This window comes from Talpa europaea (genome assembly GCF_964194135.1).
Source record: "Talpa europaea genome assembly, chromosome: 9".
Classification (NCBI taxonomy): Eukaryota; Metazoa; Chordata; class Mammalia; order Eulipotyphla; family Talpidae; genus Talpa; species Talpa europaea.
In genome coordinates, this window is record NC_140076.1 from 17,819,553 (window position 1) to 17,963,731 (window position 144,179).

General features: G+C 39.5%; 1 protein-coding gene across 8 annotated transcripts; it reads right to left on the bottom strand.

Annotated features, from left to right (window-relative positions):
• Positions 1-2,113: 2,113 nt before the first annotated feature.
• On the bottom strand, positions 2,114-111,570 carry PUM1 (pumilio RNA binding family member 1; the record flags this gene model as incomplete). 8 transcript variants are annotated; one of them, XM_084241871.1, is made up of 21 exons in its annotated part: positions 2,114-2,245; positions 4,714-4,906; positions 6,857-6,978; positions 8,085-8,210; positions 11,507-11,644; positions 14,789-14,917; positions 17,087-17,216; positions 18,526-18,793; positions 27,717-27,953; positions 29,027-29,323; positions 30,131-30,274; positions 31,953-32,091; positions 38,036-38,187; positions 41,818-41,919; positions 42,951-43,044; positions 53,871-54,141; positions 56,130-56,296; positions 65,233-65,411; positions 66,379-66,487; positions 84,596-84,664; positions 111,208-111,570. In XM_084241871.1, the coding sequence occupies 21 exons, from the start codon at positions 111,568-111,570 to the stop codon at positions 2,114-2,116; spliced, it is 3,561 nt and encodes a 1,186-aa protein (XP_084097997.1). The 8 variants fall into 8 exon arrangements, with proteins under 8 accessions (XP_084097997.1, XP_084097996.1, XP_084097995.1 ...); XM_084241870.1 differs by having other exon boundaries at positions 14,783-14,917; XM_084241869.1 differs by having other exon boundaries at positions 14,783-14,917; positions 41,818-41,922.
• Positions 111,571-144,179: the final 32,609 nt, after the last annotated feature.

Sequence of the window (144,179 nt, forward strand, 5' to 3'; positions counted from 1 at the left end):
AAGCTATTGCCAGCCACTGCAGCATGAGCTTGATGCCCGGTTGGCCAGGGAGCTGACCCACATGGCACAGCAGACCTCTCCCGTCTCGCCCGCTGCTCCCGTCAGCGGTGTATTTCAGTCAGTCTGCCTGTTCTGTTCCCCACTCTGTCTCTGGTGAATCCTCTCACCCCCTGCACTTTCGGCCTGTACCCCAGCTCTTGTATGCATAAATAAATCAATCTTTTAAAAAAAGGAAAAAAAGAGTCATCAGTCTAACACACTGGTCCTATTCCAATTCCTTCCTGCTCACACTGCTCCAAAATCAGGCAGAGAGGAAACGGCACAAATCAGGAAAAGGGCTGTCCTGGGACACTGAGGGGCAGGGTGGAGGACACACTGGGAGGCGTTAAAGCACAAATTCAGATTCCAAAGTTCTGTATTTTTCAAAATAAAGATCACACATTGTTTAGAGACAATCTACACAAGAGTTACAAAAAATAGTTGCCCAGGCATAAGCATACACAGGTTTGTTAATTATACACATATGGTTACAAGTGTGCTTGCAAAAAAGTTCATTGGAAATATACACAAGGCTCTGGAAATGTACACGTGTAGTGTTACAATTCTATATTCAAACGAGGAAAATTGACAGTATGTTACATTCACTTACAAGTAGACAAAATGCAAAATACAGTTCATCTTCTGTACAAAAAGGAAGGGCAATTCACACTTTACAAGGTGAGAGGGGCTCTGATTGTAAGGAAAGCTAGGGCAGGGCTGAACTTTGCACGTCCTTTTGACTGTCACAAAATAAGCAAAACATTACTTGTTTAGGATAAAAAAACACTAGTGTGAACTGAATCATCTTGAATAACATTTAGAAAGGATCTCGCTACTGTTTGACTAGGTGACAAATAAAAACAAGCTATTTTTTTCTTTTTAAATTTTAACTAGGCTGTATAAAGAACATTTATTCCTTCAAAAGAAAAAAATTTACTTCTGGTTGAAATTACAATTTACAATATACAACACTATATGCTACGACCATAAAAGGTGTGAATATACACTGAATGCACAGGGCTGGCTAATTCTCTTTTCTTACCAAAAAACGTGTTTATGTTGATTCAAACTTCTCCACATTTACATTACAGGTATACAAATGTACAATTGTACAATCAAAAGTATGTCCGACTACTAGGGTACATTATAGATACAGATTAGACATCAAAACAAGAAAATACTACAAATTTGTATATATGCAAAGTCTACACCAAGTATACACTATATATTTATAGAAGCAAGACCAAAAGCAGAGTTGGATTTTTTTTCTCATGCTAAATAATCAGATTTTACCTTTCAATATCAACAGAAAAAAATCCAGTAGGCAGTAAACAATTACACCCGCCTGGCCTTGAAAGACATTCTGGGCGCTCACATCTCCTCACAAAACAAACTCACGACCTTCCCCAGCATAATAGTCTCCAAAAAAGGCAATTTTGAGAAGTTTCATAAACTTAGTGATATAAACTGAAGCTTTAGCAACTCTGAAACAATTTTTATTTTATATATGTGTGTGTGCATGTGTGTGTGTGTATATATATATATACTTTTTATAAACAGTGTTAAATGCCAGTTTGGAGTCATTTAACTAAAATTCAAACTTTCCTCAGGTTTTTTTGTTTGTTTTTGTTTTTTACTAAAATGAGGAGGTGGGGAAGAGCTATTTGCAAAAGTTGCCATTAAGGCAAATGAGTTAAAAACTTTTTTTAAACTTTTTGTTGAACCAACCACCCTGAAAGTTTCCGCACGTGGAATATAGATACAACATTGAACAAAATATGTGGCCTCCCATGTACACTGGTTACCTATGTACAAGTATCCTATACACCAGTAAAACAACAGGGCAATTAGTCAATTAAAAAAAATAATTAGTACATGTTATGCGTAATAAAATTAAACAAATTTACAAAGGCTTTTCCACTTGTGGATTTGATTCCTTTTTTTGGAGGTGAGGGTATCCTGGAGCAACCATTTACCCATTTCAGATTCTATACTAGAATATTTCTGGTTGCTGGCTGGATTCACCAATGGGCCAGTGAGGTCAGTGGGCATGAGGGGACGGGGTGACACTGCCTCAGATAATACCATTAGGGGGGCCACAGATGGGCCCTAAGTCAACGCCATTCTTCATGTAGTATTTCTCCAGCTTGGCCAGAATGTGCTTGCCGTAGGTGTACTTGCGAAGAGTCGCGATGTGGGGCCGGATCTGGAGAGGAAGCACAGTCTGCGTTACAATGACCTGGATATACACTTGGGCAAGCTCCAGGTACCCTGCCAGACAACTGCATATCCCACAGAGATGCCTGAAACAGATCAGCCAAGGTGCCCAAATTCTAGAACTCTATGAGCCATCAGAGGAGAGCAGCTCCTATCCTGAATGCTGACATTGGATGAGAGGGTTGTGAAGGCTGGACAACCACAAGCCAATGTGAGGACAGCAAGCGGACAGAGCGTGGAGAAAGTACATCCTCACGGACCATCACAGCACCTGCCCAGAGCTCACTGTCATTCCCTGGCACTGCACACGGCACCTCTGCGCTCCTGATCAGTGGGAGGTTTCTTTCTGGCCCTGTCTTCCACTTCACAGAGCTCACGCGAGGCCAGTGGCGACAATAAAAATGACTGACACAAGCAGGCCAATGTTCCTACAAGGTTCATAAAGCATCTCCCAAATGAAGAAAGGACAGTTAAGTAACTCATCCAAAGTCAAATAACTAACAAGGGAGAGCCAGGGTTTGGAGACCAACTATCTGGCTCCTGCCCAAGTTATCTACTTGTACTCTCACAGCACCCACTGTACTCTCACAGCACCTCTTCCTGCCCCAGACCCATCCTGCACCCTTTTCAACCCAAGTTTAGGTCAGCTCTCTGAGCATTCTCTTCTGTTCTCTCCTTCACTTAGAGGTGGCCCGTGTACCCCAACAGTGAGCGGTGCTTCCTCTCTGGAACCAGCTCTCCTCTCCTGTGAGTTCAGAGCTCTCTGGCCAGTGAGAGTATGCAGCACACATGTGTTTAACCCACATTCATTCCACACGGACACCAAAGGACAACGGCTGCACACTCACACACACTGGACACATCCCTCCAGAGGGGCCACTCTCTAGAGAGCGCCACATGAACAACACTTGCCTGTGTCCTCAAAGCAATGAAGCATCAACTACCTCTAGAAACCACTTCTGCATCTCAAAAAGAAAGGACAAAGACCAATGTTGCCCCCTACAGCCTTACCCAAGAGACAACTATTGGCAGTCCTCGGCTGCAGCTGAGCCCTGTGACGCAGCCATGTTGCCTGGCCTCCCTAAACCCATCCACAAAAAGGGATGCAACAGGGCTCCATCAGCTAGGCTGTGGCGAAAACTGTGTAACACTCGTGGCTAACATTTTCTGGTGGGAAAGCTGAACAATTTTTAGTGTTCTATATTCTTGGGAAGATTTTTCCTCTCTCAGTTCCCTCAACCAACTGTGAAAACCTAGTCTGTCCATTTTTCTTCAATCCCAAAGCCACCACCATCTCTTAGCTGAACTATTTTAACAGTCCCCATCAGATCGCCTCTTCATTAGCCAGGAAATGATTAGAAATGCAAATGGGATTTTGACATCAAAGTTCTGCCTTACTAATTTGCTTTACTTCTTCAAACACCCGCTCTTATCTCCTCTCCCCTCTGCCTTCACCTGGATCTCCACAATTTCAAGAACTCTGGATTCCCCCAGCCTTCAACTCCATTGCCAACACCCACACAGCGTTCTTTCCAAGTAGTCTTCTTTTGCAGTGGAGGTGGTAGCTGCCTCGTCTGGCTCAGAACGTAACAAAGACTCTCATTACCGAACTTTGTTCTCAGTGAGGGCAAGTAGTTCATCATCGCCAGACAGTGGCCATGCCTTCCACTGAGAAGGGGTGAGCGAGCCCAGAGCCCAAAGGCTGAGGTTCAGGAGCAGAAGGACCCGAGGCTCGCAGCACTGTGCCCAGTACAAACACAGCTGCAGCACACCTGCCCATAGGCTGGCTTTGCTTCCTGGGCCTGTAGCCTGTGTAGGCCTGGGTGGACCTGCTCCGCAACTGCTCCTGAAGCCATGGACTTCTTCAGATGAGCTCAGCGTCCACTCCTACTCACAGCACTACCAGCTCAGACTTCTGTCCCTTCCTCCCAACTCTTTAGCCTGAACTCCTACTCCTGCAAAGCCTCCCCTCACAGACTTGGGCACATGCTCACCACTGCTATCTACCCCCTTCCTCACCCTGTGCTGTGGACAGGGCTCAGTCTTTTCATTTCTGTGCTGCTGTCTGACACAGAGAGGACATAATAAGGTCAGTGTGCCAGGCTAGGCACTGCATTGTGGGGTAGCCCTTTGGTGAATGGTGGTGGAATGAATATGAGGTGGTGGGAGAAAAAGAAGACAAGTAGGTTGGTTTGCTGGATTGATAAGCTGGTCTCTAGAGCAGAGGGCAGGAAGTACAGCCTGAAGATCACTGGTGAGTTACTACAGAAGAGTGGAGGGAAACATGGGGATGTGTCCACTCCAGCAAAAGGAAAAGGGTCTACATCATGAGACACAGTCCAGTCAATGACAAACTCCTCAAAAAGACAGATATCCATTCTCTTCTGCCTTTCAGAAGTATGAAGAACCAAGGCCTACACACCTTCTCTGATCAAGCGCCTGCCCAACCTGGCTTACCTTATGCATGACGATCTTCCGCTGGGCAGGCTCTGCCACATCGATCATCTTCTGGACTACGTAGTTGGCATACTGGTCCTTCATCATGGTGTATAAGGCACTGTGGGGACCGTCATTCATGGTACACACCTCATCAATAAGCACAGCACGCTCCGTACGGGAGGCATGCGTGACACATTTTTCCACGACGTTGCTATAAATGAAACAAATCCAAGGACAACCCTTAAGCTGAGTTTGTCTGGTCTCTACCCTGACCTCAGGGATAGCAGCAAGAGAGCTAACGTTTTTTGGAAGATGAAACCATCAACTGTGTGCCTCTATGAGATGCTCCAACCTCACTATCTGGGGCTTCTAATGTGAACCACGGCTGAGACCAGGTCCTGCAGGACACCAGACCCAGTCGTCTAACTGGGAAGGGCAAGAAGCTCAGGCAGGTGAAGGGCTTAAACAAGAGTCACATGACTGCAGAGGGGCCAAAGTGGTTAAGAAGCATTTCAACATGTATCAAAACCTAGGAGTTCTTTCTTCACCTCTGTGGGCTTACCTACGCCCCAAACAAGCTTACATCCCAAACACAGAGCCCTGCCCACTTACCAAGTGAAGGATACACAAGTAGGAACTAAGTATTTGGTTAACTACTTTATGCTGCTTCTGAAGAGCCTAAGATCAGAAAGGGTCTCACAGGTCTGTCCACATGTCTAAATACTTCACGATTGTATCACGTTGGGAAAGTGGTTCCATTAAATCAGTTTTTTTTTTTTTACAATCCTGAGGTACTGTGGGGTTGGTTAAATCACACTCACAGGTGTTTTACCATCCAGGATGATTGATTACACGTTAATGTTTGGTTTTACAAGTCAACACTACCTTCTATCTGTGGTTCGGTGTGAATGAGTAAGTTACATGACACACATTGTTTTATCTGTATTACCGGAGTCAAATACTGGCTGAGACCATTTGGTGGGCGAGCAACTGAAGGCTTTGTAAAGAGAATTGCTGTGGATCAAAGAACACTCAAGTAGAAAAGGAACTAGCTAATGGAAAAAATTCTTTTCCAACAATCCAGTAAGATGGCCATTTTGCCTTTGTGTGGGAATTTCCAACGATTTAAAAGTAATTACTTTCTAGGGCAACCTACCATGCTGGTGAATAGCTCTGTTAACTTCCAAAATTGTTAAGCTCTCTTGCCGACCTATCTTCCAAAGGCCAGAATTATTTAACAATCATCTCTAATAGCCGTATCCAGAATCATTCCCTATTTCAGAGGTTTTTTTTTAATTTTAAAAATTTTTTAATAATTTTTTTTTATTTTTTACATCATTGTTCGTTTCCCCTGTGCTCCTCCCTCCCTCCGTCTGATCCCTCTACTTCAGAGGTTTTTAACCGTAAGAGGATGTTGGTTCCTGGGGCTTGGAAGGGTCACCTGGTTTTGTATATTGGGCTCATACATATGCTTGAATATAGAAAACAAAATTCTCAAGCTAACATGTTCAAGAACTTCCACCCTACCAGACATTTCTTTAATCTTTCTTCCTAAAATGTACAGAATACATTCAATCACGTGAGCAAGTCCATCAAGTCTCCTCTATAGAGCAACCATTCCTCTGACATCATCATAGGGGAGAGCTACCTTCCTTCTCTACTACTCTGCAATTTTAGCATAGGCTGAAGTCTCACAGGCGTGGGACTTGGAAGTGATTTCTGATTAGCCACTTGGAGAAAGGGAAAGGTAAGATATGACTGATCTGGTTCAGAGAGCATGAAGCCAGTCATGATATCCACATGTTGGCAAAGAACCCATTACTCTTCACACTGCTTGGCTGGGTTGTAACACTAACCTGCTATCAATTTCACCTCCCAACTCTGCTGCTTGTAAGTTAGCTAAAACACCCTTTCACCACCTGAAAAAAACTGTTGCATTTTGCTCTTAAACTGGCATAATAGGAAGAATGGAAAAGAAATTCTAAGAATAGTAAGTCCTAAACATATATATGGTAAACTACCTCTTAATTCAGGTGCCAAAGAGGAAAATGAATTTCATAATTTCAAACAAATAAGTTAATGAAATGTACATTTTACCAAAGTACAAAGTAGAAACACAGTCCCCAGATTTCAAAGTGTCTGTACAATTCAAAGCACTTACCTTGCAAATTTGTGCTGACTTAATACAAGTACATTGCCTCGGATTTCTGCTACAATTTTACTTTTATCCTCTGGACGACCATGCTCCAATACATGTTGGATCACATAATTTCCATATTGATCCTGTTTGAGAAGCAACAGAAATAAAATTGATGTAACAATGAGTTCTGCGGGTTACCTAAATCCTTACATCTGATCAATACCCATCCTCCTGTAGCACCACGATTGCTTACTGGAATATTAATGAACACATAAGAATTTGAAAAAAGGGATAGGAGTGATAACTTTTCTCTTATCGTTACAAAACAAGATTATCACCAGACAATGGAATATTTCTCTATTAATGTCTGAACCACATACATAACCCCAGACTTCCTATTTAAAAAACAAAACAAAGATGGGAAAGTAGTGGAATAGGTGGGAAAAAGCTATTTTTCTCTCCAAGAGAAATGTACAAATGGTTCATTATACTTATCTGTAGCAAAACTTTAAACAATGTTTACATCTGACAATAGTGACAACATCTAGTTAAACATGAATACAAACATAACTCATTCATGTAAATTGAAAATATTTTGAGAGAATGTGTATAAATGAGAGGCACAAATATTTAAACAAATAAAAATTAACAGCCTACAAAAATAATACTTTAAGAAAAAAAAAGTGCCAATGTCCTATGTGTTTGCTTCTAGAAATAGGATTATGGATGATTTGTTCTGTTGCTACTTTCTAAACTTTCCATTTTTTCTATAATCTCACACCTCCTGACAAATCAAACAACAAACACTAGCACAAAAATTGCTTCAGTCCAACATGCTACAGTAGAAGGTATTCAAATAGTTAGTCTGACATGGGGGACATTTTTAGTGGTGGAAGACAAAATATCAAAGCTCTGGAAATCAACAAATTCACAACTAGCCCAATTGACATGATAAAATTCAGCCGCAGTGAGATGCCTAGGATGACAAAGGTAGCAGCTAGTCCACAACAGAGGTGTGGGAGGTAGATCTCCCGACTCTAGGCCCAGGGTTCTACTCATTATGGAAAATCATAAAACACAAACCAGGTTGGTGGAAACAAAAACTTCTCAAAAATATTCTAGGAGCTTAATAAACACATTCACACATTAACCTCTTCTGGAATGAATACCTGTGCTGAGAAAACACACAAGCTCAGGGCCTGAAAGGGCCCACAGGTGTCTGCAGTTACTCTACTGGCAACTCCACTACCTGTACAAGTTGCTCTGTGTGCTGGTGAAGCTCCTCTAAAATAGGGAGTGTCTGGTCAGGGAGACAGTGCTCAAGGATCCTCTGAATCACTCGGCAGCCATAAGGATGCGTGGACAAAGCAAATACCTAGGGCAGACAAATAAGAAAGCCAAAAATGACAGTTGCCACTTTCAATACTAGAGTATTATTTTGTGTACATTATTCAATTAATATTCACAGTGACCCTGAAAGACAGTCATAGTTATTTTCAGCATACATATGAAAAAACTGAACTTCCTGGAAGTTTACATAATGTACCTATAGTCAAACAGATAGTAAATGACAGAGCCAGGCTTTAAACATCTAGTCTGACTCAAAGTTCAAATTATAAATATGGCATTTCAGTTCTACAGATAATAAGGTGTATATGTATATAAACTCATTTTTTACTATTCTAGGAATTCACAGATATGCATAAATTCAGAGTTGAAAAGGACATTTCCAAGATGCCTAAACAGAAACAGAATTAGTCGTGGCCATGAAAAACAAACTCAGGTAAAAGCCAGTGTCAATCAACAGTTCCTCTGAGAAAGAAAGGTCTGGGATCAAATCCTGAATGCTTTCACATAACCACACTGCAATATTCTAAATTTACTTGGGGGTTTTCGAGCAATAAGAAAAATTTCGTCCTTGCTGGTCTGGAACAATGGATGAGCACAAGGCCTTTAGAATCAGACCACCCAGGGTGCCTCCCCAGTAGGTAGCCAAGGGGTTAAGTCTCAGCACTCCCACCACAACACCTAACTTTAATCCCGCTGCCAGGGAGGTGACCCACATGGTACAGCACACCTCTCCTGTCTCTCCTGCTGCTTCCCTCAGCAGTGTACCTCAGTACATCACCTGTTCTACTCCCAAGTCTATCTCTGGTGAATCCTCTCACACACACCCCCACCTCTGGCCTATACCCCAGTTCTTCTACACAAAAGTAAAGAATCAGACCACCCTATCACAATTTTGCTCTTCCCATCTGAGTGACATGGGATGGCTTGTACCTCAGGTCTATTATGGATAATAGTGACAATATAAGAACAATTAACAATAACTCTTACTGAATGTTTACCACCAAGTGTGAGCAACTACACCAAGTGCTTTAGATATAATTTTAAATATATTATGTAGCTTTATGTGTGAAAATGTAAAACAACATACTTCATGGTTATGTTCAATTTTACATTTATGAAATATGCTTAAAAAGCCCACGGTCTGGGGCCTCCCCGGTGGCGCAGCGGTTGAGCGCTGGGTTGCGAAGCTGCCCGCGGCCTCTGCAGCGCCGGTTCGATCCCCGGCTGCTCCCCGGCCACCGGAGGAGGGTCCCACATGGCACGCAGACCTCTCCTGCTGCCCGCTGCTCCCCTCAGCAGTGTACTTCGGTCCTTCTGCCTGCCTGCTCTGCTCCCCGCTCTGGCTCTGGTGAATTCTCTCACCCTCCCGTGCTTCTGACTGTACCCAGTGCATGTATAAACAAAACAAACAAACAAACCAGCAAACAAATAAATAAAGCATGCCTCTATATTTAAAAAAAAAAAAAAAAAAAAGCCCACGGTCTGAAAGAACTTGATTTATTTCACTCAACAATACGATTCAAATATTTACTTTCTTTCTTTTTTTTTTTTAAATAGAGGCATGTTTTTATCTATTTATTTATTTGTTTGTTTTGTTTACACATGCACTGGGTACAGTCAGAAGCGCGGGAGGGTGAGAGAATTCACCAGAGCCAGAGCGGGGAGCAGAGCAGGCAGAAGGACCGAAGTACACTGCTGAGGGAAGCAGCGGGCGGCAGGAGAGGTCTGCACACCATGTGGGACCCTCCTCCGGTGGCCGGGGAGCAGCCGGGGATCGAACTGGCGCCGCAGAGGCCGCGGGCAGCCTCGCAACCCAGCGCTCAACCGCTGCGCCACCAGGGAGGCCCTCAAATATTTACTTTCAATACCATGTTTCTGTAGCTTATTCGGTGTGGCTATATACTGTTATGTAGGTCTATGAGGATTGTTTTGTCCAAACCTCTACTGATGAACATTTGGAATATTTAGTCTTTTCCCACTAGAAGAAAAATGCTGCTTTAATATGTCTTGTGGTGTATATGGGCGAATGTCTTCCCAGGCATACACCTCGCCCAGGAGGGCTAGATAACAGGAAATGTAAATGCTGAGCTTTGAAAGATGATACTAAATAACTTTCCAAAATGGCTGTGCCAACATCTAGTCCTGCCAGGGTTTAGCAGATCCCACAACCCTGCCAGCACACAGCAACTGGTGGACAGAAAATGCCCTACCATTTATGGACTTATTTTACATTTCCCTGATTACTAACAAATTGTTTTTCTTATGTCCACTGGCAATTTTTATTTGTTTCTGTGAAATAACTCATGTTTTGGGCCCATTTTTACATTGTATTTTTTCTCTTTTATTACAAAGATTCTTTATCTTTCTGATTATTAATTCTTTGGCAGTTTCACCTTGAAAATACCCCCTCCCATTTGGTGGCCTAATCCTTTTACTTACCATATTGAATAAAATGATAAACATAAAATCTTCAACAGATCTACCTTTTTGTCATTAGTTCAGAAAATCTCAGTAATCATTACCAATAACCTACTTAACCACTGCCATAAGTGAGAACACCCCCAACTTAAAAAACAACTCTAAAATCCCACTTTGATTTAGGCTTAACAGTACATATTAAGAGTACCTAGACTTTATTTCTGTTCCTTTCTCAGTAAACTTGTTCTTTCTAAAAAAAAAAAAAAAAGTACACCTAAAAATCATCGTGGAAGTTCCCATTCTCTTTTCCATTTCCTTAAAAACAAGAAAGCAACTTCATACACCCAAGAGGATGTGTGCTAGTTTTCTCCCACCCAGGTCCAGAACATGAGAGAACCTTAGTTGCTAGGAAAAAAAATGACAGCCAATGAAAGGGCAACTCTGGAAAAACCACACTATCAACTCTGCTTAGACCATACAGGTTCTTATGACCTACAGGTGCATAGGTGAAATTAGAAGTGGTCATGTGGCCACTTAAGATTCAAACCATACTGACAATGAAGCACTTTATTACTTAAAAGATACACTCACACATCACCTACAAGATTAGTTCTATAAATGATATTTTAAATTTTTTTAAAATGCTCTGTATGAGATTTAACCTTAACAACTCTCATTTGATCTGAATCCAACATGAGGAGACATGGATAGTTAAGGGGAGAGACCTGGGGACACAGACAGAGCTAGGAACCTGATACCACTGAAACAGCTTTGCCAACTGATGCGATCTAAAACACACCAACCAAGTACTTAAGAACACTGCACTTACCCTACCTGGTTCTTTGCTCACGTGAAGTGGAAACACCAATCAAGTACTTTCCTTTTATTTGCAAAGTCACTTACCTGTCCCTTAAACGCATCGATGATAAACTGCAAAGACTGGGGCTGCACACATTCAATGCATTTCTGAACCACATGGTTGCCGTTCTGGTCTTTTACACACTTCAGGACGTGGCCATCCAGTTCCCGAACCATCTCATTCTATTGGAGACAGGGAAAGAAAGTACCACCAGAATCACAGCAAGCAAACACCTGGATAATCAATGTTCTCCTTACCAAACACAAAAGCACGGAGCAGAGAATCTAGGGTAATGAAAGAGTGACAACTCAGCTATAGCACTATGACAACCTGGTGACAAGTGGGGGATCCTCACACAAGTTAGTAAACTTCTGGTAACATAACCAGTCTCAAAAGGTTCTCTAACTTGCAAAAGGCCTCTGAAACATTTAAAAATGCAGACATCTTCAAATAGAAAGGCGCCTAGATTAAGTACACTGTTATTAGAGAATTTCACGCATAATTCCTCATGCCTTTATAATGACAACCCTGTAAGGCTCCAATTATTAATCATGATAGTAGTGTACAGTTTACTCTAAGCTAGGAATGCCTCTAAATGTTTAACACGGTTTGACTCTTGTAACAATTCTATGCACTTAACACTATTATATATGAGGGAACCAAGACACAAACAAATTAAATGACTTAATAAAATCAGACCTAAACTGCCATGATTCAAACCCAAGCAATCTGTGTCCTACTTTTGGGAAAAGTATTTGTCAATAAACAACCTGTCAATTACACACTGTCCTGCACCACTGGCCCCCCAGCCATATATATGAATAGAGTCTAAGAAGGTTTAGTAACATATATAAGACTTTAGATAAAAAGAAAGAATCAGAATTCTTGCCCAGGTCTAGGACTCCAACATGATCTTTAGACCAGGCCACAGTGAGTGTGGTCCTCAATGAATGAGCGAGCAGTCCAAAGGGGCTGAAGGAGAAGGACAGACACTATGGCATATGCAGGGTAACGGTGGAGGGACAAAGGCACGGAAAGACTGAACCACATTCCCCAAGACTATCTCAGGTCTTTGGTACTTGAGAGTCAAGTACCTACACCATGACCAGGCCCTGTTTCCTGCTGGTCAATTTCCTTAAAGCGTCAATTCTCTGTGAAGTAGTTCCCCTGTGTTGGTGCTATTTATGGTAAAAGACAAGCCAGTTTCTGGATCCATTACCTTAATGCAAAGCCCAGAGATGTCAACTACGTCAAAGCAACCAAGAGACTTAAGATTACAATGCTAGGGACAAGCAAAAGGGAAAAGGAAGTAGACTCAAGAAGGTTTCTTAAAGCAATGAATCAGTGTCAGTAAAGAATAACTTGCTCTGGAAGTATAAATACAAGAATAAGTTGAGAATGAGGCCTATATGAAAATAAAGGAAGGGAACACTTATAATGAAATTGAAGGGGTAGTGGCTTTCCTGAATCTTTTCCTGAGACCAAAGAGGTAAAAATGCTATCATGGGCAATTTCATCTAAAATAATAAACTTGCATTTAAAGGACTCAATTATTCATAGCAGAAAGAGCAGGTCAGTCCCATAAAAGATATCAGAGAAACCAGATCAGAAAATACACAGAAAAATAGGGTAGAAAGAACAACAGTTTGGGGGAAAGGAGATGAAAAAGTAGTGCAACATAGTCATCCAATTTAAAAAAAAAAAAAAACACAATCTGAAAACAGGAGACAAAATCAACAATCGCAATCTTGGGAGAGGGCAAAGATGGGAAAAGCAGCTGGGAAATTGTAATATACCTGCTATTTTTCAACAAGTGGATACGATGGTCAAAAGGGAGGAAGAAACTTCCACATTCAAAAAAAACAGGAATACTGGAAATTTTTATCCAGGGAAATTGAAAAGTAATGATGATATATACATTAGAAGAAAACTATGAGTAGTAGCTTCACCCCTACTTACAATTCTTTTTTTTTAAATAATAAATTTTATTTTTATATTCCCCTACTTACAATTCTTTATACAGAACACTCCTTTATCACCACTCCATCTTCACTACTGAGCAGTACTAAGTGAATGAACTCCAAACCTACTGTGTCTCCAACATCCCCTCTGCCTTCACCTGGATCTCCACAACTTCAAGAACTCTGGATTCCCCCAGCCTTCAACTCCATTGCCAACACCCACACAGCGTTCTTTCCAAGTAGTCTTCTTTTGCAGTGGAGGTGGTAGCTGCCTTGTCTGGCTCAGAACGTAACAAAGACTCTCATTACCGAACTTTGTTCTCAGTGAGGGCAAGTAGTTCATCATCGCCAGACAGTGGCCATGCCTTCCACTGAGAAGGGGTGAGCGAGCCCAGAGCCCAAAGGCTGAGGTTCAGGAGCAGAAGGACCCGAGGCTCGCAGCACTGTGCCCAGTACAAACACAGCTGCAGCACACCTGCCCATAGGCTGGCTTTGCTTCCTGGGCCTGTAGCCTGTGTAGGCCTGGGTGGACCTGCTCCGCAACTGCTCCTGAAGCCGTGGACTTCTTCAGGTGAGCTCAGTGTCCACTCCCACTCGCAGCACTACCAGCTCAGACTTCTGTCCCTTCCTCCCAACTCTTTAGCCTGAACTCCTACTCCTGCAAAGCCTCCCCTCACAGACTTGGGCACATGCTCACCACTGCTATCCACCCCCTTCCTCACCCTGTGCTGTGGACAGGGCTCAGTCTTCTCATTTCTGTGTTGCTGTCTGGCACAGAGTGGACATAATAAGGTCAGTGTGCCAGGCTAGGCACTGCATTGTGGGGTAGGCCTTCGGTGAACGGTGGTGGAATGAACGAACTGAAGAGAGGAAGTGAAGGAAACCAGAAGATAGGTTGGATAAAACGTTGGTTTGTTAGCATGGTCAGTTCAGGTTAAAGAAATGACAATTTATTAGTATTTCACTTGCTTCAATTCTTGATATCCCATTGTTTTTATGCTATGTAAGTTTGGGGAGTGGAACTTCAGATCTTACTATGTGGATATGCCTCACTGCACCTACCACCAACCTGCTCCAATTCTTGCCAAACAAAAACCACCTATAGAATTGCACCTACTAAAAAAAACTAAATTCTGTCAAACAGAAGTATTTGAAAGTACTGGTTTAACGAAAGGCATCCAATCCACTATGTATTTACAAAACTAACCACACATTTCATGCTTGCCATGCACAGAAAAGCAGCCAACAAGCACCAAAGAAAAACTGTAAAAGAAAACCAGACTGACAAATTCACAGGGCTCACTACACATACCATGGAGAGACATCAAACACCAAGAGAAAAGTTAAAGGGAAACTTACAATTACCTGCTGGTCTGAGGGGATAAATTCAAGAGCTTTCTGGATAACACGACAGCCATACATCTGCAGTGCCAATGATAGGACATGGCCCCGAATCCGTTCTGCCAAAGCCAGCTTCTGTTCAAGGCTGCCAAACTAGACATAATATATGGGTGAACGCCATTAGGTAGAAAGAAACCAAAGAATGCACACATTCATTATTCTTTATCAATCACTGGTATAGTCTCCTTTAGCCCTTGTCACCTGTGATTTAACTAAATTTCTTGAGTAAAAAGCCTGTTTTTTTTCTTCAAGCCAATATTCTCCGCCTTGAAATCCAACATCGGTAGTAAATATTTGTTCAATAAACATGAAGTATCACAAAGCTGCCATCAAGTCATTAATAATAGTAAATGAATTTATTCTCCGTTAATTACAAGAACATTTATATTTATTCTTTTTTTTTTAAACTTTTTTTTTTTATAGAGGCATGCTTTATTTATTTATTTGTTTGTTTGTTTGTTTGTTTGTTTTGTTTATACATGCACTGGGTACAGTCAGAAGCACGGGAGGGTGAGAGAATTCACCAGAGCCAGAGCAGGGAGCAGAGCAGGCAGAAGGACCGAAGGACACTGCTGAGGGGAGCAGCGGGCGGCAGGAGAGGTCTGCGCGCCATGTGGGACCCTCCTCCCGTGGCCGGGGAGCAGCCGGGGATCGAACCGGCGCCGCAGAGGCCGCGGGCAGCTTCGCAACCCAGCGCTCAACCGCTGCGCCAACCGGGGAGGCCCACAAGAACATTTATATTTATTCTAAAATTAGTAATACATGCGGGAGACATTATGAAGGTTTTGGAAAATGTTTAGCGGTTTCAGGAACTTGTTGCAGCAAATCTATAGCACTTCAGGTATCTGAGGCCATGGGTTAAAAAGTTCTTATATCTATATGAAGTTTAAGCTGAAGCACATAAATTAGTGTCCTACATCATTCCAACAATGTGATATTGTCTCTTCATATCAGACAACAGAACCAGGGGGGAAAGTTAGCAGAATGAAAATCAGGAGATAATCTTAACTATGATAATGTTAAAAACCTCCATAGACCAGTTTTCTATGCCTGGCTTTTATATTTTCATTTGAATAGCTTAATCCTGGACTGGAGAAGACTTTATGAATAATCAGCTTTCCCAACCTATTCATTTCTGACCTAAGGGATTAAGGTCCAGGGACGTTCCCTAGCTTGTCTCCATTCACATGGCTGTAATTTACTCTTCATTCTGCCACCCTAGCTCTGTTAACCCCTGCAGCTGGGCATTTCTGTATTTTTACATCTCCAACAAAATCACAGTGAAAAAGACATTGTAAGATCAACAATACAAGAATCATATTTAGGTTAGTTTCTTAATCTGTAGATGGAGAATTCAAATGATTCAAGTCTTCATGCAAAAAATTGAGAAGAGGAAGGTTACTAGTGAGCCATTTTTATTTTTATATTGTATTATAGTAAACCATATTATACTATATTACACTACACTATACCATACTCTATATTCACACAAATATCTTTTGTTTGGTAGCAGGTAATGTACAGAGTTACAGCATTTCCTCCTTTTTCAGATTCTTCCTCTCAATGCTTCATTCCTTTCTGGACTTATAATTTGGGGTGGTTGACACCAGTACATAGGGTCAACAATGGTAAACAAAACAAAACAAAAAAAATCTTATCTTTCTGACATTTACTTTAATAGGGCAAAAGACATTAATAGAACAATTTCATTAATCCGTTCCAAAGACAAGGACCGGACAGCTATTCAAATTAACAGAGGTAAAATAAGGAACCAAGTATAAAGGATCACCCAAGAAGTATTTAGCAATGCTCATCACTACAGTTTATGATGAAAACTACTTGAGTTGGTGTTTAAGATAATTTTCTAGGAACCCTCCCCCGCCCCAAAACCCTCCCCCACCCTGTCTCAAAATAATTCATTTTCAAAACATTTTATTGTGATCCTTCCTACTAAAATTACCTTATAAGAATTATTTCCTCCAAAATTGACATATTAGTGAAACTATTGTTAACAATCAGAAATAATGTGCTAGATCCTAAGTAGTTCTCCAAACACATTTCCAAAATGATGGACTTATCTACTTGGGTATTTAAATGATATACTGCTGCTAATGAATTAGGGAAACATCAAAAACTTATTTAAAAACACCACACACACTTCATTCTAGGACTGGAAAGGCACCAAAATTCTAAAAAGTCAACAAAAATTAAAATGCTCTGGAGATTCTCTATAGTGAAAGGATAGAAAGTATAAAGTCTTACTTCAAAGAATTTCTGAATGACATAATTTCCAAATACATCCACCATTAGCTGGTAAGCCGCCTGGAGGATCTCATTGAAAACAAGCTGGCGCTCAGCTGGTGTGGCACGCTCGAGTTTCAGCTGAATGAATCTGAAGTACAAATCAATCATAGCATTTTAGGAAAACGGGAATAAAGGTTAGTTAGCTCTATTTATATAATGTATCAGTTTTGAAACTCAGTCTCTCTGTGTATATGTTGTTTAAATGAATCACTGGCTCACTTAATTGAAGAATTTCTAAAAAGGAAAAAACTTCCATAGTGTGAAGTATCCCTTAACCTAACTGAGCTTTTAAACATAAATTTAAACATAAATTTAAAGTTTAGGCTTTTTCATTACATAGGATACATGTACACAAATGCATTACATGAGGCATAAAAAGGGAAAAGGAAAAGGGTCAGGAAAAGAGGAGGGAATGAAGGTAAACATGACACAGGGAAAACCTGACTTCTGTTTTTAAGAAACTAAGTACCACATCTATAAACTCCAAGTTCATGGCCCTTACTATAATTTTGAACTCATTTTCTTATGAAGCACTCCTCATTAATGATGTGAAACAAAACTCCATGTTATAAATGTTTGTATCATCTTTTGAGGCAGCAGCTACTCAATCTGCCTCTTTTCAGTGCAGATGAATATACTGAAAAAACTGTTATTTCTGAATCTGGTCTGTAGGATGCAAGTGTAAGAAATCCTTGCCCAATTAGCAAGTGGGCAGAACATAAAGAGGAACATAAAGGAGCTGTTTGTGGAGAGAGAGAGAGAGAGAGAGAGAGAGAGAGAGAGAGAGAGAGAGAGAGAGAGAAGTAGAGACAAATAGGAAAGAATGAATGATTCAACCACAATTGTGCCTTTTCCCCAGGACCAGGATTCCTTTTTGTGAAGCCCACTGGGGCACTATAACAGGGAAGGTTCAATTCTGTCTCTTGTAGTAGCCACTTCTCTCACCTCTATTCAGACTCTCCCTTCTACAGAACAGAATAAGAAAAGCTGTGGAGTTTTCTTACTCCTGAGCACCAGAAATCCAAACACTTATTTGCTCAGTGTCTCTGAGAGCAAGATTCTCAATAATGATTAAAGTGGCAAAAATTTATGTCTCTTTGTGTTTCTGTTTCTTAATTTGTGGGCATCCTGAGAAATTCTCATGAATCAGGAGCACCAGACTTCAGTAAGGTAAAAGCTTTGTTTTAACCATGTGATCCAGACTATTAGATAGCTTGTTTCAATTACTTATATATCTGGTAGCCCTCATATCTACAGCCCTCTGTCGGCATCATATTAAAAGACAAGCTGTGCTTCAGTTATCACATGGCAATTCACTTAGTGTTTACCTTATCTGAGGTACGGAATGTAAAGCATTAAATTTTCAGTTACCTTAAATGCCAAAGCTAAGTCCTCACCTGGACCCATGCTGGTCTTGGGAAAATTCCATTATATGCCCGGCAATCTCCCGCAGTTGTAAATTGGGGTACCGATTATTTCGAAAATCTTCCAAAAGCCTGCTTCTGCCAGAGGGCATAACATCAGACATTCCGTATCGCAAGCGAGAGGAAGAAAAGAGGGTGCTGCTGGGGCTGAAGAGGCTGGAGGCACTGCTCGCGCTGCGGTACTTGGCTTCAGCACCTGGGGCAGCAGAGATGTATCTTCCACTGCCATTTGTGAGTCCTCCTGTTGATTACACAACAGCAGTGTCTTAACAGAGGCAATAGCATCCCCCACACATGAAAGCTGGCATCACCTCTGATTTCTTTTCAATTCTGTTGCTTTGTGTTAAGTCAATTCTATTTGTGTCACAATCTTCACAAGGCCAACTCACCAAACTTAAAGGAAACTTTTGCACAAAAATTGAGAGGGAAATGCTTTTAACCACTAGTAGGAGACAGCTAATAACAGTGGAGTAACAGTGTAGCCTTCAGTAAATAAAATGATGAGGAAAATGTCTGGCATGTGAACCAGCACTTAAGCACCCAGGTATCAGAAAACATGAAATGCACAGAGATTTCAATGGTTTTCCATTCCGAGCTCTGTGAATATTTTCGCCACTCGAAAATAATCCCCATTTCCATTAAAACTCTAAAAAAAAAATTCAGGTGCCCAAATTAGTCTAGATTTATACAGTGAACTCCTCTCCCCTCCAAAACACTATCTTTGAAGGAATGGCTTGTTTACTAATTTAGAATGGAGGCATCCCAGGTGGAAGATTAGACATTAAGAGGTAGGAAAAAAAGAAGATAAGCTTTAAAATGGAACATTTCAAGTACTTCATCAGGGCAGTGTCTAAAATGACTGCAAACAACTTTCATGCCACTGGATATTGCTGTTTTAACTGATAATAAGGAAATATGAATTGTGAAGTTTAATTATAGACATAAAACCAAAAGGCTTATCTAAATATAAAACAGTAATAAATTATGAGTATATATTTTCAATATTCTTATTTTTTACCAAACTTTTTTTAAAAAATTAAATTATACTATAAAAAGAATAGAAAGCCTTTATTGTGTGGGTTTTATTCCCCCAACAAGGAGGTAAGAAGCACCCCATAAACCACAGCACAGATGAATAACAACAACTCAGAATCCATAAGGAAACTCATGAGTCTGAATGAATGTCTGGGTTGCAGCTTAATGGTACTACAAAAAGATACCTAGTTTGAATTTCTCCACAGAATTCTAGGGCCCAGCTTCAGTTGTCTAAGTCTCAATGAGAGAGACAGAACCAGAAGGAAATGACTCATTGTTAAAATTTGGAAAACATTTACTAAGCACTTGGCCTATATCAAAGCTATATGTATTTCACATACACTTCCTACTGAATTCTCACTGGCATTTTTTAAAAATGAAAATTTATTTATGTAAAAGGAAATTAAGGTCCAAAAAGATGACATTCTTGTCCAGAGATATGAAATCCAAAATTATCATGACCAATATTTGTCACAAGATTCTTGACACAAGAATCAGTGCCTTCATACTACAGAAGATTCATCTTCATACCCAGTTAAATCAATATTTCTGATTCTAAAGGTTATTGCTGTTCTTGTAAAATTACAACATATTTCTTAATCCAAATGGAAAATATTTCTTTAAGGAAAGAGATCAGGTTTAAACCACTACTTACAGTAGAATTTTGCTTAAAATATAATTTTCTTAAATTATATTTTAAGCAAACCACTCAAACCACCCTGTCCCATGGAAAGAGAAACACTTGTGAAATTGAAAGTCCAGAAGAATAAGCTCTAAGACTGAAACCTAATCATAGGACCAGAGAATGTTTCTCACCCCCTCCCCCGCTCTCACCAACTTACTATAAAAGTCTATTTACAGCCATTTCTTTAACCTGATACATCAAATCTAACCATTAAAAAGTAATTACAAGGTACATCCAAAAGAGCAAATACTACACCTTTGAAGAGCAAGCATCAGAAATATACACGCCAGGGATGCTTAACTATCAGATCAAAAGTTTAAACCAACTATGATTAATATGCTAAGTAAACAGCACACAATAGAGATTGTAAGTGGAGAGAGATGGAAATCCTGAGAACCAACTAGAAATACTACAGAGAAAAAAACCTTCAAGGGAGAATGCCTGTGATGTGCTTATTAGCAGACTGCACATGGCTGAGTGAAGAATCTCTGAGACAGAGGATACACTGATGGAATGCACAAACACCAAAACGGAAAAAGAACAATAACTCAGAAAAATCAGAACAGATTATCCAAGGACTGCAAGCAAGTATAAAAGGTATAAAATACACACAATGGGAGTACCCAAAAAAAGCGTGAAACAATGACCAAAAAAATTTCCCCAAATTAATGCCAGACACCAAACCATGGATCCAGGAAGCTCAGAGGACATCAAGAAGGATAAATGCCCATAAACCTACACCTCCACATGTCATTTTCAAATATAGAATACCAAGGAAAGAACAGAGAAAGAACAGAAGAACAAGACAAGAATTGCATCCAAACTCTCAAAAAATATGCAAGCAAGACGAGAGAGCAGTAAGAGAGTTAAGTGTGTTATATTTGAAAGTGGATAGCCTACGTAAGCCACAAGTGAGGATTACGGATCTAGTTGTTAATAATAATCACATGATTGGGCCTCCCCGGTGGCGCAGAGGTTGAGCGCTGGGTTGCGAAACTGCGCACGGCCTCTGCGGCGCCGGTTCGATCCCCGGCTGCTCCCCGGCCACCGGAGGAGGGTCCCACATGGCGTGCAGACCTCTCCTGCCGCCCGCTGCTCCCCTCGGCAGTGTACTTCGGTCCTTCTGCCTGCTCTGCTCCCCGCTCTGGCTCTGGTGAATTCTCTCACCCTCCCGCGCTTCTGACTGTACCCAGTGCATGTATAAACAAAACAAACAAACCAGCAAACAAATAAATAAAGCATGCCTCTATTAAAAAAAAAAAAATAATAATAATCACATGATTATATTAATACTGCTATATGAAAAATATAACACACTTAAGCCAAACAAAATAAATATTTGTAAAATTTGCCTTGCTTGGCGCCATAAGAAATTTTATTTATATTACTAAACATGCATATGGATGTGTATATATATATTTATGGATGAAATGAGGAGATTTGACAGAGGAAAGAAAGAAGATACCATATTTTGAAGGAAAAAAAAAATACTGTTCTATGCCAACAAGTTTGACAACTTAAGAGGAAATGGACAAATTCCTATAAAGTGACAAAATGATGAGCCTTGATTAAAAAAAAAAGGAGGGGGCCTCCCCAGTGACGCAGCAGTTAAGCCCCACCCGCCAGTGAGGGTCCCACGAGGTGCGCAGACCTCTCCTGCCGTGCCCGCTGCTCCCCTCAGCAGTGTATTTCATGGGTCTGCCTGTTCTGTTCCCTGCTCTGGCTCCAGTGAATTCTCTCGCCCTCTCGCGCTTCTGACTGTACCCAGCGCTTGTGTAAATGAATAAATCGTTAAAAAAAAAAAAAAAGAAAGAAAGAAAGAAAGAAAAAAGAAAAGGAGGATATGGAACTGTAAGACATAAAGAACTTGATGTAAGTAAAAAAAAAAATCTCACATGTAAACAGCTGGATCAGGATGGCTTCTGCTGAATTTTATCATACATTTAAATAAATAATACAACACTCCATAAACTCTTTCAGAAAACAGAGGAGTTGTACATTTTCCAACATGCATTATAAGAGCAATATTTCACCTTGATAATAATTCAAAGACATCACAAGAAAGGAAACTGACTTTGAACAGAGATAAAAAAAATTCCTCAAGAAATGGGGCCTCCCTGGTGGCGCACAGGGTTAAGATGCAGCATTATGAAGCTATCTGCAGTCATTGCAGCACGAGTTTGATCCCCAGGCAGGGAGGTCACCCACATGGTTCAGCAGACCTCTCCTGTCTTGCCACTGCTACCCTCAGCAGTGTATCTCAGTAGATCTGCCTGTTCTGTTTCCCACTCTGTCTCTGGTGAATCCTGTCACCCCCTACACCTCTGGCCTGTACCCCACTTCTTGTATGCATAATAATTTTTTTTAAAAAAGAAATGTATTAGCAAACCAAGCGACTTACCCCTCCAATGTCAGATTGGATTAACATCCCAAAACATATACTGTATGAATATGAAATATAAAAACCCTCTTTATTTACAGATGACATGATCCTATATATACAAAAAATTCTAAGGAATCCACCCAAAACTATTAGAATATGTAAGTACAGTTTACTTGTAGAATGTAAAATCAATATGCAAAAATCAATTATATATCTATAAACAAACAACCCAAAAATAAAATACATTTTTATTCACAGTAACATAGTAAAAGTATGTAGGAACAAATTAAAAGATGTATGAAACTCAGAAAGTTTAGTTTTTGACTGAAAATACCAAAACTTTGCTGGAGCAAAATGAGATGATTCATCACCTCATATAATGTACAAAAATTAACTCAAACTGGATCATAAGCTTAGCTGTAAGATCTAGAACAATAAAAATTTTAAAACATTGAAGAAAAATTAAGATGTGAGTTGGACAAAGAATTTCTATACCAAAAGTGATAAACTGGATCTCACCAAAATGAGTAATTAATGTATTTCAAAAGACATTATTTAAAAAATGCAAAGACGTGAAAGACCAGCAGATATATGCAAAACACATATTTAATTAGCTACTAGTATACAGAATATATAACAAACTCTTACAGCTCTGTAAGACAACAAATATCACAATGGAAATATGAGCAAAAAATGAGTAGCCATCTCACCAAGTTACACAAATGGTTAATAAGCACATGAAAAGATGCCCAACATCACTAGCCACAAGTGGAAATTAAAACCATAATGATGTCGTATTTCAAGTCTACCAAAACAGCTATATTAAATAAGCCATATAAGAACAAATGCTAAGTCAGAGAAAAACAAAATACCATATGACTCACCTACATGTAGAATCATTTAAAAAAAAACACTACCACCCAACCAAGCTTTTAGATTTGGAGAATAGACTCATGGTTTACCTTTTTTTTTTTTTTTGGGGGGGGGGGGGGAGTGAGATTTGCACATGGGTGCACCCTGGGTACAATGAATAAAGAGAATAAAAAGCTACAAATAAAGTGATTCACAAAGTCTAAAGTACAATATGGCAACTACAGATAACTGTAATCCATATTTGAAAGTTGCTAAGAGAAAACTTTAAGAGATCTCATGTCATGCCACACTCAAAAAAATGCTGTACCTCAGAATAAGTTATTAACTGGACTTAACTCTAGTGATCACTTGGCATATATACAAATGTTGGTAATATATACAAATGTTATACACCTGAAAATAATGTCAATTATACCTCAATTTAAAAAACAAAATGGGTAATGGTAGAGAAACCGGAATCCTTACACATTAGTGGTGGGAATATAAAATGAAGCACCAACTTAAACAGGTTTGCAGTTTCTCAAGAAGTTTAACATAAAACTAATGTACAACTCAGCAACTGTATTTCTTAAAGAAATGAAAACATGTAGAAAGACATGCATGCAAATGTTTGTTATTTCTAACAGACAAACACTATCACCAAAAGATGCTCATATCGTGAGTGGTTAGGAAAATGTGGTATATCAATAAAACGGAACACTGTTCAGAAGCAGAAAAGAACAAACCACTGACACACATTACATAATGGATAATTTCAAAACCATGCGTTAAGTACAGAAGCCCAATGAAAAAGGCCACATATTACAAGGTTCCATGACATGAAATGTCCAGAAGAGGCAAATTTAAAACAGAAAATAAACTAGTGGCCAAATGGGGCCATGGGTAGAAATGGAGATTAACTGTAAATAGTCAAGAGATATTTTACCTGATCAGGGGATGTAAAGATTCTACAATTGATTTGATAATTGCACAAATTAGAAAACTAAAAGTCACTGAACTATACACTTAAAATAGGTGAATTTTATGACATATAAGATATAACTCAATAAAATTTTAGGGTTTTGTTTTAAAGGAATTTGGTCTTTAAACAATGGGTAATGAAAAAAGCATTGAAAAATTTTAGGTAGGAACTCAAACATGTAACCGCTGAATTAAAAATGAAGTCACTGATATTTTTTTTCCTCCAGAGTATCCTAACATACATGTGTGACTACTGAAAGAGTGTGTGAAAATGATATGGAGAAAAGATCCACACACAAATAACAGAGATAGAAACTGGAATGTGCGTTCAGGCATTCACTGGCCATGTCATATTATGAAAGTCATTAAACCACACTGAGTGTGTAAAATTATTTGACTATGTAACATAATGAATGCTACTGTTTTATGCTATAAAGATGGCTTTTAGTGACTCAAAAACTGATGGCTGGTATTGGTAGTGAAGCAATGTTAACAGAAGCAGCCGTTATTACGTGGTCTAATAAATATCTGACAAAGAAGTAATAGGTTACTTGCACCAAAATGTCTTTAGGGTCTTTCTATAAACACTATTACAAACCAAGTACCACTTATCTATTTAATCTAAGTTAAGATTAAAGCTTCTCAATTAAAACAAAAGACTAAAACAAGAACCCACCGCTCAAGGAAACAGAGGGAAGTGAGGCAGTGAGGCAAAGCTACTGCTCATAACACAAAATTCCTCCTCTGGATAGTTGTATGGCTTAAGGAGTGCATGCAGTGACAGGAGGCCAATGTAAATACACACATGTAAATTGCTGAAGAAGGTAATTTTTCTTTAAAGGAAAGGTATGTTAGGAATAAAACTAGGCAGACAGCAAGTCATTAAAATAAGTAACTCACATCAATAGTTATTTCCTACTTCATAGTGGAAACATGAATTAAGAAGGAAATATTTCATTGAATGGTTGATATATTGGAAAGAGGAAAGGCACCATGCATGCAAATGTTTCCAGCTCCATTTTCAAACACCAAGAGCCACAGCATTTATTAAAATTGTGAGGTAGACAAGCTACAGCCCACAGGACAAATCTGGCCTGCCACCTATTTTTATATATCAATGTTTCATTGGAAAATAGCTACATTCATTCATTTACATCTTGCCTGTTGCTGTTTGCACTTCAACAGCAGAGTTGAACATTCTCTACAAAGACCATCCTGACTATCAAAGTTAAATATGTACTATCTGACTATTTACAAAAAGAATTTTTGCAGAGCTTATTTGTTTAGTATTCAGTGTAAGATGACACAAATATTTAAACAATTAAAAGGTAAGATTTCTGGATCTGATAATGTACTAGTTTAAGCAATATTCCAGGCATATCATGTGATAGGCTATATGCTGATACCACGTGTTCTAGAGTAAAAGAGGACTGATTATAAATCTGTACAGAAATGAGAAAACCCAGATAAGGTATTTAAGTCAGTTTCCTCACTTTCGCACAATACTTACATCTTCCTGGTGTGTATGTACAGCCCCCAAAACCATTAACAGTAGCAGGTAATAACTACACAACAAATATTAATTCCTCCCATCTATCAATACATACTACATTGAAACTTTTCTCTAATCCCTTCAAGTTTTCCATTAAACCTCAGTGTGTAAAGTCAGGTACTCTGTCACTAGAAAGCACTGCAGTACAAAGTATCCCATTTTCCTTTCCATCATTATGTAGAGTCCCTACAACTTTTCTAAAGCAATGTCCATATGTAAACTGAGACAATGAATTCTACTACTACGTTCTTACCATGTGAAATTTTAGGCTATACACACATAAATGTCTATATACACACACAATGTTTTGCCTTAAAACTCATGTCATTCAAACGCAGACAAAATTCTTAGTTCTAGAATACATTACCTATCCAGCAGCAAGACTTTTAATTTTAAAAATAATTTCCCATTTTTTGTCTTTCTAAATGAAAGCATGGCATTTGTCTTTAAGTAAGTTCTCATTCCTAAAACCATAAATTCATTTTTAATTTTGATTGTTAAGTGACATAAGTCCATGTAAACTACTGACTTCAGCTGATAATCATGTGTCAGTGAAGACTCAGCAACTGTAATGAATGGACCACTCAGGTAAGGAATTCTGGTAACTAGGTAGGCTATGTGTGTATGGGGCAGATGTTAAGAAGAAATCTCTATACCTGCTCCCAAATATTGCTCTGAATCTAAAGCTACTCTAAAATTTGTTTTAATTAGAAATATTTTTAATATGCAGGATTTAAATACCCTGATTATTCTAGATCAAGCAGCCATGCATGATTTTTCCTAGGAAAATCTTGATCTAGGTCTGTGATCACAGCGTTATTATTAATGACTCTACCACTTACTCTTAAAAGTGTCCCAGCTTGCATAAATTTTATATCACTACTTCTTTGCCTCAAATTTTCCCAACTATGAAATAAATCAATATTCAAATCCAAACTCAATAAGCAATTGGGAAAAGGGAGTGTATACCAAGTTTCTGAGATAAGAAAATATCTCCCATATCTTGAAAGACAGGAATTTTGCCACCCAAAGTGCTATTACAAGTTTTTCATTCTCATCTACTGGTTAGGATCTAATAATCTAATCTAGAATCCTCTCTTCCCTCCTCATTTTCAAAGATCTTGATGACAATGTTTAAATATCCTGTATCTTTAACAACCTAAATGTATAAGTGGGAAACACCTGTCTATTCATTAGCAAACTATTGATGTAGTCTAAGAATGTACATACAAACTTTTTTAAAGAAGCTGACAAGATCAGATGCATTATGTGTAAAAGATACTCAACGTATACATGGGGACGAGGAGTCTGAAAAATGAGGCAAAAATATTAATTGTGGTATTTCAGTGATACTATGTTCTTTATCTGTTGGTATCTCGCAGCTTTATTTAAAATGAACCTGTGCTTTGTTTATAATGAAAGACCCTCACAAGTAGCCAAAGAACAAGATGGTCATACTAAATCTGAAGTGGATATACAGGGACTGCACCCAAATTTCAATAAATCCAAAATTTCTTTGCTATCTAAGGTACAACCTAAGTAACATGAATTACTTTTAGGAAGGTACAGGATACTTCTAGGATAAAGGGATTGTCCTTTGCTTATGCAAAGTGCTTCTAATGTCATCAGTGGCAAGAGACTTGAGTTCAAGGTGGTGTTAGAGTAATGGTTCTTACCCAGGTTTAAGCTTGAAGAGGATCCATGTGAAGAGAGGGAAGGAGGTGGTGTCTGTGAATGTCCTGGTCCCTGACTAGGGAGAGGCATGCCCACGGGTCCAGGAGAGGAGGAAAAGCTAAGGCCGTTATAAAAACTGTGTCCAATGGGGGTCAAGCTGCTCGATGTCCTCTTATAAAGGTCACTGCTGCCAGTCAGGGAGTCACGGCGGGAGCCACTGCCAGTGTTGGAGTTTGCAACTAAAATGGAATTAAAACAATGCAGATAAGAACAGGCCTGTTCTTCGAAGAACAAGCCCAGTGACCTGTTCCTAACACTTTGATCCAGACTCCTTACCACCGCAAATTTGTCAGCAGAGACAGCCTAACTGTTCATGTGGCAGTTCTATGGACAGGGAAAGTAATAAAGAGGACATGGCTCAGGTTAACATGAAATTTTAGTTCAAAACATCACTTGCTAAATTTACCTTCCTTTTGTGTCATATATTACAGTGTAGGGGAAGGTTCAAAAGCCGACAGTCACATAAGCTATGGAAAAGGTGAAAGAAAATGGGCTAGAAAGAATGCCTTTCATCAACCCAAAGGTTCCAGTGGAAAATGGAGTAGAGAAAAAAAAAGATTTGTAAATGGGTTAACTGGCCTGCAGACTCCACAAGACTTAAAAATGAAAGCCTCAATGGATTCAATTCAGAAGTATTACTAGTACCCAATTCCAATTTGATACTTTCAAACATGCCCTTCTATTTTGCGATCACATTGTTTTACAAAAAAGCAATTATCCTAATGCTCACCTCACTACTTTCCTGCTCTTTTCCCCCATCGAAACATTAAATATATCTTGTTCCAATATCCTTTCTCCACTTTTCCACCAGATTCACCTTAATTCTTTTCAAAAGACTGGAGAAAACTGATTCTTTAAGGCACCCACTCAACTCAGTCCTGGATGTGGAGTACACTATGCTGTTATCTTTGCTCACTTCCCTCTATTTTTAGCATCCACATTTCTATATTTCCCTCTGTGTTCTTCCCAATGCCTGCAAAAGCCTCCCCAGGTTTTCCATTCCTTCAATCAAACTGACTATGAAAGTGTAAACAAATAGCAACATGAGCATAAACCTGAAATAGGCCCCAACTATGTCACTGATTTCAATAGTCCATCATCTCAAAGATCTGTGGGATGGCTGCATTCCCATGGGGCTCAGTCCAGATCTGTCTGTGGTATCTGTTCAAGGTTCCATGCATTGTCAGTGTTCCATAAAGATTGCAAAAACAATTAAAATTCAGTTTTAAGAGCACATCAGTCTGATTTCTACCTGCTGTTCCAAACCCTCCAAGGGCTGATCCCAGGGTAGCGCCGAGAGAACTGCTACTTCCAAATCCCAAGGATGTGTTGGCAGGCTGGGCAGAGCCCTGGGAGAAGAGGGAGCTGCTCTGCGAATTGCTGCTCAGAGAGTTGTTGCCATAAAAAGAGCTGGATGCCAGGTTGTTATTGGGCTGCTGCTGGGGTTGGGGCTGAGGCTGCTGGGTTCCTAAAGGGCGAAATGGTCCATTTGTTGTTCCAGCAAGACCACCAGCTGCTCCATTTGCTGAAGCTGCGGCCGCTGCAACAGCTATGAAGAAAGCAAACCAATTGGCTATGAAGGGAACTGGCCACATTTACAAGCTATATTGCTATCCTTTTATGAAAATCTTTTAAAGCTGCCATGTTTTTTGAAAGCAGATACAAACCTTGTAAACAGGACAAATCTATCTTTAATTCCTTTATAGAAGCTTCTACGTTCTATTTCTACTTTCAATTTGAAGTCAAAATACCACTGGAGCAAGTTTCTATGTTAGCTGCTTTTAAAGAGTTTACAGTTTAAAACAGCTATAGATATCAAATGCATTCAAGTTTAAATATGACTACTTCTTAAAATCTCAAATTCCTAAGACTGTGCAGTAATGCTGCTCTGTTCTAGATGTTCGCACTATTGTTCCTCATTAAAAATAGACAGAAGTATATAAAGCTTAAAATAAAAACCTATTATCTCCCCAAACAATTTATTACTCTGGTACTTTTCACCACTCCCTCTCACTTCCTCCATGTCTACCTGCCCCTAGCCCCGCCAAAAAAAATAAAAATAAAAGCATACATTATCTGAAAAGAATAGCAGAGATTTCTGGCAAGAGTGCCACTTATGTGAGTAGTCCAACTTCCTATGTTTTCAGTGGAATGGTTCCTTGCTACTAGTCAGCTGATACTTGCAACCAACAGAATTAGAATCCATTGTGGTTGCTCTGGTTCTCTTTGAAGTTATTACAGGGCAGAACTGCTATATTGAGAATTGCCAGGTGAAGTCTATTTCAACCTATTTTAAGAACATCACCTGTTGCTCCTTTTATATCTCTGATGTGAGTCCATTAAGGTGTACACTCACCTGCTTGTGCAGCTGAGGAACTAATGATGACTGGGGCAGGAGCCACAAGTCGAACAGGAGCTCCTAGACCATTTCTTGCTCCTGCATTCACCACAAGTGCACCAGTTTGGTCATAGTAAGCAGCAGGAGCCAGCACCGGATAACCTGGGAATATCAAGCCAACATGTGAGAATATATATATTTGAAACTAACAATGGTCTTCTGGGCACCAGAATATTATAAATAGTCACAAACTCAATTTTGGGGCTAGACAGACCAAGATTTAGATCCTGAATTCACCACTTAGAGAATAGTAATAAGACCCTGAATCTCTAGTTAGCTGTTTCCTCATCTGTAAAATAAGAAAACAAACAAACAAACCAATACCTGCTTACAAAGTTCTGTGAAGATTAAGTTAAAAGATGAATATGAAAGAGCTGGCCTGACATCTGGCACACAGTAAGTGCAAAACAAAAGACAGCGTATCATCCACAGTGTGAGAAAGGAAATTTGGCAAGATTGGGAATACCTATGCTCTTGAAAGTGCTAATCAAGGTTATCACCAGTCATCATACACAGAAATTCTTGTGTTGTTTTCTTGACTACACAAGTAAAAGAGAATACAAATAATTAAAATCACAATCTTCCATGTCACATAACCTAAGCACAAACACCTACAACTTAGCAGGAAAAACGTAGACAGGTTTCAATTAGTAGGATCTTTTAAATATCTTATGAGATGCCATTTCGAGATCCTATTGAATAGTGAGAAATCACAAGCGACTTCCCAGTTAAATGTACATGTTATAACTATCAAAATAAATGATGTTACTCACTGAACTCATAAATGGATCAGTTAATTTGGCTATGCTCCAGTCAGTAAGGATCCATTAACTTATGCTGAGGACCTATTTCAAAGCAAGACTCTCAAACTACATCCAATCCATGCAAAGAACAGGATCAAATGACAGTATGTCAAAATACATATCAATCATATGTAGGTAGCTACAAAGACCCCTTACTACTGGTTCAGGAGAAATCCTAGATATGTAAGGGATGACTATACAAGAATATCAGGAAATTTCTACCTAATATGCTGTTTAAAAAAAATCAGTGTAAGGGCCTCCCTGGTGGCACAAGGGGTTAAGCACCGCACTATGAAGCAATCTGCAGCCTCTGCAGCACGAGTTCTATCCCTGGCCAGCCAGGGAGCAACCCACATGGCAAGGCAGACCTCTCCTGACTTGCCCACTGCTCCCCTCAGCAGTGTATTTCAGTCAGTCTGGCTGTTCTGTTCCCCACTCTGTTTCTGATGAGTCCTCTCACCCCCTGCATCTCTGGCCTGTACTCCAGTTCTTGGATGCATAAATAAATCAATCTTTAAAAAAATCAGTGTAAATGTTGATTCGAGTGGAAGCAGCCGGCGGTTTCCCACCTCTGTGTATGTAGATATATCGACTTTATATTAAAGGAAGATCGTCCGACCCTGGGGGGGGGGGGGATCAGTGTAAAGACTAAAGTCTTTAGAGTGATGCTAGGTACCCTGACTACCCCTTATCTAGAAGGAGATAACAGATGATGTGTCAAAGGGAAACAGCACATTCCGTGTAGAATGTGTGGAGATTCAAATATCTCCAACATAAAAGATTAAGACTGGCTCAGAACAATTAGTGCTCTCATCAGTGAACTATGATCTCAGTGAGGGCAAGTAAATGTCATCCTTGCCAGTCAAGTCATCATAAGCCTAAACAAGCTAAAAGCACTACCCATTTCTCCTTTGAATCCCCCCCAACAAGCAGACATTTTCTTCCTTCAAGTATCAAGAACAACAATGTGGTCTCACCTGGCATGCCTGCAGCCAGTCCTTGTCCAAAAGCAAGGGCAGAATTCACTGCTGCAGCTGCCACAAGTGGATCTGTTTGCTGTCCCTGCTGGTTCTGATTTGGGGTCAAAGGACGCTGGTTGGCTCCTCCGCGAAGAACCTGGGAGACAAAAATATATCAAGTACTTTTCTTCTCATTGGAAATATCTAAGATTGACCACCATGTGCTAAAGTCTAGCAAGCTTTTAAAAATCAAAGGTTAAAAATCATTTTTCCTATTATGGTTTTATGTGACATGGCTGATAGGAGAAAAATTCAATTAACATTTCAAATAGTGAAGTCTACGTCCATACCACCTTGAACATGCCCAATCTGGTCTTAGCAACTAAGCATGGTCAGACCTGGCTAGTATTTGGATGGGAGAACATTTCAAATAGTAAAGTTTCATCCTACCATTCTTAGTTTTAACACATTATCTCTGTAAGCATTCAAAAGAATATAAAAATGATGAGTCACTCATTAAACACTCAATTCTCACTATCTGCCAAGTACTAGAATAAAGCAAGACCAAGACAAAGTCCCTGCCCTCTTGCAGCCTTTTTCCTATGAATAAGACAGATAATAAATGGTACCTCTATAATATCAGCACTCTGTCATAAAGTGGATTAAGAACAATATGATGGAGGGGAGAGGGTACTTAGATAGGACTAATAGGGGTAATTTGGCTGCGTGATTAAGTCAAAACATCTGTGTCACTTAAAAAAAAAGTATACAAAAGAAGCTATATTCTCTTAATGGAATATGAGAACATTCTCTCTACCTATAATACTATTCCCATTCATCAAGGCCCAAATGAGGTCGCCAGATTTTATTTAGGTTGTTTCTGGTAAGCTCGTCTGGGTCTTGATGTTTCTATTTCTCCATTCATAAATTCCATAAATATAAAGCAATCTAAATAGAGATGAGTATTTGTCAAGAACATTGACACTTCAGTGCAGAATACCAGTTCTGCCCCCATGATACATTTATAGAAATTTATTGATTTATTGTTTTATTTATTTAAATAAATAAAAAATACTACTAATAAATTTTATTTACATTTATTAATAAAACAAAGGCATCAAGATGCTGGTAATCGTTCTTATTCCTTAAGCTCTGAAGAATCTATTTCATAAAATCGATATATTCTAGCACGGGAAAATGCAAAATCCATAGCCCAAGGCTAAAATTACCAAAGTTTATAAACAATGCACTTTGCAATTTTTGAAAGGCAAAGTTCTTATCAAATTATCTTCACTAGCACTCTCATTTATGGATGACATGGTCAGAAACCTAGTACATATTATTAGCACTTGGTTAAAAATGTAGAATAAAAACACCACCAACTAACAATCAATTAAATATTTATTAAATGAGCATAAGGTGAACAACACCATATTTGCAAGATAAGATTTGTGAACATTAACTTACCCAAAATCTCTTATTTCCTTATCTGTAAAAGCAGTTACAGAAATAACTGATCTTACAGATTTGTTGGGAGTATCAGAATTAATGCCTCTAATGTGCAATATATGGTACCGAGCAGAAATTAATAACCAACAACTACTACTAATATCAAAATATTAGACAACTTATTTCTAAAGAATCTAAACAAAAGAAAATGAGAAGTACTTCAATCTACTCAGAAGAGTCAAGGGAGCTGCACAGGTGAGTGTCTGTACCAAGACTTAGAAGATGCACAACAATATCCCAGAAGAGCTCTCCAGGAAATGTAAATAGCATGAATAGACATATGGCAAACACCAATTGTTCAAAATTGCTATTTAAGAACTGTGTGAAAGGACAGGAGGCAGGGGAGTGGGCAAGGTGTCTATGTCTAAAGAATGAGGCATCAAGAGAGTTACTGAGTCCCATTTTAATAAATGAGTAAGCAGGATACCTCCATTTTGTCTGTTCTCTAAAAATCTGTGGGGTACACCTTGAGTATAAATCCAAGATCTTAGGTTTAGTCACTAGTATTCACAAATTTTAATTTCGTCAATAGTTGTCAAGTCTGGATTTTATGGAAATAAATATATAAAATCTCCCATGTAACATCTTAAAATCTAGTAAAATCAACAAAAACAGACCAAGCATCTATTTGCAAATCATTAATCCACCTATCTTCACAATGCAGGAACTGTTAAATTCACATTTCTTCTCAAAAGCAGGGGCCTCCCTTCTCAAAATTCAGGGGCCTCCCTGGTGGCACAAGGGGTTGAGACACTACCTATGAGGCTTCCGCAGCCACTGCAGCACGAGTTCAATGCCAGGCCAGGGAGACACCCACATGACGCAGCAGACCTCTCCTGGCTCACCCATTGCTCCCCTAGCAGTGTATTTCGGTCAGTCTGCCTGTTTTTTTTTTTTTTTTTTAAAGAAAAGATTGATTGATTTATACATACATACAAGAACTGGGGTATAGTCCAGATGCGCAGGAGAGTGAGCAGATTCACCAGAGACAGAGAGGGGAACAGAACAGGCAGACTGACGAAATACACTGCTGAGGGGAGTAGAGGGCGCAACAGGAGAGGTCTGCTGTGCCACGTGGGACCCTCGCTGGCTGGCCAGGATAGAACCGGCACTGCAGAGGCTGCGGACAGCTCCAAAGCGTGGTGCTCAACCACCTGCACCACCAGGGGAGGCCCTATACCACAGTTCTTGTATGCATAAATAAATAAATCTTTAAAAAAAAAAAAAAGCACTCATTTAAATGCAGAATTTGAAAGCAACCAATCTTTTAATTGATTATTTTAATTTAATAGTCATTCATTTCTCTATAGTTCATCATGCTCTATAAGTTCTCTACAGTTCACCATCATGTAGAAAGCTCAGGAGCCTTTGTAAACTCTCATCTCTCAAAATGTATTATCCAATACCAAATTATGACAAAGCTTAAACCCAGTACTCAGGACATTTTTTTTTTCTTTCCCTTTTTCCCTAGTCATTTTGAAACAGAAAAGAATGAAATTTTTATCAGATGTTAAAGGGGCCCTGGAGAAGGCTGAAACAGAAATAAGAAGATGAGGTGGTGGGAATGTCAGTGACTCCACTAATTGTTCCAGCAACTAGAATATAGTTAACACAACTAGAACAAACGCTTTGTGATAAAATGACTATGACAAAGGAGTTGATCCAGGAAAAACTATCCATTTTTATAGTAGGGTTTGTAATTGTGATGATGGAATACTCACAAATACAAATGATCATCATACTACCCCTAAGGAATCTGCACTTACAAGATATGCATCATGCCCTAGTAGCAGCCAGTCAGTAATAATATGAAAATCATTTCATGTATTCTACGTATCACAGTAAGATCAGAAAACAGCATAAATTGGGCCTCCCCGGTGGCGCAGCGGTTGAGCACTGGGTTGCAAAGCTGCCCACAGCCTCTGCAGTGCCGGTTCCATTCCCGGCCACCAAGCAAGGGTCCCACATGGAGCGCAGACCTCTCCAGCTGCCTGCTCTCCCCTCAGCAGTGTACTTTGTCAGTCTGCCTGTTCTGTTCCCTGCTCCGGCTCTGGTGAATTCTCTCACCCTCCCATGCTCCTGACTGTACCCAGTGCTTGAATAAATCTTTAGAGAAGAGAAGAGAAGAGAAGAGAAGGGGAAGGGGAAGGGGAAGGGGAAGGGGAAGGGGAAGGGGAAGGGGAAGGGGAGGGGGAGGGGAGGGGAGGGGAGGGGAGGGGAGGGGAGGGGAGGGGAGGGGAGGGGAGGGGAGGGGAGGGGAGGGGAGGGGAGGGGAGGGGAGGGGAGGGGAGGGGAGGGGAGGGGAGGGGAGGGGAGGGGAGGGGAGGGGAGGGGAGGGGAGGGGAGGGGAGAGGAGAGGAGAGGAGAGGAGAGGAGAGGAGAGGAGAGGAGAGGAGAGGAGAGGAGAGGAGAGGAGAGGAGAGGAGAGGAGAGGAGAGGAGAGGAGAGGAGAGGAGAGGAGAGGAGAGGAGAGGAGAGGAGAGGAGAGGAGAGGAGAGGAGAGGAGAGGAGAGGAGAGGAGAGGAGAGGAGAGGAGAGGAGAGGAGAGGAGAGGAGAGGAGAGGAGAGGGAGGAAGGGAGGAAGGGAGGAAGGGAGGAAGGGAGGAAGGGAGGAAGGGAGGAAGGGAGGAAGGGAGGAAGGGAGGAAGGGAGGAAGGGAGGAAGGGAGGAAGGGAGGAAGGAAGGAAGGAAGGAAGGAAGGAAGGAAGGAAGGAAGGAAGGAAGGAAGGCAGGCAGGCAGGCAAGCAGCATAAATTGTGAAATTATATACTTGTGTTCAAATCTTCTAATTTGTGTGAACCTATGCATGATGCATACAACTTTCATTTCATTTCCAAATCTATCAAAATTAGTGTAAGGGAAAAAAATAGGCAAAGCACTTAGATTTAAACAGATTTTGATAGGACATACTTATTACAATTTTCCTTGTTCACTTTATCACAGCTTCTTTCAAAACATGGCAACTACTTTAGTTGCCCAAATCCACAATGAATTGGCAGGCAGCCATTTAAAAATAAAAATCATCACAGAAATAAATACAGACTATCCAGAGTAACTACTAAGAAATTTACTAACAAGAATTATTGATTCTGTCAATAAATTATTTCCTGAATTCTCTTACATACATGGCAATAGAACTCTATCTACTACAAAAATAAAAGTGCGTATTAGCTTCTAAAATAAAATCATACAATAAAAATACTGAACGAGAATAAATTAGTTAGACCTGTGTTTTTCCTATGATTTTGTGGAATCTAAAAAAATTAAACATACATTCTCTTCTTAAGGAGACTGATGAAAAAGCAAAGGATTCCTGCTTGAATCACATCATATGTGCATATATGAGCTTGTCTCAAGAGACAACTTTTATCTGATGATGTATAACAAGTGTAAATGTTCATTTTATTTGCATCTCTAGGAATTTATTCCATGGAAATAATTATGGACTTATGCAAAGGATATTAATTAGTTTTATTTATAGCACCAAAATATTGCTAAGTTAAATGTCAAATAACAACGAACTAGTCAAAGTATGGGATGCTCTTGAATGGAATGAAATATAGCTAGAAAATGTCTTTTAAAAGAACTTTAAATAACATAGGAAAGAGGAAAAAAAGATGCTACACTAAGTGGGCAGAATAATCCCAACAAGAATTAATTAATATGGATAGAATGACAGATTAGAAACATTTTTGTTTTCTCCCGACATGAGGACTTAAAGATGATTTTTTTTTAAGTTTCCAAATTATCACAATTTTAATCAATAAATAGGAATTAATTCTAGTAGGCAGGAAAAAAATGGCTTATTTAAAATAAAACACAACAGAGAAATACTAACAGTCAGACAAAACCAAACCAAAATAACCCCCTGACAGCTAACTGCAAAACGGAGGCAACCAGAAGGAAAGGGCGGTGGGGTGGAAGCAGGACAGGGATGGGCCCTAAGGACCACGATGAAGATTACTGGGGTTATGGTAGTAGGCATGGTGTGAAAACATACATTATAGAGGTTTAAACCTGAAAAATACAATGAAGAAAAAACTTCACCTTAATAAAAATAAAAAATACATACTTAGTTTTGCTCCTTTCCCAACTCAATTAAAAAGCTCTTATTACTCTAAGTTTGTAAAAGGTATAAGATTTCTATCCCACCTATTCAATGTTTTAATAAGCAATCTGAGAACTGCCATGTCTCCTATGGTGGCAAGCTACTTGTAACAGAGTTAGACATGATCTGAGAATGGTGCTTAGCAGTTAACTAGAGCATGGCAGAAAAAAATTTTTCTATCACTTTGAATACTCACTTTGCCACTTGCTAATAGCTACATGCCCTACATAGGACAATTCTCAAAGCAGTTTTTCATATGCAAATTGTTTACTGCATTGCCTTAAGTAGTTACACTGACAAAGGACTTGACACATAAAAGGTATTCAGTAAGCACAGTTTAATAAGTCTAAGCCTGAACTCAGATACAAACATTGGAGAAAGAACTCACCCTTTTTTGCAATGTTTTCTACTAGAAGCAATCATACTTTTAAATTGTATACAACTAAAATTCACACTTAGATGGTGATAAATTCTTTACATTTACCTGCTGTTGCCCTTGCTGAGCCTGTGGGGTGGTCTGCTGATTAGCAGAATTAGTTGCTGCTGCAGCAGCGGCAGCTTGCTGCTGAAAAAGACTGGCAGGGTAGACTCCCCAGGGAGTAACTCCATAATACTGGTGAGGGACCACAGCAGGGCCTAAAAACAGCAAGAGAAGATTAAGAAAAGTTTAAACTAGTAAGAATAATCTTAGGGTTTCCCAAAACTACATCTGACTCAACAGATCTTAATGCAAAACATTAACTTAAGGATATATTGATTCATTTTAGAAAACAGAAGATATAAGATCCCCATACTAAAGTCTTCCAAAGTCATTAACACCAGCGGGAATAGGCAAAGCAGCTAGTGAAAGACCAAACTCACAGATATTCAGATGTAGATTAACAGACAGAAATTGGAAAGGGTGGGTTTAAGAACAGAAGGCAGAACTGGCCTTGGACAGAAAGGAAGATATATTTTTTCCCTGAGAAAGAAAGGACAGATGTAGACAAAGCGTGTTGTTAGAAGGAAATAAATGGAGAGTTTGTGTGCTCTAAGTAATAGAACAGAACAAAAGATTCAGTTGTACCCTGCTTTCAATAGTAAAGATGGCACCTAATGTGATTCACAGGGACAGGGATCCTAGTGATTCTTTAACTCTAGAAAGATGAAAATCAATCAAGTCTTCTGAAAACAAAATCCAGGCACTCCATTGTTCAATTTTCAGGAGGCTTGGTCTTCCTATATCTATTTTTGAGGTTGAAAAAGTCATTCACCAGAACCACATTTGGACACTGACATGAAATTTTAAATTAAAGCCAAAGTTGAAAAGAGAGAAACAAAAAACCTAACACTTTGATTTCCTGAATATCCTAAGAGGGGGTGTTTGCCCTGTGACCTGTGATAGAAAGGCTATTGTGTACAGGGTTGATTCCCACCTTGCAAGAAGGGGTGACCCTGACCTTCAATAAGTGGCTTGGAAAATGAATGAATACAAATTATTGTTAAATACTAAAAATGTTTGGATCCTTACTTAGAAGTCTGATGATGTTTTTGTGACCAAAAACATGCTGTAGGAACCTGACTCTTACATCAATTAGTCTATAGTCAAAATGTGTTTTAGGTCAGTTCCCAAGAACCTAACAATGACAATAAAAACATATTCTATTTTCTGTGCCTGTAGACTTAACGAAGATTAGAAGCTATTTATAAGCGTTCCTGCTATCTGGGTGGGAAATGAAGTGCTGCTTAGAAAAATTGTTAGTTAATATTCTAAAAGACATACCTTCAAAATGAAAATGGGTCCCCAAACTCATCTGACCAATGTTTATAAAGTGGAATGGTCATGAACAGTTAAAGCAAAGAGTGAAAGAGAAAACAACACAATGAAGACTCTGCAAAATGGATGTAACAGCTGTTAAGGGGTTACCATCTACCTTGAAAGGTGGCGTTACAACCTCCAGTGATAGTCCCAAGGCTCCAAAAAGACAATAAAGCAACCTCTACTGGGCAGACTACTCTTACCACCACCATTTATAGTACCCTTTATATTTTCTCAATGGCATTTCCACTACTTTACTCGGTTCACAAGGCCTATGACTGAGTTTAGGAAAATACTCAAAAGATGCATCATTACTTGAACTTGGCTCATCAGGATGTCTACTTCAATTTCTGTGTTACTAACACCCCATAAGAACAGTCTCATAGTTTAGATAGTTAACATTTCCTGTTCTGTTTAAAAGCTCTTAAGTCATTTTCAGTCTGGTTCAGCTAATGATTACAAAACCCAAGATTCTCATCTCCAAACTATGATCTCATTAAGGACAAGTGTGTCATGCCTAAGACTACCTCTTTATTTCAGACATGCGATAAGTTAGCAGAGAAAAGATGATTCAAGGTAAACTATACATTACAGCGTGTGAGGTGCATCTATAGGCTTTGAGTTAGACATGGCTCAAACCCCAATCTGAATTGTGTGACCTCAAACAAGAGAGTTCTCAGATCCCTTTCCCCAATCCCTAATCCTTACTTTCATCACCCAACAATTCACATGGGGGAAAAAACAAAGTCCTCAGCACAATGCCTAGTAAACAGTTAAAAGAGTTTAATAAATTACTAATGGTAGTTAGCAATGTTCATTCTGCTAGAATAGCTATTTCCTGCAAAGGTGAGGAGAGCAAGGAACTATATACTACATATGTTCCCATCACAATACACACCAAAAGGTGAACAAGTCTATGGAAATAGTAAGAAGTTCTATACTGCATCATTTGAGTTCAAAACTGCAAACTGTATGCTATATAATAAGAACTGACTTCTCGCAATATTTAGTGATTATTAACATGACTTAAAAGGATCTTCCCCAAACAATATATGTGTATTTGAAGACATTTAGTTTGTTCTAATGCTGAATTCAACCTACATTTATGACCCCACCATGGTGAAAGCAACTGTGCTACAGCCACACAGAGTCAAATAACAAAGTGCTTATCTTTAAAGTTCAATCTCAAGGGGAAGAAATAAAATATGCATACATCCACAAGCAAATTAACACAAACCAATAAAAATAATAGAGAAAGAGGGTCAGCAAAGAAGGCTTTTTAGAGGTGACTATGCCAGCTAAGGAGATTCCCAGACACAAAACGGAAAGAACTTACTACAGAAGACTAAGCAGATAAAATGCCCAAGGAAAAAGAGGCCTAAGCCAGCATTTAATCTGCAGCAAGCTAAAAAAAATCAGTTTAGTATTGTTAGAATATATGAGAAAAGCCAATAGCAGTCAATCTGGAGGGAAAATGGTGCAAATGTACACTATGTACAAACCATGGAGAGATAAGTGAGTACTAATCCTCACTAATCCTTGGAACATGGCAGGTCCTAAAAAAAACACCAATTTTGAGGAATACATCATACCCACTACCCAAGTAAGCTGTAAGAGTTAACCCATGTCTGATAATAAAGGCAGTATACTATATTTAAATGGGTAAGTCGGACATCAATAAAGGGTTTAAACAGAAGGGTAAGATTTTTGTTTGAAATCATTTTCTTGAACAATTTAAGGGAGCACAGCAGGAGATCGAACCAAGCAAATCAGATATATGTATGGGAGAACAGCTGCAAAATTCTAGATATCGAGTATAAGGATCTAGGCTGTGGTAGATAAAAGGTAGCAGAAAGACGTGAGCAAGGGAAGAAAGGTCCAAAATAAATACAGGAGCAGAGCCTCCCCTGGTGGCGCAGCGGCTGAGCGCTGGGCTGCAAAGGTGCCCGCGGCCTCTGCAGCGCTGGTTCGATCCCCGGCCACCGTCAAGGGTCCCACATGGCACGACAGACCTCTCCTGCCATGCCCGCTGCTCCCCTCAGCAGTGTATTTTTTCGTCAGTCTGCCTGTTCTGTTCCCTGCTCTGGCTCTGGTGAATGCTCTCACCCTCCCGCGCTTCTGACTGTACCCAGTACTTGTATAAATAAATGAATAAATCCTTAAAATGAATGAATGAATGAATGAATGCATAAATGAATGAATGAATGAATAAATAAGCGCGCAAATGGTGGCTCCATAGATCAAAAATACCTATATATGAGGTAGCTGATTAATTTGCCTTTGGACATGTTCAGGTCTGAGGTTATAGTTAAGCAGAGATATTCAGTTGGCAGGTAGATGACACTGGAAATCAGGAGCAAAATTTCCACTAGAGACAAAGATTAGGGAAAGAGTAATATAGAATGTGTGCCAATCTCAAACCACCTTTTAGCAGGTGAAAAAATCCTTCATAAAGCAAAATATCTCACCTAGTGTCGCTGCTGCAGCCAATCCAGCTGTGTAGGGGTCCGTCCCTGGGGGAGCAGCGCTGATGATGTATGGATTGGGGACAAATGCAGCGGGAGCTATACCTGCTGAAAACATACCTGTCAGTAAAAACAAACTTGACTAAAACTGCAGCCCCTACCAAATACCTGCACAGTTTAGCTCTACATTCTGGGCTATAAAGAAAACAGACAAGCTAGTATAGGTTGAGAGTAAAGAGAAATTTTTAAAAGATAACATAATCCCTGTAACTAAAGATTATGGTATTACTTACCTATGATCTTTTATTAAACTTTACTAAAGAATTAAAATTGCTTATATGGCTTGTGATACAGCAAAATTTCTAAAAGATTTTACGAACAGTTTCCCTCAAAGAAAATACATGCTGTTTATAAAGGCTACCATCTACAATTATAAAATACCAGACCACAGACAATATATTCCAGGCCTTAATTAATCTATGTTGGAAGCAGTCTTTTCTTCCATAGGATACCACAATCTATGACTGGCACTCTCCTTTCTGTTGATGCTTTGACACATTTAAAAAAAAAAATTCTGGTTGTACTCGTTTACACTTGGAATGCTTTGTTTCAAGGCGGGGGGCGGCAATAAAACAAACAAAAAAATAACAATTTAGTCAAAACTTAACTGCTCTAGGAAATAGGCAGAGCTACTTTAATTGTATGAACATACTTTCAAAAAATATCAATACATAAACTGCTTGGAAATGGATTTATAGTGCTACTTGCTACTTAATAAAATGAAACGTTGATATATTAGCCTATTCAAGCCCAAGGTCAAAACTGTTACTTAACCAATTTCATCTAATCTTACCACAAGAGTTTCTACTAATCACTACTAGTCAGCACTGTAAATATTGAAACGATGGTGGTAGAGCAATACCTGGATACTAAGAAATCATGAGTTGAGGTCTAGACGGTATAGACAAAATAAGAAATGTGGCTAGAGACCACTGGATGAGAAGACGAGGTCATTTACTTTGAGGTATTTGTCCAGACTTGAATCGTCAGTGTACACCAATAGATTTCACAATAGCCAGGTATCATAACATAGCGGCAACACCTATAATAAGGGAACTATAGACTTAGGAACTTACCAATATGAGGTTGATGCGCAGCTGCTAGTGCATATTGCTGTTGCTGAGCAGCTGTCAATTGCTGGACAGCAAGTGCATTCGGTCTTTGGAATAGCTGAGGTAAGAAAAAAGACATGGTGAAGTTAGAGAATCTGTCTCATGAAATAATTTTAAGAGCTCTCTGAATACAAATTTTTTTTTAAAAAAAACCCTTATTTAGGCACATTAATTTAAACAAAAATGTTCTCACGCCTTACTCCATTCCCATGATGTTGAGATGCCTGGTTCTCTTTCCTCTTTCTTTACCTCAATTTTGTGTACCTAGTTCCCAAGTGCTGACTACTTTGCAGATTACTATGTTCCCTGAACCACAAACATACACACAAATGCCCCAATACATATCAACAGTGATGACAGTTCTGCCTAGTCCAAAGCACAATTAAAAATTACACAAAATGTACTACAAAATGACTTGCCATATCATTCAAGTTGTCTTCCTTCAGTTCTTTTGAAAGCCCACAAACATTTTGAATTAAGCCTCACCTACTCACATTTTGAAAAGGAGTATGTAAAGTATTCATTTTGTTCTCTGGCTGCCTCCTCCCGGAAAAATGATATTGGATCCCTTAAAACTAGCAATATGTCCTAATGAGGAAATTAGACACAGTCCAAATCTGGGGGCTCCAGAGTTTCTTAGGGTACCTATTCTTTATATGGAGGGGATAAAACAGCAGAAGTATAGCTACTACTAACAAAACTTGGACTGTGCGCTCAGACTGAGCACACTTTCTAGTTGTCAAGAAAAGGGAAAAAGTTCTAAGGCCTTGACATTAAGGATATGTTAATACATAAGTCAATCATTTATTTTTTCAACAAATATTTATGAAACAATACCTAAGAGGCACTGTGCAAGGAACTTGGGGTACAACATTGAATAAAATGTTTCTACATTTTAGTACAAATGACACTACTGTGTGCTGACAGCCTGATATTGGACTGCCGTGATGAATCTCCTACCAAAGAGTCACACTGAACACTTCTCTATTTGCTGAAATCAGACCAAAAGAGCTTACTGTAAGGAAATTCCTGGATAAGACCATCAATCTAAATGCTCTTTCAATAGAATTTTTCAACAGTTCAGCTGACATCACTGGATGATCTATAACAGACACTACATGAGTTACAGGCACTTTCATAAAGAGACCTAACAGTTTCAGCTATTAGGCGATAACATCAATCCATCTTACAATCGGACTTTTATTGTTATCCTGGGCGGTAAAGAGACTTTATCCTATAATTTTGGTTACTTCTATGTCTCCAATATATGAGTAGACTAATTTTAAATAACAAGAAAGGTGAATATTTTTAACATACTGGTCATCCTCACCTTATTTCTATATATTCATTTTTCTAAAGACCAGTGTAAAATAAGCCTTTGCCTTTTACAGTATGAATGCCAAAATTAACCCTGTAAAGATTCCAAAAATACTTCACAGTTTTATTTTCAAAGGTTAAAAAGGGGAAAAAATTCATATTAGGCTTTTCATAAAATATGTCTTCCAAGGAAATACTGGCATCTACATATCAACACTTGTTCACTCCAGGAAGGAAGCCAAGTAGTACTCTTTAGTAACTGTGATCTTGTGATTGTTGCAACTTTGTTTCACAACACTTCTGTTTTACCTTAAAGGACATGTCTTATAGTAATCCTATAACAGGAGGCACAGCCAGGTGGCAGAAAACAAGTAAAATGATGGGAAATTGTTTTCACATTTTTTTCCAAGGTATAAGAGTGCCTGATGATTCAACTATGTATCTACTGTCTCTTTAATAGGTCTCTGGAATTTTCCTAGTCTAAAACCTTTTGAAACATTTAACATTTCTGACATTTTCATTCTAGTGTCTTCCCTCTAGCCCCCTCTGTTGTGTTGCAAACAAAATTATTCATTTCAAGCAACAAACATCTTCTTAAAGCACCTATTATTAGTTAGATGCTATGACATGAAGCTAGAGAAATAAAAATATGGTGTGTTCAGAATATGACTCTTGATGTCATGTTGATTTGCTAACAAAAACCAGTGCCACCGTGCTCTTCCCTAAATCTTATCTTTACTTCATATGATTTTAATATTGCATATAACTAATCATTATGTTTGCACTGTATCTGTAAACATAACATAAAAAATACATAGTATGAGAGCAAAAAGTAATCAGTTCACATAGTTAATAGTCTGTGATTCTCACTACCATGTTACCACACCTTAAGAGCAGGGAGTAAGACTTTAAACTAAAAACATGCAGGCCTTACTCTCCAAGAGGTCCCACATAGCCTGTGCTTGCAACTTTATTTTCTTAGCGATTATAACCAAAAAAGAAGGAATTATTTTTCTTTAAAGCACTTAGCAGTAAACAATTAACAAAAATAAAGTCTGCATCTATAGCAGGTAGATTTGATTATAACAGCATAGATGACAGCAATTCTGGCACATTATCTTCAGGTAAATGATTCAATATTAACTAGAAATATAGGATATTCCAAAATAAGACTGAATCATTGGCTAGTGACTGATTCCAAAGGATCCTCAAAAATTTTATAGATACGCCATCTGCTGAGCAAAGCATTGAGCTATGTTAACATTTTCATGATTTTCACAAAGCAAGATAATCATAACTCAGAGACACAACACTGTGAGATTTGGAAAAAATGCTTAAATTTAAGGTTGGTATAATGATAAATATGCTACTACTGCTCACAATTTACTTGGCAGAACTCATCAATTGTTCAAGAGATTGAATGCTGGGGGGAAAATGTCAACTATTTCAAGCTTGTCAAGGTTCCCAATAAGAAATATTGAAGGCATAATCTAGAGATGACACAAGCAAGCTGCTCTGACTCCCTTCTCTATGACTGTATCGCCTTCAAAAGATACAACAGGGTTCCCATTACAGAAAGGAATTTGAACAATCAAATCATCTACCACAGTGACTGACATGCAGTGAGCATCTTATAAAAGATAGCTACTATTATTGTTGTTATCAATAATTATTGACATAAAAACTTTACTGTTGAGTTTTCTTAAAGTGGAGTAGCAATAGCTAAATATGGAGTTAGCAAATGTGAAATACTGCCCCCTCCCCCAATAAAATGTACTACCAGTCCTGGTTTTTGGGTTGTCTGTTTTTTAACCAGTTTAAGGCAACATACATAGAAGATAGGCTAAGAGCACAAACTCTGGAACCAGAAAGCCTGGCTTCATATCTCAGTGCCATCACTCACTTGCTATGAGACACTGGGCAAGAGAATCTGTGTCACACCCTTCCCCTTTTCTCTAACAGGGAAAATAAAGTTATGCCTAATTCAAAAAGGTTGTTGTGGCTATTTAAATTAATACCCATAAACAGTCCTTTATGTGTGAAGTACTTTCTAATAATGAAGGGGGAGAGCGCTCCCACAGAGACCCCACCCTTTTGGGAGTCACCACTTCACAGCTCCTCCTTAAAAACAGCCCAGAACATAGAAAAGCAGGACCAGTGTCAGACTTAAAAATCCCACAACTACTGTCAGCAGTTCACAGGGAAGAAAGAAAAACCTTTTGTTTATGTTGTTGATGAGTGCTTTTGACAATATACTCCTTGAGGAAAAAGTTACAAATGCTATGGAATTGTAAAGTAAGATATTTCCACAAGTCAAAAAGCTCTGTGTTTCTAGTACACGGTCCAAAGCAGAAAGTCTGAAGCTATAGGCCAAAACAGAAAATTGAATAGCTTCCATATACAGCCTGCATTACGTCTCTTAGCTTCATGGTGTCTTAATTTTCTTTCATATAAAAATAACAGTTATCCTAACTCATGGTGCTACTGTCAGGATTCAGGAAACGGGGTTGGTGGGAAAGCCCTTCAAAACATTACAAGGGTTACATCAATGGTGGAACTAAAATTTTTTGAGAAAAAAGAAGTTTGTCTTGAAGCCAGTTCTCAGAACATGAAATTTGAGAAAGCTTGCTATTGTTTGAAGCTTCCAGATCAAAGCTCATTTCTGACCAAGTTATCGGAATAGTTGCAATGACCAACAAATGACAGTAATGATTTTTGGTTTAACAACTACCTATAATCCAAACTGCCGAATTTTTAAAAGAAAAAATTTCTTCACATTTCACATTTCTTTATCAGATGAAGAATCTGATTTCAAAATAAGTAATTTGTAGCTGGTGGGAAAAACAAAAAAAAATCCTTCCAGGGACTCCCCTGGTAGCGCAGGCAGTTGAGCACAGCGCTGTGAAGCTCTCTGCAGCCTCTGCAGTGCCTGTTCAATCCCAGCCGGCCCGCAAGAATCCCTATGGTGCAGCAGACCTCTCCTGTCTCGCCCGCTGCTCCCCTCAGCAGTATATTTCAGTCACTCTGCCTGTTCTGCTCCCCGCTCTGTCTCTGGTGAGTTCTCTCACCCTCCCGTGCATTTGGCCTGTACCCCGGTTCTTGTATGCATGAATAAACAAATCTTTAAAAAAAAAAATCTTGGGGCCTTCCTGGTGGCGCAAGGGTTAAGACTCAACCTATGAAGCAATCCGCAGCCACTGCAGCCAGGGAGCAACCCACATGGAGCAGCAGATCTCTCCTGATTTGCCCACTGCTCCCCTCAGCAGAGTACTTCGGTCAATCTGCCTCTTCTGTTCCCTACAGTCTCTGGTGAATCCTCTCACCCCCCACACCTCTGGCCTGTACCCCAGCTCTTTTATACATAAATAAATCTTTTTTAAAAAAAATTCCTTCCACCAAATAATATCTTTTGAGGAAAATATAAAATTTCAACAAAATCAACCACTAAAGGCCAAATGTCCAAATTGTTGACAAAAATCAGCATTTTATTTTTTTTTAGTACTTTTTTTTTTTTTTTAAGATTTATTTATTTATTGATACAAGCACTGGGTACAGTCAGAAGCGCGGGAGGGTGAGAGAATTCACCAGAGCCAGAGCGGGGAGCAGAGCAGGCAGAAGGACCGAAGTACACTGCTGAGGGGAGCAGCGGGCGGCAGGAGAGGTCTGCGCGCCATGTGGGACCCTCCTCCGGTGGCCGGGGAGCAGCCGGGAATCGAACCGGAGCTGCGGAGGCTGCGGGCAGCTTCGCAACCCAGCGCTCAACCGCTGCGCCACCAGGGAGGCCCAAAAAAAAATCAGCATTTTAATAGTGACTATAGATGTGACACTGATGGAATAATCTTCCACCATGCTTGAAAATTGCAAAGAAAGCTGAGAACATTAAATACCTATATTAAAACTATGCATACACTTGGCATTTAAGTGGCATTTAACCATTACCATACTTTAAAAACAATGCATATTGGGCCTTCCTGGTGGCACAAGGGGTTGACGCAACCTATGAAGCTGTCCACAGCCTCTGCAGCACAAGTTCGATCCCCCAGCCGGCCAAGGAACAACCCACATGGTGCAGCAGACCTCTCCTGACTCACCCGCTGCTCTCCTCAGCAGTGGACTTTGGTCAATCTGCGTGTTTTGTTCCCCACTCTGTCTGTGGTGAATCTTCTCAACCCCCACACCTCTGGCCTGTACCCCAGCTCTTGTATGCATAAATAAATAAATCTTTAAAAAAATTTAAAAAATGCATATCATTTCCCTCTCCCATATAATAAAGACTGGGGAGGAATGAATTTAGTGGTTCAATTATAATTTTCAGAACACTGTTTCTTTGTTAAAACAGGCATAAGTGAAGAGTTTCTGTACCTCCATATACAAGTTTGTAAAACAGGCTACATTATGCTGTTTTTAGATTAACTGAATTCTAAATAAAAAATCCTAACAAAAACCTGATTCATTTGTAAGGACAAGATTTGGGTTGCTAGATATAACTATGTTATAATGAAATCTAGTATGATTTTCTAAAATATACTTAGGGAAACATAAATCAATAATTGTTTAGACATTTATGAAAATAAAGATTACTTAAACTTCATAAAGCACCCTGGTATGAACACATTATATGTTTACTGTTTTCTAGGATAAAGCAAGGAAGAGGGAAATACACCAGATACATCAGTGAGCATTTCAACCTACCCTAAATAAGGTTCTTAATTCAAGATTTTTATACTTGAAACAGGTAAAGTTATTTTCAAGAACATCTACCTAAAGTAGGTCCTTCAATTAACATTTTAGGGCCCCCAAATTACATTAACATAAGCAGTACATATGTGACCTTGCCACCAGCAAATACGAATTTTCATGTTAGTTTACAATTAGGCATGTCAAAATCTGGGTCATGTTCATTATGAACATGACTTTATGTTTCTATTTTATGTACACCTATTTTATGTATCACATCATTAAAGAAGCAAAGACATTAAATTTGTTAAGTATTTTGATATCTGTTTTTATATGATCAGTTTCCTTTGTAATCCTACTTACACTCGGCAGGGTAAAACATTGTTCTGAGAATTCCACCCATAGATCTCACACCTAACAACTAGGAAGTACATGGCACAAAAAAGGTTACAAATCCTTGTTCTAAACCTGCTATAAATCTTAGAAGGGTTAAGTTTAAAATGATTTATAGTGGGCCTCCCCGGTGGCGCAGCGGTTGAGCGCTGGGTTGCGAAACTGCGCGCGGCCTCTGCGGCGCCGGTTCGATCCCCGGCTGCTCCCCGGCCACCAGAGGAGGGTCCCACATGGCGTGCAGACCTCTCCTGCCGCCCGCTGCTCCCCTCAGCAGTGTACTTCGGTCCTTCTGCCTGCTCTGCTCCCCGCTCTGGCTCTGGTGAATTCTCTCACCCTCCCGCGCTTCTGACTGTACCTAGTGCATGTATAAACAAAACAAACAAACAAACCAGCAAACAAATAAATAAAGCATGCCTCTATAAAAAAAAAAAAAATTTTTTTAAAAAAAAAATGATTTATAGTTAGATAAGCAATTTAACTATCCAAAACCCGAAGTAGCCCTAGGGACCATTAAGTTTGCAATGAAGTAAATAATAATGACCTTTTTCATATTTCAGGCTGCTCTTTATTATGTATCAATATCTCAATATAGCTGATATTAACAATTTTATGAAACCAACTTATTATACCAACTCAAAGCCATAATTAAAAGGATATAGGACTCAAGAAGTAATTATCAATTTCCAAACCAGATTCCCTCATGAAATCATAAATAATGCTACAAGTTTTAGCAAATAACTCAAAACCAAGAAAAGTGTTATCTGTTGCCTATTTGAAAAAGCCAAGATAAAAGCGCAAAATGTACAGAAAAATTTGTGCCAACACTAGATCTCTGATTCAATCTTCATAATCATTAGTATTATCTGGGACTCAAGTCTGGCCTCCAAGGCCTGCATGACCTGACAATGCACAGATTTCCTTTCCCTAAGACTCTTGTCAGCCTATTATCACACCACAGTTGTTTCCATCTCCATACATACCTCCACTCTCTTATATGGAGCAACATACATTCCACCTGCCCTCAAGTTATATCTATGCAACCTTGGTTCTCATTCCCCTCCCCTGGTCTCATAGCTTTCCTGACCAACCAAGTTAGTACTCAGTTCCTCAATGGCTCCACAACTGTTATATTTTTCAAAAGTCTTACTGTTCACTAAGGGCAGAACCTAAAGTTGATTAAAGAACACGAAGTCAAAAGCTAACTGGTTAATATGGGTAAGAGAATATCTAAAACTGCTACTAAACTAACATGCAACTCAAAAAGTCAAACCATGATAATGAAGTCATTTCTTCTTAGAAATGTCTTGTCATCTGCCTGTAAGGCAGAAAAGCAAAGTAAAATACACAATGCTATTCAACCACACAAGTCACTTTTTTCCCAATTTTAACCACCACCCAGGGTGAGTGATTCTACATTATCAATTGACATATTACCTGTTAATTCCTAATTTCAAGACATTAGTTTTACTATTTTCCTTCACTGGAATTTCCATTCTTTTCCCCATATACGTAAGTTTTTCAAGGCACAGTTCAAGATCCACCCCTTCCATAAAACCTTCCTTTCCCCAGAGAATAAGATTACACTCTCCCTAATTTAACGTTTCCAAGACAAAGGCAAAAATGGTCTCATCACTTGTCATGGAGTACATTTGAGTGATTAAATCACAATAACTAAAAACCACAGGGAGGGGAGTAAAGCTGTTCCAATCATGAAAGATATGCTCGACTATAGTTGTGAACAAAAAATGCAAATATAAGGTTATAATTTAAAGTTCACAAATCTATGATAACCCTGAGGTTATCCAAAACACTGGTGGCAAAAGAATTATGTACATTATTCTGATGATAGGACCAGGGCTTTTGACCAGATGGCAATATTGGGCTGTGACCCCAAAAATGTTGGCTACTGGTCCAGGCAGTAAATTTCCCAGATATCATCCAAGTCTAATTATTTGGCTATGAGGCACAGCTGATGGGTTATATCTAATGAACTACATGTCAAAATACCTAACTAGATAATCTGTGAGTAGCCTCCAGACCTCTTAAAAGTTTCAAATTTTTATTTTTTAAAGCATACTAAAATATACGGAATGGTCTGAGTAATTAGAATAAAGCTACATAAAGGTACCGAGAAACTTGGGCTGCTAAAGCAAAGCAGAGGACATAGAGGGGGAAAAGGCCCAGATCTTACCCTCAAAGAACTTAAAATCTACCAAGGGCTATTACACAAGTAATTACAACAAAGCAGAAGGTAGTCACAACTTCTTTTAAGTTCAAAGATGGAGACATGACAACTTTTTGATCTGGAGATGAAGAAAGGCAACTGTACTAGACATTGAAGAATGAGAAGGATTTAAATTAGTAGAAATGGAAAGGTGGGTGAAATGTGATGAAAATCAAGGGTAGCAAAGACTGAAAGGATAAAATATAAGAACACCAATTTCCCATGAAAAGCATCCTTCCTTCTTAAGAAATGGATTCTATGCAGGAGCCCTTGCAAATTTAAGGGCCTTGAAGCTACTTAGAAGTCTTGGGCCAATGGTTTCCGGGCATACTATCAGGGTGCATGGGATTAAAAATAAATAAATAAAAACCAAAAATCACATCACACAACAGTGATACACACACACACACACACACACAGCAATACACCTAATGTTGCAGTCCGGTTGTATATGGGAAGCTATAATATAGTAACTTAACTTTGCTTTCAAAAATTGCTGAAATGGGATAGGCTTATAAAACTGTGGTGTCTTTGATGTAACTGTTAAGTACTTGTGAGTTTGCCCAAAAAAAAAAAAAGAAAAGAAAAAAAAAGAAAAGAAAAGATATGTTTCGTTTCTGTTCAAGTTGTATTATTCCGCATCCCAAAAAAGGATAAAATTTTGAAATCAGGAATGAATAAATCAAAAGAGAATCCCAACTCTGATAATGAAATAAAGAAAAAGTAAATGAAAGAGAATCAGATTTTTGTTAGAGACTGGAGACAGAAGCACTTCTTAAAATAATCAGAGTTAGACTGGGTTAGACTGGAATGGAAGCTTAGAACCCAGAGTTCTAAGGGTTGTCATGAAAGTTTAGACCAAAGAAAATTAAAAGAAAGAATTCAAATAAAACTTCTTGATACAACTAGGTTAGATGAAACTGATTAGGAATAGCCTATATTCACACATCTCAATTTACATACAGAAATTATCATATTAATAGTCTAAAAAGGACAAGCTGAAGTATACATAAAAATAATTTTTCCTGGAGAGTTTGCTGATGGGGTAACAAAATATTTTGAAATATAATGCATATTCAGCACCTGAAGAAATTTGTGGCATCATGCCAGATATTTTGAGGATTCAATGTGAAAGGACACAATAGTAAAACAAGCGTGTTTCTTATAAGGAACAGGAAAAGAACAGGAAACCAATTCTTACGAAGTGGGCAAAGCCACACCTCTCTGGAAAGTGAATTTGCTAATTAAACATCAGGTAGCCACAGAATGTTCATATTTTTCTTTCTGAAAGCTCTACATGATCAATTTTGTTATCCAGCATCTATCAGTCAAAATTTTATTAACATCAACTATTTATGACAACAAGTAAAGGGATGTTACAGTATGGTACTGGTCTTCAAAGAGTAAACATCAATTTCCCCATAGATATAGAAATTTCTAAGCTTTGAAATGAAATTTTAGCCTTTTAAAACTGGGAATTTACATTTATGTTCTAGTCTAAAATTAAGTAGTATCAGAAATTCATAGCCCATCAAACAGCTTTCCAATCATGAGAGATAGCATGTGGTGCTTAACCAGATAGGATAGCTACCTGCCTCCTTTCTGTAATTTAATTGACAGCTGATTTTCCTTAAAAAAAAAAAAGGGGGGGCGGCAAGAAAAGAAATAAAAAGAAGACTCCGTAAACCTTACAGTCATACTATGCCTTCAGAACCATAAGGTACAGATAAAAAATTTTCTAGGACTTATAAATAAAAGAGCCAAGAAATTTCACTGTAGATTTTATGTTGAGTGATTTGAATGTATTTTCCCCAATCACATTCTAAATCTTTTGAAAGTATGAGGTACATTTTATTCTGTAGTAACTCAATTAAAAGACATGACCAATAAGACCTGGTACTGGACTCCTTACACAGGTAGATAACAGAATTTACTATTTTAAAAGCAAAACAAACCAACAGCATCGCAATCACATTAATCTTCAGATAAGCTTAATTAAACATCCAAAAGAATTTTGCACCCATTCCCTGAGACCTGGAGTGACAGAAAAGCTAAAGAACATGTAGAGCAGGATGAACTCTTGCTGGTAAGTTAGACAAAAACCAGCTTCTTGAGGGGAAGATACAAAGGCTTTATAAACCCACTTCACAGCTGGGCAAGCTAGTGATAGCCTACACTGAAGCCACCCTCCTCCCATTCCCCATTCTTAGTTACTTGATTAATGCACTGGCTGGAAGGGAGAGTAGAGAGAGTGACAGAGACACACACAGTACCTGTTGTTGAGAATTGTAGTCAAAAAGTCCCACAGTTGCTGCTGCTGAGTCCACAGGTACCTGCGTGCCTGAATAATCAAATTGAAGAGGCTCCATGCCCACATGTTCCATGGGGTCCAAGGGGACACTCTGGGACTCCATGTTGGAGAAATCCTCCACAGGCTTGGCACCATTGGTGCTGGTCAGCTGGGCTAAGCCCTCAGAACCATTCTGGTTTGGACCCAGAAGATCCACTTCATTAGCAGAGTTCTGGCAATTACCAGGGGTACGGCTAAACAGAGAAAGTAAAGGGCATTAAACCTTTTTTTGTGTGGGGGAGGGACACTACAGCAACCCAAGTTTAAGGACAATTCCCTAGACATAGTTCATTATCAATAGTAATAGTACTTAAGTCTGTTTCTACAAAATAACCAAATTCTTTATGGTGCTTTTCATGCTATAACCTGTAAAATGACTCTTCTATTGCTTGCCTTCCCACCACAACCCACCCATTATATTTCTATTAACTGATTAATTTATAGTCCCTTTATCCAAGAGATCCAGATTAGAGAAACACTGGATGAACTGGAAAAATCACCACCTATGGCATCCATGACAACAGAGATCCCAAAACACAAACAGTAAAATATTCCCCCTAAAGGCAACATCTATCTACTCCTTAAACAGAGCCAATAGAAAACATAATTTCTAAGAAATTCCACATCTGAGACTAAATCTATTTTAAAAACTTTTATGTATTATTGAGATACTACTGACCAATGCTAAAACTGTCTCCCTACAACCTTCCTAAGAAACCAGAAGACCATTACAAAATAGTACAAAATAAATTAATTATCTAGGATATGCCCCTGCTAAAGAGATAATTCCAAGAATTAAAACTTATGTGAGGAGATAGTATATCCAAACCACAATACTTTTAAAAAGAAAGGGGACACTATTAATAAATATTCTGGGACACAGGTATAAAACAAGTACTGTCCTGGGTAATCCAGAACACATTATCACCCTATGTGAAAGGACTATAGGATTATAAGATCCCATGTCAGACAAATGGAGACTATCCTAGTCTCAGGAGAGTTCAGCCTAATGACTACATTCTTCATGCCTAAAAGAAATTCTGTATTGGGTACAAATTAAAGCGATTGTCATGTTCCTTCTCACACATACGCACACACAGACAGACACCCACCACATCATCACTAGCAACATCACCACCACCGCCATCACCACCACCATGTGGACCCAAAATCAAATACCATAAAACACTGCTCCATGCTCGAGATTTAGGGTGGAAGCACCACCCAAACTCATCTGAAAGACCTTAGGGGTTCATGTTCATTAATCACTACCTCACAGTGTTCCACAGACTAACTGTATACACCCACAAAACACAAAAATTAGATGTGAAATGCTAAGCAACTGAATGTTCTACAAATGGTAATCTAATCTAAAATACATTTTAATTTTTATTTTGGGGTTTATATTAGGGTTAAGATGGGAATTTATATTCCCATCTGCATGTACACAGACACATTAATTTTAGAATAACACAAATTATCCAACATTAAATTTTAACCTATATATCACTGACCAAAGATTTTTGTATTTTTAAAGTTATATACCACCACTAAATGTTACCTATATAAATGAATATTTGCCAAATGTGGGTGACAACTGTACAATATTATTTTATGCTGTGTATATTAATTTAGAGGGTAAACCTGCTTATCAATCATAACCAGAGAGATGGAATGAGAGGCTTTCCTGGTTCTTCAAGTCGGGAAAATGATACCTGACCCATCTACCTCAAAGGGAGCTTAAGAGTGGCAACCGAAATAATACGTAAGTCCTTAACTGATTTTCCCTCTACTCTAATACCCCAAAGGGTTATGATGTACTGCCACTACTATGATTCTCTAAGATGGTGATTTGAGAGAAACTTGGGCAAAGTCCCAAGACACCCAATTCCAGGATATTTGAGAAACACTGAAAATATCTTTATGGAATCATCCTGCCAAGTATATAGCCCTATACAAATGCAAAATCTATCATTTTGTCAAAGCACCAAGCACTGGCAGCTCTTAGAATATTTCACATTATCAGTTAATTTATAATTTTTTGGGGGATAGCCTCCATTAGAAACAATTATTAAAATGGACACACAAGGAGGGGAAGAAAAATTAAAATTAAAATTAAACTAAATTAAAACAAAAACCCCATAGACCCCATTTAAAAATCAGAAGTGTAAAACATACAAACCTAAAATCTTTGACGTCTGCATCAATCCCATTCTGCACTGGCAAACCATTGGTCTTGTCCATCACATCACCCTCCTCCTTCAAATCTCCTAGCTTATCTCCATCAAACGTACCCTTGTTCTTCTTTTCACCTTTGTCGTTTTCATCACTGTCTGCATCCCTTGGGCCCTGTTTAAAAAATAGCTTCAGCTTCACTAATCATCATTAACTAATAATAGTGGGCAACCACTATGGACACCAAACTACTCTAAATGCTAATTAAAACAGGACAGTGTCTGTACCCTTTCAAGACATTACAATCTAGTCAACAAACAACACAGAGGCAGAAACACTGCAGAAAGTCTTGCCAAATGGGGGAAGACAGACATACATTTATGTTACAAAGTTTAAGACAGTCTTAACATACCCAATGTCCCACCACCCCATTTTTCCCTTTCTACCAAATGCCCAGCTACAACTTTTTATCTCTAAGCTCTACTTCTCTATTCTCAAATCTAACTCTATACACTAGCATGACTCCTAATAAGACCCAGGTATGGCAGCTAGTAGCATAGAGGGGAAAGTGTTAAACCTACTAAAATAATTTCCTACTTCACCACTGTCCTATGTAAATTCCTCCCATACTTCCATTGAGCTACATGTGAGATAACATCATTCCAATTCAATTATTTTACAGTTTATCTTGGGATATATGACCTGCCAATTTACACCACCACTACCCCTATATCTCATGCTTTATTCCATCAAAAATTCACCAAACATCCTTTAATTTTTTAATCCTTCAAATCATGTTAATCTAACTGAAATTCTTTTACTGAAAGTACTCTAAGATATTTATCTGTTGTCTTTCATTATTTACTGTCCCATGCCAGATTATCTTGAGTACATGGGAGAATGTTGAGTTGGAAGTGATTCAACAGGATTTAGCTCTGATGTGTTTCAAACTGCAAAGGTCGAAAAACTGGGCTAAAAGAATTTATATTTTGTCATTTATGCTGATGTGCTGTCTTCTAAGGAAATTATATCTATGTTCTCTTATCAATGTCTAAAGTTAAGACTTGAACATAGAAAACAAACGTTTTCTTATTTCCAAAAGGAAAAGAAGATTTAGTATAGTGTCTTATTTCCAAAAGGAAAAGAAGTTTGGTATAGTGTCTTGACCTGTACAGAGAGCTCTGCAGAATCTTACCAAAGGATAAGTAACTTTTACTTATCTAAAACTAGAGAGAGGCACCACTGGCTCCTGGTTTAACGAAGAAACAAGTACACCTGGACCAAGTTAAAGTTCCTAGTAAAAGGCAAGATGGAATCAGAAGATGATGAGAGCTGTCGTACTGCATTTCCAGGCACCAAAACCACATTTCACTGGGGAAAAAGCAACATTGGAGGCAGAGCAACACTTACATGGCAAGCAAGTATGTAGGCCTGCAGATGTAAAATAAACAGATGCTCTCAGGGTAATTCTTAGAGATCACTGCTCTACAAAGGTAATTCATGAATCCTTTCAACTACCAGTACAGAGCCCATTTTGGTTTCACATTCATTTTCTGTTCAAATGAAACAGAAAAGCAAAGATTTCGCGGCTAATGTGTACAAAGGACCACATGTGAGAAGGAACTTAGAAAAAATACACAACTCAGTTTCAAGTGGCATCAAAATGATAAATTATGGTTTGGGTAGCCATTAAAATATGACTTTCAAAGCAGAATCTTCAAAGTATCTTCAAAATTTAAGGTTGTTATTGGTTCAAAAGGAGAGAATGATAGCAAATTAAGCACCACATTGAGGTACCAAAACAGAGATGGAAATATGACAGAAAAGATCTTATTTAAGCTCTCCAGAGACAGCAGCTCCCTCCTACTGCAACGTAAAACTGAGAGAAGTTGTGTATTCACTGTCATAGCCCCACCACTGAACTCAAATGCCTGGCATTAGCTCAGAGTATATGAAAGGAAAAAATGATTTTTAAAAAATCCTGCAAAACCAAACTGCTAAAAAGAAGGATCTATCCATTATTGGTATCAGATAACAGTACAAGAGGCTGTGATACGGTTTAGATGACAATTCCACCTGATTTAGACATCATTTATATCAATAATAAGAGTATTACAGGGATCATTCCACTAAACACCTATATAATCTTAGCTAAATGAAAGGGGGGGGAGAAAAAAAAAATCAAGTCACTAGAGCAGTTCAGTTCTAATTCACAAAATCTGTTCAAAGATCTACTGGACAAATTAGAAGGAAATGGGATGAAGAAGCAGTAAGAAGTTTCACCAACAAGCAAGAAATCTGGCTGACAGGAATAGTTATTTGACTCATCAAATTAACACTTATCTTTCCTCAGTGACCCTTTATAAGGACTTCCTTGAAAGCTGCTCAGCCCATCTCTAAGCCAATGCTCGGGCAGGAAATCTTAGGCACTGATATTTATGTTTCTAATTATAATTCCAAGGGCTACATTTTTAAAGATGCCCATGGGATGAGCTATTTTTCATCAATACTATGTAGAACATTCATATAAAATTGCTACCTGATTTTCTACTCTGAATAAGCAATTAATGCCTCAGCAGAATAGTAGGCTCCTTCTATTCAAAAGTGGGGGACCAAAGGGATGCTTTTATTTCTTGATCCAGTTGGGCTACATGGCTTTATTTTGCAGAAATTCATGAAGATTTCTGTGCACAGCTAATAGTTCAATATAAAGTTTACCTTAAGGAAAAAATTTCAGTCAATCAACCACAACCCTAAAGAGTCAGATTTCTGAATGACACCAAGAGCACAGTGGGAAGCCATTCTCCCAAGTCTGTTATTAAAAGAGAATACAAGGGTTTGTGATCATAGAAAGAAATGTAAAGAACCTGGACAGAGAAGAATAGAGACTATGAGCTGGTAATTCTTACAGGGTTTTTAAATGTCTTTAACATTTAAGTATTCACAGCTATGTGGTCTTTAAGAAATACTAATCCAGACCAAGGAGAACCTACATACTATGTCAACTACTAACACTTCTAGTTAACAGGACATTGGACAGGTCATTAAACCTGAGTCTTAGTTTTCTCCTCTATAAAGCAGGAATAATTTTGTTTACAACAGAGTAGTTATGAACATCAACGAAATGATGCATGTGCATAATCATTTTTTATAAAGCATAAATCATCTTATACAAATATATTAGTAAAAGCTATAGCTTTCTATAGATGCATTGGATAGTACTTTCGTAACCTTACCTAGGACATCAAGTTTATTCATCTTAAATCCCCTACTTAGGAGGTTTAACGCAAGTAAATGTATAGTCAGGGACTCTCCCAAGGACACTGTCAGTTTTCACAATACAAAAAGCTTGACTGTTTGGCATCAAACATTGCAATCTGATTTAATTGGCCCATAGTGGCTCCCATAAACATTACAAAAAGCTTCTCCAGTAACTCCAATAAGCACTCACGATTGAGAAATCCTATGGCTGAATCTAACATAAGGCTCATAAAAGTAGACTTTATGTTATGCTTTTTTGTCACATTACCTAGAACACAACAGTACTGAAAAAGTCTACTAGCTAAATGAAAGGAGAAAAAAAGGGATTAAAAGCATGGTTTCATTGTGGATTTCTACAGGTGAATGTTAACCCAAAGTTGCAGTACTCAAACACAGGCTTCAGCTTCAGAAAGTGCTCAAAATGCAGGTGGCGGGGGACTCCAATAAAAATCTCAAGAGTGGGGTCAAGAAGGTTTCTGAGAAATGCCACAACTATATAGATGGAGAAATCTGTTCCACTACTAGACATCAAAAAAAAACTGAGTGAATAGATGGACAGAAGACAGATTGCGAAGACAAGAGTCCATCCATTTTTGGCTCAACTTCCTCAAAAGCCTCATATAATAGGGAATACCTATTAATTCTGAATGAAGACAGAGAAATGAGAATTTAATTTCTCCTCTTATTATAGTGATTTTACCAGATGGCAGAAGTGACATTTAATGAGATTTTCCTCCCTTCTTTCCAAAAAGAAATTATTTTGCCTATCTGCTTTACATACTGCATCCAAAAACCTTAACACAAATTACAATAATGGTCTCTCCTATGTGCACTTGCCTGTTTTCCACAAAATGCTAAAAAACTAAAATGTCGATTTCCTTTAAAGATCACCTTACAGCTCCACTGGCAATAAAAAATTTCTTATATTAACACTGAGTAAAAGTTTAAAATGACTAGTCATATGAATTATACTTTTTAAATTTATCTTACTGTGAGGCATTCAACTAGTAAACAGGCCAGTAAAGCATAGTAGAAAGCAATATAGCTAAGATCTAAAACAGTCAATAGAACAAAGTTCAAATTCAAGTCCCAGCACTTCCCTTCTAATCCTCATTTTTTTCTCATCTATAAATTCAGAGACAAACTACCTACCTCAAAGGATTGTTTTAAGCATTAACTAAGGTAAATTATGAAAGTGCATTTTTTTTAAATTGTTAAAACTACTTTATCCAGTTTTCACACCCCACTCCAAGCCTTTTTTCAGACACACCCACACCGCCCACATTCCCCCAAAGCTTCGAAATCGCTAGACATCCTTTGTTTCCCCCAAGAAAGAAATTAAGGCTCTAATCATTAGGTTTCTTTTCCTCTGGTTTTTCTAAGATGTAAGTAATAAATCAAGCTGTAGACTAACACATTTCATTGAATCTGACATCACTTTATAAGACACATTATTTTATATGCTGTTAAAAAGGAAATGACTGGCCTGGCAATTAAACTATGACATACTATGACCTGAAAAATGCATCCCAATTTAAAATGATGAAAGTGGGGAAATGTGCATTTCAGAAACAGTGAAACATGGGACATGTCAAGCACTGTACATATAATCACTCGGTTTCTGGTATGCAGAAAGGTAAAGAAAGTGTTCTCCTTTGCTGTGAACCATCAGATTCAGGAAAAAAAAAAAAAAAACAAGAAATCTTAAATGTGTAGAATGGTGTTTTTTGTTATTACAAAGATGGAAGCGAAAAGATAAGATTTTCTGAATTATTGTAATCTTTGTATCTAGTCAGTGTCTAAAAGCTCAATGCCACCAAGCAGAGCTTATAGATTTCTTGCTCAAGGGAAGCTCAAATCTGAAAGATTCCTGTAATGAACATTTCTGAATTTGATCCATAGCATCCTGGTGATTTTATCTTCCAACAAAATTGTTTTATAGCACTATTTACCAAACCTTAATGTGTATACAAATCACCTGAGGGTCTTGTCAAAATGCAGATTTTGATTCAATAAGTCTGGGTAAGATCTGAGATTCTGCATTTCTAATAAGCTCTCAGGTGATTGTAATGTTATTGTTCCACGGACTCTGTGGAGAAAGATTTTATAAGGTTTACAAACCATTTATTTACACACACACACACACACACACATAATAGCCATATGAATCAGACTTTGTGAGTTGTAATTACTCATTTTTCAGATGATGAAATTAAGGCCCAACTGAGATTCAAGCCCCCGACATCTGCCTGCATCACACTGCAAAAAGTTCTTATATAAAATCAGTTACGTAGTAATTGCTATCTAAAACAAATGCAGTGAAGACTAGCAAAGTCAAGTTTTGTGACTCAAACAATTGTTCTGAGTGGTCATAATGCAACCAGTCTTTACAGACAAGTAGAAAGGCTATCCCATGATATCTTTTTTTTTTTAATTGCTCTTTCAAAGGGTTAGAGAGGTCTTTACCCAATCAAAGTCTAGGGTGGTATTCTCATTTCCCTAGGCATAACAAACAAAAATGGCAGAAAGTATGATGCACTTCTCTTGTAGCAAGGCTTCAATCTATTTGAGGACCTACAGCAAAGTCCTTCAATGGCTAATTTACATAATGGATCTAAAAATACAGTAGTAATATGTGATTTTTACAACTCCTTTAAACCATGCTTGGAGTTGGGGGGGGGGGGCTGTCTTATTCCAGGTGAAAGGGGGGAATACAAAATGAAAACAAAATTAAAGACTTGATTCTGGTGTAAGTGCTATTCTGAATTTTCCTATTATTTTGAAAACTTCTGCCCTTAAGTATGTGATTTGCATGTAAAATACAACCAAAACTTAACCATGGATGCTAAGCCTGAAAGTAATCTTATCATAGAGGCCGAAACTACTAAACTGAGAAGATTTGTACAAAGTAAACTAAAGAAAATCCAGGAAAGCTGAACAAAGAGTTAAATATCCTCATTCAAGCTGTAACTAGGAAACAGCCTTACTGAAAATGGAAACCCATTATAGAACGGTAGATTACTTTAGTTCTAAACCACCTTCAACTGAAAAAGTTAATCGGAGTCTGGATTACCAGTGGTCAGTATCTGAGAATGACCCGTTAGTGCTTGCTTTCAGGTCTCAGGAGAATAGAGCTGTTCCATGGCTTACTAAAGGGAAGTGTTGGTACAATCAAAAAGTAAAAACATCTGGATGCTCTGACCTATAAATCAACAAGTACTACTCTTCAGAAAGAGCAGATATTTTCTCTTGTTTGGACTCTGAACTCAACTCTCTGAATAACAGAGTAGATCTGGAAAAAAGGGGGGGGGGGATCTCACCTTTTCCAAGAAGATGCATACAATATTATGATAAGCATTAAGTGATTCATGTGTCCCTGACCACAGTTTTGCTCAACTGTCATCCTAACCAACAGGCAGAGGAAAGCCAGAGTCATAAGAACAGCAGGATACAACCACAGAGCTGAAAAATAGTTCACCGATAATCAGGCCTGCATCCGCCAAAAGACTGGAGAAACCAATATGAACAGTCTTCCTGTATTATCCTTTAGATGCAACTCAAAATATACTTCATTACCCACAACCTGGAAGCTGAAACACAGACTTGGAGACTTCGCCTTTATTTTTATACAAATCTCAGAAACTCAACAAATAACCTGTTAGTTTCATTTTCTGACCTCTAGCCTTAAGCTTTAACTCCCTCTGGTCACAATTAAGTAAAAGAGTTAAAAATCAGTCTCCATGGACACTATAGATGAAAGCCACTTTTACTAAATGAATGAATGCAAGACACAGAATGTAAAAGATAGTTTTGTCATAAAAATAAGTCTAATAAAATAACTTTTAAAAAAAGAAAAAGAAGCAGTAATAGTAATTCATCGCAGCATTTTATCTTTCTCCTAATTCCAATTATTTTCCTGTCTCCACAAACTTCAGAGTAACTGAGGTACTTGCCTCCTGGCTAATGTACAAGAATTTGAAATCAGTCACACAAGACAGAGAATTCACAGCAAGAGTAATACAGGTTCCATTTCCCCACACTAAGAACTTACCTATGAATGATGCAAACTTTTCTCCCATAGTAGCTGAAAGTAATAAACAGTAACCAGAAGGCAACACTTCCTCTAATGAATCTGCACTCATGAGATGAAGAAAATGAGGACAGAAAAGGAGGTATGTTTGGAGATACAGTCAAAGAATAGAAGTATAAAGTATAATCTTCCCGTGACACAATGGACGAATACTCATTTGGCATGATGCTGTTCATCACACCCAAAGGGGAGATCATGTTCCTTCCAAGCAGCCTCTTGGAAGGTTCAGTAAAAAGAACCCTTTTCCTTTATGATCCACTAATCTGACCTATGTCCTTCCTTGCAGGATCAAAAGACACAGAAGCATTCAGGTCATCATTGGAATGATTAGTAATACTAAAGACTTAAGACAAAGTCCCAGTTTAATCCCATAATCTTACTAATTGTTATAAAAATAAATGCTCTTCTGACTAAATTCCTCAACCTTCTAGGTGTGGAACTGGGAAAAATCCAGTCTCCTGAATTCAAGTTCATTTCACTTTACTTTGTTCAGTTTTTCTGTGGAATTAAATGCTCTAACCACTTATCAAGTGTCACTGTTAGGTGAAGCGTCATCTTGACATGCCTAAAGTAAAGCTAAATGCCATGTAACTTCTAGTGACAAGTCACTTGTCCTCATCCTATCAAGCCAATAACATTCTTTTAATAATGTCTACTAACATTATCAAGTAACTGCAACTGACACTTGAGGAAGCTGCACTGAAAAATGAACTAAAGGAAGTTTAAAGTAGAATGATACCTAGCAACAGATGAATGACCCCCCCCAAAAAAAGAATCAACACCAAATTGTTATAAAATAAAGATAATAAGACAGTTACAGAGGCTATCAATATCATTTGGGAGGAAGAAGGTCCCACAAATGACTCCCAACAGGTAACATTAGCCCAAAAAGACTTCAGGGAGAAGGGGTTTTGGTAAGTGACAAAACAAGTTGAATCAGGAGGTAAAAGAGGAAAAGCAGATTCAGGATGCCTCTCCAGACCTTCCTGGCTGTGACAGGAATATATATAAACCAGTCACAGAATAAGGAAGACTCAAGTGGAAATGCATGTCAAGACCTCTAGGTCTAGAAAGCCAGTGATATAAGAAAGAACTAGTTTTGAAAAATGCTATCAAGTATCAAAGATGCATTAGGAAGACTGCATTTTTATACAAATCTCAGAAACTTAAGAGGTAATAAGGTAGAGACAGAATAATGATGAATCCAAAAAAGGGCAGATAAAGAGTTAACATACCATCTAATTTCCTGCTTGGGTGTGAGAAGCAAAGTTATTCAAGGAGGGTCAAAGATTTTTCCATAGTTAACACCTACCCAGAGAAACAAGAATGATCCTACATATTTGATCCTTTTTAAGGATTCTTGGGCAAATGCTCTCAGAGGTCTGAAATCCCTCCTGATATCTGATATCCTAGTTGTTGCTTTCTTATTTGTATTCCTCTTGTTTTTACTATTTCTTTTTCTTTCTTCCTTCTTTTTTTTTTGCCAAATTAAAATGGTGTTTTCTGGTTGATCAATGAACAGAGATCTAGTCTTCATTTCTTAGCTCACATTACTCAATGTCCCCAAAAATCATTTCTCTATTTTTAAAAAGTTTAGTTTACATCTCCTACTGTATTTACTGAGATCTGATTACAATAAAGTAGTTTAAAATACCCTCTAATTATTGCTATAAATATCTAAGGAAACTAAACAGGCATGTCTTGCTTTATGGGGGTAAAAAGAGAGAGATATAGGAACAAGTTCCTCGAGCCAACTTACAAATCCTCCTTTTCTTAGACAGGAATCGCCCGGGGATGAGCTCAACACATACTCCACCATGCTAACGCCTAGTCCCCCACTCTCCGACCGTGGGGACAGTACAGAATTGACCTCACTGTTCACATGGAAACTCTGACCAGGTCTTCTCTGCACCATGATTGGCTGGGAAACTGAATGATCTACAAAAAAGATACACAAGCATGATACAGTGCAGCCAGAGGCTCAAACAAATTATGAGTGATGTCTCATGGATAAACCAATGACTAGGAATCAGGAAACCTACATGGTCAGTTGAGCCAAAACCTCCTTTTGCGTTTTCCCCAAAGTATAATATTCTACATGAGGTAAGGAAACTAAACACACCCTCTTATATCCAGGATAGCAGAGCAATACAGCAGTTCATGTAACTGGTTTATCTAGTTTAGTGGATAAAATTAACAATTACCCTTTTCAAGAATTTCTTTTTAATATACCTTATTAGTAATATTACTATAACAAAATGTGGTTTTACTGCCCTTTTTAGAATCAACAACATAATTTGATCTTTTCTGATGACTCAGTGTCATCTGAGATTCCATTCTTACATTGCGCTGTAACAGCACATCAGCTTTGGGATTTTCTGTCCCCTTCCTTCCTTATCACCTGTCATTTCTGTCTGCTGTCAGTGTTTCTACCTCTAAAATTCTTCCCATCCCATCTCAAAGGTAGTCTGTCAGAAAAGCACCTGTGCCCAGTGACTTTAATTGGCCCAACCACATTTATGGATTGGTCATCCCATACAAAGTACACGGGGGTAAAGGGAGGTAAAAGAAACATCAACTTCAAATGGCAGGCATGGATTTTCTAATTCCAAGTATGCTGACAACAATACAGAACAAGAAGTTATACCTGAAATTATGGTCATTTCAAATAAGACCATTTCCCTGTGGCTAGCACTTCAATAAAATACTGGAAGACTTGATTTTGTGTTAATTGTATTTTAATAAATTACATCATATAAGCTCCTTCATGGCAATTATACTACAAGACAGGACATTGCTTGACATGCTTGTGTCACTGAAGTAAAATTCATGACTTGCCAATTGCTGAGGAAAGGAGCTCTAAGACAGGCATAAATCACAGTACAGATTGCTAGATCTAGATTACCTGATGTTCCCCAGGCACTGTCTCGCCATTGATCACCCAGGAATATTCCTTTTGGTCCATCTTTGCTGGATTCATCTGTTTCCCAAAACTTTTTACCTGGCAAGAGCTGCTGCAAATTAAAAATAATAGATGCTTTTAAAGAATTCATAAAGGATGAAAGTACAGCAGTCAACACTTTCTTTTAGACACGGGTACTGAAGATGCTCACGTGCCCTGAAGGTCTTTAATTACAGTGTTCTGACTACACAGACTGTGGCCAGAGCACTACTATGTATTTGGTAAAAGACACAAAGTCCTAAGGCAGGGGGTCTCAGCTTAAATATCTGAAATTATTCACTTAAACCATGCCAAGATTTTTAAATGGGAAAGGAGAATAATATTAGATCTATTAACTACTGCTTGATAAGAAGAAGTATCTACGATTACCAAAACGCTTCTGCCTGCCTACATGTATGTATTCTAACTGACCACAGTTATTCAACCTGGACCATGAGCTCAGACCCCAGCTATAGAATGCTAAAGGCGACCCCCCCATCCTTCGTACACAGAGATTCTGTTAACTAAAACGCTCTCATGACCAGAAAGAAAAAATTTAAAAAAAAAAAAACCTTCCCAACCACAATATTAACCTAGTGCAAGATTTTGGAGAGACGGGACAATTATTCTCATTTCTGGAAGGGAAATAAAATCTCCTAACCTCAGTTCATTTAAACAATACCAAGTTATGTTATTAAAGTGATTTCACAAGACAGTCTACATTTCAAGGAAATGTAGGGATCGCGCTGGGCTGTACCAATATGTGAACTTTAAACTAGTTTCAACTAAAGAAATTCAAAGTACCCTTCATACAAAACAAGCACAAGATCAAAGATCTAGTGACAGGGTTACAAGGTAAACCCTCATCTAGATTTTCAATCATTCTTCATGGTAGTCACCAGTTTTACTCACTAAATTGTCCTTCATATTTCTTCCTGTGATTACATTTTCCTTTCAGCTGTTACTCTGAAAACAAACTTTTAAGTTTGAGATTGCACTTAATCACTGCTTTTGAGCATAAAAAAGCTCACCCAGAGAGCTGAGGAACAGAACAAAACCAAAGCACAAAACATTTGCTCTCCTCCTTGACAATAAAGATTTATCTTTCCAATTTATAACCCAATGACAAAGGAGGAGCAACTCAACTTTGCCCTCATAGTCTGGGTTTCTCAGCATAATTTTAATCTAGCTCTATAAACCTGTCTGGTGATATGGGCTACTACCTGCACCAAGCAGTTTCCCATATATTTTTCTCTTCAGGATGTCTGCTATTTTGTAATTCCACAAGATCATGAGAGAAGATATATTCTGATCTGACATTTAATTGCCCAGTCCCTTAGATTTACTTGAAGATGAGTAGTTATAAGCAGTCAATTCCTAGTGTGCCCCTCAAGTGTACTCTTTGATGGAAATAAGGACAAGCCGGTCTGTTCACCTGAAGGCAGATGGAGGGGACAGGATGGGAGCAAAAGCCCAGACCTTAAATAAGCAGTGCAATCAGGAAGCCCTGGACTAGACAACTTTGGTGTGTCCTAGGACAAAGTGCTGTACTCCCTTAGGCCTCATTCTCTTTGAAGGAAGTATTTTTCAGGTTGTAACAAACAGAGATAAATGCCCAGCACAATGCCTACCACATAGTAGGATTTCAATGAATATATTCAGTGACAGCACATCAGGGCAAAGAAGCTGCAAATTACAAAAGGGACAGAGAAAATTAATATGTACTACAAGTTCAATTCAACAATTCTTTTTTTTTTTTTTTACTTATTTTCTTCCTATTTAGTCTCAAAATGCCCTCTCACAGTATTACAAATAAAATTTTTCCTTGGTAATACTCTTTCCGACTAACATTTTCATTTTTCTCCCGTATTCTGTAGGCAGTGCGAGCAAACAGTAACCTAGACAAACTTTTCTTATATGTACCATTAAAATATAAGCACAAGAGACACCTCACTTGGTTAATTTTACTCTCCACATAATGGTGAAAAGAGTAAAGATGATCAAAAATATTCATCACAGTGTTCAGCCCTCTCTACACAAATTTGGAAATCTTTATTCAAAATCCAGGGATGAGTTTCTGTAAGTAACAGCCTCCATGTGCAAACATAGTCTGTCCCTAATTTGTCAAACTGCTTACTGAAAGCGGCAGCCCTTGAACTCAAGGTTTTCAAAATGACTGTTGGGAGTCTGTCCTCTTCCACGGTAGCTTGCTAGGCTGTCATAACATGCAAAGCCAGCCAAAGCAAGTGAATATACAAGCAAGGCTGTTGGAGATGAAACTTTCTTACAAGGAAGTAACAATACAGCAAACATGTAGCAAGGTGCTAAGAAATGGCTATCTTACTTCAATGTAGTAACAGACTCAACAAGTTTCAAAAAATACACCCAAAAAGTCCAGAGCCTTGCCAAACACCAGCCATAGCTCCCACTATTAACAGCTTAAATAAAAATCCTAAATAGATGCTACAAACAGCCCAAACAGTAGAAGAACTCAATGTGCTTTGGCAAAGTGTGCTGAGAAGAACTAAGTATTATCAATGATAACAGCAGAGGCTAAAAAGGCATGTTTGTAAGAGATAAAGAAAAAGATGGGCAAAGAGGGTGGCAGCATGTTGGTTATGGGAGGAGAAAAAAGGTGGAACCTATGAGCTGCAAGAGTGTTCTGCAAATGGGAAGGAAAGTAAAACACTAAAACCAAGGTACTTGGGCAAAGATAAAAACAAATTTAGCAATGCACTCAGTCTCTGGACCTTACTTATATTGAACCCAGCACTTCTCTTTCCTCCAAAACATACTCATGCCACCTCCTCAGACGTAATTACTCAATAAATCTAATGACCTCTGCCTCCCAGTGCTAATGCCCCTATATAACCCCTTTTCCCTACCTGTAGGGCTGGATCCCAACTTGCTTCTAAGGAGTAATACAAACTTTCAAGATCATGTTACAAAAGGCTAACCTCAGTAGTGCTTCTACTCTTCTTTTGCCTGTTTGCTGTCATCTATCCTGCTCTCTTCCTTGCTCACTTTGATGAATCTAGCTAAGTTGTGCACTGCCCTATAGAGAAGTCCACATGGCGAAGAACCAAAAGAGGTCTCTGGACAACAAATAATTCACTAGGAAATCAGTTCAACAACCAGGTGCACCTTAATCCTGACATTAATGAGGAGAGTGAGCCTAGAAGCAGATCTTTTCCCAAATGAACTTCTGAGATCACTGCAATCCAAGTGAAATCTTGACTGATGCTTTGTAGGGATCCTGAAATAGAAGACTTTGGGAAGTTATCATTGGGTTCCTGACCTGAAAAAACCTATAAAGCTTAAACCCCTGTGTTGTCTTAAGCCATTAAATTTGGGGGTAATTTGTTAAATAGCAATAAATGGGTAATTAATAGGTATGAATGTGGAGGTGTTGTTTTCTTCCATTCAAACATTTAACAGTATTTTCAAGAAATACTTGTTCCATTTCTAATATTCAAAATCCATGTGCTTTTCAATTTGGAAAAAATTGAGTCTGTTCCGTTTCATGCTCTCCCCTGCTACATGTTTGCTGTACTGTTATCTCCTTTTAAGAGAATTTAGCCTAGAAACAGCCTTGCTTATTGCCCTTCTGTATTAAAAATGACTGACTTTTTAAATGTTACAAAATTTAAAAAGTCAAACACATTAAGCTTACTGTGATTTAGCAACAATCACATATTCAAGAGTCAACTAAAATAAAGATATTAACCCTTTGCACTCCGAACCATTTTACGATATTTTGATTTAATTTCTTGTACCATTTCAAGATAAAACTTCAGGGAAACATGCATGTCTCAAAAAGTTGCGTTGAAATAACCTCAATTCCCCGTAATCACTAATAAATTGCAATGTCCCCTGAGAGGGGACATCCGAGTGATATGCTAGAATTCCGATGTCCCCTGAGAGGGGACAGCGGAGTGCAATGGGTTAACAATTCAAATCTGATATTAAAGAGAGCTATAATCTACTGAACTAAAACAAACTGATAGAGTTTGCAATTGTTATTTCAAACTCAAAAGCAATCCTCTGGAGTTATCATCATCTACAGCATTGGTTAAAACATCGTGGTTTGCAAACCCATTGGCATAAACACCAGGAATGGCCAAATCTTCAATTAAGCCACACCTAAATTCAATCAACAAAAAGTTAAATGCAACTAGTACATGAAACAAAGTTCCTGCCTGCCCCATGAAGAATTTGGAAATAATGACTGTTCTCAAGCAGCACAAAAATAGGTGACAGCAGAGGTTTACAAAAATTCACTTTAAAGACAGGGTATGAAAAGATTAAAAGATTTGACAATTCTAAAGGAAGATAACAGGAATTGGGAATGGGTACAAGAGCACAGGAGACCCAGGAATTTACAAGTCTGCAGGATTATCCAGTTGGCATGTTTGGGGAGAGGCACATGATGCACAAACAAATCTATCTTTATAAAAGCAATTTATGTATCAGGCTAGAGAGTAGCTTGATTACAATAGCCACTAAAAAACATTCAAGTACCTTCCCTGGCTTAGACTTTGCTTATCAAGCAACCTTCTTATGAGAACTTGACTTCCTCCTATGGCCAAGAGTGATCACTGGACAATTATACAGTCCATTTGAGAGTTATTTAGCCTTATAAAATGATAAACTGAGTTTTCTTTTATAATTTAGTCTCTGTGGTTCTGGTCAGTATGGGTCAATCTCTGAATCCAAACATCTCAGAATTAGTAGTCAGGGTCTTTTACAAGACCTACAAACCGAGAATCAGGCCTGGAAAGTCCTACTGAGTCCTAGGGCAAGTTAGGGATAATTAGGCAGTTTCAGGGACAGTGCAGGCAGGGACTTCAGGAGAGTTAAGGAAGCTCCAGAAATAAGGGCAACAAATTCCAAAGGGAACTAATAAAACACCCCAGGACTAGGGATAACAGGACAGTATGGAATAAAGATGATGAAGAGAAAAAAAAAAAGTATGCTAAGATAAGGGCTGGGATGCATAGTCTTAATTCTGGGCACAGAGACATGAAGGCCAATCACAGAGAGACTAATGGAACTTTAGAATAATGAGGGAAAGAAGGTATATATTCCCAGAGACACCTTCCTTGCCCCTCCCTGGCCTGGTTCCACCAGTTGGGAAGTCCCACTTATTTCTGTACCTTTTCTCCTTAAACTTCTTTCTCTAAACAAATCTGCCTCTTTTCACTTGCTTGCCTGAGTCCTCAAGCGAAGTTCTTGCTGCGGCTTCATGAGACACCAACCTATGGTGGTCTAGTAGCTGGGATTCAGCACTGCCCCTGCAGCATGGAATCCATTCCTGGCTGGGAAACTAGACCTGAAAACCTGAAATTACAATTTCACTACCTTCCTCCCTAGCAATACAACAGATTTTGTACTCTTCTCATTAAATATTGCATTGTCATATTAAATAGCCCCTTCAAAAATGGTGTTCTCAAAATTCTTCGGGAGAAAAAGACACGCTATTTATCCCAGCTTGAATCATAGGCTTGTAAAATAAAAGCCTTACTTAAGTAACCAGTAAACTTATTCATGAGGCTTCTGGAAAACAAAAGAGAAATCAAGCAATGGTATACAAGCAAGGTTAGTCACTTGGGAAGAAACCTCTACATTTTGTTAGAAAACACATTTTTTTCCTCTCATTATCTAACCAAAAAAAGACAATACACAAAATCACACTTGCATGATTAATTTCCAAGAGTCCTTTAAACAGAGATGGGAAAAATAAAGGACTGAGAATGTTGAGTCTCTAGGTTTCTTGTTTTATTCAGATACAGAGGTAAAGCACATGACGTTCTCAAATCATTAAAAAAAAAACTTTTTAATCCCAACTGTGTGAATTTAATCAACCTATTCTCAATTCTTTCACCTATAAAATGAACTGTTATGAACATTCAATGAGATAGTATGTAAAGGTGTAATAATGCTGAAATCAAAGTAACCACTAAAAGAATTAGCTGCTAGTATTAAAAACAAAGTAGTATCCAAAAGACTTTACACTAACCAATTAAATGTTCCAGTGTACTCAAGAAGCAGACTGTGAAGCACAGCATCATCCAACCAGTTCAGTATAAATTCCCTAACTCAGAGCCCTAACGAAACACTCCAAGAACCACCATGATTACAGCTTTGCAAAAACTAAGAGGCAAAATGAATATTAAAGACCGGATTTGTTTGACCATACCACCACAAATATTTACATGGGGAAATACCAATGATGACCTCAACATTTAATACTCCAAAAGCGGAAGAAGAATGTAACATTAGGTAATTCCTTTTACCCTCAACATAGGCTGCACAGAGTTGTCTCTCAGATTAGAAAGCTGGCCTCTTAAGGAGTACTTATTTACAAGGATGCTACAAACCTGCAGGCATGGTCAGGCTTGATCATATTATCTATCTGGCAGTGAAAACTTCCAACACAAGCTTAGTCTCACTGGAATATAGCCAACACAAGAAGTATTTAAAAAAAAAAAAAACCTGCTATTTTTATTTTAACTAGCTAGTAACCTACAGTTCCTCTTATCATATATTCCCATTACAGTAAAAATACATGACAGCAATTCAGAGAAAGGATCACTCAAAAAGATTACTACTAACCAGTGATAGTCAAATTCTAGTCAGAACTGACCTATAAATATTCCATAATTTTCAGAAATCCCTTCTCAAAAAATCATAATGCCCTAGATTTACGTAGCCTTCTGTTCTGTAAAGGGGTGTTGTGAAGCCAAGTGACATAGTATACAAAATGCCAACATAATGAACTATACTCACATAAATTATCACATAAATTATGTTTTATCAAGGACCAGTTTAAATGTAAACATGTAAATCAATATCCTTTACAAGTCCTTAAAAAAAAAGTAAATCCATTCCTTGTTATGACAATTCTTCTGGAAAGATTCAGAAAATATAAACATCAGGTCATGTACATTCCTGAGAATTTATCTCAACAACAAAACTATAATCAAAGTTAAAGAGCAAAAAAATTGGAGAAAACAATGTTCACAAAGTAGCTGTAATACAAATGCATAATGTAAGCCACGACTATATATGCTATATAGTCTATGTATAAAATAACATCGTTTTAAAGTAAAAACAAAAAAATACACATGTTAAAGACATTTCTTCACATAACCCTTCCCTTTTGGATCAAATTGAAAAGAAAAATAAAAAGTGAAACAGATTCTTTAGTCAGGAGGATGGGATTATGGGTAACATATTTAAATATGCTTTTGTTATGATTTAGAACTGATTTTCTAATACATAAAAATTGAAATTATGGTGGCATGGAATTCACTACAAATAAGGTATTTTCTTTCTTTTTTTGTTTAAGATTTATTTTTATTTATACAAGTACTGGGGCACAGGCCAGAGGCAGGGGAGGGTGAGAGAATTCACCAGAGACAGAGTGGGGAGCAGAACTGGCACACCTGACCGAAATACACTGCTGAGGGGAGCAGCAGGCAAGACGGGAGAGGTCTGCCACGCTATGTGGGTTTCTCCCTGGCTGGCCGGGAATTGAACCCACACTGCGGAGGCTACAGACAGCTTCACAGCGCTGCATTCAACCCACTGCACCACCGGGGAGGCCCCAAATAAGGTGTTTTCTTTGAAGCAGATACATTTCACTTCAATATAATTTCTTCTCTTTTTTTTTTTTTAAAAGATTTATCCATTTATGCATACAAGAGCTGAGGTACAGGCCAGAGGTGTGGGGGATGAGAGGATTCACCAGAGACAGAGTGGGGAACAGAACAGGCAGACTGACTGAAATACAGCTGAGGGGAACAACAGCAAGAAAGCAGAGGTCTGCTGGGCAATGTGGGTAGCTCCCTGGTCCGCCAGGGATCGAACTCATGCTGCAGAGGCTGCAGATAACTTCACAGTGCTGTGCTTAACCTCCTGTGCCACCCTCAACATAATTTCAAAATGATGAGTATTAGTGGTAATTTTATAGAACTCAAATCCTTTATTTAGAATGTTTTTAAAACAAGTTGAAGCAGATAATATAAAACACTTTGAAAACTAGTTTAAATAGATAATGTTCAAAGTGATGCTTTAATCACAAGCCAGTGACTTTTTAAGCGTATTAATAAACAAAAATGATATGTTAGTTTTCATCTTCTCTTTCAGTTTAAGGAACATGATCTTTTTAAACTCTCAATTCCCATTTATACATCTATTTATTAAGGAATTATTAATCAGTTAATTGGTACTCAGTGTTTATGTGTAAAGATTTCAAAATGTTAAACATTTCTGTTCTATTTCATTTAATTAAAATCAAAAAGAGAACAATCTAAGAATCAACATTTGCAATAATTTCTTTCACATTTCTCTAGTAGCCATTCCCAATCTGGCATCTAATAATTACTGCATAAAATTTTTAGACTATGTGACAAAATAGTTACTACTGAAAACAAAATTTCCACTTAATAGTCTGTTAAGTAAATATCTCTTTTGACTGAAATCTAATATACCCCCTTTAAAAAAGGAAAAGTTTAATTTTTGGTATAATTATGCAATATATAAATTTAAAAGATTTTAAAAATATTTCCCTAGCTTTTTAAGTACTTTTCATAAGCACAATATCTGATACCCTTTAATAACATTTCCACCACTAAGGATGAAATCATACAAATTACACAGACCTGGCCAAGATGAGGTGATCTGATCTCTCCCATGTCTGGAAAATCAATATTGTTTTTCTGACTAATGAAAAAATATTTTAAATTCAACATCTGTACTTAACTGATTTCAGAAAGTAAAGTACTACTTGAACATAACCTGAAATGCACAGACTGCATTAGTCACCACTAGAAATAAAAAGTAGTAGTGAAAGACAGTCTTGGCCCTGAAAGTACGTCAAAGTTTAGAAACAAAAACTTACCGGTAATCAAATTGACACAGTTATAAGGCATTTTGAATAAGTAGACTAATAGCGTGATATAGACTGTTAAACTTCACAACCCACTATAGGAAAGAGAGAATAACCTGGGTTAGACATGGTCATGGACTGCTTTCAAAGTAGGGGAGAATTCAGAGGAGGCAAGACAATGCAAAGGGCTTTACACAAAGAGCAAAGGTAGAACACAAAAGCAAGTGGGGAAAGTGGCCCTTAAAAGAAAAGAGACAGCCACTGACACAGAAGAGAAGGAAGGAAAGGGGGGAAAGCACAACCAACCCAGCTGTCAAGTGAAGCAATGAGGAGCTGAGCTTTAATCCAACAGACAGCAACAAGGAATAACATCATGAAAATTAATTTTAAAAGATTAATCTGGCATTCCTCCACAAAATGAGGTGAGGGGAAGCAAGTGAACAAATGCTGAGAGGCTGAATAAAGAAACTGTTGCAGCGTTGAGTGAAACAAGGGAACTGTGGAATGGGAGCAAGGAAGGTATAAACTGCTATTCAGAATGCCTCTCAGATGTCACAGCATTTTTTTTAAAAAGCTGTATAATTTCAAAAGAAGATTCATCACCCACTATGATGATCAATAATGAAGTAATAAGTACACATAAGCCAGTCTATCACTAAAGTTCTTTTAATTAAGAATCTATTCTGTAGCATCAACTGAGTGCGCAGTCTCAATGAGAAAAGGATCCAAGAATATAATATTGTACAAGTTTATTAAACAAGTGCAGTGGGTCAAGTTTTCAGGCTACCCTGTGTAGGTCCACTGTGGACTACTGGGGCAAGTAAGAGCCAAAAGAGCAATCCAGTATCAATAATATCTTGGTAGTTCTTAAATTTCAGAATGATCACAAATTAAGAGGAAATTGCAAGCAGTCGGCTCTTCAATTGATGACAAGAGTTATAACTTCAAATGCACTCAAAGAAGCACAGAGGCAAATTACCCATGTTCTTTACCACACAACACAATCACTGTCAAAACTTTATCCTTGGAAGGAAACACACAAAAGACACTGTATTTTCATAAAGCATGCACTTCAAAGAAAATTCAGAGACACTGTTAAGCACTGTTAATCTCCATGGTAATTTGTGAGAAATTAACCTGGGGCAACCTGAACGCTAACTAGTCCTTCATCCACTCCACATCCCTTCTGAATTCACTGAAAGCAGTTTTACTTATATCTTCCCACCTCACATTATTGGAACACAGCCAAAAGAAACTCTTCTCTGCTATCTTCATAAAACTTGATAGGTTGACTGTAAATTATGTTAAGAAAATGAAAAATGGCCTGGATGAACAAGGCTTTTTTGCATGACATAGGGATAGCATGTAAGGAATTCAGAAGACTATGTTATCACAACTATCTATAAGTTATGTATAAATAAGATCATTTGTTGTTATATATGTATAAATTATACAGTTACATCTATAACAACCACATTATGTTATAGATCCTTAATAATCTAGTTTATATTAGTGTAGACATCAATGATCATATAAAACACTCGTGCAATAGTGCATAAAAGTCCAGTGTGCAAAAGCCTCCAGATGGTTTAGGAAACCTGTGAAGTTCATCAACAATGCCATGAAATCAAGACTGCTTCATGACCTACACTCTCAAAGCCCCCAAAGCAAAAAGCTAAATAAAGAATCCTTTGCCTCAATATGGGATCAAATACTCAAATCCAGCCATCACATCCAGTCACAACCTCAAGGTATTTTTCTAAATAAATTTTTTAAAGATTTATTAATTTATGCATACAAGAGCTGGGGTGCAAGCTGGGGGGGGGGGATTCACCAGAGACAGTGGGGAGCAGAACAGGTGGACTGACAGAAATATGCTGCTGAAGGGAGCAGCGGATGAGACAGGAGAGGTCTGCTGCCAGGTGGGTTAGCTTCCTGGGGGTGGGGTGGAGAGGGAATCAAATTCATGCTGCAGTGGCTGCTGATAGCTTCATAGTACTGGGACTAACCCTTTGCACCACCAGGGCGGCCCCTCAAAATATTTTTAATTATTAAACTGACAGGGATCTCAGTATGTCAGATATGGACAAGTTCCCTTTTCATTCATTCCAGAAGATGAACATGTCATAGCTATGGATACTATGTATACCAGGGAACAATACAAAGAATAAACTGCTCATTCTAACTGCATTAATTAAGAAACAATGAATTATTTGGTGCTCTGGTTCCTCTTCAGCAACTCAAAAGAATTACACAAAATAGTTTACTACAAACTTGAACAAGTGATATTGTTACAGGGGCAAGGTGAGGGGCTACCCTCTAAATGGGTTCTGCCATCAGCCGCATCAAGACAAAACACACTGTGGTGCATAAGACCCACAGTGGAAAGGAACTTTAATAGAATCAGTGTGTGACAGGGAAGAAAAAGAGAAAGAATATGGTTCCCAAATCAAACACCCAAAGCCACCCATCCCCTCATGGGTAAATGCCCAGCCAAACAGGGTTGGACAAAAACAGCACCACTGAGATCCAAAAGCTTGCCACAAGTCTGGAGGCATCTTCTAGTGGGGAACCACAAGAGAGGGGGAGAAGGAGCCAGGCAAGTCTGGGACAAAGGAGCAAAATGAAAATCCAATTCAAGATAAAGGCTGCCATTGTCAGCCTCCCCAAAGATATCTCACCCACATCTTTCTTTCAAGTGTCTCCTTCCTTGATCCTCAAGTTCCTGGTAAAAGTCCAAGGCCAAGAGGCAAGTTTGACTTCTTCACATGTCTCTCTGCTCCACGTGCCTCCTCCAGTCTTTTCCCTTCTCCATCTTTCTCTCCTCCTCCTCAGCCAGTTGTTTTCTCTGTCCTTCCCTCAGTCTTCTAGCTTCACCTCCTAGCCCAGCTCTACTCTTCTTTGAGGTTGGGTAGGGGACCTAGAACCTCCCATTCCCCAGCAAAAGTAATTCCAGTTTTCTAAATATTTCTGTGTCTGGTTGTGTGTATATATATGAGGATATTTCCATGTCCCAGTTGATGGTCTAGAGAAAGTGTCCTATAGCTCTGGTAATAACTCTATTAAATAAAAACCCTTTATAATAAATGTCTTACAGCAGATTCCACTTGGATTAACAGCAATTTTGATTTACTATCATCTTATGTACTCTTCAGCAAAATTACCAAATAGTTCAAAATGCAAAAATTTAGAGAATGCGTTTTAGTTTTGACTGTTTCTCATCCTCTTAAGATCACAACCCTACATTCCTACATCCCTGAGCATAGAAAAGTAATCTCAACAGAAATCTAGTCAACTAAACTGAGGTCCCTTGGAAAAAAGTAGTATCTACTTCTGAAGTAAAAGAGAAAATAAAGAACCCATGCTTTAAAAGTTACTGTATGATTCATTTAACACAATATACAGAAACAATAACCACTTGGATACAAAATACTTCATTAGCTGAAGTCCCTAACCTCAAAATTTAAGTATGAGGAAATAGAAAATATTTACACAAACCACCATATATAAAATAAATTAAGATCACAAAAATGATACAATTAACTTGCTACATGAATTCCCTTTTATAAAATTTGGTTAGTAAGTACTTTAAAGTTTTCGCAGAGGAACTAGTAAGTGAGCTGGGTTTTGAATAAACGGTAGATGCTGGATGTGTAGAAATGAACAGCAGAAAGACCAGGATTTGGAGGGCTACAGATCTGGGTTCATAAAGTCATTATAGCTTGCTTCATTAACTTCTCTAAACCCTACTTGCCTCATCAATAACAGGGCATAGTATTATTACAGGACCACTGTAGAGACTGTCATGTCCATGAATTAAGCAGCGCACCACCTGGAAAATCATATATACTCAATGTATTGCAGATATTTTGATTTCCAAGCTTAACAACTGAAAATCCACATCTTGATACCTATGGCCTTAGCTGAAATCACTTGACCTTAGAACTCATCTTCCTCATATTTAAAAAAATTATACTAATACTGCTCAAAAAATCAGTTGAGGGTTCATATAGGTAATGAAATCAATGACAGTGTGTCTTGAAAAGTGCTGATGTATTTATTGCAGGTTAAAAATTAGCTGGCTTATCCTCAAATTAGAAAATGTTGTGGATGGGGAAAAAATTACATTTTAGCCAAAGGAGGAGAAATTTAACAAAGATAGATTAAACATTATGTGGACCATCTATATCCACCTGCAAAGGAGCATGTTTTACTGCATTCAAACATTTCAACACAGCTAAACTTACACAGTGATAGATCTGCCTAGTCTTCCTAGTGCAGGATAGATGGTAGATAGTGGAATAAGTGGGGCTCCACACAGGTCCCAAAGTGACAGAATTGGGAACTAGGTTCCAAGTGTTAGATTCATGTACAGTATCAGGGTTAGAAGACACGTTCTTATCTTACTCTTCAAAAGGCCTAATTCCAATCCCAAAACTATTGAGATTCCCCAGGGACTTCTCCAAACCTCATGAAGAGGGTACTATAACACATACTCATTAACCTAAAACAAGAAAGCCATTAAACTAAGATCTTGTTCCTCCAGGTCACTTGGCCTGCCTAGCTGTTTTCTCGAAACATTGTTTGGTTTGTTTGTTTTTTTTTAATAGATTTATTTATTTATTTAATTTCTGCAAGCACTGGGTACAGTCAGAAACGCAGGAGGGTGAGAGAATTCACCAGAGCCAGAGTGGGGAGCAGAGCAGGCAGAAGAACCGAAGAACACTGCTGAGGGGAGCAGTGGGCGGCAGGAGAGGTCTGCGCGCCATGTGGGACCCTCCTCCTCCGGTGGCCGGGGAGCAGCCAGGGATCAAACCGGCGCTGCAGAGGCTGCAAGCAGCCTCACAACCCAGCGCTCAACCGCTGCGCCACCAGAGAGGTCTCTCGAAACATTGTTTTAATAGCAAGATGTCAAAACTGCCCAACATCCAAGTGGTATTAATTCACTGTTAATGGAACTAGACAGTTTTACCATTTTAATCTGGACTCAAAAGCTACATTTTTTGGAAATGGGATTTTTGCATCACCACTTGTTCAGATATTTCTCAAGGCTTAAATTTTCCTCCCTTCTGGAAAAAGATCATCTGAGCTTGCTGACAAACAATAAATCTCCTTTCCAAATTTCAATACACTTTGAGGCTAACTGGGTTACTCTTTGGGGATTCTAAATTGCAAGGAATCGCCAACTGTGAAGAATTCCTTCTAGCGCTATAGATCCTAGAAGTACTTCTGAAAGCTTCCAATTCCATGAGATATTCAGTTAGCCATGAAGGAAAGATGCAGAAAAGAATTTAACAGACTTAGTCTCCACATTAGGCTCCCACTTACTCTGATATCAGAATTGAATTTCAGACTTCAAATTGATGAACAGACTTCAAATGTGTTAGGCAGCTATAGACGAGTGAATCAGCCACTTAGAGAATCCAAGAAAGAGTTATGGAATCTTTATACCACAAAGGGAAAGTCACTCTTACAAAAGCATCACTTAAAGGGACTACACCTGAGGGGAGAGATCAAATATTGCACAAAAATGAACAATGATGCAAGAAAATTAAAAAAAAATTAAATTTTAAAAGGGCATCATTTAGATGTCTTCTGGCATATCAAGAAAAGGCTTAACTATTCCTCTTTTATCTTTTTTAAAGACAGAGATAAGGGCAAACTCCAAGAATCTTAAGACTTGAAAGCATCCTGGGAAACTACCTAGTTCAACATCTTTGTTTTACAGATAGAAAAAAGCAAAGTCCAAAGAAGATGAATGTCTGCATCAAGGCCGGAAGTTGTGGCTTCAGGATTCTTGTCTTTATCCCACCAAGTTACACCTTCCTTTCGGTTAACAGCTTACCAAATCACTATCCAATCTCTCCATCTAAAAACCATTCTACCACCTCACACTTATGGAGAATTCCTATGTAATGCCTAATGAGAATCTCTCCAGGTATATTTTAAACATATCTCACGTTATTGGTAGTAGGATGCAGCATTACTCTGTATATAGTACCACTTTCCAGATTTCCTTCCTCAAATTTACAAACATTGTCTATTACCAAGGATAACTTTTCTAGACTTCAGTTTTCCAATATGAATGAAGAGCTACATATCTAAAAACACTCCATTATTCCAAAAATAATCGCTGATCTCTTAATGTCCCTAAAAGTTGTGATGTTTACTACAGTATAACTATTACAGAATCTTAAAGAGAAAAAGATACCTTGCTTTTAAGTTAGAAGACCAAGTGTGCAAATTAAGGTGATTTTTTCTGTCAAAGGCTCTCAAGGCAATTTCCAATTAGAACCACTAATCTTTTTTTGCATATCCACCCTTTTTAGGACATGAACAATAATCATACTGTCCTCCTACAGATAGAGCAAATAAGTCATGCAATATCACAAAGCAAAGCAGAAAAGAACCCAGAAACCCAAGGTCAGTGGCATTCCTCAATACTACAAAGATACATTCTTGAATACTCAACTAACAGACCAAGCTCTTCATATGGAAATAAACTAAACTTTTCAGGACTATACTTTAATTGAATAAAAAAAAGCTAGGAAGAGAGTGGATTAAATACTTGACAATAATTTGTGGACCTCTCCTAAAACATTTTTTTTCTATCTTCCTTTTTGTGTTGACTTTTTAGAATACGAAGCAAGTAAGGCACTTAGTATTGTCAGTCTTTGAGCTAATAACTGTACTTCAGACTACCAGTAAGGTTTGAAAGTGCTATTTTAAGTAACCACTTCTTGTCAAGATTTGTATAAATAAATGCTCTCAATTTTCCAAAGTAACAAGAGTTCATTAGTGGTTTTGATGAAAAAAATGTAACAAGAACCACATAAACTCTAACTTTGCTAGAGATCAATTATTTTGGATGGAGTCAATTCTCTTTGAATTCTAAAGATTGTAAAGATTCATACTGTCTTTGAATACAGGTATTGATTAACATGAGGATTCACAGGCATGCATGCACACACATACCACAAAATAATAGCAGCAAATATATAGTCATTGCAATTTACTTAAAATTTTAGTGTTTGTATGGGTAAATACTATACATCCTCACCCAGAGATGTTTTATTAAAGGGAAGGAAATTTAATGAAGTCAAACTCATTTGAAGTTGTACTTTTATTTTACTATAAAAGCTTGTTTGTTTCATTTCTCTTTTGTGCCATCTCCCTATATGGGGGGGGGGGGGGGGAATTCTCCCAACCTGCATCTATCCAAGTCCCAACTTTAAGACATTTCTAAAACTAAAAGACATTTCTCAAAGTTTATAACCTCCTCTACTATTCAAGCAATCTTAAACTTCTCCTACCAATACTGATGCCTCCTTTCACTAAAATCAACCACACATCATAAAAAACTACTCACTTTTTCTACTATCAGATGTATTCACTGCGCCTCAACTAGATCATATTTCCTTGAGCACAGAAACCCTACTCCATACTTACTTTGTCTGTCTGTCCCCTTTGTACCTAGATACTAGGTTATGCGTTCAAAAACAATTTCAGTAGTTTTCTGCATTTTGGGAGGGGGTATACAAGACATTTTTTTAAATCCTACAATAAAATATCAATTTTTATATAGTTTACTAAAGTAAGATTTTTAATATCAGTTATTTTATTGGCTTCATTTACTCTATGTGCACATGCCATGAAGAAGAGAAACCAGGCCAGAATATCAGCTCTATCACTGTGTGACTGGGTAAATTAATTCCTCTCTCTTGGGCTTTTTCTATATTTGGATATTGTCATTTAAATAAAATTCACTTTCTATTCAATTCTGTTCACGATTCTTTAATCAGAATTAAGTCTAGAGATTATGAAGTGTTGTTTACAAAACTGAACATTATTTTTATTTTGTAATTTTTTTAACCTGAGATTAGCTTTTGGTGGAATGGACCCTAAAGTTGGAATCACAGGAGAGGATCACAGAAGATCAATATGATTTCCCACCTATACATAGTATCAGACACATCTGTAAACTTTCTGTTCAAACTGCTCCCTAAGTAGAAAAACCCAACAGCCATATAATGATCATCAATGTGTACTGCTTCAATATTAGGGAGGCACAGGAACCACAAGGACACCTACCAATCTTCTCTTAAAGCTTTAAGGGGAGGGGAAAAAAAGAAAAAGAAAAAAGCAGACCAAAAACCCATGAACCCAAAGATGATAGGACACTAGACTGACCACAAGACAATTCAGAGAAGTTGGAAACACAATCTTACAACAGAAGCAAGAATCTCAGGACCAAAACACCAAAAAAATTTAATGCCTAATCACAAAGGCAGTCAATATTTGTTATAAATCAAAATTAGTATTGACTTAATTTTAAATCCTCAGAACCTAGCACAGTGCCCGGCTCAAACCAAGGAACCAGTGTATTTAATGAATGGTTATCGATGAAAATTCAGAATTTAACTCCTTTAGAACATTAAAATAGAAGTGAGTTTTTAAATATTAGCTATACAAAAATTAAACTGAAGGAAAAAAAACCTAAGGTTACTTTCCAAGAGAATCATAAGCAAATGCCATCCCAACCCCATGTAAACCAGTGACATTTTCAGCAATTAATTCAAAGTGTACATTCTACCTAATTACCAATACATTCCTATCGTCAAAAACTAGAATCACCACAAGTTGGCTGTACTTTATCTATACATCCCTTTCTTTCAGAATTACGGAAATCTTCCCTAGTTATATAATGGATGGTAAATTTTGTTTTCTGCAAATTTTAAACATTATAAACACTCTGTTAACATTGGAAACATTCTGAACTCTATATAAGGGATGACTGGCTCAGACCTCTACCTTTTGGAATGATTTCACCAGAAACCTAACAATTTTCTTTGACAATGGAGCTTTAAACAGCTTCTTAAAAAACGGCAATACTCTATAAATAAGTTATTGACATTTTCTGATTAGCAGCCAATCTATGACTCCCTGCACTTCAAAAGAACCTAGCAATTGGAAAATGAGGCAAAAATAAGGACATTTGCTATGATGTATGTAAAAGTACTTTTTAAAAGTTTAACACCTCAACTTACAAATGAGTGGGATATCCAATATTGTTTGTTTTGTTTCAAAACATTATGCTACAGTTGACGTATTTCTTCGAATAAGATTGTTTGGCAAACATGTGCAGGTGCCCCATTCCTATCATGAGGATGGCAACAAGGAAAAGCAAGCACATACTTCTGGAGACTGGATTCAGACATATTTGATGAAAGACAGCTCCAACTTCCCCTTAAAAACAAACCCGCTCTTCTGATACACCAGTTTACTTACCTCTCCCATCGCTCTTCCCTCCAGAGCAAGTGCTTGAAAATCATGATTCAGTTCATCCATAGAACGTACCTGTTGTTCAGAATAGAGGAAAAAGTTTCAAGTAAGCATCTTAAACTTTACATATACATTAAACACAACTGAAAAGCTTTTGTAAGATCATTTTCATATATTGACAAAGGTCATAGAATAACCAAGTGATTGAGATTAAATATTCACTTACCTTAATATCAGGGTTCAGCAATGACCCCTGCTTTCTCCCCTCCCATTCCCTTTGGTTTTCAAAACACAAAAAACACATATTCCAAAAAGAAAAAGCAAATTCCATCACACAAGTTTCATCAGCTATTTTTTTCATACACTTTAATTTATTAAGTGAAAACCAAACGACTATACAGCAATGACATAAAAAGATGACTGTATGACCTAAACCTGACTACAGCATCAGGGAGCATAATGTTTATTCCCAAACATATACATTAGGTGTAATTTAGGGGTCTCATTTGGTCCAACCCAAAGAATTTCTTTGGCAAACCTCTGGGAAAGGCACTACAGACTATGAAACACTCAACAGACTATGTAACACTCCATTATCAGAAGATCTCTGGGAGCTCCTGAACATTAAATCTTAAAACCAAGAGGAAAAAAAAAAAAAAAAAGAAACAGCACATCTCAGAAGAAACCCTCTAAACTTGACCTATCATTAAAGGTACTACCCATAACATAACCATCTCTTTAAGCTTCAATAACATAACCATCTCTCTAAGCTTCAATTAGCTCATCTCTCAGGTCATTACAACAAGGTAATATTAAAATCAAAGATGAAGTGTGAAATCAATATTCTGAACAATCATAATTCAGAAACCCTTAGTTGTTCAATGTTCTACCGTTGGTCTCTGAGTTCAGTTTTGACCAAGCCATCTCTGCTTCCTGAAGGTAGAGTACATTCCTTGTTTATTAAAGAGAAAGGCCCTTCTGTCACCTGAGCAAGACTGTTGGGTAACTGAAGCAAGAGTCTGTCTATTATCCCCTGTCTCATCTGATCATCGCTACCTCTCACGGCGGGTAAATGCAAAGGTCAAGCCAAGCAGGGTAAAGCACAAACCAGAATACAGCTGGTAGGTCCACGTTAAGGATTTTATTAATGCGCTGCTTGTAAGTCACCAAATAGTCTTCCTTTGACTAAAGTGACATAAAAATACAATTACATTACTGTTTTAAATCACATTATTTCCAAAACACAGATACTGTTTCTATACTACAAACAACACACTGTATTAACAAGATTTAACAGTTTCGGGGTGCCTGTTAAAAACTGTAAATTCAGGCCTCCCTGGTGGCGTAAGGGGTTAAGACACAGCCTGTGAAGCTGTCCTAGCTGGCCAGGGATCAACCCACATGGCACAGGAGACCACTCCTGGCGCACCTGCTGCTCCCCTCAGCCTGTTCTGTTCCCAGCTCTGTCTCTGGTGAATTCACTCCCCCACACACACACACACACCCCTCTGGCCTGTACCCCTGCTCTGGTATGCATAAATAAATAAATCTTTAAAAATATATATTAAAAAAGCTGTAATTTCATAAAATTCTAAACGGAAATTCAGTCATATGAAAACAGAAACATAGAGACAAGATTTATTATTGTGGCAAAATAACTTCAAAGAAATTGAAGTTATAAGGGGTTTACATTATTTAGGTAAGCACACTGAATAAACCTCTAAGTTACAGGCAGGAAAAATAAAGTTGAGAAGGGATGCAGACATACTGTTACCTTGAAATTATAAATGTTAGAGGAAATCATTTTGAACCTTCAGGCCAGAGTTATTAACATTTAGAAAAGCATGTAAATCAGATGCACAAAGACCAAACTCTATGAATGTAATTATGCATTTAAACTAGAGATAAGCATTTTGAAAATTCAAAAATCTAAAATAGTGTTAAGTAAGAATGTTGGAAATTCTATAATATTTACATTTCCCAAGGAGAAAGAAGTAATAAGGGAATAAAGACATCATGCAATATATTAATTCTGTAATCATCACAACATCTCAGTAATTCCCCAATGTAAGAGATAAAAAAATAAAGTCTCTACAACCACTGTTAAGCAGCTAACATAAATGGCAGTGCCAGTATCTAAATTCAGGTCACCCGAATTAAAGTGCAATGTCCTATCAACACCACATCACCTCCATGGCAGCCACAGGAAGTTCCCACTTACTCCGTGCCTCATCTATCACTATATTCGTCTCCTCATGCCACCCAAAAGATGAGGCTATACCTCTGAGTTTTCCTTCCACTTCCCAGAGCCCCAACTTTCTTTTGTAAAGTTTCAACACCTGCCTTCTAACAAAAACCATTAACTTTGCAAATTAAGTTGGTGTTTTAAAGAAAGTTATGATATCAAAACAAATAAACCCAGAACTATACACATTTGGAAAATGAAAAGTTAAACAAAAGCATGACTTTTCAAATCTGTATTTGAAGAATCATATTCTAGGCAAGTTATTCAATCATGCTGGGTCTCTCCCATGTATACAAGGAGCCTAGGTGAACCCAAAAGGGAACAGTGTGATTTCCTTTGCATCCCCGCAAATTGTGAGCCAACGCTGAGAACCTTTGCGGACTGAACACTCCTTGCTTCTGAAAGCTACTATGAAATTGATCCTGGATATCTGACAAACTAAAGGATACTGCTTGCACAGTATAGGCTTAACTTTGTATCTATGAAAGAAGGTGTCCAGAAAGTGGACAAAACTGGACGTATCTATTCTCAGGACTGAGAGAAAAGTTCCATGAAATAACTGAACAACTCAACTTCTGAATTATGGGACTTCTTGAAACATTCCAATGGCAGGGGAGCAAAAATCTGCCATCCCAAAGCTAGTCTTCGGCAAGAGGTTTATTACCTATGGGAGAAGCGCTGCAGGCTGGGTGGAAGCTGCTTTTGATTTTTAGATCTAAGTTCTGCAGGTAAGGCCTAGGCAGTCCAGGGAGACCCAATCCCCTTATCTCTTTCCAGTGAAGAAAGCAGAAGTGCCTTTGTTTTCCCCAGTAAATGGCCTCAACTGACTTCCCTTTTCTTCTCTCAACCTCCACTGTCCTAGCTAAGCTATTTAAAATGCTATCTAAAGTGCATGAATGAGTACTCAGTTATGCTGGGTCTCCATGTATACAGGAGGTATATAAGTTAGTAAATTTCTCTATGGCTTTTTTTCTCTTAAAAAAGTGAATCCTATGCTAAAGAGCCTGCCCTATTCATCATCCCTTGGGAAGCGCTATTTACCTTACCCAACTTCTCATATAATTACTTATCAGATTCATCAAGGAATACTACACTTTCACTATTTCCTCATCTGTAAAACTAAGGTAACAAACCTATACGTTTGTTATAATGATTAAATGAGCCAATACTTCACCTATTCAACATTCCTCCCAACTCAGTAGAGAGCCAAGTTTCTTTCAGCATTTCATAATCTATGTAAGTACCAAGATCATGCAAATGTGTGGCTTTCTGAAACACAGCATTTCAAAGTACATTCATTTACTCCCTTATTTCGCAGTTAAAATATCAATTCAGAAAAACTTTCTCGGTCATCCATTCGGAAAGTTCCAGGGGGAAAAAGTTGATCACTGATTCAAGCCCATGTTCTTTCAGTTCTCATTTAAAAAAAAAAAAAAAAACTTCAAGAGGACTCCCTGGTGGTGCAGTAAAGTCTCAGCGCTATCAAGCTATCCCCAGCCACTGTAGCATGATTTCCCATTCCTGGCCAGGGAGATAACCCAACATGACACAGCAGACCTCTCCTGTCTCGCCCGCTGTTCCCCTCAGCAGTGTGTCTCAGTAGATCCACCTGTTCACTCCCCATTCAGTCTCTGGTGAATCCTCTCACCCACGGCCTTCCACACCTCTGGCCTACACCCTAGTTCTTGTATGCATAAATCAATAAAAATAAATCTTTAAAAAAAAACTTCAGGGGCCTCCATGGTGGCGCAGTGGTTGAGCGCTGGGTTGCAAAGCTGCCCGCAGCCTCTACAGTGCTGGTTCGATCCCCGGCCACCAGGGGAGGGTCCCACATGGCGCGCAGACCTCTCCTGCCACCCGCTGCTCCCCTCAGCAGTGTACTTCGTCGGTCTGCCTGTTCTGTTCTCCGCTCTGGCTCTGGTGAATTCTCTCACCCTCCTGCGCTTCTGACTGTACCCACTGCTTGTATAAATAAATAAATAAATAAGGACACCTTCTAAAATTCCTTCATTCCTTGACTTCCACACCATTGTGACTTCTTGATTCTCCTCAACTCTACTTAGATTTTTGTCTCTTACTTTGCCAGCCAACACTGATGACTGAGAGAATTCAACCTAGGCACAAAGGAATTCAAATGTAAGAAAGTTAATGATCTAACTACTCTATGAATTATAATTTATTGGTTTCTCAAATATTTCCTGCATGAACATTAAACCTCAAAGAACATAATAAAGTAGATTCCATAGTAGATCAGTCCAGAATAAGACCTAAAAAAGAAGCAAGCTTTGTATTTTCACTGGGTATTTTTTGTTTTTGTTGTTGTTGTTGTTTTTGTTTGTTTGTTTGTTTGTTTTTTAAAGAAGCAAGTGTTGATAGCCTTCTGGTTCAGTTCTTGTCTTTGCTCTTGCTAGCACTGCTGTCCTTGGACTGTTGTCCCTTACCTGCTCAGTGTGTCTACAATGTCTTCACTTGAACCGGTTTATGAGTTCTGTTACCTGCACAGAACTAATAAACTCAGACAAGGGTATCAATGAATTGGTATTTTGTTAAAACCATAATGGATATTTGTATTTTAAAACACTAGCTCAGAGCTAGCTATATATGGCATGTGGATAAATAAGTCAACAAATTAACCACTTTTTGAATATTTTCTGTAACAAATATGTTTCTATACACCTGCCTAGAAAGAGTAATTTTCTGATATCTACTACCTCTGGCCACAACTACTCCAAAAGTATTTCCCTAAATGGCCAAACCCCTAATATTAGTGAGAAATAATAAACTGACCTAATGAAACTTCTCTCTTAGGTCAGATAGCTACAGGAGATATAAACTGAAATCTCCTACAGACTTGACAATTATGGTCAACATAAAGAAGAGAAAAAATATGCAGGAAAAAGCAGAAGCAAAAGACTATAAAACTACTCTGTGGATACAGAAAGCCTCCCAGTGTCCAGGAGGCCCACATTATATATTTCCTGTTGTGATCAGAAAAAAATCTCTGGTCATCTTTCCTTTCATGCCCTGAATAGTGGCTAACTACAACAGATTGTTATACCTTTATTAAAACTGTCTTTACAATATTTATTTCTTCAACCACTGATCTAAATTTGTCAGGTGCTTTTCTCCTCCTCCACACCCACCACCTTTGTTCTCAGGGCAGATATCTTTGCAGGGGGAGGGCTGCAAAAGCAATCCTGAATATGAAGGTTCCTCTTCACTAACACAGGTCCAGAACAATATAAGCAGAACTGGTGCCAAGAACCAATACAGGGAGGAGATAATCAGTGAGCAAAAAGGTAGGAGCAACTTGAGCAATGAGAAGAAGAAATGGAATGAGAACTGATCTAATATGAATTTAATCATTAAGGAAGAAAATCTTGTAAATCTGTTCTACAGCATTTTCTGCTCCAATATATATTTGCATTATTAATAACTAATATTTACTAAAACTGACTTTGTGCCAGGCCCTGTCCATAAATAACTTAAAAGCTTTATGCTCCTGTTAATAGTCACAACGATGTGAAAATAGCCCCATTTTCTAAGACACGCAAAAAGGCTTTACATCCCTCAAAATATACATAAATCAAAAATTTTCCCAATTAATGAGGGATACGAAAACAATATACTTCTCTTTTGACCCAAGTGATTGCAAACCCTATTATGTCATCTTATTTATGTTTCCATTCTTTCTTACTCACTTTCAAAGACATTATAGACCAGCATTTGCTAGGTTACAAGACAATGAATTGCAAAAAAGACATTATTTGATTTTATACATGAGGAAGCCAAGGTTCAGAGAGTATGTCCAAAGTCTCACATCTGATGAAAATCAGAAGAAAAATTCAAATTTAGGCCGCTCTACCCATTGCTCATCAAAGTAAGCTCTAAGGCCTCCCTGGTGGCACAAGGGGTTAAGTCTCAGCACTATGAAGCTATCAGGAGCCACTGCAGCATGAGTTCAATCCCTGACAGGGAGCTGATCCACATGGTGCAGTGGACCTCTCCTGTCTCGCCCACTGCTCCCCTCAGCAGTGTATCTCAGTACATCCACCTGTTATGTCCCCCACTCTGTCTCTGGTGAATCCTCTCACCACCACCACCACCTCTGGCCTGTACCCCAGTTCTTGTAGCATAAATAAATAAATCTTTAAAAAAAAAAAAAAAACAAGCTTCACCAGATTAAACAGTTCTGGCTCCAGCAAACATTACTACACTATTTTTATACTCTCCTCCATGAAACTGAGAGTAAATGAAATCATTGCAGCAGCAAGGATTAGGCAGAACTTCCTTTTTTTTTTTAAAGATTTATTTATTTATGCATACAAGAACTGGGGTACAGGCCAGAGGCGCGGGAGGGTGAGAGGATTCACCAGAGGCAGAGCAGGGAGCAGAACAGGCGGACGACAGAAATACACTGCTAAGGGGAGCAGTGGGTGAGACAGGAGAGGTCTGCTGCGCCATGTGGGATTCTCATCGGCTGGCCGGGATCAAACCAGCACTGCAGAAGCTGCAGACAGCTTCACAGCGCGTTGCGCTCATCCCACTGAGCCACTGGGGAGGCCCTTTCCTTTTTTTTGTTTAAAGATTTATTTATGCATACAAGAGTTAGGGTATAGGCCAGAGATGCGGGGGGGAAAGGGGGGATGAGAGGATTCACCAGAGACAGAGTGGAGAACAGAACAGGTAGACTGACTGAAATACACTGCTGAGGGGAGCAGTGGGCGAGACTGGAGAGGTCTGCTGCACCATGGGGGTAGCTCTCTGGCTGGCCGGGGATCAAATTTGTGCTGCAGATGCTGCTGATTGCTTCATACTGTGGTGCTTAACCCCTTGAGCCACCAGGGAGGCCCCAGAACTTCCATTTTTTTAATTACTCTTTATCATTAAAAATAGCTACCTTTAGCAATTAAATGCTATTAAAATTACCTAACATGCCAAGGCATATGATAAACTATAATTATGGGAACTGTTTGCTACCAGAATTTATACACCTCATGTAAATGTCAGCACTTCCTAGTTATTTAAGAAAATTACTTAGAAATTTTACTTTTGAAAATAAGTATATTTTCAAGGCCAGTTAATACAATATTGGGTTAACTTCTAAATACAAAACCTCACAATTGCTGGTTCCACTCCTTTTTTTCTTTTTTTTTTTAAAGATTTATTTATTTATACAAGAACTGGGGTACAGGCTAGATGTGCAGGAGTGTGAGAGGATTCACCAGAGACAGAGCAGGGAACAGAACAGGCAGACTGATGAAATACACTGCTGAGAGAAACAGTGGGTGAGACAGGAGAGGTTTGTGCCATATGGGTTGCTCCCCGGCCGGCAGGGATCAAATGGGTGCTGCAGAGGCTGCGGATAGCTTCACAGTGCAGCGTTAAACCGCCTAAGCCACCAGGGAGGCCCTCCTTTTTCTTCTTTATTTCACCAATCACAGTCAAGTTGAAATCAATAAGGGGGCAAAGCCATTTTAATGAGACAAACTGTTTAATTGGTATGGAAGAACCTAATAAAATATAAAATTTAAGATAAAAATAAATTTTATCTCTGCTTGTTTGGAAACTACTGTCTGTAGCCACCTATCTGAAAGGCATATTCCTGACTTCCAAAGGTAAACTATGGGAGATCATATTTATATCAGGAAATGGTATATGCAAATAGAGAACATATCAAAGGGTATTCATTAACAGTAGTTTCATTTTGAAATAACTATCTCAAGAGATGACGTGGAAAAAGCAAAAAAGGCAAATCAAGAATATTTAACTAAAATTTCTTAAACCTCAGGCTGTGTCAAATCTCTAAACGTAAGGATATTTTCAAAAAATTTAATTTAACATATTTGGCATCATTGGAATCAGGAACAATGTTACGAGTATAAGAATCTATATTAACTAATGTGTTAACTATGTTAATTGTGTTCATCTATGTTAATCTAAATATGTTAATCTGTGTGAACTATGTGAACAAATACGTGTCCAAAGAATTGGCTTTTCCCAAGTTTTGCTAATGTTAAATATTTTGAGATTCACTTTGTCATCCCTTGTGCTCACTAACAAACTTGTAAATGCAAGCTTACAGAGTCTAAAAAAGCCTCCCCAGTGGCGCAGCAGTTGAGCACTGGGTTGCGAAGCTGCTCCCAGCCTCTGCAGCGCCGGTTCGATGGCCAGCCACCGGGTGAGAGTCCCACATGGCACGCAGACTTCTCCTGCAGCCCACTGCTCCCCTCAGCATGTACTTCATCAGTCTGCCTGCTCTGCTTTCCACTCTGACTGACCCTGGTGAATTCTCTAGCCCTCCCGCACTTCTGACTGTACCCAGTGCTTGTATAAACAAATAAATAAAATCTTTTTTAAAAAAAAAAAAAAGAGTAGTCCAAAAAAGAAAATTTTCATAAAGAGACATACAAAATAGGAAAGGCAAAATACTCAAATGTCAACTTGAAATCTCTTCAATATTTTCTACATTTTCTATAACATCTATGAAAAAAATCAAAATCTTCTGAAATTAAATTTGACATTTGTGAAGTCTTTAAAATATTACTAACTTACAAACCAATAAACGTTTTTCAGAAATAGATCTTAAATAACAAAAATAAAGAATAAGGTTTTGAGGAAGGTATTTTTAACAGTAAAAAAAAAAAAAATGGGAAGGGTAGGATAGCCAACAGGTAAAAAAAAAGGTTAGTTGTGATATATCCAAGAGCAGTTTCCATAAGGATAGTACTGTGAAAAAGTATAAAAAGAGGGTACATTTCCTATGCCCGAACTAATAATTGTTATAAAAGCTGGTATCTGACTACATCCTGGGTAGCAATGTGCCATATATAATTCTCAAACTATGAAATAGTTCCTAATTATCCTCCACGCCATTTTCTAATAGAGGAGGAAACTGAGGCAAAGAAAGTTTAAAAAAAATGCCCAAATATACACAGGCAGGCTGCACTCCAAAGTTTGACGCTTAACTAGTGACCTATATTGGAAATCAAATAGTGTTTGGGGCACTCCAACTGTTTAGGCAATAAAAGCGGGGAGCATGGGCCTCCCCGTTGGTGCAGCGGGTTGAGCGCTGTGCTGTGAAGCTGTCTGCAGCCTCTGCAGCCCCGGTTTGATTCCCCACCAGCCAGGGAGAAACCCACATGGCGCGGCAGACCTCTCCTGCTTTGCCCGCTGCTCCCCTCAGCAGTGCCTTCAGTCCATCTGCCTGTTCTGCTTCCCACTCTGTCTCTGGTGAATTCTCTCACCTTCCCACGCCTCTGACTGTACCCCAGTTCTTGTATAAATGAATAAATCTTTAAAAATACAAGCAAAGGCTAGTGATAAAGAAATACATTGAAAAGCTGATTGCTAAACTGATAGAAAAACATTAAAAAACATCTTTTAAAAAAAATAAAAGAGGGAGCAAAACACATCCAGATCCACTAAAAGAACACTAAATTGAAAGACTGCTAGAAACCCCAAATGGAGAAGGAGCTTGTGTAGTAATGTGTCCATTACTCTGTTGCCCAGCTGCACATGTGAAGCTGTAACAACCCAGTAGCCAATCTGTGACCAAACACTACAATTCTTCTCTGTTAATTCAAGGATTATCAAAAGGAAATAAAACATCATGGGACTATGTGTAAAAAATTACTGAACTTAAGGAAAGGCAATCTCATCCTGGAGATATAAAAAACAAGGCTTCTGAAGATAGTTGACCTATTGGAAGAGAGAGTTCAGATAGACAACAAGTCATAGCAAAATTAAAACCCACAAGGCAGTAAAAAGGAATAAACCAAATAAGAATGAGAACAAAACTGGTAAGAACTCAATATGGAAGAAAACGACACAGATTAAAAGATAAGTGAAAAAAAAGAAGCCCAAATGTACATCCACTGATGAACAGATGAACAAAAAAGTATATCCAGTGTCTCCCTGGTGGCACAAGAGGTTAAGCACAGCACTGTGGGGCTGTCCGAAGCCTCTGTAGCACAAATTGGATCCCCGCCAGCCAGGGAGCTACCCACATGGCACAGCAGATCTCTCCTGTCTCACCTGCTGCTCCCCTCAGCAGTGTATTTCAGTCTGCCTGCCTGTTCTGTTCCCCACAGTCTCTGGTGAATCCTCTCACCCGCCCCCACACCTCTGGCCTGAACCCCATTTCTTGTATGCACAAATAAATAAATCCTTTTTAAAAAAAAAAAGTATATCTTTACAGAGGAATATTATTTGGCCATGGTAAGAACAAAGCACCGATACATGCTACAACACTCATGAACCTTGAAATAAATGACAGAAGCCAGATACAAAGGTCACATGTTATGACTCCCATATACTAAACGTCCATAATAAACAAGTCCACAGAAACAGAGAATAGGTTAGTGATAGCCAGGAATTTGAGAAAGGAGGGGGGAATAAGCAATGACTAGCATGGCTACTAGGTTGTTACAACTTCACATGATTTCAGAGTTTCTTTTGGGAATGCTAAAAATGTTCAAGGGTTAACAGGGAAGGATGCACAATACTGTGAATTGACATTTCAACATTTTTACAAAACAATTGCTATGAGCAAGACATAACTTTAAAATAATTTCTAAGCCAAAAACTAAAATACTCCAATACATAAACAAAGGACCCTTTTCCAAGCTACAAAATTATGCAGATGAAAAGGCCTTCACCCATAGAGTACTCAAAAATCACATCCTGATCAGACTATCTTAAAAGTTGGAGAATTTCCTAAGTATCCAAAAAAGGAGGAAAAATATATAGATTACCTAGAATACACAAAGTACTTTAAAATATCACATGCCAAAGAAAACAAAGAGCTACAATCTATGACCCATACAACCCAAAGATTATTTATGTTCTGACACATTTTTCATCTATTAAGAACACAGAAATATATGATATATAAGGTAGTAAAATGTGCCATCCACTTGCCATCTTTCAAGTAGTAACTGTAGCAAACACTCCAGTCAACCAAAAGAATTAAAATTATGCACACAAAATAAACTGCCACACAACCATAATGGAGTACTACTTGACAATAAAAAGGACCAATCTATCATTATACACAACATATTCTCAAATGAATTATGCTAAGTGAAAGAAACCAGACTCAAAAACAAAGCACTAATATATGACATTTTAGGAAAGGCAAAAACATAAGAGCAGAAGGTTACCAGCAGGTGGGAATGAGGGAAAATCTGACTACAAAGGGGCACCAGGGTATGTGGGAGTTGTCAAAACTCTTATATCTTACTGTAGAGGTGACAAAATACATACAAAATCTACAAAAAGTATATACTAAAGTAATGGCGAACTTTACTACAAAGACTAACAGCTTGTTTCCTATTCTAAGAACGTAAGTGAAGGAAACAATTCAAACTACAAGTGTTTGATAGCTTGATAAAGTATTAACAAACAAAAATATTCATTAGAGTACCACCTACAATAGTAAAAATTTAGCAATCTAAATGATCAATATTAGAAAATATTAATGAAATGAATAAGACCATTAAATAATAGTGAAATATTATAGAACCTTAAAATTGCCTCTGGAAATACAGGCATAAGAAAATATTTTATTAGGGCCTCCCTGGTGGCGCAGGGATTAAGTATGAGCTATCACCAGCTACCACAGCATGAGTTTGATCACCAGCCAGGAAGCTACCCACATGGCACAGCAGACCTCTCCTGTCTCACCCACTGCTCCCTTCAGCAGTATATTTCAGTAGATCCACCTGTTCTGCTCCCCACCCTGTCTATGGTGAATCCTCTCACCTCTCCTCCCCCCTCACCCCGGGCACCTCTGGCATACACCCCAACTCTTGTATGAATAAATAAATGAATCTTAAAAAAAAAAAAGTCACTCGAAACAGATCTACATATATACATATATAGGGAAACTTCACTTACTATAAAGGAGATCTTTCAAATCAATAGATGGTGCTACGATCACTAGTTACCTAGTTGAGAAAATGAAAATTACACCACTATTTCCTGCCCATACAACACACAGAAAGAAATGCCAGATGAATTAAATATGAAAATTTTACAGGAAACTAGATGAGGTATGACCTAAGAGCATGAAGTTAAAGAAATCTAATTTGCCTTAGCTTCTTCATCTTTGTGTATTCAACTCCAACAGCAAAGGTAACAAAAGAAAAAATAAACCAATGGGACTATACAAACTAAAATATTTCTGCACAGCATCATTATCAAAACAAAAAAGTGGGCCTCCTCAATGGTGCAGCGGGTTGAGTGCAGCACTGTGAAGCTGTCCACAGCCTCTGCAGCACAGTTTCGATTCCCACATGGCACAGCAGACCTCTCCTATCTCGCCTGCCGCTCCCCTCAGCAGTGTATTTCTGTCTGTCTGCCTGGTCTGCTCCCCACTCTATCTCTGGTGAATCCTCTCGCCCTCCCGCACCTCTGACCTGTATCCCACTTCTTGTATAAAAATAAATAAATCTTAAAAAGAAAAAAAAAAGCAACCTGAATGGGAGAAGGTAGTTGCAAATCATACATCCAATAAGGGGCCAATATCCAAAATATACTGAGTTCAGGGGCCTCCCTGATGGCAAAGGGGTTAAAGACAGCACTATCAAGCTATCACCAGCCATTGCAACATGAGTTGAATCCCTGGCCAGGGAGATAACCCACACGGCGCAGCAGACCTCTCCTGTCTCACCCGCTGCTCCCCTCAACAGTGTATTTCAGTAAAATCTACTTGTTCTGCTTCCCACTCTGTCCCTGGTGAATCCTCTCACTCCCTACACCTCTGGCCCACACCCCAGTTCTTGTGCACACAATAAATAATTTTGAAAAAAAAAATATACTGAGTTCAAACAACCCAACAATGAAAAACAAACAACTCAAAGAATGGACAGATGATCTAAACAGATATTTCATCAAAGACATAGCCACCAGGCACCTGAAAAGATGTTCATCATCATTTATTATTAGGGAAATGCACATCAAAACCATATTGAGATATAACCTCACAGCTGTTAGAACAGCTATTATCAAAAATACAAACAATTGCTGGTGAGGAAGTGGAGAAAAAGGAACCATCATACACTTTGGTGGAAATGTAAACTGACGCAGTCACTGTGGAAAACAATATGGCGTTCCTCAAAATACTGGGGATAAAAATAATATGTGATACAGCTATTTCACTCCAAGGTATTTATCCCAAAAATACAAAACACTAATTTCATATGTAACTGTATTCATTGCCCACTTTATTTACAATAGCTATGGAAACAACCTAAATGCTCACCAGACAGATGAACGGATAAAGATGATCTGGTAGATCTACACAATAGACTGCAACTCAGTTATTTTTAAAGATGAAATCTTACATTTGGGACAACATGGATGGACCTTGAGGGTATTATGCTACATGCAGTAAATCAGAGAAAGTCAGACAAATACCTTATATGGAACAAAACAAAAAAAAAAAACACCTAGTAGATGTGGAGAGCTTTTTGGTGGTTACCAGAGGGGTAGGTAAGGGGGGTAGGTGAAAGGAGTAAAGGGGATCAACTCTATGGTGGTAGATGAAAACCAGACTTTGGTGATGATCATAATGTAGTATGTGCTGAAGTACAAAGCTGAATACCCAAAACTTAAATTATGATATATAGACCAATGCATCTTCAAGGGGAAAAAAAATTTTTTAAAGTCAAAAGCAAAGGCCAAAGTATTTGATTAATACATTTTAAAACTCTGAATTGCAAAAGACAGAATAAACAAGTTTAAAGACCTATAAAAACAATCTTATAAATTTAGGAAAATAATAAGAGATAGCAAAAGAAAAAAAGGGGGAAGGAAGAACACATACAATGTTGATGGGACTTTAAAATGGAGCAACCTAGCTAGAGAAAGATCTGGAAATAGGTAATAAAATTTCAAATGCATTCTTTTTTGAACTATAAATGTCAATTCTATGACTATGTTTTAAAGAGATGACTCCAGAATGCAAAAAATATAACTACAATATTGTTTACTATGGCTTTGTATAGAATATCAAAAGCTGAAAACAACCTGAAAGTCCATCAATCTGGGATAAATCAAACAAAATGAATTTTTACAATTTCATGAACCATCACCCTTAAAAAGGATATATGGGTATTTACTGATCTAAAAGGATAGCCACATGTAAAGGGGAAAAGACTACCATATAGTGTGTACACACGCAGGTAATATGCTGAGGCAAAGAATAATCTCGTTTGGCTTAAAAATACACACACACTCATGAATCTATGTTCATATATGCACAGGAAAAGTCTGGAAGAAAATAAACCAAACTGCTAAAAGTAGAGGTTTTTTTTAGAACCACCATGTACTATCAAAATAAATTTGTTTTAAACAGAAAGTAGATCAGTGCTTGCCTAGGGGAAAGGGAGTGGATTAAGTAAAGGGTGAGTTATAATGGATACAGGGTTTCAGGAGGCAATGGAATGTTTTAAAATGTGATTATTGTGATGGCTGTACATCTCTGAATATACTAAAAACAACTGAACAGTACATTTTAAATAGGTGTATTATATGGTATGTGAATTATAGCAATAAAACTATTCTTAAAATTCCATTATAATACAAAATCCACACCATAAGACAGAACAAAATTTTTCATTTTGATATTCACAATGGCTACACTTTATACCACATCCCAAAAGAAATCCTAAATCCAAAGAGCATCTCTTCAAAAACTTTCAAATGGGAAAAATGAGCTATGAGTCTTACACGATAGCAGTCAACCAAGGACAATAAATTATAATCTTCATTCCATCTTCACAGGGATATATCTTCTCGAACTATTCTAGTAGATAATATTCACTTCTAGGAACAGAAACGACTGAGGGCCTCCCAGGTGGCTCAAGGAGTTAGTCTCAGCACTATGAAACTACGAGCATCCACTGCAGCACGAGTTCAATCCCCAGCCAGGGAGCTGACACACATGGCGCAGCAGACCTCTCCTGTCTCGCCCACTGCTCCCCTCAGCAGTGTATCTCAGTAGTTCCACCTGTTCTACTCCCCACTCTGTCTCTGGTGACTCCTCTCACACACCACCCCACCACCACACCTCTGGCCTACACTCCAGCTCTTGTTTGCATAAAGTAAATCTTTAAAAAAAAAAAAAAAGTACTAGGTTGAAACAGTATGGCATGGCTTCCTATTATATGATGTGGCTGAGGACAGAAACAATTTCAGTGTTTTAAAAATTAAGGAAATTAAACCTTGTTCCTACAGCCCCCTTCTGCCAAAAATCTCTGATATGTTTTCAAGAAATCTTAAAAAATATTTTAAAAGGCAAAACTAAAGATACATAAAACCAGAGTTAACAACAGAACTATTTTAAAAGTTCTTTAACGCAGCCCTTCATAAATGCTTACTGCCTCATCTTCAGGTCCCAAAATCCTCTCAGTATTTAAAACCCTATATTCTACATCTTTATCAATTCAAAATGACATGTTAATACTCTCCAAAATAAAACATTCTACCCAATAAATCTCTTCCATATGCCCTGATGTATCATGATTTATGAAGTGCATACTATTTGCCAGGTGTTAGAGATAGAAGGTAGGAAGTCTAATTCTTTTTTTTTTTCAAAGATTTATTTTATTTATACAATAGCTGGGGTACAGGCCAGAGGCGCAGGAGGGTGAGAGGATTCACCAGAGACAGAATGGGGAGCAGAACAGGCAGACGGACCGAACGCACTGCTGAGGGAGCACTGGGCAAGACAGGAGAGATCTGCCACGCCATGTGAGTATCTCTCCCTGGCCAGCTGGGAATCGAACCTGTGCTGCAGAGGCTGCGGACAGCTTCACAGCGCTGTGCTCAATCTGCTGCACCACCAGGGAGGCCCAAGAGTCTAATTCTTAACCAAGGCACATATGATTATCAAGAAGTGTTTTGATATTTCTAAAAGATGTATGAACTACATCTCATCACTGGAAATTTTCATTCAGTAGTCTATACTTAAGCCCAAGAATCTTTTTATTAAAACAGCTTCCTAGCATTCCAAAGATAAAGGAAAAAGTCCAATGTGAGCAGTGAATGTTTCAATAATGTAGCATGATGGTGGCTACAAAACAGGACATCCAAACTTTTAAGAAAAAAGGGAATAAAGGAGAGGTAATCAGCAATGACGATATTTCAGTTTAATTTTGAAAGGTAGAAAATGGCTAGGTGGATAAGGAGGATAGGGGATTCTAAGCGGAGAAAACTACATGAATAAAAACTGCACAACTATGTGGATGTACACAAAATACAAAAACTGCATTTGTTTGAGAGTTACAAATACTTCAGGACAGCTGAAGCAAAGACTGGAAGTAAGCTGGTTCTAAACAGTAAGGGCTATATTATGTTACAGAGAGGAGCTTAAGTTATCCTAAAGGCAACTGAAAAGCAATAAATATTAAGGCAAGGGTGAACATAAGCAGATTTGTGTCTTTGGAAATATCTGGCTAGAAAACAGCCAGAAAAGGTGAGGCAGGGAGGCACAAAAAAAACAATGAGAAGACTACTAAAATGGGGCCTCCCCGGTGGCACAGCGGTTGAGCGCGGGGTTGCGAAGCTGTCCACGGCCTCTGCAGCACCGGTTCTATCCCCGGACGCTGAGCGAGGGTCCCACATGGTGCGCAGACCTCTCCTGCCGCCCACTGCTCCCCTCAGCAGTGCACTGTCAGTCTGCCTGCTCTGCTCTCCATTCTAGCTCTGGTGAATTCTCTCAACCTCCCACACTTCTGACTCTACCCAGTGCTTGTATAAATAAATAAATTTTAAAAAAATTTTAAAAAAAGACTACTAAAATGCCCACACAATAAATAAGGAAAAATGGTTATAACCTCGGAGTTGTCTGAAGCAGGAGGCAAAAATTCAAGATTCCTAATCACCCAGAAATGCCATCCATAAAAACAATATATGGAATAAGTTAACTGAAGAGACGAGTTTTAAAGATCACAACATTCACTGCACATCAAGTACTGGGTTCCTATATTCCACATGCAAACTAAGCTCTTATTGGTGTCTCTAAATTATATGAGCAGCAAGTAGGTCTTCAAATGTGTGACAAGTAGAAGCACGCGTGCGTGTGTGTGTGTGTGTGTTAGGGAAAAGTTAACAACTCCACAATGAAAATTAGGAAGTCTCAAACAGACTGATCTGGTACAAAGCTAATCACCTTCAACATATATCATCTATGAGACCTTAACACATGCACCTCATTTTAATAACCCTGTATATTCTCATTCATAAAAATCAAAATGATAAAAATCAACATTTACTGCAAGTCCAAAATCCATGTAAAAAGCTAGAATAGGTCCCATTTTACAGAGTCTGTGTTATTCTGCAAAGTATTTTCAATAGATTTCACTGAAGACACTCAACCTATAATAGCAACTTCTGTTCTTAACACACTAACATCTTTTTTTAATCACATTTTATTGATCTACCATTTGTTTACCTATCTATATAATGGGGGGGAGGTGAAGCTTCACGTCTCCACACTGCACATGCTTCACTTGACCACCACCAAAGCACTAGATGATCACATTCATCACTATCTCCCCATCTCCCCTCTGGCAACCACCATATTTTTCAGAGTCTAAAAGTTATTTTTGTTAGGTTTTTTCAGCTTGTTTTCTTTGGTTATTTATATTCTACAAATGAGTGAAACTGTCCGATAATTTCCAGATCTGACTTATTTCACTTAGCATAATCATCTCAAGATCCAACCATATTGTCGCAAAAGACATGATTTCATCTTTTTTAATAGATAGTATTCCATTGAGTATTATTTACTAATTTCCTTATCCAGTTACCTGTCGATGGGCATTTACACTGATTCCATGTCTTGGCTATGAAGTTGTTAACAATTTATGAAAATGTTAACATTTTTTATTAAAAGGGATAATTCAGCGCTATTACCCCTACTGGCTGAGTTTGATCCCCAGCCAGGGAGCTAACCCTATGATGCAGCAGGCTTCTTCTGTCTCACCTGCTGCTCCCCTACATAGTCTATTCAGGTGGACCACCTGTTCTGTTCCCCACTCTGCCCCTGCTGAATCCTGTCCCCCCACACACACACACACACACCCCTCTGGCCTGCACCCCATTTCTTCTACACCAGTTAAAAAAATAAAATACAAGAGATAATTAATGTAATAATTACTATATTAGGAAAAGCAGCTGGATGATCTCAAAGATCATTTCGGACACCAACATTTCACTGAAATTATATCAACCATTTGCCATCATCCAATACGGTTAAACCAAGCTTATTCGAAGGCATAAAGTTTGTCTTTTTCTTCTCTTTTGGAAACTATAAAAATTTCAAGATTTAAATATGGAAAATTCAAAATGTACAAGAATAAGAAACCAAAATCACCTGAGTCTACCCACCCACACAAACGAAAGCAAAATTTGGCTATGTTTTCTTCCAGTCTTTTCCCATGTATAGTTAAGTCCTCACTTAACATCCTAAGTTCTTGAAAACTGTAACTTTTAAAGTGAACATATAGTATTAATATCATTTCTTTCACCATCAGTAAGATTTTTTCTTATCAAGGTTATAAAAAAATACTGTTACTCAAAGACCTGCTAGACATTCCTTTCAATGGATCCCTAGAGCTTCAAGCCCACTTTCTACATAATTAATGAAGAAGTGTATCTAATATAAAATTATTCTCATATGATTTGTCTGGAAGACTCAAACACACTTCAGTCTCCTCTCAGCACTTATTTCAATATAGACAACTCATTGAAATTCTCATTTTGAAACAACTCCCTTTATACCCTCCTCTCTTCTTGAATCTGCTGCCTCAGAGGGAAAAAAAGTGTTATATTAACTTCATTGTTTAGCTTTTTACTAAGCTTCTGGTCCATGAATAAGTATATATCCCTAATTTGGCCAACTTGGGGAAAATTTTGAATCAATAATTTTTTAGCAAATTAAAGAACATTTTTTAATTAACAGCAGGTTTGCCACTTTTAAATACTTACAAGTAGAAATAGGTTAATGAACTGTTCCCTTGTTACAGTCCTTAGGGAACTTTCCTTAACTCTGAAAAAACTGTCATTTGCTGATCAACTGACTCATGACATACGAAAATTACAGTCATGACATATAAAGAACACAGCTCCCTGAATACACCTGTTCTTTCTAATTTAAGCATTCCTCTTGCCATGATTATAAACAAGTTTATGTATGCTGTTAATCTGAAAATTCTCCCCTCGTTGATAGAAAAGTTGCCATTAGCCCCAGTGAAACTTATCAAGGAAAAAGTCCAAATCCATGGAATGATGTTAAAGATAAACCAACCCTCCCCACCTGTATCTCTACAAAGTACTGACACCAGTGAACGCTCCATTATTTTTCTTTTTTTTAAAAAATGTCAGATCTTGAGTGTCTGTCTTTTTTTTTTAAAGATTTATTTATTTGTTTGTTTGTTTGTCTGTTTATACAAGCACTGGGTACAGTCAGAAGCGCGGGAGGGTGAGAGAATTCACCAGAGCCAGAGCAGGGAGCAGAGCAGGCAGAAGGACCAAAGTACACTGCTGAGCAGCGGGTGGCAGGAGAGGTCTGCGCACCATGTGGGACCCTCCTCCGGTGGCCGGGGAGCAGCTGGGGATTGAACCGGTGCCGCAGAGGCTGTGGGCAGCTTCGCAGCCCAGCGCTCAACCACTGCGCCATCTATTACTTTTCAATCTGTACATTAGACTTATGTACCTTTAAACATCTTGAAGTACCCAGGGGAAATTAAAGCATGTGTCCAAAAACCTGTACACAATGTTCAAAGCAGTATTAATTCTAATTGCCAAAAAGTGGAAAAAACCCAAAGGTTCATCAACTGAGAAATGAATAAATAAAACGCAGTATATACCTGTAAAACTTACTCAGCAACAAAGAAAAATGTACTGGGCCTCCCCTGGTGGCGCAGCAGTTGAGCACTGGGCTGAGAAGCTGCCCGCAGCCTCTGCAGTGCCAGTTCAATCCCCGGCCGCCGGCGAGGGTCCCACATGGCATGCAGACCTCTCCTGCCACGCCCGCTGCTCCCCTCAGCAGTGTACTTTGTCAGTCTGCCTGCTCTGTTCCCCGCACTGGCTCTGGTGAATTCTCTCACCCTCCCGCACTTCTGACTGTACCCAGTGCTGGTATAAATAAATAAATCTTTAAAAAAGAAAAATGTACTGATATACACTACATGGATAAACCTTTATTTATTTATTTTTAAAGATTTATTTATTTATGCATACAAGAGCTAGGGTGCAGGCCAGAGATGCAGGAGGTAAAAGGATTCACCAAAGACAGAGTGGGGAGCAGAAAAGGCAGATCCACCGAAACACACTGCTAAGGGGAGCAGCAAGCAAGACAGGAGAGGTCTGCTGTACAATGTGGGTCACCTCCCTGGCCAGGGACTGAACTCGTGCTGCAGTGGCTGCGAACAGCTTCACAGCACTGTGTCTCAACCCCTTGTGCCACCAGGGTCTCAGAGTACTGGATCAGCCTTTACAGCATTATGCTAAGTGAAAGAAATCAGTCAAAAATACACAATGTGTGATTCCACTTAGAGGAAATATACAGACTCCATAGACAGTGAATACAGATTGATGGTTGCCTGCAGTCGGGGCATGATTACTAATGGGCACAGAGGTTTTTTGGATGATGAAAATATTCTAAACTCTACTATGTTGATGGTTGCACAACTTTGTGAATATACTAAAAAAAGAATTGTACACTTTAAATGGGTGAATTATGTATCAATAAAGCAGCTATTTAAAAAGCCCCTAAAGCCCCCATTTTTCATAAACCTAAAATTGTTTTCCTGAGGAGATTCATAAAAATACTAAGGGAAATACTTTAACCGTAAAAGAGGACTTACCGACGGTAATAGACAAACCCAAGTCTGCTAAATCTTTTGAAACCATTAATAAAGCACTTTAAAATAATGAGTTCTCAAAGAATACCGCATGAAAAAAATGAGGAACATTCCTCTGGAGAAGGTCCACTAATTCTTCAACTGTATCACCAATGCCATGCACACCCATCGGGTTCAAGTTCTTTAATCAAATTCCCAAATACTAAACTCATCCAACCTATTGTCAATCACTGAATAACACTTCTCACAACATTCACAGCAGAAACTAAAACACCAGAGTAGAGCACTGAGCTTAAATCACAGTTCATTATGGCTCCGTACTGTATCCAGAAGACAAATGAACTGTAAAAAAAAAAACAGAAAAAGGGAGCCAAAACAACAAACTATTACTTACTCCACTATCTTCAGCACTATCTTCAACTAATCTCTTGGCGTGGTGTTGTCAGTCCTATGTTCATTCTGCTTATGAGTATTAAGCCATTTCCCGAGTGTGAATAGACAGATCATAAACAAAGAATAGAGTTTTGTTTTTGCAAATTCTATAACCAACCAGTCTGGTATGTATTACTAAATTTACCCCACTTCATTTTCCTGAAGTACTCATTATATTACCATCTATCCTATAATTGTTTCCTAACTCCACAGCAAAAACTTTTAAAAAAAGGTTTATTTTGTTTACTTATGTCCTACCTGGGGTGTAGGCCAGAGGTGGATTCACCAGAGACAGAGCGGGGAGCAAACAGGCGCACTGACTGAAATACACTGCTGAGGGGAGCAGCACTGACTGAGAGGAGAGGTTTACTGCACCATGTGGGTTAGCTCTCTGGCTAGAGCTGCTGCAAACAGCTTCAAAGAGCTGAGGCTTAACCCCTCAGGTACCAAAGAGGCGGTCCCCAGCAAAAACTTTTCTTAACAAAGGAGACATATTATAAACCTCTGCAAGTTACCACCCAGAAGGCACATACAATCATGAACTACTTGATACAATTAAGATACTTTTGTACTTTTGTGTCTAATTACCAAATGCATTACAACTTGATACAGTTAGATGCAGGGCCGCTCACTGAATACCTTTTATTTACACTAGAACATAACTCTTAATAGTAACGTGATTCTTAAAACTGGAAATTGTTAAAGATACAAAGAACTGTTAATGATCCTTTTGAGCAACTATGTAACACTAAGCTTTTGTGAATTCCAAATGAAATGAAAAATGCTCTAAGATAAAGGTGCAAGAGGGAAAAAAATGAAAGCACATGCTAACAAAATGCCAATGGCCCAAATGCTGTGTTATCTAAGCAATCTACCCAGGAAGGTAAGATTCATGATCTAACAGACTCATTCAGCAAGGAAACAGGAAAGAATCTCCAGAAAATGATGAGACTCTTCGTGTGGAGTATACTTGGGCTCCCACCCAGTTTAATGTACTATTTATTAATCATAAGCTATAAAGACTAACACTGACGAAAGAGTAAGAATAAACATGTCGGGTGGGTGCAGGATACACTTGAAGATGAGAACACCAAGTGAAAATAAAGGGGGTCAAAAACAATCAAAGAGGAAATTCATCCTCTCAATTCTGCCTGGTATCTAGAATTACCTCCCACTAGCTGCCAATCTATAGTGGATACTGATACATTGTAGTGCAAAAGACTACTAGTAAAAAGTAAGAAAGCGCTGTAGAATTCTTCCTGAATTTCCTTTCTCGCATAGCAGAGCTTCTACCAACCTGTCCCTGAAAACCCAGTACAGAGGCCACAGTTCAACTGATCAAACTTAATTTATTTTCCCTATTTCCCTATTTCATCACCCACTCTATCTCACAACAGTTTACAGAGAAAACATTTCACAATAAGAAAATAAAACAATCACAACAAGTCAAAGACTTGACCTTGGAACCTTGCGCTATGCATAATGAAAACATGAATGCTATTGAAAAAAAATTTTAATTACTCTTAAAAATGCAACTTTTTGCAGGTAGGAAGATGTGTATTCTAGTATCTTGATCCATGTTCACCTTGTTTCCTATGAGTAAATTTTACCGGTAAAGGAAAATTTCCATGGGACTTCTTTCCCTCATTCCCCTCCAAAGGCCTCAATTTAGCCAATGGCGGCTTCAAAGTGTCTACACCAAATGCAATAATTTTATGTATTAAAATAAGTGGTACTTAATGTGTAAATTAAAATAGAAAAAACAAATACAGAAAGGCAATAAAGTTTGCATGTTACAACTTATTTAAAATAAACTTACAAATCTGAACCTCTCCTTACCTGAAAATTTATTTTATGGTTTCTAAATTTCACCTAATTTTAAACACCTCAGCTTGCATATTTCTTAAGTAATATAGTAATTACCTTAACACATTCTCAAGTTCTTAATGCTTTAGCCTTTTACTTTAAAGGTCTCATGCTAATTATGTTCAAATTTCATACTTAGAATACTTGAATACTGAAAATATCAGCCATACACATATATTTAAGCACAGCTTAAAGAGCTCACCATCAAAAGGGTGGGAAACTCAGACTCTAGAGAATTTACCATAGCAGGCACGAAATTCCAAACTATAAAGGGTTAAAAAAATAATAAGTTTTCATGTTTAAAAGAATGACTGCTCATAAACTGGAGTAATAGAGAAAAGGGTGTAAAGGACCTGGCACAATAGCTCTCTTCCCTTCAACGCTTTTGGCTGGCATCACATCTTGTGATTTCTTTACTTCACCAGCTCACTAGTGAAAGCTCTCTGCCAAGTTGATCTTAAATTTAGTTCCATTATGCTAAAAGGCCTGGGGGGTAGGGGGTGGGGGTGGAAAGGGACACCAGGGCAAGAGCATAGGCCCTCCAAACAGGAATTATAGCCCAATAGAATGGCAGAAGGTAATCGCAGTAGAATCACTTTATATTGAGTCATTCTGTCTCAACAAAGTTTCCCACAATTACCACTTAAAATACACATGGAATAAAAACAAAAGTGAAAAGGACTTCAGCATCACTACTCTTGTGGAAAATAAAATAACTTGCAATTATAGTAGGAAAAAGTCAACATTTGTATTCATCTCCTTAGAATCACGTTTATCATCTCTAAAATTCAAGCAAAATATGGCAAAATAATTTTGACCTTGGAGTGTGCTACTTGTTACAATGGTGTCATTTCTTTGGTTTTGTTTTTAGGGCTAAGGTTATTCCCACGAAGGCAAAAGCAGATACAGAGAATGGACAACAGAATCACCAACACCTGTTTCAAAACCAGGTTCTCCCTGATAATGAAGCTTCCACTTCTCACATCTCGAAGAGTGTATTACCTCCCTTACGGGATTGTTCTGAGGATAAAATACAGAAAATATATAGCCCCGTGCTTAGAACATCAGTGGCTTGGTAGTAAGTATTTCTACTGACAGCAGTGATTCTCAACTTCTTCTGTCCTCCTCCCACCTGACAGATCAGTGACCCTCTCTCTTACTTCCACAGTAACAGTAGTAGAGAACAGACTCTCCACCTAAAGATAAGCAACTCCAGTCATCAATAAACTACAGACTACCACTTTCTGTTCAAGTGGCCTCTCCCTGTGGCCATATGCCTCCATGTTAAACAAAGATGCGCTGCTTTATCTGAGTGCACTAATGATCTTCCCGCATTCAATCAACTCAAAAATATTCAGACACCTTCTGGGAAAGAGGCATGAAAAACACAACAGTCTCTGCCCTAAGTGCAGTCCACCAGGCGAGATCAACACCAAACAGTAAATTACACTATAATGCTGAAAGAAGTAATTTGTGGGTAGCCCAGATCTGCAACACAGCAACTGCCCCAAGTTCCCAAATGCTGTTCATCAGATTATGTGTCTGGCCAAACAAAATTGTATTGTGATGCATGCCAATTAGAGTTGGGCCACTGGTTTGGTGCCCTGGGTATGGAATAAGTTTTGCCATTTAATGTTAACTCTTGTTTGCTAACTGACCTGGATAAAACTGTTCAGTAAGTCTGACGTGATTCCTCATGATAGGGCTCAGCATAAGAAGAGTCCAGAGTAAGGCTTCAATAAACACGATGACTTGCACAGCACAACCAAATATTAGTTACTAGAGTTCTGTCAGGAAGTGACCCAGAGTTTGATTTGCCCACTGAGCAAGAGCACTCTGATTCACCTTCAGTTTTCACCCATCAGCCCATCATTAGGGAAGCCAACACAAGATTTTCTAGATCTATAATATACATTTTAAAAAAGATGTTTCCGGGCCTCCCCGGTGGCGCAGCGGTTGAGCGCTGGGTTGTGAAGCTGCCCACAGACTCTGCGGTGCTGGTTCGATCCCCGGCTGCTCCCCGGCCACCAGAGGAGGGTCCCACATGGCGCGCAGACCCCTCCTGCCGCCCGCTGCTCCCCTCAGCAGTGTCCTTCGGTCCTTCTGCCTGCTCTGCTCCCCGCTCTGGTGAATTCTCTCACCCTCCCGTGCTTCTGACTGTACCCAGTGCATGTATAAACAAAACAAACAAATAAAAAACAAATAAATTAATAACATGCCTCTATAAAAAAATAAATCTTTTAAAAAAAAAAAAAAAAAGATGTTTCCGATTCTTAAAGTTTACTGGCCAAATAAGTCTTCCCCAGTTTGCCCTCTACAGATACTAAACAAATCAAACATCTACCTTGGTGTCTCTACATATACAGCTACTAATATCTCAAACTCAACATGCACACTGCCGACCTTAATTACCTTGTGTCCAAACCAGAAGCACTGAAGTCTAGTGAAAGGTGTACCGTTTTTTCTAATCAGCAGTCTAGAGAGTGGCAATGTAAAATGAGGCTTTACAAATTCAGTGTATACTCAATTTCAAAGAACCTGATTAAACCTTTCTAATCCTTTCATCACCATTAGGAAGTTAGGAAGCAGAGATATGGGTAAACTCTCTTCTCAGTAAAATACACACACTATCATCCCAGCAAGGATTTTGTTGTGGTAGGTATATTAAAATTAGCCAAATTAAACATGCTTAGAACAGGAGAACAAAGGTAGCCACAACCACTCCTTTGCCACAAAATATTAGATATATTCGTTCCATTTCAAATAAATATCATTTGAACTGATTTGTTATCAACTTCCTACTACATTCAAGTATATCATCTTAAAAACAAAAGTTACCACACCCAACAGGAAAGACTCTAAAATATTATTGGCCTATAAACAGCCCAAATAGTTCTTTAAAGATTATGTCAAAAGGGGGAAATTATGCATTGTTTAAAAAAAAAGTATACCCAGAAATGCAATCAGCACATTAAAACAATCTTAATTTTTTTTAAATGGTCATTTACTACTTAGTGCCAGAATGATAAAAGACTCAGTGACAGACAATATTGCAACAATCATCCTTTTAAAACAAATGACTGACTTAAGACCAACTGAAATTAAAAATTAGGTTTTTAAAAACATTCACTGAGAGCAGAAATCCTAAGTGGACAGCGATTATAAAGAGTTTCAAAGCTGAAATAGTGAACTTTTTTTACCTGATGTTCTGCATGAATGTTATCCCCAGTAGGCCATCGATGTTTGCTATTATTATAGCCGCCTCCACCACTTCCTCCTCCCCCAAGCTGCTCACCATGCTGCCTCTGAAAGAAGTAGTCCACCATTGCGTCGTCCTGGGAACGGCCTGCAACTCCTATGGATCCTGGGACAGGGCTGGAGTGTGTCCCAGCTGCAAGAGCCTGATTTGCAGCTGGTTGTGGCTGCGCTTGCGACCCTGTTCCAGATGTCAAAACAACAGGCATGTTGGGATTAGCTGGTTCTTGAGGGTGATGTTTCAGGTGGGGGCTGAAAGAGTCCTGCCAAAGCACTGCTTTTCTCTTCAAGACACATGCAACGCTCATTCCACCAACACCTAAGAACAAACAGGTTACAACTATTTAAAATTTGTTATTTTAAACATAACCTGATATACACCAAGATAAAAAGCCCTGTGTCTTTTGCAATACATCATTTACTACAACCACTTTCTATGAAATAGCTGAATGTTTTATAACATATACACAATTTTCTAATCTGAAACTTCATTCTTAAGGCAACTTCAGGGAAACTCATGTGGTAACAATGTATCAATAGAATTAGGCTTCAATCAATAGTTTCTCTAACCAATTTATTTACACCTTAACATGAACTGTGGCAGACCCTTCTGAAGAAGAGCTTTATAAAATATCACTTTATCGCTGGAGCAAATTAGACAAAAATTCAAGCTCCATACACAATTAGCAAAAACTTCTAGATTGTGTAAAACATGAAAGGACTCTTTAAAATGTACAACATATTCATAGTGTGCTCCTTGAAGAATCAATAAAGCCCCTGAACAAAAACAGCAACAGAAATGTTCTTAGCCTGAACCGTCTCACTTGCTACTGATAAAAGAAAAATTTTTAATTTTTATTAATAATTTACAATAATAATTGCAATATCACCATTGCTATGTTAGTACTTCAACCCCTATCAACAGGACAAGAAACCAAATTCAAACACTTTACTGGTGGGGAAAGTCTCACTGTTTTTAAAAAAAAAAAAAAAAAAAAGGTTGCTGGGACTCCCTGGTGGCGCAGGGGTTAGACCTTAGCACTATCAAGCTATCACCAGTCCCTGCAGCATGAGTTCGATCCTGGCCAGGGAGCTGACCCACAAGGTACAGCACATCTCTCCCGTCTCACCCGCTGCTCCCCTTAGTAGTGTATTTCAGTCAATCTGCCTGTTCTGCTCCCCAATCTGTCTCTGGTGAACCCTGCTGTGCCCCCCCCCAGGTTTACACCCCCCAGCTCTTTGTATGCATAAATAAGTCTTTTTAAAAAATGCCTCAACACAATGATTGTGTGGGCAAATATACTTCAGACATTATCTAATCATCACAGAAGCACTAAAAGGCAGGATTATTACCCCTATTTCACAGATGAAATGCTAAGGTACAGAAAGGTTACATATGCCCAAGGCCATTTGGCCTAGTAACAAAGGAGCAGATTTCAATGCAAATCTGTTTGCACCCAAACCTAGTTCTATCAACCCCTTGCTACTCTCCCCAGTAAATCAACACAGGAGACACTTTTCTCACTTGTATCTGCTACTCTCCTCTGGAAGGATCAACAAAGAATCTCCAAAGTGTTACCATGAAACATCACTACATGAGGTGCTTAAATAAAAAACCACCTCTGTGCAACAACTAGAACACTTGCCAGTCTGGGAGAAAGTTAAAAATTGCTACAAAGTAACTAAGCACTTACCGATTAGAACACACCTGTCCACAGCCATTAAAGTCTAATTTCATGCCTATTTTTTTGTCCCTAGCCCTACTGTGTCATTTCAAAAACAAATTCACAAGATTTAAGAAAACTTAGACTATTTCTCTTCATAGAATTACATCTCCTGGTAAAGAAGCATCTGCTTCTCACAATTCACATTTTTGTCAGAAGTATGAAGATAAATGGAATTTGTTCAAAGCCTAATTTGGAAATGCTATTCTGTTAACAATCCCAATGCATCAGAACCTTACCAGTGTAATGGGGTAGTCTAACTTTCTTAAGGACTTCAGTTTCTGCTTTCTAATGTTCATATTTATGTACCAAAATCAAAAAGTCTTAGCTATGTTTACCATGAGCCTTAGCAAAGTGCTAACAAACTTAATGCCATCCTCATGTGCTTTTCAACTCATTGCCCTCTTATCACCAATACTGAATAATCCCACTTTCTTCTACAAGGGATTGTAAATATAAGTCATCATTCTAGAGCAAGCAAGAAATTCCAAATTCCAAGTTTTACCACTGAATTAGCAACCTCTGAGTGTTTCCTCATCTAGAAAATGGAAGAAATCCTTTATTCTTAACAATTTTTTTTAATTAAAATAAACAATAGATGTAAAACTTTTTGGGTAAATTTAATGTCACCATGTTAAGACCCAAAAAATTCAGTTACCACCAGTTAGTCCCTAAGAGGTGTTTTAAAGTAGCAAATGCAATCTTGAAATTTGCTGAAATAAAGCATTTGCCGAAACACTTACCTAAGAAAAAATCTCCATATGAAAAAGGTGTTTACCATTGAAACACAACTTCCAACAAGGAATGGGGGAGGGGCAGGGAGATTCCCAGAAAAATGTTCAACCAAAACAATTGGCTTTTTGTAAAGCTATCTGTACGCCCTGAGACTTCCTGCTTTTCTACCTAATGAGGCAAGGCAGTTTCTCCAACAAGAGAAAACCTGGCAGAAAGAAACAGTTTGAAAGTGAGCAAATACCTGAGCAATTAACATGTGTCTCGGGTAGTTTTGTAATATCTTGGCAACTACAGCACAAAACTTAAGAAATAAGTCACCCAAATATTAGAAAACATCTGAATTGCTGATGCCTTTTAAAGAACTTGTAATGCTCACTAAAATTTATGTGCAGCATTTGAAATGTGACTTTTACAAATGACACACTATAAAAATAAGTGTCTTATATTAGAAATAAGTGGATTCTAGTTACTCTTCCAGTTCTCAAACTGCTTACATCAAGGGTTTTTTTTTTTAATCACTAATAGATTTCATTTCAAACAAAGAAAGACGGTTTAATCCATCTCCATGGCTCACTTTTTACCAAACTGCTTAGTTTAAAAGGTGTTTATTTTTACCACACTGGAAAAAAAATTACGTGGCCATAAATTTTAAAGCCGCTTATCTCAAACCCAAACTAAACTTCAAACCCAACTTCAAAAAGCTGTGGCCTTGGACAAAATTAATTCAATTGTGGCTAAGGCAAAATATTAACTCAAACTTCAAAACCGAGTATTTCCCAAAAATCCAGACAAAGAATCAACAGCCCCCAGTCGTGTCTTTATAAAGTTAAAAAATGAGCAGTGGGTCATAATAATTACATGCTGACTAAAACTGCGTCGGGAGCCACATACCTAGGAAGCTTGTCTTGTTCCAGTTCTCATAAAATAATACAAAAAAGCTAAAGCTACAAATCCATTGTTTCAGAAGTAACTGACTTTAATAAGACATAACAAAATAATAATAATAAAGCCTTATAAACTACTAATCCCAGGGAGAGTAGGAAGTGAACGAATTGAGATCGACAGCTAAGAACAGTTTTCTTTACTAGACAATGAAGAGTACCAAAACCTCAAGTTATGGGGATGATTAAAAAACCTTCCCTGGTACCGACGGGAAAGGCGGGGGGGGGGGGATTCCTTCGCGGGAGGGGGAAAGTACTGAGAGGGGGAGTCAGAGGAGCGTGTTCCCCACTTGACGTGGGAGTGGTACCGACAAGTCTAACAAATGATGTTTACCAGGAACGTTTGTGATACTAAAACTACCTAGTATTGTGTATGTGGTTTCCTACTACCAAGGAGTGAACCCCTCTTTCAGTTCAGACAGACACGCACCTATAGAAAGAGGCTCGACGAGCAAGAACCCCAAAACACAAGCTCACTCGGAAACAAAAGGCCACAAACACCCAGGAGCCTAAAAGCGATCTGAAACTTCCTGATCGCCACTTCTCCACATTTAAGGTTCCCAAAGTTCCCCCACAGTGGGTTCGCCTGCAGACAAGGGCCACCGCTGCTTCTAAAGCGATTTATTGTTCCTCCTCCTCCGGCGCTGCCACGGAAGCCCAAGAAGTCGAAGAAATCCAGAAAGGCTCAAAATTACACTTCATGGCCACAGAAGACTCGGGGCTTCGCAAATCCATGAAAAAAAGCAACCCGAATGGCAACATCAATCTTCGGGGGCTCCAACAGGGCCGAGCAGAAATGTAGAGGCATGTCTATGCCCTGAGCCTGGGCCTAAACCCCCGGCATTTTCCTCGTTTCGACCCCGCTCCCCACCCCCTCCCTCCTTTGATAACAATAGGGGCCTTGCTGCTGACTCCAAAACATGTACGAGAACAGCGAGTGAGAAGCCTCAGCTAGGGCCCCGGCGGCTTTTCCAAAGCCCTTCTCACCCCCCCAACCGCTCTCAAACACCAATACAAAGGGACAATCTGCTCGCTAGGGGTCCGGAGCAGCGTTTGGGGGCAGCGGGGTGCGGATACTCACGGGCGGAGCGGTAGGATGAAGATGGATTTCAGCGCCCCGATCTTCTCTCTCCGGCGCTCTCGCTCCCCCTTACCTTTCACTCCGACAACATGGCGGCCCACTGGGGACTAGGCTGGCGCGGTGCATCATGGGATAGGCTCTGGCCCCGGCCTCGGCGGTGGCAGCGGCATGTGCCGAGAAAGCAGGCGGCTCTGGAACAGGTTGCCTGGTTGCCATGACAACCCAGGGCCTGTGTGAACTTGGGAAACTCACAAGCGACACAACCGCTGCGCGCGCGAGTGCGCGCCCGCTAGGCGAGCGCGCGCCGCCGCCGACCGAAAGCGGAGGCCCGCGAGCCGGCAGTGGGGCGCCCGAGAGGCGCGCGGCACCCCGGCTGGGCGCGCCGGGCTGGGGCGCTGACGCCGGCGACGTGCGTGAGGACCATACTCGGGGCGCCTCCCTGCACCCCCTCCCGGTTTCACCCCCAGATTGGAAGAGCCTACAGTAGAATTGGACGCTTACTCGGGGGCCTCTGGCGTAACAGGTGCTGAGTTCAAAGCCCGGTGCTGAAGCTTCCTGGCCCTGTGGCCTTGTTTCATGTTCCTGCCCCCACTGGCCCATTCGTAAAATGGAGGGGAAACGAGAAGAATCACTAGGCAGATTCGCCGTGAGGATCAGGATGAAGTGTTCTGTACACAGAGCCTGGGACTTGTAAGCAGGACCCCTACAGATTTGCGAGGTGTAAGCGCGGGACCCCTTGATCCCAGTGGCTTTCAATTTCAAGGCGGTGATGGCAGAACTTTAAACCAAAAGCATGAAGTCCACTCTGCTTGGAATCAATAAGTAGATGTTGTCATTCTGTCCAGTTTTGAAAATGAATAGAAATGTGGCTGTCTGAATAGAGTAAGTTTTCAAAGCAGTAGCGTTTGATAAGATATATTCTATCAAAAATTAAGCCCAAGAGAGGTAGAAAATTTAGGCAAATCGCAATACTATAAAAGACCAAGAGAAGATGGGCCCCAGGGGAGTTTATACGTATGTATCCGTCTGTTGTTTTTTAAAGATTAAAAATATATGCCGTTCATAAAGTAGAACAAATGAAAGAATTGCTAAAAAATATTGCGATATGCATGGTAGACAAATGCTTAAGCGTCAAGCGTCATGATAAATACTGAATTTCACGATTCAATTTAAAAATTCCATGCGGGGACTCCTTAGCTCTCCTCACGGTGCTTGGGACAACAGCCATTCTTCGGCATTCCTGCTCCCTTTCGCCAACAGGTCTACACATCTATTTCTTTTAAAATCTCAATTTGGGGGCCTCCCCTGGTGGTGCAGCAGTTGAGCGGTGGGCTGCGAGGCTGCAGCGCCGGTTCGTTCCCCGGCCGCCGGCGAGGGTCCCACAAAAAGAAAAATAGAGTCTCAATTTGGTATAAAAACATTTTTTTGAGGAAGGAGCGCAAAAGCTTGGGAGAGCTGCAGGAGTGGAAAGGCTGTTCCCTCCCTGGCCCTCCACCCCGACCCCAAGTCCCAGGGTGGGGTCAGGACACCTACTTTCCAGACTTGTGTCTAAATCTCTGCTGCAGTGACAAGGGGTTCGAGGCCTGACTGCCCTGGAGTGGGAACTGCGGTCATGTCCCCGCCCAGCCTGTGCTCAGTGGCCCTCCGTGCTTCAGTTCCAGACACCCACTTGTTCCAGGAAGCTGAGGATGTCTATCACATTTAGATTTCAGGGCTTGTGGTCAAGGCAGGGGAAACTGGCCTGTGTTTTTTTGTTGTGTTTTTTTTTTTTTTAACATTTAGCTTTACCTGTGTTTATTAGTGATTTTATAAACATAGTGTAGGGGCAGGATGGGCACAGGGCTGGTTCTTTATGATTTGAGCAGACTAGGTAAAGGAGAGTCCTGGAGCCCTCGGTGGCTTTCTCAGGCTTTTACTGAACTTTTACATGTAGTGAGTGTGTTAGGGGGAAAAGGATGCCCCAAAGCCCAAGTGTCTGCCTTTTGTATCCACCTGGCTGCTTAACCCCACCCTCAGGTCCCAGCCACCTTCGCTTTGGTGGTGATGGGATTTGGAGTTCCCAGTGTCTTTGGCTTTGACCTGGGGTGGGGGTGGAGTCCACAAAGCCTATATGGAATTTGCTTTGGGACATCCTTTTCCCCATATAGGCTTTGTGGACTCCACCCCCACCCCAGGTCAAAGCCAAAGACACTGGGAACTCCAAATCCCATCACCACCAAAGCGAAGGTGGCTGGGACCTGAGGGTGGGGTTAAGCAGCCAGGTGGATACAAAAGGCAGACACTTGGGCTTTGGGGCTCTCTCTCCATTTTTGGGCTCTCAGCCAGCTCGCTGCGTCCGGTCAGCTCTGAGAGTGACTTTGGGTTTCCAGGTCGTCGGATCGGGTAGGACGCATTAAAGGCTTTATTTCCCTATTTTCTCCCTGAGTTGTACATTTTCCTTATTTCTTTTTCTCTTGTAAATAAACCTTTTATTAACCCTTTTGCGTGTGTCTGTAGTAGAGTATTCATAAGTCCCTTTAAAGCGCGCGGGTGAGGACCCACAGCCAGGAACCCGTTTAATATCGGGGTTGCTCTATAACAAGTGCAGCAACCAGGTACAGGGCAGACAAGGATGGCGGTGTGGGCAGGAGGCCAACAGACCTCCCAGCCCGGGGCAAGTCTTCACTCTGGGCTACTCTGGGCTTCTCTGGCGTTCTTCCTCCTGCCTCTCTTCTGCCTTTGCTTCTCCTGGCCAGTATCTCAATACTGAGCCAAGGCCCACAGAAGTAAACAACAGAGCTTACAACAATGTAACAAATGCAGGTGCCCCATCAGGCAAGGCAATCCTAATGGCTGGCGGGCAGAAAAGCCTGAAAATCATTTACCCTCCACGTAGTTATACCTGTGTTTAAATTTTTAATTATTTGAGTGACTGAAACAGCAATGTTTTTATCACTTTTTGATTTGTACTTTTTTTTTTCTTTCTTAACTTCCTCCTATATGGTTGTGGGTGTGAGTGCCAGCGCAGGAGAAGGGGACGAAGTGCACTTTTCCCAATGAGAGGCTGCCTCTCCTCCCCTGGCCTCATCTCCCTTCCAGGGCTGCCTTCTTGACTGGGGGTTTAAGGTTAAAGGAAGGTGGAATTCACAGGCCTGGGGACATCTTTTATTTATTTAAATATGTTGCCCAACTTGATTGTAAGTAAAGAAATCTGTTCTATGCTTTAAAAAAATAAGTAGTCCAAAATAGACACACAAAATCACTGATGACCAATAAACAGACAAAAGATAGATACTTGGGGCTCTGGGAAGAAACCTGGGGAAATGAGGGCTGCTACTGAGCATGGGGGGTTTTTTGGGGGGGAGGAATGTTGAAAAGTTTTAAAATTAAATTGTAAAAATGGTTGCACAACTGAAAATATACTAAAAACCATTTAACTATAAATAGATGAATTTTATGATATATGAACTGTATGTCAATAAAGCTGCGCAAAGTGAGAAAACAAGAGCAACTTTGCAATATTATTTTCATCTGTTAATTACTGACAAAAATGTTAATGATTATTAACCCTATTTTGGCAAGTTTTGTGAGAAAACCAGCAAGTCTAGTGCTTAAATTCTTTCAGTGTATTTCTTGAGTATATATATATATATATATATATATATAGTAAAGAATATTTTTTATTTTAAAAATGAAAAAGTTAGATTTTCATTTCTGAAAAAGAAGAGGAGACTTGGAAGCTAATGGTCCTGAACTCTGCTCTTTGCTGACTATATGATCTTGGTAAGTGCCAGAGTCTCAACTCCCTCCTCTGTAAAATAAAGATAGGAACACTCTTCTCACCAGATAGTTACACGTGTTAAATGAACTAATATATACAAAGTTTCAGGCAGAGAATTAACACTTAATAAATGTAGCTGTTTTGTTGTAGTTGTGGTCTTGTATGCATTTCTAAATCCCCAGAGACCTATACAGTGCGGGACATACTACAATTGCTTTTTAAATGAATGAATTCAACACTCATTTACAGTATCAACTCTCAAACTCGACAACCCTAAAAGTGATATGTTGTATCAAGAAATCCAGTTCTTGGGCTTCTCTGGTGGCGCAGCAGGTTGAGCACAGTGCTGTGAAGCTGTCCACAGACTCTGCAGCGCAGGTTTGATTCCCAGCCCTCCAGGGAGATGCCCACATGGTGCCACAGACCTCTCCTGTAGACCTCTCCTGTATCGCTTGATGCTCCCCTCAGCAGTGTTTTTGGTCAGTCTGCCTGTTTGCTCCCATTCTGTCTCTGGTGAATCCTCTCACCCTTCCGCACCTCTGGCCTGTACCCAGTTCTTGTGTACAAAAATAAATAAATCGGGCCTCCCCTGGTGGCGCAGCTGTTGAGGGCTGGGCTGCGAAGCAGTCCACAGCCTCTGCAGCGCCGGTTCAATCCCCTGCCACCAGCAAGGGTCCCACATGGCGTGCAGACCTCTCCTGCTGCCCGCCCGCTGCTCCCCTCAGCAGTGTACTTCGGTCCTTCTGCCTGTTCTGCTCCCCGCTCTGGCTCTGGTGAATTCTCTCACCCTCCCTGCTTCTGACTGTACCCTGTGCTTGTATAAATAAATAAATAGATCTTTAAAAAATAAATAAATAAATAAATAAAAAATAAATAAATCTTTAAAGAGAGAGAGAGAGACCCAGTTCTTAGGTCACACCAGAAATTACTTAACTTCTCTGAGCCTCCATTTTCTCCCATGGAACATAACTTCATAACAGCACTAAATGATATAAGGCATTTAGCCCTGCAGATAAAGTATTTTGCCCAGTGAGGCCAGAACACTGGAAAGTGCTGAGTAGCCATAATGGGAAAGAAAATATGCAAGAGGAAACACAGCAGACATGAGAAAGTTACAAAGTTTCCAGATCTTACAGGGCTCTATGTTCTAGGAGTTTACTCTGCAGATTTCACTGCCACTATGACTAACTCCTTAGTTAAAGCTTTAGCTTTTATTACTCAAGCATAGAGAGGTTTTAATGTCAGTTTTGCCACAGCCAGTGGTAGCACACCTCATTCACGCCCCTCCCCAGTCAAATGCTGCAATCCCAGGGAAATACGTGTCATTCACCCCTAGTTTCCTGTAAGAAAATGCTCTCAAGAGACCTGATCCCCTTGCCTAATCCCAAAATAACCCTATCAGAGTTTTGCCTCCAACAAACTCATAAGAAATCCTGTTATCAAATGTTCATCTGTGTGCCATGCCCTGTGCTAATTTTGTCTTCATTTTTATACGAAACTCCCCCACGTACCTATGACATGAACAAAATTATTATTCCCATTTTAAAATGAGAAAACTAAGAGTTGGAGAGGTTAAGAAACCAGATTAGCATTTACCCATACATGTTGTCTAAGGCTACTTGCTAAAAGTTGCCCCATGAGAAGGATGCCAAAATCATCCCTAAAACTTGGAAATCCTTCACAGTTCAACGCACTCACCCATACAGAATAGATAATATAAACAATCTTTGAGTGTTTTCATAAGCCAAAAATCTAATCAAGCTACCTTGTAGTGAGGATTAGGGCAGATTTGTAAAGGATATTTTTCATCTAATCAGGAGAAATCCCCATCCATCCCATTGTAACCTAATCGGAGAAAGACCGTGATCTCAAGACCGAAGCATTTAGTGCCATTCCAGAAAGTCTTAATTCAAGAATTTCTAATGTTATCTCTTCTTGCATAGAGTAGTGTTTTTCAAAGTATGATCCAAGCAAGGCTCACTGGCAAGCCAACCAACCTAGCCATGTTGACAGCTGAGAATAAACCCCAAAATAGACAAATCCTATTCCATTCCACAGACTTTCATTCTCTTAACAGTCAATTGCTATTGGCTAGTAAACTTTACTGTTACATGCTATTGGTAAATGGAAAGTAAAGCAATCTTGAACAAGTCTGGTTCTTCCACTTAGGGGGAGAAGATATTTTATTAACAGTGTCCATTTGAGTTTGTTTGTTTTTAACTGTGCTGCACTTGTGTTATTTTATTTGCAGATTCCCCCTTGGATGCCACCTTTGTTCATTGTTTTGCTGCTTGAATAATAGTTACGTTAGCCTTTCCATTGTCATTTTGTTTCTTAGCAAATATGGGTTATCTAAGTGCTTTTCCCACAGGAAGGTACAAGTAAGGGAGGGCTTGGGCATCCAATACTGATGACCAGGTAGTTCTCACCAAGTCTTTCATTGAAGAAAGCTAGCAAAACTGGAAAAATCTAAAATCTCTTCTAGAAGTCATTGGAAACTCAACTTAGTAAAGAATTCCTAAGCCAGGATGTAGGAAAGGAGAGAAGTGAGGGACTGCATGCCCCACACTTAGGACTGTTTTTCCAGGGGGAGCATGTCCTGAGAGGTAAGTAAGAAACTAGATGATGTTTTTAATGGACTAGTTAGGGAAAGGGAGACTGATTGCAGAACCTGCTCAGAGAGAAAGCTCCTAATAAACAACTGCCACTGTGGATTGAGATCCCAAAGAACTGTATTGGGGGGAAAAGGTGAATAGAGTAGACACACCCTTTCAGGGATCAAACTCAGCTTCAAACCGTCTTAAACTTTTAAATCATGTTAAGTTGATCTCAGAGTGTTAGTCCCTTTAAGTACCTAGCAGAAAACAGTGACTCCTTTCTGGTTGAAGATATCATCCTTCTAGGCCTCATATTAGCCCTATGAATAATTACGCAAATACAGTAATCAGTCCACAAACAAAAATAAGACAAAATAACATGAACAAAAACAGCAGAAACAAAAGACAACTGAAAAAGACCAAAAGAACCCCAGATGTTATAACCATCAACTTATTTGTTATGTTCAAAAAGACAACTGCAACATTCTTGATGGGAAAGTAAAAAGTATGCAAAATAACCAAATGGAAATTCTATAACTGAAAAATATAACAGAAATTAATGCCAATGGATTAGAATTAACAGCAGGTTAAACACTGTTGAAGGGAGAATTTGTAAGTTTAGAGTTGGAAGAAAATATCCAGAGTGAAACATAAAGAGGCAAAATGATTAAAAAGAGAGAAAGTAAAAGAGTTATAGGAGTTAGAGTGACACAGTTCAACATACAGGTAGTTGGAAAACTGGAAGTCAGGAAGCAGAGAATGAGACAGAAGAAGTATTTGAACGGGCTAATTTTCCAAAACTAATGAAAACATAAAGACACAGATCCAAGAAACTGAAATCTAAGCAAGAAATCTCAGGAAAATTAAGGCCAGTATGTGGGTGAGGGTTGAAGGGGTAGCGATTCTCCTTTTACCCATTCTCAAAAGACACGGGGTCAAATCAGGACTTACAAAAGTTTCAGTGAAGTGCCTCCCAGGTGGCCTTTGGGGTTAAGTCTCAACACTATCACTGCTGGCCTGAGTTCCTGAGTTTGATCCCTGGCCCGGGAACTGACCCACATATGGTGCAGCAGACCTCTCCTCTCTCGCCTGCTGCCCCCCTTAGCAGTGAATTTCAGTAAATCTTCCTATTTTGCTCCCCACTTTGTCTCTAGTGAATCCTCCCATCCCCTCCACTTCTGGCCTATACCCCAGTTCTTCTAAGCAAAATATATATATATATATATATATATATATATATATATATATATATATATATTTAGGGCTCTATTTGCTAATGTGTAGACTTAAAAATTAAAGTAGAATATTTCTCCATTTGATCACACATTTGGACGAGACATTTCCGAGACCATTAACTTTGTCAGTGGCCCCACACTGCTGGCTTATGGTCATCAACTGGAAGGAAATGACTGGTGTCACTATTAAAACATGGCCTGTACTCTCAGAATTTCCAATGACTTCTATCATCATCATCACAGGAATAAAGTTGCTACCATGGAAGTGACGAAACTTTCAAGTCTTCCTTTAATTTGACCCAGTACCCAGTATCATTTTATTTATTTATTTTATTTATTTATGCATATAAAAACTGGGGTGTAGGCCAGAGGTGCGGGGAAGGGGGTGTGAAAAAATTTACCACAGACTGAGTGGGGAGCAGAACAGGTGGATCTAGTGAAATACACTGGTGAGGTGAGCAGCGGGCAAGACTGGAGAGGTGTGCTGTGCCATGTATTTCAGCTCTCTGGCCAGGGGTGGAACTCATTCTGCAGTGGCTGGCGATAGCTTGATAATGCTGAGATTTAACCCCTTGCACCACCAGGGAGGCCCAACCCAGTATCATTTTAGGTGACCCATCCCTGACTACTTGGTGTAGATAGTGCTTAGAAAAACCTAACATTGTATGCTAAATTACATTTGGTGTGTGTGTGTCATTTTGTAAATGAAGAATAATCTACATGCATTGTAACAAAATCTAACATGTCCAGGAGTTGAAAATTCATAAAAATCTTCTATGACTTAGCATTTAGCAAAATTTGAGGCTAGTATCCAACACATATGTCTGAAAAAATATCAGTCACTCCCACAATCCATTGCCTGAGGTATCTCAGTTAACCATTTTCTTCTGGATTGTTTGTAAGCAAAGCACCTAATGCCATCTTTCTTTGCATTTATTTGTAAATTTTATTTGTGTTATTAAACTTGTTATAAACTTTTGTTAAAAAAAAAAAAAAGAAGAAAGAAAGAAACTTGGGCATAGACCTTCTGGTCTTGTTCCCTTGCAGGGTATATTAACAATCAACATTTTCTGTTCTCAAAAAAATAAATAAATAATAAAAAAAGAAATTTGAAAATGTATTTAAGGGGAACTTCCACTTCTGTTTATTATATTATGATGCATGAGTAACTTAATTGAAGAACAAAACACTCCTCTTGCAGCTGTGTTGTCAAAACATTTAAAGCAAGTTCCCTTTTGGGGATGAAATGATGTAATGTCTGGAAGAGGATTCAAAATAATCTGGGGTGGGGTGTGTGGAAGAGGGTATAAATGAAGAAGCAAAATTATACAGAAACTGATAATTACTGAACTAGAGTCACAAATATATGGGAATTTTATTGTGCTATAGTAAAACTAAAAGACCAACACGAGCATTTTAAAAATGTAGAAATTTTACATTTTATTGTAGAAATTTTCAAATATACATAAGTTAGAAAATAAAAATATATCAACCAATCTCACCTCAATTAAAAAAAGAGTTCCTCATCAGAAAGAAAAATAAAATTAATTCTTGAATAATAAAAAATAATATGATAAAATTTAATTTTGGTTATATACATTTCAGAATCAGATTTGTAATCCAATATTATCTGATTTTCATTGAAAATGCATTGAATCTATAGATCAATTTACAAAGTATTATATTTTTCTGATATTGTCTTCATAATGTGGAAGGTTTTATTTGATATCTTTGAATAAAGTTTTCAGTTTCCCGTGTATCAATCTTACACCTCTTTGGTTAGATTTATTCCTGAGTATGTTACAATTTTGCTGCCATTTGAATGCCTTCCTTGTATAACTACATTATGTAATCGTTACTGATGTATAGATTGTTTTTTTTTTAATAGAGGTATGTTTTTATTTATTTGTTTGTTTGTTTGCTTTGTTTATACATGCACTGGGTACAGTCAGAAGCACGGGAGGGTGAGAGAATTCACCAGAGCCAGAGCGGGGAGCAGAGCAGGCAGAAGGACCGAAGTACACTGCTGAGGGGAGCAGCGGGCGGCAGGAGAGGTCTGCGCGCCATGTGGGACCCTCCTCTGGTGGCCGGGGAGCAGCCAGGGATTGAACCTGCGCTGCGGAGGCTGCAGGCAGCTTGGCAACCCAGCGCTCAACCTCTGCTCCACCGGGGAGGCCCCTGATGTATAGATTGTAATTGACTTTTATATACTGACCTTATAGCCAGCCACATTGCTGTACTTCTGTTACCCTAATAACTTGTCTGTACATTCTTTTGTGTTTTTTACTGCTTAAGATATTTTACAAAAATAATGATATCATCAAAGTATAACGACAATTTCAGGCCTCCCCAGAGGCGCAGCAGTTTAGCGCTGGGTTGCGAAGCTGCCCGCAGCCTCAGCACTCCAGTTCGATCCCCGGTCACTGGGTGAGGGTCCCACATGGCCTGCAGACCTCTCCTGCCGCCCGCTGCTCCCCTCAGCAGTGTACTTCGTCAGTCTGCCTGCTCTGCTCTGCTCTGCTCTCCACTCTGGCTCTGGTGAATCCTCTCACCCTCCCGCGCTTCTGATTGTACCTAGTGCTTGTATAAATAAATCAAATAAAATCTTTTTTAAAAAAATATAATGACAATTTCATTGGGTAGAATGACTACATGACAGTTTGCTGGGGAAAAGTCTTGGCTTCTGGGCTTCCCTGGTGGCATAGGGGTTAGTCTCAGTGCTATCAAGCTATCAATACCAGTGAGCTAACCCACTGGTGCAGCAGACCTCTCTTGTCTCACCCGCTGCTCCCTTTAGCAGTATGTTTCAGTAGATCTATCTGTTCTGCTTCCCCACTCATCTCTGGTGAGTCCTCTCACCCCCCGCACCTCTGGCCTACACCCCAGTCCTTGTATGCATAAATAAATAAAATAAATCTTTTTTTTTTAGGATTTATTTTAATTTTATACAGGGTATCTCCCTGGAGTAGAACCTGTGCTGCCAGGAGTAGAACCTGTGCTGCAGAGGCTACGGACAGCTTCACTGTGCTGCGCTCAACCTGCTGTGCCACCGGGGAGGCACAAAATAAATCTTTTTTTTTTTTTTTTTTTTTTAAAGTACTATTTTTTTTTTTATAGAGGCATGCTTTTTATTTATTTGTTTGCTGGTTTGTTTGTTTGTCCTGTTTACACATGCACTGGGCACAGTCAGAAGCGCGGGAGGGTGAGAGAATTCACCAGAGCCAGAGCGGGGAGCAGAGCAGGCAGAAGGACCGAAGGACACTGCTGAGGGGAGCAGCGGGCGGCAGGAGAGGTCTGCACGCCATGTGGGACCCTCCTCCGGTGGCCGGGGAGCAGCCGGGGATCGAACCAGCGCCGCAGAGGCCGCGCGCAGTTTCGCAACCCAGCGCTCAACCGCTGCGCCACCGGGGAGGCCCAATAAATCTTTTACAAAAGAAAACTTATTCCAGAAAATAGCATCTCCTTTCACTCCTAGTAGGGAGGATAAACACATGGTCACATACCTCCAGAATACATCAGTGAATGAACCAAGATCCTGGCCCTCAAGGAGGTTCTTTTGGAGTCTGGAGAGAAAGAAAATAAATTGTAAGCATATTAGTAAATTATGTAGTACATTAGAGAATAAATGGGCTAAAGAAAAGAAAAAACAAGACTTCACACAATATGACTTATGTTTCTAAAAAATAGCTTTGGCTGTTGTGTCAGAAATAGGCTCTGGGGCCTCCCTGGTGGCGCAAAGGGTTAAGCACAGCACTAGGAAGCTATCTGCTGCCTCTGTAGCAGCCAGGGAGCTGACCCGCATGGCACAGCAGATCTCTCCTGCCTTGCCCACTGCTCCCCTCAGCAGTGTATTTCAGGAGACCCACCTGTTCTTTCTCCCCACTCTGTCTCTGGTGAATCCTCTCACCACCACCCCCCGCACCTCTGCCTGTACCCCAGTTCTTGTATGCATAAATTAAAAAATCTCTGGGCCTCCCCGGTGGCAGAGTGGGTTGAGTGCAGTGCTGTAAAGCTGTCTGCAGCCTCTGCAGCGTGGGTTCGATTCCTGGCCGGCCAGGGAGATACCCACAGATCTCTCCTGCCTCATGGCACAGCAGACTTCTCCTGCCTCACCTGCTGCTCCCCTCAGCAGTGTTTTCAGTCTGTCTGTTCTGCTCCCTACTCTGTCTCTGGTAAATTCTCTCACCCTCCGAGCCTCTGGCCTGTACCCCAGTTCTTGTATAAATAAATAAATCTTAAAAAAACACAAAAAAGAAATAGGCTCTGGGGTGGGAAGGTGAGGCCTTTTACAATAAACCTTAAGAATGAGCCTCTGATATGATGGCAACTCAGACACAAATGGCATCAGTGGAGGAGGTAGGAAGAGACTGGATAATGGATGTTTTTTGAAGACAGAGCTAATAGGGTTTCTTAAATGATAAAATGGGATAGAGGAGGGTAAAATAAAAGAGAAATTAGCATACAAAAGGGGTGGTCATGGTGATATGATGGTTCTCTCTGGGTTTAGTCAGCAAGGAATAGGATGCGCACCATCTGCAGAGAATTTTAAAAGGATAATAAAATGGACTGGGTGTTGGGTTGGGTTGTTATCATGTACCACCATTTCAAATAATGTCTAAAAAGTTATAAGAGCTTGTTCCCCATGTCGGCAGACCACTTCCAGTCTTGGTATGTCACTAAGCTGACTCGAGGATTTGAGGGCCTGAGTCCTAGAAAATTGTCCTCAATTTTGTTGAAGGTTACAGAGGGACAAAGTCTGGGGGTGATGGTGGAGAAGGAGAGATTAGGAGTTCACTTTTATTTATTTATTTATTTTAAGAGGCATGTATTTTATTCATTTATTTGTTTGTTTGTTTGTTTATACATGCACTGGGTACAGTCAGAAGCACAGGAGGGTGAGAGAATTCACCAGAGCCAGAGCAGGGAGCAGAGCAGGCAGAAGGACGAAGTACACCGCTGAGGGGAGCAGCGGGCGGCAGGAGAGGTCTGCGCGCCATGTGGGACCCTCCTCCAGTGGCCGGGATGCAGCCGGGGATCGAACCGGCGCCGCAGAGGCTGAGGGCAGCTTCGCAACCCAGCGCTCAACCGCTGTGTCACCGGGGAGGCCCTAAGAGTTCACTTTTAAATACTTTAAATTTGAAATAGCTATTCAATATTCAAGGAGAGTCAAGCAATATTACAGACAAAACAAGTCTGAGTTCAGGAAAGAAGTCTGGCAAAAAATATAAATTTGAAAGTTCCTGGCATACCAATGAAAGTTAAACTATGAGACTGGGTGGGATTAACAAGGGAGTGAAGGTAGACAGACAAGAGAATAACATCAAAACTCAAACCATGAAGTACTCCTACATTAAAAGGACTGGGAGAAGGCAAGGAAGCCAGGTAGATGACGGTGTCCTGGAAACTGAGAAAAGAAAGTGCATCACGGAGGTGTGAGCAATGTATCAAACTAGAGGAAGAGCAAGAATAAACCACTGCATTTAACATAGTTGAGGTCATTGGTGACCTTGGCCATAGCAGCGCCAAGGGAATGCTGGGGGGCAGAGGAGAGGGAGAACCAGATTGGAATAGGATTAAAAGAGACCGAAAGAAGAGGAATTAGAGATAGTGAATAGACACAACTCTGTGGAGGAGATTGTCTTCAAAGAAGCTATAACTGGGGGGACAGTGGAGTGAAACCAGTTTTCGTTTAACATGGGAGAAATAGGGGCCTTCCTGGTGACGCAGGGGTTAAAGTCAGTGCTGTCAAACTATTGCCAGCCACTGTGGCATGAGTTCAATCCCCTGCCAGTGAACTACCCCACATGGCATGGCAGACCTCTTCTGTTTCACTTGCTGCTCCTCTCTGCTCCCTGCTCTGTCTCTGGTGTGTCCTCTCACACCCCACACATCTGGCCTACACCCCAGTTCTTGTATGCATAAATAAATAATTTAATTGAAAAATGGGAGAAATAGAATGTTTGCAAATGGGTATAAATGACCCAGTAGGGAGCAAAACTTGATGACCTAGGACAGAGAGGATGTCACTGTCCTTGAGTCTGGTGGCTCCAAAGAGAGATTGGCTTCAGATAGAAACAAAGACAGTTCATTTAGGTAGCTGGGTGGGAAGGCATATATATATGGGTGCAGATCTTAACGTTCTCATCGTTTGCTTGATTATTTCTTGACCAAATCTCCATTTTTGAAATTTATGGTCCAAACCTCTATGTTCAAACATAGCAAAATGTTGGACACTTAGTAAGTGCTCAATAAATGATGATCTAATAATTTTATTTCTAGATCTTTATTTTCAAAAGGCTCAATCCTCTCCCCATTAGCCTGCAGCCTCTCTCTCTCTTCCTCTTCATTGCCTAAGTGCATAAAGCAGTTGTCTACATAAACACAAAGATTCTACTTCTTTGCCTTCCTTCACTCTTCAAGTGAAATCTTGCTTCACTCTCACCAGTCCTGGGTCTCCCTGGGCCTCCCTGGTGGCGCAAGGGGTTAAGCACCACACTATGAAGCAATCCACAGCCTCTGCAGCATGAGTTCGATCCCCGGCTGGCCAGGAAGAAACCCATATGGCGCAGCAGACCTCTCCTGTCTCGCCCGCTGCTGCCCTCAGCAGTGTACTTCCATCAGTCTCCCTGTTCTGTTCCCCACTCTGTCTCTGGTGAATCCTCTCACCCCCCACATCTCTGGCCTATACCCCAGCTCTTGTATGCATAAATAAATCTTTAAAAAAAAAATAAAACCTCTTAATGCTAAACCCCATAAACATGACTCTGTCCTCTTTTTCCCTGATCTTTCATTTGATCCTGATGACTATGCCCTACTTGAAACTCTCGCTTTCCTTGCTTCCAGTTACAACACTCTCTTTTGGGGTATGCTTTCTAACCCTTGAGTCACTCCCCCCCTTATTTTAAACCTCCTTGCTGGGCTTATGTCAACATCTATGTAATGGACATGGCATATTTTGCATATCCAGCTTCCACTCTCTTCCAACACTAAGAGCAGCTCCATTTCCTACCACCCATCATGGTTCAGAGGATGCCAATCTCACCCCAAATTCAGGGATACACTTATGAACCAGGCCTGGCCAACTGTTCATAGTTCAGAGAGTCTAATGACTCAACAAAGACCACTGAACATCATCCCGGAGTTATTGTTAGAACTACTAAGAAACAGAGATCAATGTGGAGCTGCTGGTTGCCTTCTTTGCTGTCTTCTAAGAAAGTTAGCCCAGAGGAAAACAAAGCCAAGGTACAGTGACCTGACTCACTGAGGCCATGGCTCTAATCATATCCCAAAATTAGTCCTTCCCTCTGAGACAGAACATTCTTTTTTTGTTTTGATTTTGCTTAAATTCAATTTCATTTATGTTCCCTAGTATTTACAACTAAAAGAATTTTAGGAGATGTGGGCTGTATTTTATATGTTGCTGTTATCTATGTTTTAAATCCTGGATTCTCTTTTCTTGATAAATTGGGTGATTCTACCCAGGCAACTACAACTTACATGCAGATTATGCTCAAATTTAATGTTTGGTGCTATACAGTTTTCCATAGCCATCAATGGTTTATTAGACTCTTCTACATGGATATCCCACAGATATTAAAAACCTAGTTTGTCTAGACCTTCATGCATCATCTTGCTCCTCCTCCCTAAACCTACTGGTTATCCCCATGTCTATAAGTGGCACCACTCTTCATCCATTTGCCAAGAAGAAATTACATTAGACTTCTCCCCTTTTCATCCATTCATTCTAGAAACCTCAGGTTACCCACCCTCTAATCCACCATTAAGTGTGTGGCAAAGAATTAAAAAGTTAACCTGTGGGTCCTCCCTGATGGCACAAGGAGATAAGTCTCAGCACTATGAAGCTATCCACAGCCACTGAAGCATGAGTTCAATCCGGGGCCAGAGGGCTGACCCACATGGCGCAGCAGACCTCTCCTGTCTCGCCTGCTGCTCCCTTCTGCAGTGTATTTCAGTCAGTCAGTCTGCCTGTTTGCTCCCCGCTCTGTCTCTGGTGAATCCTCTCACCCCCTGCACCTCTGGCCTGTACCCCAGTTTTTAAAAAAGAAGAAAAAGAAAGGATTATATATTTTGTCTACTTTGTAAAGTCTTTGGGGAGGAAAAAAATCCAATCAACACTAGAATGAGAATGAATACAAAGACTGGCAGTCTTTACTGCCTGTTCCTAACAAACATGAAGAAACTAAAATGCACACCAACCAAACTGAAATCTGATTCCAAAAATATGTTATATCCATGTGAAAATGAGGGGAAAATTGATGTTGTTGTCGAACATATGATACTTATGATTCACTTTTTGGTGAGGGAATATCTAAGCCCATCCAAGAAAGTTAATGAGTGTGATAATGGGAAACGTTCTTTATTTGGCAGGATTCATCACAACATTTGATAAAATTATGACAGAACATTTACGCAGAACATAAACATTGACACAAAATAATATTACACATTGTTTAGGGAATAAGACAAAACTAAATAATTAAGAGCATAGAAGCAATGAGTAAGATAATGTTGAATAAAGCAAGAAATGTTATACATTACTCTATTATTTTAGATATAACTCCAGAAATAAGCTATGTAGAATACATAATTATTTTAGTTTTCTTGATTTCCAAAATGCAAATCTATCTATATGTGAACATCTTGGGCAATTTTGTTTAGCAGATGACTAGACTAAGGAAGGATTTTACATTCTCAATAGACTACTTTGGAAAACTGAATCTAGACAAAAATAACCCCAAGGGCTGGGAATATAATACAAAAAAAAAATGGAAAACTGCAATGTACTACAACAGAAGATCCTTAAAAAATAATTTTTAGGAAATATGTTTTCTTTGCTTTGTGTAGTCTTTAAACTTGATAATGAGTGATATGGTGAAAAATTATTTTAAGATCACTGAATTTTTTTAATATTTTCTAGGAACTACCCAGCAAAGTTTCATTAAATGTTGAAATGTTTGAGTGTGGGAGTGTTCTGAACATGTTTTCAAACATAAATTTTCAAATGTCAAAAGTTGTAGGTTAGTGCTGAACCCACAAAGACAAAGTCAAGTGAGTGATGCCATCATGTTACTAAAATCTCAAAAGACAGGCTGCAAAGCCCATTTTAGGAACTGTTAATTATATTAGTAAAGAAATAGATCCTAGAATGCAAAGGATACACTAGCAAAGTTGAACTTTTAAATGCATTTGCTCACAGCTATTATGAAATAGTGTTTAGGTAAAATCATTAATAAATCGTATAGGAACCAAAATTCATTATCTATAAAGACTTCAAAAGTATTGAAAAAATTAAGCTGCTCTGTTTAAAAAGAAGAAAATTTATGAAAAATAAGTTCATGTAGCCAAATATTAGAATTTCAATGTTGCTACTATAACCTCTGTAGAAAATGAAAATAAAAAAGAGGAAAATTCAATTCATTGTGATTTCCAAGATCCAAAATTAATTTTTAGTATTATTTACTTTATTTTTCTCTACTGGACCCAAAGATAGGGGTCTCCAAAGAAAGTTGTATGATATTGGAGGCTATCATGACCTTTTCAAAGTGTTCTGATCCAGAAAACATGTGTCATTTAAAGAACTATGGTCAACATAGTAGACATTCTGTAAAATTTACAGTTGAAATCAACTGGCTAAGAGAAGTGATTTTCATGGCACATGACTATATCTAGAACCAAAACCCTGTCTCTTTCAAAAACCTGGTATGACTAACCCTGAAGAAGTATATTTGCAAGGACGATAACTTTCTGTTATTTTATGTTCAATATTTGATTTGTATAATTTTTACAGAATGACTTCGTGTTTCTCATACTTCTATTATTGAGAAACAATGAACTGACCTGTATAATGTCTTACTGGAGGATGGGACAACTTTTTCAAATTCTCCAAAACAGGGATCAGCAAAGTGCAGCCCAGGGTCAAATTTTCAACCTGTTTCCTGTTTTTATAGGATCCTGAAAGTTAAGAATGTTTTTTAACATTTTTACATAGCTTTAAAAAAAATCAAAAGAAGAATACTATTTCTTCACATGTAAGAGTGATATGAAATTCAAATTTCAAAGTCCATAAATAAAATTTTGTTGGAACACAGTCACACCCATTTGTTCAAGTATTGTCTGTGACTGTGCTCATGCTTCAACAGCAGAGTTGAATAGTTTCACAGAGACCATATGGTCTACAAAGCCTAAATTAAGTATTATCTGGCCCTTTATGGAAAAATTGCCAACCCCTTGCTATAAAAGGAGCTCTCTGAGCTCAGGGCAGTCCTGCAGAGACTGGAGTCCAAGTTCCTTCCAGATCTCCAGAGCAAGCACCTCACTGCCTCCCAAGCCTCTCACCTTGGTGGCCTCAGATATCTTGAATTCAGCACGACACATCACCTCCCCCATACCTGCTCCTTCTGGCACCCCATCAACCCAGTTGCTCAAGTGTGAGTTTTAAAGTTATTCTTGATTCCTCTCCACTTGAACTTCCCTGCTCCTCCTTCACATTAGTCATCTCTTCTGTATCTTCCAAATCCATCCCCTTCTCCACATACCTCCTGGCACCATCCTCACTAAAGTCATCAACATCTGCTTGCAGGATGACTGGCCCAGGCTTCTGAGAGGGGATCCTGGGCCCCAGTCTTGGACCCTTTAATGCAACCTCCACCAGGTAGCCAGAGTGGTCTACCTTGAATCCAAATCTAATGCCATCAGTTCCCTCCTTCCCTCTCCCCTGCATGGCAGGGATCTAGGTGCTTTGTCTACTCATGAGCTCTTCTGGTCTCAGTGTCATCTTCCCTCTAGGCTGTAATGGGATCTACAATCCCAACAGTAGGCCCTGCCAATCACCCCCAGGTAGGCACGTGTCCCATCTTGGACCAGTCAAGCTCTGTCTCTAAGGAATTTTAATCTTGAGAGAAGATATAAAGAAATAAATGCCGGATCGGGCCTCCCTGGAGGTGCAAGGGGTTAAGTCTCAGCACTATGAAGCTATCACCAGCAACTGCAGCATGAATTTGATCCCCAGCCAGGGAGCTACCCACATGGTGCAGCAGACCTCTCCTGTCTTACCCGCTGTTCCCCTCAGCAGTGTATTTCAGTAGACCTCCTGTTCTGCTCCTCACTCTGTCTCTGGTAAATCCTCTCACCCCCTACAACTCTGGCTTACACCCCAGTTCTTGTATGCATGAATAAATTAAAAAATAAATTTTTAAAAAAGAAGAAAAGAAATAAATGCTGGACCAATTGGTATGAGAACCAGCTTCATAAGGCAGGGCTTCTGGGTGTGAGTTCTGGAGCCATGCTGCTTATGTTCAAATTTTGGCTCCACCACTCACTAAATTTAAACAAGTCACACAACTGTCCCAGGTCTCCAGATCCTCACCTGTGTAATGGGAATCCCTGGCCTTGCCAGTCTCTCAGCTTCATCTCTTGCTGCTGACCCTCTGGCCACCTCCCTGCTCTAGCTCCTTGTGTGGTCCTGAATTTGCTAATCTCTCCCTTTGACTCCAGGGCCCGATGCTCTGTTTCCTATTCAGGCATGCCCTCTTCTCCCTTCTATACATCTGCCTTCCCTGTCTTTTAGATGTCAGCCTTTTCAACACATTCACACTCTGGTAAATAAAAACAACCCATTCCTGACTGACTTTGGAAAAGGGCAAAGCCCTGCCTCCTTCTCTGACAGGTTTGAAATCACTGATAAGATGAGATTTAGATAAGCCCAGACCAGATTTCTTGACCAGATTTTTCCCCATTTTACTTTCCACAGTAAGTATTAAGAAAAAAAAAAGGTTTATTTTGTGTTTTCTAAATAAAAATGCTATGATATAGTGTTCTTTTTCAAAGGGGTCACGCACAACACATTGCAGAGATTCTGCTCCACGTCTCCTCACGGCTGAGGGCTCCAGAAGGGCCAGAACCTGGGCCTCCACACCTGGAGGCCTCGGGGCCTGCCCAGGGAGGAGGTCGGGCAGTTTCTCATGAATAAGCAATTGAACACATTCTATTTATTTATTTATTTAAATTTTCTAGAGGCATGTCTTATTTATTTATTTATTTATTATTTGTTTGTTTGTTTGGTTTATACATGCACTGGGTACAGTCAGAAGCACGGGAGGGTGAGAGAATTCACCAGAGCCAGAGCGGGGAGCAGAGCAGGCAGAAGGACCGAAGTACACTGCTGAGGGGAGCAGCGGGCGGCAGGAGAGGTCTGCTCGCCATGTGGGACCCTCCTCTGGTGGCCTGGGAGCAGCCGGGGATCGAACCGGCGCCGCAGAGGCCGCAGGCAGCTTCGCAACCCAGCGCTCAACCGCTGCGCCACCGGGGAGGCCCCAATTGAACACATTTTATTTTATTTATTTTATTTTTTTAAAGATTTATTTATTTATTCATACAAGCACTGGGTACAGTCAGAAGTGCGGGAGGGTGAGAGAATTCACCAGAGCCAGAGCAGGGAGCAGAGCAGGCAGAAGGACCAAAGTACACTGCTGAGGGGAGCAGCAGGCGGCAGGAGAGGTCTGCGCGCCATGTGGGACCCTCCTCCGGTGGCCGGGGAGCAGCCGGGGATCCAACTGGCACTGCAGAGGCTGCGTGCAGCTTCGCAACCCAGCGCTCAACCGCTGCGCCACCGGGGAGGCCCCAACTGAACACATTTTAAATCAAATTTTATTGATTAACCATTTGCTTTTAAAACTATATGATTTCACCAACCATCAAAATTCTTGTGCCTTCCCACTTATCAAATTGATCCTTCTGCCCCTTAAACCACCCCCTTTCACTTCCCCTCTGGTAACCACCATATTTGCCAGAGTCTAAAAGTTATTTTTGTTGTGTTTTGCCAATTTGTTCGCTTTGGTTATTATATTGGGTAGAGGAGTGGAACCAAAGTCTTTCAGCTTATTTCACTTAACATAATCACCTCATGTTCCATTCATGTTGTCACAAAAGGCAATATTTTGTCTTTTTTAAAAGCTGAGTAGTATTCCATTGAGTATATAGCTCAAAACTTCTTTATCCAATCATCTGCTTGAAAGGTCCATGCAGCAGGCCAGAATGCAAAAGCCTACCAGGAAGCCCACCTGGGGGGCAGGAATGCGGATACCTGCCTGGAGGACTCAGACAATGAGCCTCCCCACTCCCCCTATGAGTCTCATCTCAGACAAAGAACCTCTACCTGCCCTACAAACTTTTCCCGCCGTATGAACCCAACTACCCACCTGACCTCTCCTCGCCCTATAAAACCCTGCTTCCCCCTAACAACGTGCGCGACTCCACTGACCCCCGCCTTGGGTCTGTGAGGTCCGCCCGGGGCGCAATAAACTTTCCCTCCCTTTGAGAAATGTAGCCTGGCTCTCCTCTCCTTTACCGCGCCGAACCTTTCACTGCTGATGGGCATTTAGGTTGATTCTGAGTCTTGGCTATTGTAAAAAATGCTGCTATGGTCATAGTATTACAGGGCAGCCCCGATACAAAACGGGGTGCCTGACTGTGGGTCCTCACCCGTGCACTTAAAAGGACTTATCAATGCTCTACTGCAGGCACACGCGAAAGGTTCATAAAAGGTTTATTTACAAGGGAAGGGGAAATGAGGAAATGTACAGCTCTGGGAGAAAAGCGGGAGACAAAGTTTTAAATGAGTCCTACCTGATCCGCCGATCTGGAATCTCAAAATGGTGCTCTGAGAGCTGGCCGCGAGCCAGGAGCCGTGAAGCCAGGAGGCGAGCGATCGCGAGCCAGAGAGAGAACCCAAGGCCCACGTGTTTGGTTTTTATATCCAACCTGGCTGCCCAACTCCACCCTCAGGTCCCAGCCACCCTCCCTTTGGTGGTGACAGGATTTGTCTTTCCCAATGTCTTGATGGCTTTGGTCTGGAGTGGGAGTGGGGTCCACAAAGCCTGTATGGAATTAGCTCAGGACATCATTTCCCCCTAACAACAGGGGCACATAAATATGTGGGGTTTTTTTTAAAGATTTATTTATTTATTTATAGAAGAACTGGGGTGTAGGCCAGAGGTATGGGTGTAACAGGGTGGTCCCCAGGAAAGGGGGAGGTTCCCTGCCCCACCCAAGGGAGGGTGGAGCTGAGCAGGAAGAGGAGAAGCAGAGAAGAGACTGAGGAAGGAAGCAAGATGGAGCCAGGAGACCTGGAAGAGGCGCATGGAGCCTAGAGACACGTGAAGAAACTGTGCTTGCCTTTTGGTCATGGACGGGGTGACACAGATGTGGGTGAGACCCATGGGGAGGTGACCATGGCAGCTTTTATCTTGATGTTGATTTCGCTCTTTTCCTTCTGGGCTTGTTTGGTTGTTTCTGACCCTTTTCTGTGGGTCCCCACTGGAAGATGCTTTAGACTTGTGGCAGGCTTTGGGGCCTTGTTCTGGGCCAATCCCATATGGATGGACTTTTACCCACGAGGGGACGGGTAACTTTGGGTGCTTCATTTAGAAACTAGACTCTTTGCCTTACCTGTATTGTTTCCTAGTTTTATTAAAGATCCTTCCCATTAAAGTCTCATATGTTTTGTGTTGATGCGGCAGATGGCAGAACCCATGTAAAATAGGCAGGTTTGCGGGGTTTGGGCTGCCCCTCTCCCTGTCCTATAACAGATTTGGCGTCCAACGTGATTTAGGACAGAGCCATCCGTGGTTAGTCAGGCCCATGGGGAAATTGGGCTTCCCTATGGCACTGGCTACCATAAGCGCAATTGTGATTTTTGGTTTCTCCAGTGTGTTTGTTTCATATGTCGATTTGCTGTTGAAAAACTGGCTTGGGCTTTGGCAGGGGGTGAGAGGATTCACCAGAGACAGAGTGGGAAACAGAATAGGCAGCTCTAATGAAATATACTCCTGAGGGGAGCAGCAGGCAAGACAGGAGAGGTCTTGCTGTGCCATGTGGGTCAGCTCCCTAGCTGGGGATCGAACTTGTGCTGCAGTGGCTGCCCATAACTTCATAGTGCTCCCCTTTGTGCCACCAGGGAGGTCCCTGATTTAAGGTCTTGTACACATTTTAAAGGGAGACGAGAGAGGGTCCTGCACTGTGCTGTGGGGGCCTTTCCACTGAGTCAAGGAACTCAGATGGACTCTCTGGCCAACTTACTGTTCACAAAACCCTTTCTGCCGACAGCAGAGGAAAAACTGCCACCTTCTTGCCAGCCCTCTGCTCCAACTGTAACAGGGTGGTCACCAGGAAAGGGGGAGGTTCCAGGTTTCTTGCCCCACCCAAAAGGAGAGAGGAGCTGAGCAGGGAGAGAAGCTGCAGAGGAGACTGAGGAAGGAAGGAAGCAGGATGGAGACCTGGAGGTGGCACAGGGAGCCGAAAGACACAGGAAGAAGCTGCACTTGCCTTTTGGTCGTGGACTGGTTGACACAGATGTGGGTGAGACCCGTGGGGAGGCGACAATGGCGGTTTTTGTCTTGATTTCGATTTTGCTCTTTTCCTTCCAGACTTGTCTGGTTGTTTCTAATCCTTTTCTGTGGGTCCCCACTGGAAGATGCTTTAGACTTGTGGCAGGCCTTGGGGCCTTGCTCTGGGCCAATCCTGCTTGGGTGGATTTTTTACCCACGAGGGGACGGGTAACTTTGGGTGCTTGATTTAGAAACTAGATTCTTTGTTTCCTGTATTATTTCCTAATTGTATTAAAGTTCCTTCCCATTAAAGTCTCATACGTTTTGTGTTGATGCGGCGGATGGCAGAACCCATTTAGAGCAGGCAGGTTTGGGTGGTCTGGGGTGCCCCTCTCCCTGCCCTGTAAGAGAGTTGGTGCCCAATGTGATTTAGGACAGAGCCATCCATGGTTAGTCAACCCCATGGGACATTGAGCTTCCCTATGGCACTGGCTACCATAAGCGCAAATGTGATTTTTGGTTTCTCTAGTGTGTTTGTTTCATACATAGATTTGCAGTTGAAAAAACTGGCTTGGGCTTTGTGAATGCCCTGTAACACAACCTCCCTGGAGCAGACCTCTCCCACAGCTTAGCTATTGTCTCCTTTCCACACCAGAGAGGTGGGTTGAGTGAGGGGGTGAGCCCTGCCACTCATTAAGGGGGGTGCCCAGTGACAGGTTCAGTCTCTTCTCTAGCTAGGGGGGTAAATAGATGGCACAGAGAAGAAATTGCTAACAGAAAGTTTGGCTAGTTCCTGGTATCAGAAGTAATTATATTTTCCTTTTGAGTTTTCTATTTTATGCTACCTTTTAAAGCAAAAGTAAAACCAGAATAAGTATTGCTATCAAAGCTGTCATTTTGTGCTGGTGTTTTGATTTTGTGGTTTACAGTCTTTGTTTTCTGTTGAGAAGAAGCCAGTCCCCTCTCTGTAATGCGCGCGCGCGCACACACACACACACACACACACACACACACAAACACACACTGCACATGTGCAAATCCCAGGAATTAAATAATTACACAAAAATATAACTAGAAAGAAGGCATGTGGGAGGAGCTGGACTCCTAGAGTTCACAGTGGGAAAGCCTCTGGGAAAGCCTCTGGGTAAGGAGCTGCTTGCTTACCAGGTGCCCTCTGAACTGTTGGCCCTTTGCAGGCTCTCCCCCAGGCTGGGAGTGAGGCCATGCCCAGCGGTGGGGCGACCAGACCACAATTTGGGGACAGCCAGAGGAAGCTTGGGATTTTGCCACATTCCCTATGTGACCTCAGCTTTCTTAATAAATTATTTCATGTCTGCTCTTTTTCTTGTGAGCATCTTCTAAAATTTTCTTGAAGCAAAGCAGTGAAAATCTTTTTGAAATGTGATTTTCAGAACAACCTTTTGCAAGTCTGTCTCTCCTTCTCCCTCTCTCATCTTTAACTGCAAGGCTAGGAGGTCACTGGGGGCAGAGGAGGGGGATGGTGGACTGACCTGGGAAATTCCAGCCAGGCCTGCTCCCACTGGGTGCAATTTTAGGGAAGGAGGAGCAATCTCTCAGACCAAGAAGGAATGCACCCCTCCCCACATAAAATAAAAAGACAAAAAATACCCACAAAAAAACATGATCCCAAGACCTTCCCAATGATGTGCACAAATTCATTTACAATGAGCATAAAAATTCTGGACTGCCACAGACTGTGTTTCTGATTTTCCCAAGGCCGCTTATTGCTGAATGAAGGAAGAAACTGCAGTGATCAACAGCTGAAGAAACACAGGAAGCATCAAGAAGGAACTTCTCTCAAAGCCACCTTTCCATTCTGCCTCAGAGGCCAAAAGAAAGGCTGGCTCCCCAAGCAGACCTGACTGGCAGGCCCACGCTGGCCACAGACACTCAGGCGGGAGCCAGCACAATGGAATGGCCTTGAATCCCTGCAGACTTCCCTCAGTTTCCTTTTCTTTAAAATCATTCCAGACACGGTCTCACCTGCCTGATACATATAAACTCATTTCATCCTGGCCTCCACACTGTGAGAGAGGTTCTAGTATTACCTTCATTTTGTGGAGAAAAGTAAAGTTAAGAATGTGTCTGAGGCCACACAGTGAGTTAAAAAGGCCCAGTAGACACCTGGACTCACTTGGCACCACTCAGCTCCATGCCCCACCCCTTGAGGAGGCACCTCTATTTGCCAGGCCCACCTTAGAGAAAGAATCTATACTGGGACTAAAGGAGTTAGAGATTTTGAAGTGCTTGCATAGAGCAAACTCTCAGTAAACACAAATCCATCATTGCTGCTTGGGTTCAGATGATGGGGTTTGGTGCATGGGGTTCTTGGGAATCCCGAGAAAGAATTCAGCAGATGGTCCTGTTCATCAGCACTTAGCAAGTTTTTTAAGGGAAAGAGAGACGCCTGCATAGGCAGAGAGCTACGTTTTGCCAGGGCAAGGAGTGTTCTTTTATAACGTTCTTTGAGTAAATTATTGTGGAATTTATTACCTTGGGGTCAGGTTGGGTTGGACTTCTATGATTGATAACATTTTCTGCCCCACCTCTGATCCCACTTCAGATTCCTGGAAACTTCCATAGTCCGGTTTAGTTTAAGATTTATTAATCATTCCCATCCCCACCTCTGGTGTTTGTCCTTGTGAGACCTTCCATCCTAAATTTTCCTACTCTTAGTTTCCATCAATAATCATCAGTTGTCTTATCCAGATGGAATGCTAAAGCAGTCAAGGCCTTGATCCTGGTCGTACGAACATGATAGAATCCTTATGTGCCAAAAGGAAAAAAGAATTCATACTGAATTAAAAAAAAGAAAAAGAAAAGATAGAAAAACAATAGGAGAAAAGGAGACACTAAGAAAGAAGGAAAGAAAGGAGAAGAGAAAAAAACGAACCCTAAGCAACGGATGAATTTTCCTCTTTAGTACTTTTTTAAAAATAACATTTATGTTTCAGGGCCTCCCCTGGTGGCGCAGGCAGTTGAGCGCAGCACTGTGAAGCTGTCCACAGCCTCTGCAGTGCCGGTTCAATCCTGGCTGGCCAGCGAGGGTCCCACATGCCACGGCAGACCTCTCTTGTCTCACCCACTGCTCTCCTCAGCAGTGTACTGCAGTAGATCTGCCTGTTCTGCTCCCCACTCTGTCTCTAGTGGATCCTCTCACCCACCGCATCTCTGGCCTGCACCCCAGCTCTTGTATGCATAAATAAATAAATCTTTAAAAAAATCATGAAACTAATAGAAGCAAGTAGCAGAAGTGTGGTTGTCAGAGTCGAGGCAGGGAGTGGGTGGTGGAGGAAATGGGGAGATGCTGGTCAAAGGGTACAAAGCTGCAGTTATGTAGAAGGCATGAGGCTAGCGATCTACTGCACTGCATGATGACTATTTAATTCTACTGCATTGGACCCTGGATGGTAGGCACAACCTACAGCACACTAGGATGAGTGGTACAGCCTACTGGGACCACCTTTGTAGATACAGCCCATCACTGGCCAAAATGTCCATAGTGACAAGTGACTATATATATATATATATATACCAGATCATCATGCCGTACACCTTAAATATATATAATTTTTATTTAAACATGTATAAATAAATGAAAATGAAAACCAAAAATGTCAAACCTTGAAGCCCTGTCTTACCTCACATCAGCTGTAGCACAACAGGCTTTATTGACTCAATGAAATATCAAAGAATGTAAGTTCATCTCTGTTGCATTCCTTTTAATAGCTGCACAGTATCTCATAATATATTTTCCCAGGAATCTTCCTTATTGGGGAACATTTATTATGTTTGCATTTTCTTTTCACTATTTCATATAATGCTTCAATAAATATTTTGTAGAAATATCCTTGTCCCCCTATGAAAGTATTTCTCAATAATAGACTCAGAGTAGAATTTCTGTGCCTAAAAAAATGTGAATGTAAAATTTCACTGGGGATGTTAAATATTTATTAGAGACCTATTGTTCCCTGCACTCTTTCAGGTGCTGGGAAGACAGCCGTAAATTTGATAGATAAGTGCCTTGCTGTCATGAGTCTCCATTTTTGGGGATGAAAGGAAGGGAAGAAAGTAAATAATTCAAATGTTAATATGTACAGACAAACTGTTTTCCAAAACAGCTGCCTCATTTCAAATCTACTAATAAAATATAAGGGCACATACTCCATTGCTGGTTATTATTCTCATCAAGTTCATCCATCTTTTACATCATGGCTTCTGGTTCTGTGTCCATTTAAAATACCTTTTACAGGGACTCCCCTGGTGGTGCAGGTGGTTGAGCGCAGTGCTGTGAAGCAGTCCGCAGCCTCTGCAGCATGTGTTCGATCTCGGCCAGCCGGCGAGATACCCATATGGCACGGCAGACCTCTCCTGTCTGGCCCGCTACTCCCCTCGGCAGTGTATTTCATCAGTCTGCCTGTTCTGTTCCCCACTCTGTCTCTGGTGAATCCTCTCACCCTCCTGTGCCTCTGGTCTGTAGCCCGATTCTTGTATAAATGAATAAATCTTTTTTAAAAAAAGAATACATTTTACAATCCCACATTATAAACTTATTCCCATATTCCTTCTTACATTGACGTTCTATGTTTACCATTAAATCTGTAAGGAAGCTGGACGAGACTCCAGCCCCCTGAGAACTGTCCCTCCCCAACCATGAGTGACCAGTGGGTCACTGAATTCCCTCCTAGAGAAGTCACACATATAAATACATCCTCAAACAAAAAGCTCTTTTCCTTATATCTTGAAGAAAAAAAATCACGGCTGTTGTGGAAAGGTACCTTCCAGTCTGGAAATCCTTACTAATCCCTAAAACCTACTCTTTGTTCTGGGTTCCTGCTGCTGCCAGTGTCTCTATCACCCTTAACTGGCAATTAGAGGTTCACAGTCCCACCTGGCCCTGTCACCTGCACACAGTACTTTGTTGCCACCACGCAAGTGCCTCCCAGCCTCCCACAGTAAGCTATACTGGGAACTCCTTCAGACCAGGGATCCCATGAGCATTTCTTACAGCTGGGATCTGGTAGACTGTAGGGCTCCCAACATGTGTCTTGAATAAATATATAAATAGACAAATGAATTGATTGCTTATTACAGGTACTGAGCTTATCTATAGATAAGTCTCAAGTCTCAAGATATGAGCTTTCCCCATAACCATGCCCCTAAGTGATAACCACTGACATACAAATACTTTAAATTCTTTTTTTTTTTTAAGAATTATTTTATTTATACAAGAACAGGGTTATAGGCCAGATGCGTGGGAGGGTGAGAGGATTCACCAGAGACAGAGCAGGGAACAGAACAGGCAGACTGATGAAAAACACAGTTGAGGGGAGCAGCGGGCATGACAGGAGCGGTCTGCTTGTCATGTGGGTTGCTCCAAGGCCAGCTGGGATCGAACTGGCGCCGCAGAGGCTGTGGACAGCTTCACAGCGCTGTGCTCAACTGCCTGCACCACCAGGGAGGCCCCCAAATAGTTTAA